Genomic DNA, 113,559 nt, shown 5'->3' with positions numbered 1-113,559 from the left:
CATAGAGGGCCAAAAATTTGTTGACAGAGAAAACATACATGAAATTCCGGATTCATGTAGACTTGGGTTGCGTCCATTTAGTTAATACTAATAACAGGAATGTACCGGTAGTTGCCAGATAATCTCTATGTATGGTTGTCTAGATTCTTTAATTGAATGAAAGGCTCTTCCTCTGACACTGATATAATTGCAATGTACTTCCAGCTGGCAATATAATTTGTTACTGTTGCAAATATTTACAATGTACATATCAACGTTTTTTTTTTTATAAATTTCAAACAATATTCAGGTCAAGCTGACCCACAGTTGCACATCAATCTAGAAGAGGTACCTATCTACTATTTTTTTTTTTCATGAGAAAATTTATTCTAGCATATTTACAAGAATTGTTTATGAGAAATACTGCAAACCTTTGTATCTTTTATCTGGAATTTTGCAAGTACATGTACTGTCAAATCTGTATTAGAAGCCGCAGTTTCTATTAAAATCATACAATACAACAAAGGGGATGTGGTTTCTATTAGAGCATCTGCACATATGAAAAATTATGAATTTTTAGGTCTAAATTGTTCAAAAAGAATAGGCACGACTTCTATTAGGGATGCGGCTTCTAATAGAGATTTAATGGTACTGGTAGGTAAAAACCGCGGTTATTACCATGTTTACATTATTTTTTAGCTTGGAGTAAAAGAAAAACAGATGTGAACATGTTATGCCAATTTAAAGGATTTTAAAATTGACAACAGCAACACTGACAACTATTCGCAATGGGTGTTGTAAGTGCATATGCACCCTGAACTGAATTTGAGCATCACATGCAGTCAACTGTATTTTTCCTGCATCTCATTTCAAAGTTGGCAGGCTTGCAATGTGTGTACAATTTTAAGGCAGTTTAAGATGTTATTGACCTTTATATGATGTTAAAATTAAAGTATGCTGATTGGTTCCAACATAGGGCAATTATTGTGCCATTTTACATGGCACAGAAATAGTAACTGTTATTGCACAATTGACATCCAATGGGACGTGTATCGAACATGACACCTCATGCTGACTGTGGCGTTGTAATATTGAAATTCCATTAGCACCGCAGGATTAACAGACCAATGGTTGTGTATCTTTTCATATTGAAACATCAACAACTGGATTTTAAAATACCAAAAGTTTAGGTTATGTTAGTGTTTGAATTTGATAGTTGAGGGACACACATTTTCAAATTATAATTTATAAAATGCATTTGTGTACAGGAATAGTAATGAGAAAATCTGTACTTTTGGGCATTGAATTGTTTTTGATGCCTCTGTGAAGTTCAAGCTTTGTTATACATGCATATATAGTTAATATTATTGTTTTATAAGGTAGTTTCTACAATGTATTACAATAAGGATAGTAAATTTCCTGAAACTTTCCTCTAAAATATTAATAAATTTAAAGTTTGACTAAAGTACCAGCAACAACAGGTATATGCAGGGTCTAGAAGGCACATTTATAGTCCAAATTAAATAACAAATGCTGCAAATATAAATGTTAGCACGTCAATTTCAATGAAAATTTCTTTTCCAAAAAATTTCTGCAGTGGCGTTGTAGATAGCCATGGCATTTTCTTTTTTGCGGTCAACAAAATAGAACACATGCTTTTCATATTTGCTGCATTCCACATTAATATAAAAAAGCATTTATGAATCCAGAATTCGGGAATAAGTTATAATTACATTTTAGGAGAAAAATAAACACAAAATTGATGATAATGATAATATTACACAAAGTATTTAATGTGGTATAAATAAATAGTATACAAGTTATGGGAAAATTATTGATATTTTGTTATTATGGCGCATACAAATGCAATTCCAAAAATTCCTACAAGGGGGGATATTTTCATGTCATAGATTCCACATCAATATAATTTAACTGTGATCACATTGCATTCCATATCTAGATGTAATTTGTTGTTTACTGAACTCTGGCCATGATGTGGAATATTTCACATTCTACCACTAGAGGGAGTACTTTTCTCCAGATCATCCTAAGCATGTATTTTCCGTCAATGAATTTGAGTTTGATACAACTATGTGAACAGAGACAGATTACTTGCGAGATTTGAGTAATTTAAAATTTGTTGTTAAAAATTATCTAGCAAAAAATATCACATATAGTGAAAAGAAATTACTCCTTCACCCAATCCTCCCAAATTGAAATGAACCACCCCTAGCTTGATACACACTTTATTTCACTAAAATGTGAAAGCTTGATCTCAATTTTTTTTCATTTGAAACATTAAATATTGCGGATGTACTATTTCATCTGTCTAAAAATCTTTCCTATAGAAGACAGTATGCAATTATGTACCACTAGTACATCAGCAAACAATATTAGCAACAATCTATTACAGTCAGTCTGTCCAATCTCAAAAACAAATTTATGTGCATATTGCATACAAGGCCCATAGCTTGTTAAATTAAATGTTAAATTTCAGGATTGTACTGGATTTATGAAGACAAAATTTCGCAAAAGTCATTTGTTGTATGCCTCCCAGAGAAATTTTCACTACGGTACTATTTTTTAAAATAAATTTTCAATATTAAAGCGTGGTGGTCGTCGCGCGGTGCGTGTTCGAATATCATGTAAATAAACAATGTATTTTACACGCGTTGTATACGTCACTATGAGTCTCATATCAAACAGGGCGCGTCGCGATGACTGTCGCCCTTTAAAGTGGTTTACAGCATGTCTTGTGTTTGTATCAACTTCAAACAAATTCAGTCAAGGCATACCAGAGAAGAGCTGTGGGACTCTTGTTGTCATGGTATTTAGTTTTTGTGATGGAATCATTTTTGGTACATTTGGAATCTTTCAAGTAGTTATTTATATTGACAAGGATTTTACTGCACAAAGACTTTCAACTAAAAGTAAATTTTTTTTCATATCATGTCATCACATTTCCATAATATGTTTCACTCACCAGAAGAAAAAACGAGACAACAAATTGGTTTGATGTTGTTTTTATGGGTTTTAGGCTGCTAGATCGTGTGCGACTCTGATAGCAGCCAATTTGTTTTCTAGTCAAGCAAGGATTAATATTGCATGACCAAATGACGTCACTGTAGTGGGACTTGGAACAGTAAACAATCGTTTTTTGGGGAGTGTTTGGTGATAATTCTGATAATGTGATATGAGAAAAAACGAAAATATTGATAATATTGGAGAATAATTTAGTTCCTCGACTGAAAAGAGACCAGGCGTGAAATGTCAAATATAGGCAAACTGTTAAAATTTTAGTATATATAATATCAAATAACATTAAAAAGTGAAAATTCAAGCATTCCTCACTGTCTTCGTGTAGCATACTTACCTGATGGTATGGGTCTGACTCTGGCCCCACTCGGGGGGCTCTTAACAATAACACCCTAATGTTTAAAGTTTTCAGTGTTACCAACCTAAAACTGGAAGAGAAAATTTGAAATTGATTTGACCAGAACTCTGTTCTGAATTTGTAGTGAAAATGGCACCACTTATTCACTAACAGACGACAATAAATAATCGAAGCAGACGATAAAAAATTAATCAAATTTTCGTACCCTCTTTACACATTTAATAACAAAATGTAACATTAGCACAGCAGGTTTAATTTGACATTGGCATTCTAAATATTCACTCACATATCAACTTCGAAATGGCGTTCCGACAAACAAACTTATATGTTATTATCCACGAAATGAGATATACCTGTTAAGTCCAGATCCGTGCAATGTGAATTGTTTTTTAGAACCCGGAAGTACGAGTAAAGAAACTACAAACCACTATTACATGTCAAAGGTTAAAGCATGGCTTCGGTTGGAAAGAAACGCAGAAGCGCGCCAGTAAAACACAGTGCAGCTGACTATAAAAAAAAAGACGAAGACATCTGTGATGTTCGAAACAAAGATGATGTATCGGATGATGATATGGAATCAGAAGAATATAGCTCGGATGAAGAAATAAACGAGGTATGCGATAAATTTTTACCAATTTTTTTTAAAGTGCGCCCTCAAGATGAATTCCGACAACTTTAAGTTAATGTTACCATTCACCAATGTCACTTGTTTCGCTGGATTAATTGCCAACACTTGACTTACGTTTATACGTTAATCAAATAAAAAAGTCTGATAACTAACTTGAAAAATATGCATCTCATTTTAGCACAGTGCATTGCAGAAACATGTACATTTAAAGGGCGGTAGTCGTCGAGTCGCGCATGTGCGACATTTGTGTTGACAAACATTGATTTTCCCACAATCCAATGTGCACAAATTTTGACCTGGGCACAACGTTCACTAATGACCGTCGCTGACTCTTCAATAGCTTCCAATCAACAAAAACAATCACTGGTTAAAAAGCTTGGTAATGTCTCAATTTGTATTTGTTGCACATCAGTCGCCATCTTTGCGTGGTGCAACGACAACCGCTCTTTAGTGGTTTATGATGCGCATTTATATATATTTTTAAATACCGGATCATAGTTTTATTTCAAATTCAAATATTACTGTTGACACAATTTGTTGTGTTTAATAAACTTATTTTTATTTCAGGAGATACAAGTAGAATTTGAAGCACTTCCACCAATTGATAGTGATTTTAATGGTATCAAAAGGTTATTACAACAGGTGGGAAATGATCTCATTATGCTTGATAAATTGACTGATTCTCAGAGCAATCGTAAATGTATTCAAATTCAGTGTAAATGTGTACATATGATAGTGCAGTAAAATAAGTGTTAGGGAAACTAAATCTTATCTAGACAACAAATGATTGAATATGTAGTGAAATATGTGATAGGCTGTTGTGATTACTGGACCAGAGGCAAACTTAAATGTGATCGTGAGTGGACAATGGTCTATAAAATTTTTGTTATGGTACATATCATTATACTTGTTGTATTTCTTCACAGTTATTTCTTAAAGCCCAAATCAACATGTCTGAATTAATTAATCTTGTTATATCTCAGAACTATATTGGAAGTATCATTAAGGTAAGATAGGTGTTTATTTTATTATCACATGAGTAATTGAACTTTTTATCGACATATTGATTGCTTGTGTAATGACCTGAGGTGCCAACTGTCTCCAATGATGAATTTCTATTTGCATTTTTAAAATAATTTAATATTGGGTTCATAACACCAGAAAGAACTACTTGTCTTTTTAAATTTTTGTTACTATGGTAACCATCCAAATAGCCAATCAGTATTGGTGTAGTCTGTAATTACATTGGAATATAACCTTTAATATTGATCTGTATGATTGATGATGTTATCTGTCAATTGTAGCAAAGTACCAATGATTTGGTAGATGAAGCGGACGATAATGATGACGATGACGACGACATATTTGGATTTATGTCTGTAATTAACATCACAGATAAAAAGGTGAGAAATAATATAAATCTGTAAAAAAAATGGCTTCTGTATTTAACTTTCTCTGCATTAGGGCTTTTATTTCCTGCTTGAATGTAGTAGATTATTGATTTAGGTCTTGACACTCAATAGCTAACTTCATAGTGCATTTCAACACACAGTCTCCTCCAACACACACACTAAGATTGATTGCTTCTTGATCTGTCTATGCATCAAACTTGTCCTTATCTACCATTATCTTGGCAGAGAGTAAATTTTTACTTTAGAGTATAACCTTCTGAGTCAATTAGTTAATTGGATACTAGCAAGTCAAATTGCTTGGAAGTGAGAAATGCTCTGTATTTCTCGGTATGATGCAAATTTTTTGAATCTCTAATCATTGGAAGATCCCCAATTACATATAAATATGCAAAGGATTGAGCTATAATTGTGTTTTTACAACAAAATTCTGAAATGCCAAAGTTAGCTGTTTTTTTCCACACTCCCCTGTAATATGGGATGTTACACAAGCTATGTGCCTTGTAACATTACCTTTATAGCATTTCTGGTTATACAATTCTCCTTGGCAAAAGTAGAAATATTGGAGGTAAAGTAGACTGTGTTTGCTGTTACTCATCGTAGTGCCATAGTCTAACATTCATGCCAAAAAGAGGGAGTGAACCACTATATTGAAACAGTCATTAAGTCACATGGTGTTATTCACCCAATCACTGAATTGTTTAAATTCACCATGAAATTTTTGGCTCTATTTCTAACTTAATCCCATAGAATGTTGTTAAAGGGGAACCGATACTATAAATAGGGGCAAGATGGCCCCCGCAATTACCGGTAGTATGCTTATCTGAACCAAGCCGCTCACATCGTGGCGGAAGCTCTGGGAAATGTGCCATTTATGATGTTTAGAGATAAAGCTGTGATTCCAAATACATTTCTACAGGGGCATGAATATATTCGCTAGCGATTACAATCATCTGGTTGGGCTTTTGATGTATAAATGTTGTTGTATTCGGTTGAAACCTGCCGCGACAAGTAAAAATCCTGGGTTTAGAATGGCGACTAATGTATGCAAAATGTTTGTATGAAGGCTCATTTTTGTATGGTCTGTCTTGTCTGTGCCTATTTGAATTTTTTCACATTCAAATTTTATGTCAAAGGCATAGTTATATAAATATTGTCTAACTCAAGTAATAGTCAGTACCATAATATATTACTGTACAAATGTATGACTCTAAAATTATTTGTTTTTATTTCTGTTAATTAGGATGTTAATTGCATAAAGCAAATTATATCATTGATAACGGAACAATGTAGCAAATGTGGTAGTGAATCGGATATCGATGAATGTCAAAAAATATTCAATGATGATACAAGACCAGTTGGATTGTTATTAAATGAAAGATTCATCAATGTACCCGCACAGATAGCGCTACCACAACACCAAAGTCTACAGTAAGTGTGTGGTGTGATGTGTTGACTCAGGAACACATGAAACATCAAAGAAACCAGAGAGCTTTCACGTTTATTGTTTATTCTACCACTTTCAGTTGCACCAACAGCACTACTTTTTACATATCAATACACTTGGTTGATCATGTGAAATATACCACCATTACAAAAGTGTGTATTCTGACACCTGCAATAAAGTAGTCCCAAAAACGTCACAGCGGACTATGATGACAATTATTGCTTTACAATAACAGCCAATCACAAATATGTTGGGAACATATAAAGTTATTTTTTAAGGTTTTGTTTTATTTCGTAATATTGGTGGAAAGATCCATATGGGGAAAAATTTTGCAGTTTGACCAAATCACAGAATAGTCATCATGAAACGTTGCTTGACACTTGTTGTCTTCTTGTGACACTATTTTTTGCTTAATAGTAGTGCTTGTCTCCACTGAATGGCTAAGGTGTCATTGTCAATATACCAATAAATCATATTTTAGTGATCCAGTTCACATTAAATGCATTTATGGGGTTTATGTGTTATATGTATTACAGCAAATACTGTATACGCTATCCACAACTGTTAGTCAAACTTGCTTTTATTTTGCAATGCAAGTCGTCGCCATTTGCCCACCAGAATATTTTCTTCAACAGAAAAGATTTAAAAGATGCCATCAGGAAAGGAATGAAGTATTCCTTTGAGTATTTTGTTATGATCTGCAAAAGTTATAAAGAATTACCACCTGATGAACGAGGAGGAGGTGAAGGAGGAGATAGAAAAGGCAAGAAGAAAGGAAAGAAGAAAAAGAATAAGAAAGTAGAACAGAATAAAAGTGGTGAATTGCAGTTCTCAAATCCAGAAGATGAATTCTTTTTAAAAGTGAGTTCTATCTCTGTTCTTTCAGGGAGCATTCATAATCAACATACATTTGTTGAAATCAGAATTTGACCAATCGGAACATTTGTGTGATTCATGCAACTATGTTGTTCTGAGTTCACCTCGCCATCTTTGAAGTTATGGGTTTCTATCGCAGAGCTGACTGTTTACTCAGTAGTGTGGTCTGCCTTGCCGTGCCTTTCAAACATGTGGTATCAGCTTTGGGAAACTGGTTTAAGCAGCACAAAAAAAACAAACAAATACCGGTAATATCAGTAGACTTCAGTGTCGGAAAATGTCACCTTGACACAATAAATATTTTTTTTTTTTTTTTTAAACTGTGTTGTTGGCTGGCATTGAGAGTACACAAACTATATGTGAAATAAAATGGGACATTCTCACAGCCAATCACAGATCCTCATTTTGATTTGAATTTAAATAGTTACCAGTTCATAAAATGGTGGTACAGCTTTATACTAAAGGGAGGGGAAGCGTCTTCTGCGCATGCGTCAGATGAGCATAGCGTGTCATTGTTTACAAACAAGCGTCTACCCATGAGCCGTTGCGTTCTTAGCATGTATTGTTTTGGTCGCTTGGGATTCAATTCTCGTGCAGGTGACGACCCTCCCGCTTTAAATAACATACATGGTTTTGTTGACTTTGTTTTTAAACTTCAAATTATGTTGCATTCACTATTGGTGTCATAAAAAGTTGATATTTTAGTTAAACATACTATGAGTATTCGCCAATATTACATAATTGTTTATTTCATTTATGTTACAGGAAGCAGCGCTATCATTCAGTTATCCAATCTCACAAGGGGACAGTGACTCATTGTTAGCTGGATCCTGGTCATTTGATGATGCACCAATGAAACCATATAGGACTGTAATATTTGTCAAAAGAAGTAAAATACAAACAATTCTAACAAAGATGCAAGAAGAATTATCAATATAAAGCTGTTACTATCCTGAATTCAAAGTGTCTAATTTTACATGGAATACAATATTACTGTAGTTGTCCGATCCTGGGCAATCTTTTGTAGGAACGGTCATATTTTTGGGCAAGTGCTAGCTTCAAAACATTGTCCAAGGTGATCTTTTGGTGCATTTTTATCAAATTCTGGCACAAGTTGACCTGAAACTTCATTATTTGACTTGAAGTGAGGTTTTAATAGGCGATGTATTGGACAAATCAGTAGTGTTGTGGCACCTTTGTACTGTTCTAATTATGCTAATATTATTCGCACTAAGATAAGAAGAAAATAAAATTCAGTTTAAATGATGTATGTGCCAAATTCCCTATAATCATACAATCTTCAATAATTAATGTGTCTTCCCATGTTAGCTGTCCGCTCAGCAGTGAAAGAAAAAAACGGCTGTGACAATGCAGAGACCCCAGTTTTATTTAAATGCCAAAGTCCATCGCAAGCAGTGATCCAGGAGTGTGGGTGTTTTGTCTATACATTTCTAATGTGATCAGTCATATCTGGCAACGTACTGCATTGGGACATATTTTCAAACTGCTTTTGTATGATTTTAGAGGGAATGGCACTCATTTGATCAAATCACAAAATAATGCATCCTACGGTATTACAATACATGCGTGTAAATTTTATATTAGTAAGGAATCAATATAGATGTGAATAAAAACAAAATGGGTGCCATTCATCCATTTTTGTTTGAATTTCAAAAGATATGCATGATTTTCATACTAGGTTTGAATGAAAATGCCCTATTCATCTTACTGTCCACTTGCCAGGTTCAGGAATGCGATATCTACCATAGTAGGAGTAAGATTGGTCCACTGTGCTGTTCCTGTCCCTCAATTTTATATCAAATCCTCGCCAATGTTATTTTTTGTAGGATTTCAGTAAGAAACTGCAAGTGAACTTAAATTGTGACATGCCACGAGAAAATAATTTAGTGAAATGGAACCCTCCACCTGCAGTGTTTGTACCAAAATTTATTTTGAAATTCCAAATTGTAGTGCATTGTGGGACCGAATCAATCAAAGTGTGCAACCTGCACTAAAATTTTGAATTATTGTACTGGAGAATACCAAGATGGTCTTGTTACAATAATTATGGCTATGCAAATGCCCACCTCCTTGTGACCCCTTACCCCATAATGCCAACATCGGTCTGTAGCCTAATGTACTACATAAGACCTCTGTAACACAGTTAAAGGGAGTTGGAGTTGAGAATTTACTTAAAAGCAGAAGGTGCCCAAATTGGTGAATACTCAAATTATACTGTGGCTGAAATTTGTCAGGAAAATGAAAGTACCGCGTCCGAATTGAACACCACTTCATTGGACAATGTGCCCTTTTCTGTACTCGCTAGAATGCACAAGTCCATATATAAATTTAGAATTTATAGTTTTCTTTCACCAAAACCTTTTATTATATGAAATTGTGTCTCAGTGGGTAAGGATGTCTTCTGGAGACACTTCAGTGGTTACAGTACTGTGCACTATACAAGAAGTTGTGGTATTAATATGAACAACAAAAACTGGTCAGTTTTAGGGTATATTTTAATAAACAGTCTCAACGATAGATATTTAAGACAATATCTTCCATCAACAAGTTTACTGGAAAATAATACATTCTCATCTGGGCAATAATGTACAACTTGTGATAATGAAATCCCTTATAGCAGTGAAAGTAGAACAACTACCATTAGATTGCTGTCTATCCATGCACACCTACCTTCATATGTTCTCATTTACAGGCTTCTACGGCCGTCAACATGCGATACAAATATTTAGGAAAATTTGCTTTGCACTTAATGTGTACTTGTGTTTATATAATGCACAATTTTCAGCATAGTAACAAAATTTTATTCTATTACAGAAAAGATATTTTTTGATCTGCTAAAGCTGCAGCAGTATTTCACATTCAAGGATGACTTCTTTGAAGACAGTAAAATAATAAACATAAAAAATTACTTAATATGTAATATCTATTGCTTGAAAACGTGTGTTTAGTCTACTTTTTTTTATGTATAGGAGAGGGAGACGACTTGTATTGTACAAGAAACGATACAACACTGATGGTGGTTCCAGTTTAGTGAAGCCTTAACCATTTCACACAGTTGCTGATAGCAGAATATAGTTGGTATGGATTTAAAAACAATTCAAGTGAAATTGAGTTTCTTGAACAGACTTTCTATTGTTGATATTAATAATTTGAATATTCCCTAGATTGTAGTTTAGCCACTATTCTGCCAAGGACTCTTTTAGCTTCACATTCAGGGAAATTAGTCAGTTCATAATATTGTGCTGCAAGTTTCAAAAGCCTGTTATGAGAAATGGAAGATAAAGTGACATTAGTATATCATGTACATGAGGCAGGGCAGATAACAAGAGCAATTGTTGTGAATTTCAGAAATCCTTTAAAATTTCATACATACAAAATGTGATGTATAACAAGTTTGTTGGGGAATTTGTATTAAAACTGCTGCATTGCAGAGGATGCTGTTAATATTTTTGAATTACATTAAATAAGTTGTTCAAATACTTGGGGGTGCCAAGAATTGACACTCTTTACAGTGGAATACTAGTTTAGGTAATTTCACAAGGAAACTACGTGTACAAGATACTGTGAGCAGTCTAAATTTTTCAAGGTAAATTTTATAAAATTTTGTACCAGAAACCTGTGAAGTACTAATCACTATTTCATTCACATGAAATGCACTTCACTAAAAAGAGCAGTTTACATTACACGTGTAATGATGATTTTCTTGAACTCGTCAAAACATTTGCATGGTACATGACTGAACTCATCAGTGTAATATACTGTAAAACGTGTCTTTTTCGCGAGCATGTCTTTTTAGCGAATTTAGTGAGGGAACTGATTTGCTAATTCAAGATGTCGCTAATGACTTATTATAAATTCAAAATGGCCAAGGCTTGGGGATTTGTATACAGTAATCCAGAACATAAAAATCTGAGGCGCTTCGTAATTACACTCGACAGTTTTTCTTTGTTTTGGCACGTGACAGACAAGTATAGAACAGGAAATAAACAATGACAATAAGAGATTCGCTATTACGTCATTTTACCACAATTCGCTAAAATTGTACGTCAACATGTTTTATAGTAGTTAAACGTCAGTTAGGCTCTGTATGATAGGACTACTTGACAAACAGAACAATACTTACCAATCTGGCTTGACATCAGTTACTGTGCGGATATAATTCTTAGTGGTCAGTACAAACTCGTTGTAAAGCACCCATTCTGGTTTATGATCTAGACATGTAGATGGATGAAGTTGTACTATTTGGTTATCTTTCACTGTTAAGTAATGCCCTGTGCGCTCTAGATGAGCAACCTGAGGAAAGATGAAAATCGGCTGAATAAGTGAGGCATGGAAGCGAGTTTGTCATGCATTCAGTCTATTCCAATACAGCGTATCTTAACAAAATCGAGAGTAACCCAGCTTTGATTTCTATTTGGAGTTTTTCACATATTTGAACATAACACAGAAAAAGACAACCCAAAGCTGGATGCAGCTTCAACCAAAGTTTCAAGTCTTCTTAACAAATCTGCTGATAAAACACCTTTTGAAAATAGTGTACTGTCAATCTGAACATTTTTCACTGTACAGAGGACAAATTATTATACAAATCTGGCCGGCCAATCTTGTTTGGGCCACAAGAAGTTCAGTCATTGATACCCAAAGGAATTAAACTGATAGTGCCATATACCTGCATAAAGAATCCAGATACCAAAGCTTTCCTTATGTTCAAATAATAATCTTTACTGGTGAATTCTGTACTAGTTCTCTTCAAATTGAATCTATCCATGATACGTGCTAATTGCTGCCTCACATTGTCGGCTGACTTCAGAGATCGATACTGCACAAAGTTGTCATAGCACCATTGGGCATCTTCATTGTCTGTCAAGAGACATCAAACATGTTCAATCACCACCAAAAACTTACATTTATGCTCCACATATAAAGATACTGTAAAGGGGTTAATTATTCACCCTGTTTTAATTTTGCTTATTTCGCTGACTGGAAAATGCGCTAAATTAAAACCCAGTGGATATGTAAAATTTAGCATAGAACACATTATCGAAATGATAAAACAGTGAATTTAAAACCCTCTGAATATTCCTGAAATGGTAAATCAGCGAAATTTAAACCCAGCGAAAATTAGTCATTTTACAGTAATATTGCAGTTCACATGTCAAATGCATACATGTTGTCCAATTCATCAGAATTTATTAACTTGGCTGCAAAAATCTGGTACCGCTAGTTACAAGAAAACCATGATAAAATATTTTTCCCCTTTTAGCATCTTTCAAATGCACCAATCAATCTGCCTGAAGGAACCAATCAAATCACCTGTAAGATTTTGTTACTTTACGAGATGTAGGAAAATTCCTTGAAGCACAAATAAAACTTCAAGAAAAAGCATTTTGTATTAGACAGCCACTTAAACATGGGTATCTCAATCCCTGGGATTGCACCATGGAATCATGGGAAACTATAATTGTTGTTTAAACAACTAATCTATTGTTTCCCATTGTCTTTTCAATCAAGTAAAACCCAGAGTCCTAAAATAGTTGATTTGAATAAATACCAGATGCAACTTTTACCCAATGTGGCGATTGTTTTTGAGAAAGCATTAGCTAACCAGCAATGCATATACTCACTCTGTTTGAAGGCATGGTAGACATTCAGTAACGTCAGGTGGTCACCATCAATGTGTGCAAATCTCATCTTAGCTTCATCAGCTGCCTTCTTAGCTTCATTAGGCCGCATGAAACACTGTGGAACTAAATAGTGTCGGGTGGGGGCCAACGACGACCATCCGCTCTGATTAGTCAACTTGAATATAACTGTATTACCTAATCTTCTAACACTAGTTTTGCTATAATGCTAAACCACAAGTCTATATAATACATTGATAACAAGACAAATGATTTGGCTGCAACTACACTAGAAATGAATTCTGACTTGCCTAAGCTTTATTATGATAAGAATCCTACGTAAACACATGTAGTGAGAATTTGAAAATTATGCAAGTATGTAAATGTCACATCCATTAGGTGGCTTGTGGTAATTTTCTTGAAGAGTTGACACATAACATAATATCTGTGTAGTTATTTAAAGGGATGTAGTGTGAATATACATTATGTGTCATGGGTAAACTGCCTAGATTTTCGCGTACAAGATATTTAAAATGTTCCAGACACAACTATGAAGCTAACATATGTTAATCTATGTATCATATCATACATGTACAAGACAGTGCAGAAAACTAATCAGTTCATGTCCTGTGTGGTGTCTATTACCTGATAACATCGCAGTGACAGACAGGATCTCATTGGAACAATTGTATTCACAGCTGGCGATCACCATTTTGGCCAACTGTGGATCTAGTGGAAACTCTGCCATCATGGATCCCAATTCTGTCAATTCACCATCGTCATCTAAAGCACTAAGATAATTTAATAATTCTAGTGCACGCATTAAAGTCTCAGGAGCTATAGGAGAACAGATATACAATGGGTTAGTATTTTGCGAAAGCGATTATGTTACCTTGAACCATCAATTGGAAAAATGTTGAAGATTTGTCTACTGCCACCCAAATGATTTCCCAATCAAAATACAGATGTTCAAAGTGTCAAGGAAGAAATTGTGGACAGGATGCTCCAGTATGATTGAGTGTTCTCCCCAGAAAAATTCTCAAGCAGTGTGAATTGTCAGTTTATATAGAAGACAAGTGTTACTGTCATCGCACAATGATCTTCAGGTTCGCATAACAAACCAAGTCAGCAACTTAACTGGCAATGATGTTGTTGTTTTGGTATTTGGAACAATATGGGTGGCAGAAATTGATTCATTTGTTTTGTTAATTTATTCTTGTAATTTGTAATTTTTAATTGTGATTTTCCCCCCAATACACAAATTTTGATGACAATATAATCAAAAGTCATTGCATCTACTGTTCTATTTTGAACAGTGAAGCATCTATTTGGAACAGTGGGCAGGATGGCGACGGAGAATAGAACACTATTTGGGAGGGGAAGTTGTGTGGCTCTCACTCTAAACAAGATCTTGACGGCTGTTTGCGAGTAACGACAAGTAGCGTAACAACTTACCAGGAGGATCCATGAAGTCAAAATGAACCAAATCATCAATGCCAAGTTTCTTGAGTTGCAACACCACTGTACCAAGGTTAGATCTTAGGATTTCAGGGTACGTGTTTGGTTGCATTTCTGTCTTGTAAGCCTTCTCAGTGTACAGTCTGAAGCATTTTCCTGGCCGTGTACGGCCAGCTCGACCAGCCCTTTGCTGTGCACTAGCTTTACTGATGGCAGACACAAGCAATGATTCTACACGAATACGAGGATTGTATACCTGAAAAGAAGAGAATACAAATGAATAAATGTTACTATTTGTGTTGAGCATGTTTTTTTGGTAGTTAATACTAGTTAATAACAGAACATGCACATGCTTTGTAAACTTAAATACTGTAGAATACTTTATTTTCGCTTGGAATTTATTTTCGCTATTTTCGCTGAAAGAATGATTCCGTGAAAATAAAATCCAGCGAATATACTTTTTTTTCTATATTTCACATTAAACTCATCAAAAATCAGTGAAAATAAATTCCATACAAAATGCCAAAAAAGCCTTTTCAGCGAAAATAAAATATTCCACAGTAGTTAAGTACTAATTTTGCAAAAAATGGCATTATTGTTATTACTATAGTTATACTTTGTTTTATCAATAGTAGGCTATAATTTATCTTCCACAGAACCATCACAAGGTTACGTTTCATACATCTCTTTTTCACTGCTGAGTGAAAGCTTCAATCTGGGTAGACCTACACTAACCATTATGCAAATCTTCCTCTTTATCCAGGTTAACCCTGCACACAGAACAAGGAGTGAACACGTGCCTTAGGCTCCTATAAACTCAGGAATAACATGCAAGATTCCTACCTTCTGCTTAGCAAAACCTGGATCAATAACAAATACAACCCCATCAATAGTCAAGGAGGTCTCGGCAATGTTCGTGGATACCACAATTTTTCTACCAATAGCTCCATTAGCTTTCTTTGGTGGGGCTGGTTCAAATATCCTCTGTTGTTGAGAGGGGGGCAATGTAGAGTACAACGGAATGCATTTCATGTCACCAACTTCTGGGCCTAGATTGTCAACTTCTCGCTTAATTCGTTTACAGGCTTCTTCAATTTCCTACAAAATTAAACACAAAATTGGTTACAATTTTGAATATTCCACCACATTGATTAGGTATCTCAGTGGTGCCGATACAGGAAAGGCAATGAAATACTGTATAATTTGGCTACTTTACAAGGGATGGACGGTAGCTAGCAACTCAGAAGTGATACAATACAGCATCTGAACTACCGTAAAATCTGTATTAGAAGCCGCATCCCTAATAGAAGTCGCACCCATTCTTTTTGAATAATTGAGAATCTAAAATTCACCATTTCTCATATGTGTATATGCTCTAATAGAAGCCGCATCCCCTCTGTTGCATTGTACCATTTTAATAGAAGCCGCGGCTTCTAATACAGATTTTACAGTAATTATTGTACATTGAAATTATAAATCTTAGAGAAAAATCATTGGTTTTTAGAATAGTTTTATTTTAGTTCAGAATTGCATGGATCAATACCACATTGCCATGTTACTCACCTCTTGACCAGTAAGAAACAAAAGAACATCACCTTCTACCTCTTCACACATGTGTATCTGAATTACAGTACGAATAGCTGCCTCTAAATAGTCTCTTTCAGGTTCAGGAGTGTAAAATATCTCTACAGGATGGGTACGACCTGGCACACTCATCAACGGTGCATTATCAAAGTAATTCTGTCAAGTGAATGGATAAAAGTTTAGCACATCAGTGAAATAAGCGAAAACAAAACTACCTGTATGCTAATAAAAAATTCAGCTTTTAGCAAAGAAAAATATATTCTATGATCTAAATTTATCACATACTGTAAAACCATTCATTTTCACAGACATTTAATTTCACTGCTTGAGCATATTCACCATGTTTTAATTTCACAATTTTTCAAGGAAACAATGAGTTTTATTGTTATTTTTACATGTTCATATTTTACTTATCAGTGAAAATAGTGAAATCAAAACCCAATGAATAATTGATGCATTTTCATTACCAGGGTTCTCCACGGTTTGAAAATTAAACAGGGCGCGCCAACGTGAAGTGGGCGTGGCACATTTGTAACGTGCATCATTGGCAAGGATGTTGAAAAATGGAAACCAAAAAATCTATTAATCTACATAGTATTACATATGCATAATATATATTTATTATTACAAAATGAATAGGAATTTTGAAGAGCTATTATTAAGTAAACGTCAGCACGTACAATCAGCTGATTTTAGCTGCACGATTCCTCAAGCGGCGACATCAGTTGTTTACAAGTAATGATCGCGTCCAGAAAAAAACGTAACAAGTTTGTTAATTTATTTTCCCAAATAGATACATACATGCTTTATTTAATTATTAGCAAAAATTTATATTTATGATTTATATTTATTTGGACGAAGCAAAATAAAATATATGTCGCACAAACGTTCGTAATTGGTTCATTAAAAAACTTGCATGAATGGCACCAAAAACCAAGGTGATCAAACGAAATAAAATGTACACAATAGAAGATTTTCGATCTGCAGTTAACAGTTACTATCAAAAATAATAGTATTAGGTATAAAAAAACAAAATACATATTTAAAAGAATAATTTTCATTCGAATCGAAAGTTTGTTGATGTCTGCTTCGTTGAAAACAGCTATGACCCGGAAACAGTTTATTTTACTGTGTGCACCCTGATACTATGTAACGATGCTTTTGATTGGCCAAAGCCACGCATTGACGCGAAAAACAACCAATCAAAATATTTGTTCCAAAAGAACACAAGTAAATTTATTTCTTCCACTTATGATGCGAGTTGAAAGCATGGCCGTTTCACCGGGGTTTTTAAATCGTGATTTAAAGAAAATTCAACTTTAAATAGTGACATTTAAATGTAAACATTTACATGTTCAAGCAAGCATTCGTGTGGACTTCTTGGTGATCAGCAATGTCTGTGATGGTACGTCGGCTGCGCTGGTCGTTTACCGATCATGCAAGTGCATAGCTGCCCGGTTGCTGCCTTTGTTCCACTCGGCGATGACGATGTTGCCGCTACCTAGTCACGGCGTGAACTTGGTTTTAACCATAGACCTTATGTTTAACGAATGGTTTTACCGATAACGATTTTATATATTTGACGTCACCCTGGCAGTAAAAATATGGGTACGGTAATGCACTTTTCTGGGCCACATGTTCATTTTTAATCGTGTTGAAAAAACTTGTAACTTTTTGTTTGGTGGTGTTATCACATCACGGTGACCTGCTACCATAACAAACCGGAATTTTCACAGTTGCACCCTAAAACAATGAACCAGTTACCCTGAGCACGATGAATCATCATCGGAAGACAATGAGTGTTGGCCTGTTTTGTAAACAAATCTTTGTATGGGACCATGCAGGGCGCACAGGAAATATAACAGGGCGCTGACAATTTAAACAGGGCGCCAATTTCAGATAACAGGGCGCGGCGCCCTGTAAAAACCCCTCGTGGAGAACCCTGCATTACAAATAGAAATACACCAAAAAAACAAACCTGAAATTTTCCTGCATCAAGTGTAGCACTCATGACTATTATTTTCAAATCCATTCGTTGTTTGGCAACTTCTTTTAGTAAACCCATCAAAATATCTGTTGCCAGTGTACGTTCATGGGCTTCATCAAGTAAAATGACCCCATATCTTTCTAATAAAGGATCTGTCATAGCTTCTCTGAGTAACATACCGTCTGTCATATATCTAGAAGTATATATAGACAAATGGGAACAGTTGATTTAAACTTATTCATAAAACTTTGGAAATAATTTTCAGTATTTCTAATAAACGTGGACATTTTCACTCAGTTTAATGAACTGCATCAAGGGAAGAAGGCATTTGTATTGTGCAAAAAAAAATGCTCACAAAATGTAATCCTTAACCTAATTTGACTGAAACAGCACACTGAGTGACAGACATAACACTACTTCTACTATTATCTTCTCTGCATTTTCACTATTCAAGCAAAACAGAAATGATGCAAGAAATGCATCAACATTGGAAGCTGGAAAGTCATGTACTTGACCACCTGGAATAAAATTTATAGAATGTAGACAATCTGATCAAGGCAACAAGTTTCAGGCCATACTTACTTGAGAATTGTTTGTGGACTTGTACAATCTTCAAATCTGATACTATAACCGACTTGTGCTCCTAATGTGACATCCATCTCATCAGAGACTCTTTGTGCTACGCTCATAGCAGCCACCCTACGTGGCTGTGTGCAGGCTACACCCTTACGACAATTAAGTGGATTGGTAGCATGCACCCATTCTATACACCATTGAGGAATCTGGAATTGAATAGTTTGGAAATTAAAGCAACAATGTTCACTCCACTGGTAAGATAAAAGAAAATATTACCAGGGTTCTCCACGGTTTGAAAATTAAACAGGGCGCGCAAATGTGAAGTGGGCGTGGCACATTTGTAACGTGCATCATTGGCAAGGATGTTGAAAAATAGAAACCAAAAAATCTATTAATCTACATATTATTACATATGCATAATATATATTTATTATTACAAAATGAATAGGAATTTTGAAGAGCTATTATTAAGTAAACGTCAGCACGTACAATCAGCTGATTTTAGCTGCACGATTCCTCAAGCGGCGACATCAGTTGTTTACAAGTAATGATCGCGTCCAGAAAAAAACGTAACAAGTTTGTTAATTTATTTTCCCAAATAGATACATACATGCTTTATTTAATTATTAGCAAAAATTTATATTAATGATTTATATTTATTTGGACGAAGCAAAATAAAATATATGTCGCACAAACGTTCGCAATTGGTTCATTAAAAAACTTGCATGAATGGCACCAGAAACGAAGGTGATCAAACGAAATAAAATATACACAATAGAAGATTTTCGATCTGCAGTTAACAGTTACTATCAAAAATAATAGAATTGGGTATAAAAAAACAAAATACATATTTAAAAGAATAATTTTCATTCGAATCGAAAGTTTGTTGATGTCTGCTTCGTTGAAAACAACTATGACCCGGAAACAGTTCATTTTACTGTGTGCACCCTGATACTATGTAACGATGCTTTTGATTGGCCAAAGCCACGCATTGACGCGAAAAACAACCAATGAGAATATTTGTTCCAAAAGAACACAAGTAAATTTATTTCTTCACTTATGATGCGAGTTGAAAGCATGGCCGTTTTACCGGGGTTTTTAAATCGTGATTTAAAGAAAATTCAACTTTAAATAGTGACATTTAAATGTAAACATTTACATGTTCAAGCAAGCATTCGTGTGGACTTCTTGGTGATCAGCAATGTCTGTGATGGTACGTCGGCTGCGCTAGTCGTTTACCGATTATGCAAGTGCATAGCTGCCCAGTTGCTGCCTTTGTTCCACTCGGCGGTGACGATGTTGCCGCTACCTAGTCACGGCGTGAACTTGGGTTTAACCATAGACCTTATGTTTAACGAATGGTTTTACCGATAACAATTTTATATATTTGACGTCACCCTGGCAGTAAAAATATGGGCACGGTAATGCACTTTTCTGGGCCACATGTTCATTTTTAATCGTGTTGAAAAAACTTGTAACTTTTTGTTTGTTGGTGTTATCACCTCACGGTGACCTGCTACGATAACAAACCGGAATTTTCACAGTTGCACCTTAAAACAATGAACCAGTTACCCTGAGCACGATGAATCATCTTCGGAAGACAATGAGTGTTGGCCTGTTTTGTAAACAATTCTTTGTATGGGACCATGCAGGGCGCACAGGAAATATAACAGGGCGCTGACAATTTAAACAGGGCGCCAATTTCAGATAACAGGGCGCGACGCCCTGTAAAAACCCCTCGTGGAGAACCCTGATTACTATTATATTATTGGTACTAGTCTAACCCAAAGTCACATCTGAAACAAAATGCATTTTCCAGACTCGTGATAAATAAATCTAAAACAAAATTCCTCTCAAATCATACAACTGTATAAACTGAATAACTTAGTTTGTACTACTGTTTCATTTAGACAAGTTGCACAAACTACAAGAGACATTGATAAAACAGGAGAGGGTAAGCACAAGGACTAAATTCTTAGTCAAAGAACGTATCTGTTTTACCACCAATACCCACCACCCCCTAACCCAGTGAAAGTTTTGCCATTTCCCCTGAAAATCAAAGCAGGTGACAATATCATCTCTTATTGAGAATGTACACAACAGACATCTACTGAGTAAAATTACTTTTTCAGAAATATGTAGCTGTCAACAATTTTGAACAATATTTTCCCCCTGATTTTCATTGGTCCCTGTAGGATGTTTGTTCTGACTTTCTCCTATGTAGACCTCCCCAACATGGTTTTTAATGTCAAACCCTTGAAAAAAACTGTTGCAATTCTCACCTGTGTAGTTTTACCAGACCCGGTTTCACCAACAAGCACTGTTGTCTGACTTCTTTTTAAAGTTTCCAAAAATTTTGTTTTATATTCCCAAACTGGTAGTGTTTGTCTTTTCTTCAACAGCTCATTATACCTTGGTGTGTATGGGAATCCAGTATGTGGATTCAAAGCCATCGTCTGTTTTGGTAACTGTATACTCTGTAAATTTTTGCTTCTGTCTCGGTGGCGATCATTGAATTTGTCACGATCACGGTCTCTGTCTTTATCTCTGTCATAATCATCATACCTGTTCAAGTCAAAATATAAGATTATTATATTCCTGACAGGGCTAGTACATTGCTTCTTTGAAAGTTACAATTTGCATATTAATATCTAATTTGAATATTCCATTTGTTAAAATATCCTTAATTGATAAATCAATAACCTCTAATGTATTCTTGAGAGCAGAAGAATAGCATTTTAAGACCAAGCATGGTAAAAGTAACGCTAGTCCTAAGAGACCACCGAGGGATCTTTAGTCACAATATCAAGTTTGTCTGGGCAGCTGATTTGTTGCAGCAAAATTCAAAAGATTTGATGATTCCAATTAGTGTTACTGTGTTCCTTGTGAATATGAAGGATGTTTTAAATTTGCCATGTGTATTTGTATTGTATGCAAATAATTCATAAATGAGTGCTACGGCAAGTATTTTTTCCAGAAGAATCACATGATTTTGCAACAAACGCGACAATTGAGTCATGGTATAGGTCTTCTGTGGTGGGCTTCATGCAACATTTTGACATTTAATAACAAAAAACAATTCTTTTTTCAGATCGCCATTAAATTCTCAGACAAGCATTGATTTTTTTCAGATCAATGATTCTCCAGGAATTATGGTAACATTTTTGTTTAAACCAAGACTGGTGAAATTTAGATTAATAACAGACAGACTTATCTAGAATACTGACTTTTAGATTGAGCTTTCTCTGAGAATTGTCAATTTTTTACATTAGACACCTGTAAAATTATTGATTTTTTGGAATGCATTTTGTGTTGAGCATTGTGTCTTTATTTTAAACACTAAATTCTCGGTTTGCAAATGTCATGGGAAATATCTGTCTATTGCACATGTAGGTAGTTGCACAAGGCGTTTTGTTTTCTTTGTTTTATTTCGTTTAAGACACTGTCAGCCGCCCACCCCCTCTCCCCATTTTCAAATGGTTTAACTTTACCCTAGCTAAAAAAAGGTCTCTTGATTACAACGTCGCTTTTACGCTAACAAACTTTGGATAGTCAATTGCAAATATGAGATATCAGCCTTCCAATTAATACATTTTTTGTAAAAGTATATTATTAACTAATGCAATTTTTTTACTTCATTACATCTTGTAAAGCTTACTCTTCTGAAAGAAAGACTCTTTACGATGAATTTAACAAAATATTTACTAATTTACATGAGATGGACAAAACATAAAAATTCAAGACAATCATCAACACATCAGATAAACATTTACTGAAAACACTAATTCTAATTGATAATGCAAACTTGAAAAGAAGCATTTAGTAACTTTCTTTGTTTCTTTGATACTATAATTAATCTGTGTTCATGTTTATTAATTTAACTTTATTACTCAGAGCCCAAAAAAAGATTGTAATTTCTTTACGGTGATAATAAAGTATTATTGTATTGTATTGTATACTAGTTTTTAATACCGGTGTTTCCAGACAGCCGACAATAGCACTCGACGGTGTCGGCGGCATGGTCATTTTTGATCACAGAGGCACAACATCTCAGCTGCAGTCTTTCAGGTTCATTTTTCATACTAGTTACCTCCACGATCTGTAAACAAGTAAAATGTGACTTAATTACCTGTCGCGGTCACTTGAGCGTTTTTTTGAACCAGAATCACCAACATCAAGACGGTGTCTTTTCGACATTGTGTCAGTGTTGATAATGAATAAATGGCGAGACTGCGAAAATTTCTTACCCTGAACCCGACCTGCTACCAGATATCATTTCCGGCGAATTGTTTAAATACAATATTCTTATAAAAAGGTATTTTTTATATGTCTATCATTTAAATCAATTTAATGTGATTAAATAATGCTAACTGATCACTTATACCTCCATATATTATCGATAATCTTGATTTAAATAACCGTTGTTTAAAATTGAATCACGGGAATGAGGCAGTCCGTAAACAACCAAGGTGTGTGGTAAAAACAGTGCCCGGATGAAGGAATCCAAGTTAGCTTCTGGCTCAAATTTGAACTATCAATTCTGTATTTGTTTTCTCGTTGAATGTTATGTTCTTTTGCAAATTTCCACAATGATGTAGAGCATTTTTTGGACGTTGCTCTATTTAAAAATTAAAGAAAAATACTAGAATATTTATTAGAAGGATGTAATGTACTCAATAAAACATTCATACGAACTTATAAATACTAATACGGAAATGAGTGTGAAGCCCAAACTTTAGCACCATTGAAAATGGCGGAAGTAGAAGCAGACTCGTTGAATTTTCATGAAATGGGTCTTGATGACCGCCTGTTAAAGGTATGGGTTAGATAAGACTGTATTATTTATAGAACAGCGTATTTATTTATTATGTTTTGTGTGTGTTGCGATTTAATAGATAAAAAAACAATGTGGCTATCGTAAACTTCTAAACACGTGTTCTTCACATTGGTTACGTAACACACACGACACGTGAGAATGATTTATAAAAAAAAAGACTTGCGTTCGTGAACTCTTATACTCTCACGTTACAATGGCCTCTACTGAATTTGAAAAATACTTACCCCAGGTGCCTCCGTCTACCAGAGGGAGCTGGTGTAACAAATACTACACAATCAACAACATTTCTCTACGGTCCATCACATTTTTTTATTTATTTATTTAATTAATTTTATTTTTTATTTTCTATTGATGCTGACTCGCGTCAACTATTTTGAACCGTCACTGTCGTAACTGCACTTGTGCTTGTGGTGGTCATGCTCTTCACAACACCCAATGTTCACATCACTGAAACACAGTCGACATTGATAGCAATAATTATACATAACATTTACATGTGAATTTTCATGCGAGCTGGTCAAGACAACAAAAATATTAGACTTGATCTTACATGTTCATAGCTTTTTGCGATAATGAACTATGAGTTACTACTTATGTGTACAGCTAATGTTTATTTCTGGTTACAACTTACTGCCATATCTTGTTTGATTTGAATAATAATATTGCATCCTTAAAAATACAATCTTGATTGAAAAATAATACTAAATTTATTGCATCTTTAAAAATACTTTCCATTGGTTGACAGCAGTTAGTTATAAAATCAGAATGTCATATTCACCCTGCAGCTGGGCAAATTCCATATCTATTTCTACTATTCACCCAGTCATTAAATCGACCAATAGAATCATAAAATTCAAGTAGCAATACATTCAACTAATAAGCATTTGACACAATGTGGCTTGTGTGGGTCGATATACATTCACATGATCTTTGATGCCATTTTGTTAGATGATTTTTTTCCTTTTCTTTTTCGGGGGAGGGGTATTATAGGGCTAGGATATTTTCACTGATATTTAATTTCACTATTTTGATGTTTTGAGCATATTCACTGCATTTTAATTTCACGAATTTGTCAAGGAAACAATGAGTTCCATTGTTATTTCACATGTTCACATTGATTTAATTTAGTGGATTTTACTTATAGCAAAATTAAAATCCTGTGAATATTTAATGCATTTACAATATATAATGCTTTTTGGCTTTTTTTTGACATGTTTTGAATATTATTTATCAGGGGTGAATACTGGAATAAGGTCCCTTATTTCACTCAGCTGCAGGTGAATAGTCACTCCTAATAAAATACAATACAAAACATAATGAAAAAACTATGTATAAATTGCAGAGAACAGAACAATAGTGGAACGAAATGCACAGTTATGACAGCATCTCTTCAAGAAATAAATTACCGTAGTCTTGTGTTTACATTTAACTCGCATTGTTGCAGGCAATAGCACAGTTAGGCTGGGCTAAACCAACACTGATACAGGAACGTGCAATTCCACTGGCTTTAGAAGGCAAGGACCTCTTGGCTCGAGCTAGGACAGGCTCAGGAAAGACAGCAGCATTTGCCATTCCTCTTATCCAAAGAATTCTTATCAGTAAACAGGTAAGCAATGTATTTTTCTCAATTAATTTTATAGAGAACTACCTGGTTGATTGATTTGAAAGTATTGGTACCTTGATAGAATTCTAATAACCACATACCGGTAATTTCTTGTTGTTGTTGGGGTGGGTGGCATGTGATATCCCACGAAAATCAAAATATAATTTATATTTTCTAGTCTAGATAGAAATTTCAGTTGTAGTGGTACCACTCACAAATGCCAGTTTCTGATAAGATATTTCAACGTAATATGTAGAAATCCCAAACTTGGGAACAAATTATTTTGTTTTCCTTGTTCCAACATTTTTTATCTGACATTTGAAAAAGATTATTTGAAATATATTTAGCACCATACTCCTACCAGTTTATTGACCTGTACATGCGCTCATTTCATATTATTCTCTCAATTTGCAGACAGCAACAGAACAAAGTATAAAAGCTCTTATATTGACACCATCCAAGGAATTGTCAAATCAAGCTAGTCACCATATACAGGTATGTTCATTGCATCGTAAAAACTCTAAAATTTCGACCGTTCTAGAAATTTTCCCGGCAATGTTTTTTTCGAGTTTCCTTAATTTTACGACCTCTTAAATTTCGGCCCTGCCCAGAAATGTCGGTTTTTGCAACTCTGAAAATTCGACCAAACTTTCATATCCCGGAGCTCTTGGTAATTCGTACCAACCCTGTCAAATTACGGGTTTCTATACTTCTGTACTCGTCAAGTGTGAGCGAGGTCAGGTTTGCTTCCGCTTAATTTGCATGAACTAAAATAACATTTAAGTCACACGTATTTATTGTTATCTCTATTGTTCAATAAAAAAACATCATTTGCTTTTGAAAAAAGGTTGATTCGAATAACAATCACAGTCTGTATTTGCTCTTAAAAAGGTCGATCCAGAATAAAACCAGACGCAACAGTTTTTGCCAGTTGTTGAGAAAAACAGCCCCCATTGCATGAATCCTATTCTGTGATTGCTTAGACGCTTGACTCGTGTCACTGTGGGGCCCCAGTGAGGTGTTTACAATAAACGTGTCTGTGTGACAAGTAGGCCGACAACAAAATAAAATAAGTCACAAATTTACAGACGTGGGCGACTGAAGAGTACAGTATGATTATTACTAGAACGAGTACAGAAATTTCTCGAACGTAAGCAGAATGTCCCCGCAGGGAGCTTTAATGAGCGGGGTGTCTGTTTCCCGGAGTTCATTTTACATTGGCCAAGATCCCATGCATTTTAAACACTCGGTATGGAATAAAACAAAAATTAAGCTAAAACTAAGCTCGCATGCTCCCAACTTTAACACTTATTTGACTTCCCGGTTTGTGTATTTTGAAGCGATGTAGGCCTATTCGCAGTTTATTTTCCCCCATGTAGACACCGCCAAAATCACAATTTCACCGCAGTGATTTCCCAAAAGACAGCGTCCGGTAATACCAGTCTCACACATTTGGAACGGAGTGGTACACATTCGCCCGGACCTCCGCTAATCTGCATATCCAATGCACGAGATGGCAGCACGGAAAATCTTTTTTAGTAACCGTGATGGGAGTGAGAATAGCCTCACACTCAACGAACAGGCTGTTTGTGGAGGGACTGTGGTTTGAGGGGTTCACAGACATCCAGTAATTACTTCTGCAATATATTTTGCTGCACAATAACACAACAATAAAAGTTTTATTTATTTATTTATTAACTCAATAACTGCAGATACTGTAATGACAGTGGCACTCTATCAATAACTGTAAGACTACTGTAAAATAGGACATTTACAAATTTCATTGATCGCCCAAAATGTAATCTTTTCTAAGGTCTATAACTTATTAGTAAATTTTATTTATACGCCGTTATGTTTTTTTTTCACTCTTGTGTAAATTAGGTCATGTAGGTCATGACCCCTTGCTGAACACTTACCGCACGTTATTTCAAACAAATTTGTCCGCACTGTCGTACACGCTTGTTTTTATTTCACTCTTGTCTAAATTAGGTCATGTAGGTCGTGACCTCTAGCTGAGCACGTACCGCGCGTTATTGCAAACAAATTTGTCCGTACTATTGTTGTTTATTCCACTTTTTAAGTAACCCAAAAAGCTTCCCATGTTATTCCAAAACGACCAATATTTCTTCAAAAATTTCGTCCACTTTAAAATTTTTGGTAGTTTCGTGAGTCTAAAAATTTGACTTTCAAAAAAACAAACTATTTAAAACTGGTCGAAATTTTAGAGTTTTTTCGGTGTTCATTGTCAAATAAAGTTAGTCACCATATACAGGTATGTACAGTGTATTCATTGTCAAATCAAGTTAGTCACCATATACAGGTATGTACAGCGTATTCATTATCAAATCAATCTAGTCATCATACACAGGTATGTACAGTGTATTCATTGTCAAATCAAGCTAGTCACCATATACAGGTATGTACAGTGTATTCATTGTCAAATCAAGCTAGTCACCATATACAGGTATGTACAGCGTATTCATTGTCAAATCAATCTAGTCACCATACACAGGTATTTACAGTGTATTATCAAATCAAGCTAGTCACCATATACAGGTATGTACAGTGTATTCATTGTCAAATCAAGCTAGTCACCATACACAGGTATGTACAGTGTATTCATTGTCAAATCAATCTAGTCACCATATACAGGTATGTACAGTGTATTCATTGTCAAATCAAGCTAGTCACCATATACAGGTATGTACAGTGTATTCATTGTCAAATCAAGCTAGTCACCATATACAGGTATGTACAATGTATTCATTGTCAAATCAACTCGTCACCATATACAGGTATGTACAGTGTATTCATTGTCAAATCAAGCTAGTCACCATATACAGGTATGTACAGTGTATTCATTGTCAAATCAACTCGTCACCATATACAGGTATGTACAGTGTATTCATTGTCAAATCAAGCTAGTCACCATATACAGGTATGTACAATGTATTCATTGTCAAATCAACTCGTCACCATATACAGGTATGTACAGTGTATTCATTATCAAATCAAGCTAGTCACCATATACAGGTATGTACAGTGTATTCATTGTCAAATCAATCTAGTCACCATATACAGGTATGTACAGTGTAGTGTATTCATTGTCAAATCAAGCTAGTCACCATATACAGGTATGTACAGTGTATTCATTGTCAAATCAAGCTAGTCACCATATACAGGTATGTACAGTGTATTCATTGTCAAATCAAGCTAGTCACCATATACAGGTATGTACAGTGTATTCATTGTCAAATCAAGCTAGTCACCATATACAGGTATGTACAGTGTATTCATTGTCAAATCAAGCTAGTCACCATATACAGGTATGTACAGTGTATTCATTGTCAAATCAAGCAGTCACCATATACAGGTATGTACAGTGTATTCATTGTCAAATCAAGCTGGTCACCATATACAGGTATGTACAGTGTATTCATTGTCAAATCAATCTAGTCACCATATACAGGTATGTACAGTGTATTCATTGTCAAATCAACTCGTCACCATATACAGGTATGTACAGTGTATTCATTGTCAAATCAAGCTAGTCACCATATACAGGTATGTACAGCGTATTCATTGTCAAATCAATCTAGTCACCATACACAGGTATGTACAGTGTATTATCAAATCAAGCTAGTCACCATATACAGGTATGTACAGTGTATTCATTGTCAAATCAAGCTAGTCACCATACACAGGTATGTACAGTGTATTCATTGTCAAATCAATCTAGTCACCATATACAGGTATGTACAGTGTATTCATTGTCAAATCAAGCTAGTCACCATATACAGGTATGTACAGTGTATTCATTGTCAAATCAAGCTAGTCACCATATACAGGTATGTACAGTGTATTCATTGTCAAATCAAGCTAGTCACCATATACAGGTATGTACAGTGTATTCATTGTCAAATCAACTCGTCACCATATACAGGTATGTACAGTGTATTCATTGTCAAATCAAGCTAGTCACCATATACAGGTATGTACAATGTATTCATTGTCAAATCAAGCTAGTCACCATATACAGGTATGTACAGTGTATTCATTGTCAAATCAAGCTAGTCACCATATACAGGTATGTACAGTGTATTCATTGTCAAATCAAGCTAGTCACCATATACAGGTATGTACAGTGTATTCATTGTCAAATCAAGCTGGTCACCATATACAGGTATGTACAGTGTATTCATTGTCAAATCAATCTAGTCACCATATACAGGTATGTACAGTGTATTCATTGTCAAATCAACTCGTCACCATATACAGGTATGTACAGTGTATTCATTGTCAAATCAAGCTAGTCGCCATATACAGGTATATACAGTGTATTCATTATCAAATCAAGCTAGTCACCATATACAGGTATGTACAGTGTATTCATTGTCAAATCAAGCTAGTCACCATATTACAGGTATGTACAGTGTATTCATTGTCAAATCAAGCTAGTCACCATATACAGGTATATACAGTGTATTCATTGTCAAATCAAGCTAGTCACCATATACAGGTATGTACAGTGTATTCATTGTCAAATCAAGCTAGTCACCATATTACAGGTATGTACAGTGTATTCATTGTCAAATCAAGCTAGTCACCATATACAGGTATGTACAGTGTATTCATTGTCAAATCAATCTAGTCACCATATACAGGTATGTACAGTGTATTCATTGTCAAATCAAGCTAGTCACCATATACAGGTATGTACAGTGTATTCATTGTCAAATCAAGCTAGTCACCATATACAGGTATGTACAGTGTATTCATTGTCAAATCAATCTAGTCACCATATACAGGTATGTACAGTGTAGTGTATTCATTGTCAAATCAAGCTAGTCACCATATACAGGTATGTACAGTGTATTCATTGTCAAATCAAGCTAGTCACCATATACAGGTATGTACAGTGTATTCATTGTCAAATCAAGCTAGTCACCATATACAGGTATGTACAGTGTATTCATTGTCAAATCAAGCTGGTCACCATATACAGGTATGTACAGTGTATTCATTGTCAAATCAATCTAGTCACCATATACAGGTATGTACAGTGTATTCATTGTCAAATCAACTCGTCACCATATACAGGTATGTACAGTGTATTCATTGTCAAATCAAGCTAGTCGCCATATACAGGTATATACAGTGTATTCATTATCAAATCAAGCTAGTCACCATATACAGGTATGTACAGTGTATTCATTGTCAAATCAAGCTAGTCACCATATTACAGGTATGTACAGTGTATTCATTGTCAAATCAAGCTAGTCACCATATACAGGTATATACAGTGTATTCATTGTCAAATCAAGCTAGTCACCATATACAGGTATGTACAGTGTATTCATTGTCAAATCAATCTAGTCACCATATACAGGTATGTACAGTGTATTCATTGTCAAATCAAGCTCGTCACCATATACAGGTATGTACAGTGTATTCATTGTCAAATCAAGCTAGTCGCCATATACAGGTATATACAGTGTATTCATTGTCAAATCAAGCTAGTCACCATATACAGGTATGTACAGTGTGTTCATTGTCAAATCAAGCTAGTCACCATATACAGGTATGTACAGTGTATTCATTGTCAAATCAATCTAGTCACCATATACAGGTATGTACAGTGTATTCATTGTCAAATCAACTCATCACCATATACAGGTATGTACAGTGTATTCATTGTCAAATCAAGCTAGTCACCATATACAGGTATGTACAGTGTATTCATTGTCAAATCAAGCTAGTCACCATATACAGGTATGTACAGTGTGTTCATTGTCAAATCAAGCTAGTCACCATATACAGGTATGTACAGTGTATTCATTGTCAAATCAACTCGTCACCATATACAGGTATGTACAGTGTATTCATTGTCAAATCAAGCTAGTCACTATATACAGGTATGTACAGTGTATTCATTATCAAATCAAGCTAGTCACCATATACAGGTATGTACAGTGTATTCATTGTCAAATCAACTCATCACCATATTCAGGTATGTACAGTGTATTCATTGTCAAATCAAGCTAGTCACTATATACAGGTATGTACAGTGTATTCATTATCAAATCAAGCTAGTCACCATATACAGGTATGTACAATGTATTCATTGTCAAATCAAGCTAGTCACCATATACAGGTATGTACAGTGTATTCATTATCAAATCAAGCTAGTCACCATATACAGGTATGTACAGTGTATTCATTGTCAAATCAACTCATCACCATATTCAGGTATTTACAGTGTATGTGCAACATGGTATGTGATTTGAGGGTATGACATGGCATGGGCAACATGGTATGAGATTTGAGGGTATGACATGAATGGACAATGTGTATGTGCAAAATGGTGTGTGATTTGTTACTTTATACCCAATCAGATGTATGTAACTGATTGGATCATTTCTTATTTATTCTATTTTTATAGAGTTTAACCAGTAGTTGTTCAAGAGAAGTGAAATGTGTGGATGTGTCTGGTCAAGTAGACTTATCAGCTCAAAGGTAAGTCAGTCAAGTTGTAGTACTTCTTATATATTGGGAGATGGTTCTTTGTTTCCCCACTGATTGTTACCTTAATCTGTCATGTCTTCCGAAAACTCCCTTGGAGATGTTGTTGTTTCGAGGAGTAAACCACCTGCAAATACTGTGGATGCGTGAATGAAAGGAACACCTAATTGCTAACGAATGCCTGTGCTGATTCAAATTGGTGTCTGGAGATTGTTATTCGATTAGGCCATCCCATTTTCAATAGGAGGCCAAGATATTTTCAGAGGCGGGCATGATCGGTATATGAATTTTCCATAATAATTTTTATCATTGTTGCAATTGTACTTTATAATTTATTACATTTATATGAGAAAAAAATACGCCCTTCTCAGTTAATACTTCGCTGTAAATGTTATGTCACATTTTGTCAAGAGTTCACAAACCATAAACCAAATCACTAAGCAGTTCTTCACTGATTGTGTTGTAAGATAAACTATCTGTATGCAAATTATCCACTGAACTTCAAGAATGAACAGTGCATGTTCATGGAGCCGATGGCCTGTGAAAAATAGTTTTGTTTGGGTGACCCACGACTCCTCAAGAAAACACTCATAGCAAGCGATGCTTCACTTTTGAAACTAATAAAACAGCCATCATCTGAATATTTTGATTTCATTTTTGTAGGCCTTTGCTGATAGAAAAGCCTGACATCATCGTAGGCACACCAAGCAGGGTGTTAGCCCATATACAAGCCAAGAACATATACCTCAAGGAGTCCCTGGAAATGCTTGTCATTGATGAAGCTGATCTTTTATTTTCCTTTGGTTACGAGAATGATGTAAAAACATTACTTAGACATTTACCCAAAATATTTCAAGCCTTTTTGATGTCGGCCACACTAAGTAACGAAGTGGAAACCTTGAAGAAGCTTGTGCTGCATAACCCTGTGAGTTGAAAAACAAAATGAAATGTATTTATGTCACTAGAGGGCGCTATAATTAAGTGACTGCGGGAAAGCAGACTAGAATTGTGTTCTCTGTATACTTGGCTATTGAGAGTATGCATTAATGTTGCACACATGGGGGGAACTTTAAAATCAATGTTAAGTACTGTTGTTTTTTAACAAGTCAATAGGTTTATTTGTTTTACTCACATAGGATATTTTTATAGAGTTAATAATAGTTTTCCAAGAACTTCTTCACTGAACATGAATAAAGCCAGGCTTTGTTGCTTGTAAAATTTACCGGTTTTGAAAGTGGAGGCGGATAGATATTTGTGATAGTTATATATGGTGGTATTTTTTTTGTTCGCAGGTGATTTTAAAACTTCAAGAATCTCAGCTACCTGAGAGTGATCGATTATTACAATATCATATCAAATGTAAAGCAGAAGACAAGTTTTTACTTATTTACACATTAATTAAATTAAAACTAATACGAGGAAAGACAATTATATTTGTCAACAAGATTGACAGGTGTTACAGGTAAGGAGCGGCCTTTCTTTCATTCTTAATTAATTATTCACTTACATACATCTGGTTTCCTTTCTATGATCCACATGCTCTATTAGTCACCCATCTTCTGTAGAAAGCACAGATAAACCAAAAAATGGCTGATCATTTGAATAAAACTTACCTTGAATGTAAATGCACCTCTGTCATTTACATAAATACATTAAAATATAGCGAATATTGTATGCCAAATATATTTTGTTTTTTTCTAGATTAAAGTTATTTTTGGAACAGTTCTCAATTGCATCATGTGTTCTGAACTCTGAATTACCAGTAAATTCTCGCTGTCACATCGTGAATCAGGTTAATGAAGGATTCTATGATATTGTGATCGCCTCTGACGAGAGTGTTCTTAGTATGCCAGATGACAAACTAGATGAATTGGATGAAATTCCAGATGCAACAGTTGAGGCTGATGAAAGTGATAATAAGAAGAAGAAAAGAAAAGGCAAAAAGCTGTGAGCAATACATATTATTATAGCGGAGCGGATCGCCAATACTTCTGTCACCATAGTTACAGTGAGCAGTAATTTTGCTGTACTGTGTGTGTGTGTGTAGCGGGGGGGGGGGGGGGTTACTGCATCAGACCTTATTAGGAAATGTGATGGTATGTTTGAAAATGAAGTTTATAACAAAGTGTCGCTGAATTTCTATACACTGGTTATAAATTTTGATTTAAAGTTGGTTGTATTTGGTATATCCAAAAACTTGGGGGAATAAACTTTTTGATATGTTGGTCTACAGTTTGGAATATATTATTCCATCCATCAGGCAATTTATTATAACTTTCCACAAAGATTTGAAAACTCATGTTTTTAATGTTTGATTTTTTGATGCGCTTGGTACTCATCCAAGGATAACCTGTCTATGATTATTCCTTATTATTATTTACTTGTGAGAGAAAGTTTTCATGAATTTCATTATTCAGAGAAAATAACAAAAAATGTTATCTTTGTGAATGTCATTAAATCATTATGACATTTTTGGGATTATATGCGTTGGAATACATACGAAGTCCGAAAACGGGGACTTATAATTCGGTCTCTGTCTGTCCGTGCGTCCGTCCGGAGTCATATCTCAGAATCCCTTGGACCGATTCCGTTCATTCTTTGCATGTGCCTAGTACTTTATGTGGGACATATGCACATGCAGTGGTTCAGCAATTTGATTCAAAATGGCCGACTGGCAGCCATCTTGTTTTTTGAAAATGTCATATTTTGGACATGCTTTGTCAGTTTTCATTCAAATTTTAGTACATAGATCATACATGTTAGGATACATGTCCATGACGATTTATTTCGCAATTGGATCAAAGATGGCCGACTGGCAGGCATCTTGTTTGTTCTTTTATGCAGTATCTTGGACGTGCTCTGTCAGTTTTCATTCAAATTTGGCACATACCGTATTTGTCTTCAGTTAAGCGCCACCTTCAATTAGGCGCCAGTGCCACAAAAACTTTGTATTTTACACCTCAATTAAGCGCCAGACAAAGTTGAAATTTTGGCACGTAATGATCGTGAATTGGGCGCCGGCGGATCGACTACCGGTTACCGGCGGATCGACTACCGGTTACCGGTTCGTAGCGATTGACGCGATTGCGGAAGTCCCTCGCTGTTACTGTACGAATGGCTTTTATGTAAAAAAAATTGGTTTTGTTTCTAACAATTTTTAAGAAATCGGTCTATAATCTCTTGAAACATGTCTTTTTAGTCTACTGTAGAAAATATCAGCGTGGTTTTTAATTTCGCAGTAAGTCCATAAAAACAAAATTAAAACAATGCGAAAATGTTCTGTTTCAAATGCGCTGTTGTCACAGTAAACAGTGTTAAATTATTCTTTAAATGCTCAGTTTACTTTCCAAAAATAACTAATTTCTTGATTTGAAAAGAAAATCATGCCGTTTTTCCCACCAAAATCAAAGCCAAAATATCGCAAACATCGGCAAATCACTTCCGCATTGCGTTCATACATTATTTAAATGAGCTATGGTAATTTGATCACGTTGGCATCATCCAGCATTTTGATTGGTTAATTAACGACTTGACCTATCAGGTCAAAAAACGCGTTCCAGGTCAAGTCCTAGACAGGAAGCATGGCAGACATCGAATCGCGCCGAGCGTTTACATGCGACCAGAATCATTCGCTTACGATGAAATTAAGTTGAATTTTACTTGCATTTTATTTTTTGTACGTTATTATAACTACTACTGAGTAATAATCGTAACCGTGGAATGCAGCATGACCGGATTTTGCTACCGTGATCATTGACTACTAAGCGTTGAATTTGTGTTTGTTTTATTTTTCTGTTGATTGTACGGCAAACTGTGAATGTTTTCTAAAGAATGATAATTTTTGTATAACTTTCTAAACACTTCTGAAAATGGGTCATTTACTCAGTATTTAAAATAAAGGCTACAGTGACTAAGCGTCAGACTGTAATGTAAAATATTGTCAATAATCTATCACCAGAATGGAGCAAAAACAATGGCTTGTAACACAGTTACCGGTACTAGAACTTGAAGTGCTTGAAATAAGCGCCATTTGAAACAAAGTTGCTCAAATTTAACCACAAATAAGCGCCACAATGACATGAAAGTGTAACAAAGTGGCGCCTAATTGAAGACAAATACGGTACATGTACTTTATACATGTTAGGATGCATGTCCATGACAATTTGTTTCAAAATCTGGTCAAAGCTGGCCGATTGACAGCCATCTGACTTTTTGGCCTTACTACTATATTTCCACAATTTATGTACCATTTTCATTCGTATTTGGCACATACATTATACATATCAGTGTGTTTCATAATCAGATCAAAGATGGCCAAATAACGGCTGTTTTAATTTTTGACCATATTACTACTACACAGAACACGTGTTTTGATGTAAATAAACAATCTGTTGTATACGCCACTTGGAACTCAAGTTTCAAGAACACGCTCGCGACAGCCCCTCCGCTTTAATATGACGAGCACAAAGAGAACTTTCAAACATTTAACGGGGACTGTCACATTTTCAATGACTTGTATTCTTTGATCCCGAATTTGATAAATCTCTCCCTACTCTGTCATATTTCAGATCCAAGACAATGATGAAAAAAGTTAAAGAATATGGTGTATCTCGTGGAATTGATTTCCAGAATGTTTCAAATGTTCTTAACTTTGATTTTCCACCAACGGTTGATGCCTACATTCATAGAGTTGGAAGGTACTGATGTTGAATTATTCTCTGCATTTCATGATTTATTATTGACATTATGTGGTAGAATTCATATGATAGTTCCTCAGCTAGTTCTCACTTTCATCTATGAGGGCGCAACAGGAATGATAGATATATAGAAGATAATATTTGGTAATCGTAGTCCTAAATAACTATTAAAAATAGCTAGATGTTTCGAGCAATGGCTCTTTATTGATAGCATAGAAGAAAGTGTAGAATTTTTCAAACTATAGAATTAATATTGTAGAATTATTATTGTGTAATTATTATTATTATTCTGAATTATTTTCGTCACTTAAACACATTACTATAAAACCATTTATTTTCACTGACATTTAATTTCACTATTTTGATGTTTTGAGCAATTTCACTGTGTTTTAGTTTCATGAATTTTATTGTTTTACATGTTCACGTGGATTTAATTTAGCAAAGTTTATACATCAGTAAAAATAGTGAAATTCAATAGTAGTAGTGTGATATTTATATTTTTAACAGGAATGATAGTTCCTCAGCTCGTTCTCTCTTTCACCTATAAGGGTGCAAAATATTACAGATGCTGCCACTGAGGGCGTCAAACGTGATATATTCTCTACTTTTCTAACTTTTGTAGTTAAGAGCACCACATTGGACATGGTAATGTTGTGTTATGTTTATTTTGTTATAATTTATGTAAACAACTAAGACATGATCTGTTTCATCTGTAGGACTGCTAGAGGTTTTAAGATGGGCACTGCTCTCTCATTTGTTAATTACAGTGAAATTCACTTGCTACAACAAGCAGAAATGATTCTGTCAGGAGGTTGGTCCAACTTCATGTCTCTAAAAACACATAATTTCGTTGTTTACTGTGATATTTATATCTTACATCAATGGGTAAGACTTGGTCTACAATAAACATTTAAACATAAATATAGACTGATGTAATTAAAGGATGTCTTGCCATAATCTGTAAGCAATAGTATCCCATGATTCACTGGTGTAATCCCAGGGATTGACTTATTTCCTTTTAAGGAGGTTTGAGTTGAATTGAAGATTACATGTTGCTTTTTTCATCTTGCCAGATTGGTGCGTTATGGATTTCTAAATTGAAAAAAAATTTTGCTCAGTCATATGGGACGAAAAAATAATGTATAAATTTTGAATTTGTCTCGCAAATTTGAATAATCATCATTACTCATAAGATAAATTTGTCATTGATTCTAGGCATCACTTAAACACATTACTGTAAAACCATTTATTCAACTGACATTTAATTTCACTATTTTGATGTTTTGAGCATATTCACTGTGTTTTAGTTTCATGAAATTGTCAAGGAAACAATGAATTTTATTATTTTACATGTTCACGTAGATTTAATTTAGCAAAGTTTATTCATCAGTAAAAATAGTGAAATTTAAACGCAGTGAATAATTAATACATTTACAGTAGCAAGACATAAGAAACAATTAACTCTTTCGGTATGTAAATTAGTCTTGACGTGGGCATTTTTCGGGGGGGAGGGGCTAAAGTTGGGGTTGGAAAATTAGATTCTTGGCTATGTTTGATTTAGACAAGGTTGAATGTTTCATTTCATTTGTCAGTGGTCTATTGGGAGGCGCTATTGAAATCATCTCAACCATTGCTTGAGTAGTTTTGGCTTTCACTGAATTTACTACACTACAGTTTAGCTTATTGTATTCCTATGAAAACAACATTTTACAGCAACAACATTGTATTTCAGTGGTTTGAGATAGGTATTTTCACCCTCTGAACACTTGAGTCAAAATACATAAAAATGTTTAAATTCAGTGTTGCACCACATTTTGGTGTGAAAAATTATGATATAGTCAACTTTGCTAAAATATATTCTCAGATCTTGAAAAAACAAGTAAGATAAAGTGAAAAACAATTTTTTTTTAAATAAAATCTTTGCAAATTTAAATGTACCGGTACTACCTGTATTTAATTTAGGCCCTGATTTGAATAAAGTCTGAGATTGTGGAATATTAATTTTGGTTTCATTTGTCTGTCTGTCTTGAGCAACATGACCAATCACATTCAAACTTAAGGCAAAAATCAAATATGACAACTTTCTTATGGATTTTCAGTAGCATTTGATTAAATATGGCTGACTGGTTGCCGTCTGTCCGGACACATGTCGATTTCATATCATAGATATAATAATAACAAGCATTGACAATGAACAGATGCCAAATTCCATCACTAGCAGCAATCAAGAAGTGTTGGTGTACATTTGGCTAAATAGTGGTGTGGCAATGTACTGTAATAGGCTTAGCATTAAAAAAATATAATGTGCGACCAAAACCCAGTTTGTAGAATCATTGTACCGAGTTTTGAACAGTAACATGATGTGCATCTGTAATCCAGTATGTATTATCCTGTTCATTTGTGAGAAATGATTACTGACACATTCACAGATTGCGATTTTAGAATTTTAGTCAAAATGATTGTCACTTCAACAAATTTGATCAAGTCACACAAAACAATACAATCTATATTACCTACGAGTATCATACTTACGTGTAAACTTTCACCTGAGTCAGGCAATATATTAGTGAGGAATACACATGGACAAATACACAAAAACAAAATGGTGGCCAGTCGGCCATTTTAGTTTGAATCTTGTGACGAAAAATATTATGTGCACCTGTAACCCAATATGCATGATCATGATACAAAGTTTGAATGAAGTCACCCTGTTCATCTCGGCATGCCCATGAATAAAATCAAAATGGCCACAAGTTGGCCATTTTTGTTCAACTATTTTGCACAAAGTCATAAAATCAGTCTTCAAACATGTCCCAAAAAAAGGACTAGGTGATTACAATCAAAATTTGTATTATGATCATGAGATTTCAACAACAATGGCCAACTGGCAGCCATTTAGTTATTTTATTGTATCCATGTCAGTTACTCTTGAAAACAGTCCCATGTTGACACACATGTGATGAATGTTAGACGTAGATGTATATCTACATGTACATATAACTTGTGCTAAACATTGAGATAGACTACCAGTAATTTCAACTCAGAACAGTACATATTTATTTTCTGTTCTTCTTTCTATCCTACAGATGATGAAGTACCTGCTGTTAAACCGTACCAGTTTAAAATGGAAGAAATCGAGGGATTTAGGTACAGAGCAAAGGTGAGAATTCCAACAAAATGATGTAATATTTCTTCACAATTTTTATTCTCACCTACTCTCTACAGTGAATTTGATTGTAATGATTATCAGATGAAAAGTTTATTGACTCTCTTTCAACGTGAAAGACACTGAAGATTTTTTTTTATGTCTTGGTAGGAATGACATTAAACACAAATCCCAACTTTACAGTCACAATCCACAAAATTCCAGAACATACACAAAACAAAACAAAGAAACACCTTGGGTGCATTCACAAGCATACCAGGTATTTTTTTAGTCCCCGTTCGGACACAGTCCGAAAACGGGGACTTATGTTTTGACCTCCGTGTGTCTGTGCGTGTGTGCATCCGGACCTGTATCTTAGAAATGCCTGGACCAATCACAATCAAACTTCACACACACATCATACATGATACATATGCACGTCAATTTGTTTCACTATCTGATTCAAGATGGCCGAATGGCGGCCATTTTTGTGCTAAAAAATCCTAAAAATCAAGCATTTCTCGGCTGTTTACAGATGGATTTTGTTCAAACTTGGTATATACATTAGACATTATGGGACCTTGATGCAAATAATTTTGTTTTTTCAGATAAGATTCAAAATGGCCAACTGGCGGCAATTTTGTTTTAATGTGGTTCTTGTGCCATATCTCTGACTTGCTTTCACTGATTATGTTAAAATTTTGAATATTCATTATACATCATGTCATAGATAGACAGATATATTGGTTTGACGATCCTATTTAAAATGGCCGAATGGTGGTCATTTTTGTGCTAAAAAAATCACCAAATATCAAGGATTTCTGGCATTTATGGATGGATTTTGTTCAAACTTGGTACATATATTAGACATTACGGGTTCCTGATGCACGTCATTTTATTTTTCAGATTGGATTTAAAATGGCTGACTGACGGCCATTTTGCTTTAATGATTGGGGTTCTAGACCTTTGACTGATTATATTCAAATTTTATATATTCGTTGTACATACATGTATTCAAAATGGCTGATTTTGAATGCTGTTCCAGAGCAATATCTCTCAATATGAACAAGTACTTGTTTGACGATCAGATACAAATTTCAATCATTTTAATAATAAAAAAATCATATTCCTGACATGGTTATATTCCAGCTATATTACTATAAACAAAACTATATATCTTAAATTTGATAACTAACGGGGACTGTGCCATGCATGGCTTGGCTTGTCTATCGAACAATTCGTTTTTTTTACAGGCGACAACTTTCTGACTTAACACAAATGGCGGAAATATTCAAAAACATTTTGTGCTACTGATTGCACCACTGTGTATTGGTTGTTATATCAATTGTTACTGGCATGTGTTTATCGACCCGTAATGTGTTTACTCCATTCAATAGGATGCCATGAGAGCGGTTACCAAGGTAGCTGTAAAGGAAGCCAGACTACAAGAAATCAAAAATGAAATTATGAACTCTCAGAAGTTGAAAACATACTTTGAAGACAATCCACGAGATCTGCAATTGCTTCGGCATGACAAAGTGCTGCACCCGGCAAAAGTTCAATCACATTTGAGACACGTTCCAGATTATTTAGGTGATTATAAATATAGTAACATTTTGACAAGTCGTGGTTTGGGATAGAAACAAAATGGCTGCCAATGCTGCCTAACATTTTGCAACAGTTTATGCTCAAATAATTGCTTAGTGGATTTATGGAAATTGAAATGTAAGTATTTGAACGTTTTGTTTATGTTGATTGCTGAATCTTTTGCAGCGTCTTTAACATATAATATCACACATTTTATTTATTCTTTAAATTGCAGTACCGGATACATTAAAACAATTGATGCCTAAAAAGTACCACAAGGCAAAAAGGAGAAGAAATGTTCCTGTTGAAATGCACAGCAAGAAGAAACAAAATGCGCTGAAAGCAGTGGTATGTGATTGTGTTACAGCGGGAGGGTTGTCACCTGCACATGCGCGGGAATTGAATCCCAAGCGACGATAACAACACGTGCTAAAAATGCAAAGGCTCATGCGTAGACGTTTGTTTGTAAACAATGACACACTATGGCCATCTGACGCATGCACAGGTGACGACTCCCTAGCTTTAATGTAGTTTGAAAAAGGGATTACACCACTTATCATAATGGCAGTTATTCTTGAGATTTCTGACGAAATGCTAGAAATAATTTTCAATGTTTGAGGTTGCATAACTGTTCTCATAGAAGATTTCATTTTCATAAAATAAACCTGCATAATTTCACAGGTTTTCCCCCAAAAATGGTCGATACATATAACAATGGGAAATTTTGACCATTTCGTTCAAAATTATTTAAAAAATTTATAAAAATTGGCGAAAATATTACACCCAAATTTTTAGCGGGAAAATTTGTGGTCGTTTAAAAAATGTTGACGATGATAAGGTTATTTTGATTAATGCATGTGTTCTGCTTCTCATTTTACAGAAAAGAAAACAAGAAGATCCTCTGAAGAGTTTTAAATTCAAAAAGTCTAAATAGTAATTTTGATTTACGATCACCTCAAAATAGAATAAAATTCCTCCGTATTTGGTATACAAGTACTTCCTTGTCCTTATGTATGTGTTACCATGGCTACAAGACATTCGCGTCACCAGACCTCAGAAGATTTTTTTTTCATCCTTACTATTTTCGAACATGTCTACTGATAATACCATTGTAAGACTGGTTATTGGAGTTCATAAAAACAACTGAAAAGTTGGTGCATAGCTACCACTTTTTTGGGTGATATACAATACACTATTTTTTTATATATAAAGTCAAGCGCTCCAGCAACTTAATAAACAAAATAATGATGAACAATGAACAACCCTTTGGTTGTTAAGTAGTTTGTCATTAGAATATAGCAAATCTCTTTAATAAAAAGTACTTTTGACGCACTACAACAGACCAAATACCATCCCTTATAACACATTTGCATCACAGACGTATTTGTTCAAATGTGCCATTATATTATGTTTCAGTTTTGATGCAAACCAATGTATATGAATTAGAATACATGAATGTTTAATGAAATCTACAATGTTCCACTTTGTATCAAAATTTGATTCGGAATAAAATAGGTCCGTCTGCTGTAAGTATTGAAATTGCATGTAAATAAAACAAATAACTGAGTTATTCAGGTCAAGTAAAGTTGCACTATGATATTAGGTGAAATCACATTTTAAAGTTTTCTTGTTCATATACCCCCCCCCCAAACCTGGTAGCTAAGGGACGATGTCAAAAGATCGATGTCAGATAAAAAACTTAATTCCTTTAGTTTTATTCAAACCCCCACCCCCCACTGAAACTTAATTGATAAACATTGGTCATGACGTCAGACTATATTCACCATTAAATACAAATGGATAATCGGACAATAGTATGGCATAACAGTTGGTTGTTGGGTGGGTGTAAAAAGACTTTACAAATGCATCTCATTTGACACACATTTTTACACTCTAACCAAACCATTTTCTCGTCTTGGATGTGTTTTTTTTCATTTTCTGTTATTTCTGTCCATGATTGGATAGAAAAAAATGAACTACAAATACTCCAAGATTTTTTTTTGACTTAAAAAATAAAATCGTTTTTGTAGGATGGAAACTTTTTGAGGTCAAAACCCATCGTCCCCAAACTAAAGCAAATAAGTTTTTTATCCGACATCGATCTTTTGACGTCGTCCCTAAACAACCTGAGAACCAAATATAATCCCAACAATATATTGCAAAATAACCAGACGAGGGCAGTATACGATGACCCCATTATGCAGTGTTATTAGAAGTAGTACGATAGTACAATTGGCTAGTACCGGTATCAATTGTCAATGCAGTTCATTAATATTAAACGTTGCTCAATACAGTTTTGCAAACATGGTGGGTTTGAAGTGAACCAGCAGGCATTGTCTTATGAGAATACATGTTATCACCACCCATGCACAAGGCAAATTACTTAAACTGCCATATCTTTTGTCACATAAGACTTCTTAGCAATAAACAATCTATTCGCAAAATACACAAGACTTTCATGAAACTGTATTGAGCCATGTTAAAGTGTTTGCTGTGGATCCCAGATGATATGTATGATACATATTACAATTTTTGTTGACATGAAATTTGAATGCATGCTGTGGTGTTTTGCTAATCACTCGTACACCAAAATAAGTCACTGATAGCATAGTGGTTATCGCATCAGACTCGTGATTGGTAGACCCAAGTTCAAATCCTACCTTAGGCTGAACATCAAAAGGGTCGACCCCTACCCTGGGTGAGTGTGCCACAGACTCGATGGGAAGGCCAATTCCACTGGTCGAGATTCATTCACTAACGAATGCGACTTTGGTTAAGGTCTGCAGGTGCTTGTGTTCGACCGAGCATTAAATTGCCATTTGATAGATGGCCACGCAGCCCTGTCATGTAGTTCCAAACATGAATATGCACTATGTGTCAGCACTTGCAATTTGCACTTTAAAAAAAAAAGTCAGCAGAGACAACAGATGCACAAAAACAATTTAAAAAGAAAAAAAAATACAAGTGTTGTCAACATTTATTGAAATGTGTATAGAATTACTTATGATGCCACCATATATTGCATATACAGGACGAAAAAGAAATACACTGCATATTTAAGAAACTTTTATTGAAACATTTTATTTTACAAAGCTAAAATTTACCAATCCATCAATGTTACTGATGCAACGAATATATATACATATCTTGTACATTCTTAATATACATTTATTGGTCTGGCTATATATATATATAGTAAAAAACTCCGTTGGTTCAACAAATTCAAATCAAAACTGCATGTGTCACATGATGTGTCGTTGTCAAGGCATGTCGTAGTATACCATTAATACAAAATTTTGAATCTGATCTGAAAAACATGTTCCCATTATGTTCCAAGATTAAACAATAGCTGCCCATGTGTGACTAAGGTCAGTATAGTTGATTTTGATGCGTTTTTAACATTAAAAGGGCCACCATTCGGTGAGATCAGGTTTCAGACGTTTCAAAATGCCCAATTGTGTGGCATTTCACAAACGATAATGCCAGCCATGATCTTTGATTGGATCACAAACTGACTGCATGTACAAAAGTTAAAATGTTTCTCTAGGCATGTCCAGAAGTGCTTTCTTCAAAAATACATAAGTTGGTCATTTTCAATTGAAATGTTACAGCAATTCTAGGCACTGATTTGACGCTGAAGTAGTGCTAGATATAGATAACATTCTACAATAGGTTACACACTTTGTTTTCACATTTACATAAGGTAACTAGAAATACAAGTCATTGTTAATGACACAGTCCCCGTCCCAAATTTTGTGATCTGACATATCAATTTGATGCTGATGAAGTCATTGAGATTAGATTGAAACCATTAATAGGAGATGGATTTGTAAAAAATTATGATTTAGTGCTTTTACACAAGAATTGGACATAGGGCAGTCATACAAAAAACAAGTGGCGTATACAACAGATTGTTTATTTACATCAAAACACATTTTCCGTGTAGTAGTAATATGGCCAAAAATAAAAACAGCCGTTATTTGGCCATCTTTGATCTGATTATGAAACGCACTGATATGTATGATGTATGTGCCAAATACAAATGAAAATGGTACATAAATTGTGGAAATATAGTAGTAAGGCCAAAAAGTCAGATTGCTGTCAATCGGTCATCCTTGACTAGATTTTGAAACAAATTGTCATAGACATGCATCCTAACATGTATAAAGTATGTGCCAAATTTGAATGAAAACTGACAGAGCACTTCCAAGATACCGCATAAAAAACAAAAAAAACAAGATGCCTGCCAGTCGACTATCATTGATCCAATTGCGAAATAAATTGTACTGGACATGTAACCTAACATGTATAATCTATGTACCAAGTTTGAATGACAACTGACAAAGCATGTCCAAAATACAACATTTTCAAAAAACAAGATAGCTGCCAGTTGGCCATTTTGAATCGAATCGCTAAACCACTGCATGTGCATATGTCCCACATAAGGTACTAGGCACATGCAAAGAATGAACAGAATCGGTCCACAGGATTCTGAAATATTACTATTGACAGACTGACGCACGAACGGACGGATGGACAGACTCAGGAACTCATGGATGGTCGGGGACATGTATCCTAACATGTATGATCGATGTACTAAATTTGAATGAAAACTGACGAAGCATGTCCAAAAATACAACATTTTCAAAAAAACAAGATGGCTGCCAGTCAGCCATTTTAAATCGAATCGCTAAACCACTGCATGTGCATATGTCCCAGATAAAGTACTTGGCACATGCAAAGAATGAACGGAATCAGTTCAAGGGATTCTGAGATATGACTCCGGACGGACGCACGGACGGAGACCGAATTATAAGTCCCCGTTTTCGGACTTCGTCCGAACGGGGACTAATAAACATCGGATGCAAATCAGAGAAATGATTGAGAGATATTGCCCACAATGTTTTCTATTTTTGCTACAAAGTCAGGTACACCTCGACTTTTAGTCGCTTTTAGTCAGTCATCGTGTAGATTGCATGTCTACAAATTGGCATTTAACCAAGTTGTTTAAGCACTACGATGGAGAAGCAAGGAAGGAGTCGAAAAACCAGTTGAAGTGAGAACAAGATTTGTCAATTTGCATTTTCGTGGACTTATTTGTTGAGATTGGAGATCGAAGTGGTGTTTCAAAGCAGACAACTTATAATATCCTGCCAGGAAAGCGTAAGAGCGACCAATCAGCGACTAAAAAACTGACAACATTATAGACTGTGTCGAATATTATAAAACGTTGGGACCAAGCATTTACAAACAGAAAATTTGACAAAACTACTCGAAGACTGTGTATGTACTGTGGCATCACTTAATGCACCTCTCTCACTGAAATAACATGTGACGCAAATTCAAGTAGGAAACTAAGGAGGAGGAGAAATTGAAAACTAATGTATGGGTGAAGCTTCCTTCTGGCGTGCTTCAAATTACAGACATGTTGTCTGCATTATTTGTAACAACTTCTGTAAATGTGAATGTGTATGTTATCAACATCTAACACTACTTTGTTATCAAATCAGTGCCTGGAATTGCTGTAAAAGAAAGAATGTGATGTACATCAGTAACCCTGCATGTCAACCATTCGACCAAATCTGAAGACGACTGTGTCTGAAAAAAGTTTAATTTAGTTATAACATTTCCATCATGTCTATTAGTATATTGTGACAACTATTTTAAGAACAACATAATCCACAAAAATAACAATAAAGACCTTTAAACTAGTTTAACATTGGAAAACATCACATAATTTTGTATAGGAGATATGTTTTATGTAAACTTAATTTCTGATTAGTTTGTTAGCTTTAATGGTTTTGCTATGCATATTTAATGTTAGTAAACCTTGCATACTAAGGCATGATTACTAAACTTTATTTTTGTTAACACTTCATTTCATACATGTTTAGTTAGCTTCGGTTGTTTCACTATGCATAATTAGTAACTGCAATATGAAGAATAATAAATCTCACATTGTTTGTGATTAGAAAAGTACAATATTTGTTAATATGTAAACATTAATACTTGATTTCATATTATGGAAGATTTGTCAGTTTCACTCTTTTGTTATGCGTCGGTAGTAAACCCCACACTTTTTTTAAAATTTGGAAAACGCACATTGTGAACCTTGGATTGTTATTCATATACAAATTCAAAGAAACAACTTTTACTTCAGTCTAGACATGTAACATGTGGTAATACTATATATGCTAATTACTGAATTTAGCAGCAAAAAAAAAACGTGATTATATCACTAGGAACACGTATACGCATGTCAATATCAGCAAGAATCGGCTTCTAATTTTCCAATATGATTGGATTAATTTATGTAAGCAAAAATTTATAAACCATTTTCTCAGTAGGAAGTGCATAAGATTTCTAATACTAAACAAAACAGATCAGTGTTAGTACAGCTACACATCTACTGTACTGAGGATGCGCTTTGAGAGAACAAATATGGTATCGGCTACAAACACTGCTCTTGATTAACATATCGCGTAAACCGTTTTATTTTCACTGCTATCAATAAGCTATTTTGAGAATAGCATCACATTCTGCCAAACTGTCCTATCATAAACAGTTTAGGTGCATTTTTCAGGGCAAAATGTTTTAAACTTTGCTTGTGCAACTTTGCGCTAAAAAGTACCCATAATTTTTGACGATAGAACATTTCGGCTGACTTTGACACTATCGTTAAAAGTGACACAAATAAGTTGGAGACAAAATTTAATGATTCAATGGTGTTCATGACAAAATTTGGCAGTTCCCTGACTCACAAAATTTAAGAATGTGTCTCATAAAAAATGAAGCAGTTTACAACAACAGTATCTTCACAAAGAACAATATTCACCATTCATGATTCATTTAACAATACTAATGTGTGCAGAAAACTAAAACCAAAAAAATGGTAGATTTGTGTTTCATTGAAAATTGGTGAACCTGCATGGATTTCATTCTTTAAAAACTCCCAAATTGTGACTAGTGATGGCAGTCACAGGTTAAAAGGCACAATACTGGCTGTGTGAAATTACATCAGTTTTCTGCATTAAAAATTCAAAGTATTTGAATAGGTAGCATTCAGAAAATAAAATCGGTGACACAGGAAATCTTTATTATGAAAGTTTGGTCCCAGACTCTCAAATGGCGCCATATTTATGAGAAGTGGCCAGCGGTGATGGACGTTGTTTCTTCACCCAAGCATAAAACATAAATGCGATACCCACACAAAGAATGATCCCGAAGATCACCATAAGCGCTATGAAAACACCGGTTGATAGTGTCGCACTCTTTGATTGTTCTGATGGAATAAGATTTGTAGCGTTAATCATGAACCCCAGAGACCATCCTAGATCTGAACCACTGACCTAAGAATATATAAAGAAACAGAACTTTTAGTTATTATACCTTTGAGAATGTTTTCATTTTCAATGATACAACTGTGAAAAATACTTTATTTTCACTTGGAATTTATTAGTTCTATTTTTTTAGCTGAAACGATGATTCAGTGAAAATAAAATCCAGTGAGTACCGTATATCTTTTTTTCTATGTTTTTCTTTCAACTTTAACTGATCAAAAATCAGTGAAAATAAATTCCATACAAAACAACCGAAAATTCTTAATTAATTCCATGTAAAATAAAGTATTTCACAGCAACTCTCTACAGCATCAACCCAATGCAGTAATGCATCGTCTCATTCACTGTATTTCAATTTCAACAACTGTAGTGCATTCTATCATGCACCATAAACTATTGCACTGCAGGATAGCAAAATATAGGAAATAATTTAGTTTGACAAAGTATCATACAGACATCAGAGGTTTTTCTAGAAAAAAACTGCAAGAGGGAGCACTTTAATTCAGCGGCGCCACCAAGTCGGGGGAGATACGGTTCTCCCTACCAGGGTGTGGAGTTTTTGATAATTCTAAGTTAAAATGGAGCATTCTATGGCTTCCTTGGGACCAAAATGACTACCGGTATCAGACAGGTCACAATTGAAGACTGTGGCCACATGTGATCCCTGGTCAATCAGAATTTTATGGTTGCCAGAGAATCTGCTCACCAGGGTAAGGGGACACGTGGCCATGGCATGAGGGCGCTGCGCCCCTGTTCCCTTGTTTAAAAAAATCCCTGGACATGATAGATTATGTTCCTATAATTCACTATCATACAGATCAGTTGAATGAAGGTTCCTATTCTATAATCTTTTTTTTCCCGTTTGTGCAAGGCTTCATATCATAGTTCCTATAACGCTATCATGCAACACGATACATATTATCTCGCATGTATCATAACCTTAGTTAAACATGCTAAAAATAACCCATTATACCTCCTTCGCAGACAGTGACAGCTGCTCCTGAAAAGATGACGATATATTTTTTCTCAACATTATTAATACGCAATTGAAATTATTCGTTGAAGTTAGTCGATCAAAAATATTATTATTATATGAACACCAATTAATGTGACCAGCACACAAATTACATTGGCGTATTTTAATTTTAGTCTGAGCGACAAAGAAGAACTAAATTTTATTTGTTTCTGCTGTTAGCGAATACTTGTTTATTTATTCAAATTCACTGATCTGGAATGAGAAATCTTCATGACATCAATTCTTCAAAAAATTCAATGCAATTGTATAATTATAAAGTCAATGCAAGGATACAGCAAAGTATGCACTCAGGCAAGTACACGGTCACATCAACCTCAGCTACGTGTTGGGCGATACTCCCGTCGTACTGTTTTTTTGCATACTTTGTGGTATCCTCTTTATAGGTAGAAGCCTACTCATAAATTAAAAAAAACAGAATTTATTCATTTTGCAATAAACTGTACTCAATATAAGGATATTAGCCTAAAAAAAGTTGGGGATCACCAGCCTTTTTTTCGAGAAATGAATGGTTGTATTTTAGTGGAAAGTCGCCATTTTGACACTATTATAACATTTTACCACAGGTTTCTATGGCAGAGATATTATGCAATATCTCAAAATCTAGCCAGATGACATAGGTTGACAAAATCATATATTGTTAATGATGGAGTACTTTTTGTTGTTCTGAATTATTTAAAAAATCTAGGTTTTAAAAAGTGTCAAAAAATGCAATTTTTCTTTAACATTGTGTTCTATGGAATTGTTCTAAAAATAGCAATTTTCAAAAAGATTAACACACAAAATAATGCTATTTCATTGTACCATGAGACATTAGCTTCATGATTGTACATAATAAACTAATGAACATTGTCATGTGATTTATGACCAATTTTATCAAAAAATTACGACTAGGCTTCTACCTTAATAACTTTATAATATTATTACAGTCTTATGATAATCTGAACTTGAGTAATCGCCGACAACATACTATATAGAAGAATTACTGATAGGAGCAGAGGCAAAACATTTGGATAATCAGAAATCTGGATTATTGACATGTTGCTAGGTGACACTACTTCCCTGTGTCTCGCACCATCCTCCAAATAAGAGAGCTTATGTTGAGGGAATATGTTATGTTTGTAGTATTATTTACATAACAGAAAAAAAGAACTTACTGAATTTCTGAATTGAAACTTCCAGGTTTCTGGAGTAAATTTATAGCCATCGACTAAAAATCCAAAGATAAACTGAGCTTGAAAACAAAAAGCTGGAAGTAGACTCCTGTCTGTGGACGGCATGACTTTAACCTGTAAAGAAATCAATATTTTGCCTTATGAGTTGGTATAATACTTAGACCTAGACTTTCTTAGAGGCCTTAGAACCAATTAACAGTTTTGTACCAAATTTTTATCAAGACGCAATTTAAACAAATGGCCCATATTTTATTATATCAATATTATACTATATCAATCATTTTAGATTATTCTCTCAAATGTAAATTAGCATCTAGTGGCAATATTATTTATTTGTTTGTGATTCCCCTCATTCTTGTTACTGTAAAATTCTTTATTTTAGCTGAAATAAATTTTTGCGGAAAAGACTTTTTGTGTTTTATTTTCACTGATTTTTGACAAGTTGAATATAAAATATAGGAAAAAAGATATATTTGCTGGATTTTATTTTCACTGAATCATCCCTTCAGCGAATTGAGCAAAATTCAATTCCAAGCGAATTAATTAAAAGTATTTTAAAGTACTGTAAAATCTGTACTGGAAGCTGAGAACCAAGAATCCACCATTTCTCATATGTGTAGACGCTTTAAGCATCATCCCCTCTGTTGCATTGTACCATTTTAATACAAGTTGCAGCTTCTAATACAGGTTTTACAGTACTTACAAGCAAAGTGAAAATACATTGTCTTGTTAATAAGAATTTATTTAAAGGGGAACCGCTCAATCCCAGGGATTGCACCAAAGAATCATGGGACACTATTGTTTATGTTGTTTACAATGTTACCGGTAATCTATCTTTTGTTATCCATTGTTATTTTAATCCAGAAAGAAAATTTATTGTGAGATTAGGCTTAACTGGAAGGTGCCCCTTTAACAGTAAGGAAATACCAAAGCATTCTTATGGTTCAACAAAATAGGAAAACAATTTATATACATACAACATGTATAAGGAAAGTACTGTAAAGGGGTTAATTATTCACTGGGTTTTAATTTAGCTTATTTCGCTGACTGGAATATGCGCTAAATTAAAACCCAGTGAATATGTAAAATTTAGCATAGAACACATTATCTAAATGACGAAACCGTGAATTTAAAACCCACTGAATATGCCTGAAATAGTAAATCAGTGAAATTTAAACCCAGTGAAAATTAGTCATTTTACAGTAACTATGTTAAATTGGAATGCAAAATATGTTGTATTACTAGAAAATAAACAGGATTAGTTGTAACACAGAATACTGGAATTAATTTTCACTGAAATGACAATTTGGGTGTTTTGTAAGGAATTTATTTTCACCAACTTTTGACAAGTTGAATGTAAAATATAGGAAAAAAGGTACATTAACTGGATTTTATTTTCACTGAATAATTCCTTCAGCGAAAATTATTCTAGTAATTATCACTTTCACAAAAGAATTTTGTTAGCTTCATGCAATCACCAAAACTCAACTGTGAATCTAGATTCAAATCCCAGTGATACATAATTATATTTGATAACCATTCAAGTAAATGACATCAACTGACAGAATACTGTAAAGGGGGTAATTATTCACTGGGTTTTAATTTAGTTATTTCGCTGACTGGAAAAGGCGCATAGAACACATTATCTAAATGACAAAACCCACTGAATATGCCTGAAATGGTAAATCAGTGAAATTTAATTCCAGTGAAAATTAGTCATTTTACAGTATTTGTTAATTTTAGTATAACCTCCTGCAACAAGAAGCCGCATCCCTAATAGAAGTTGCACCCATTCTTTTTGAACAATTGAGAACCCAAAATTCATCATTTCGCATATGTAAAGGTACTTTAATAGAAGCCACATACCCTCCATTGCATTGTACCATTTTAGTAGAAGCCGCATTTTCTAATACAGATTTTACAGTAGAAAACATTGGCTGAGCAATGTTTTATGTTTAACGATTACAGTTCTTACCTCATCCCATGTTAAATTACAGAATGCCAGCATAGTATTGTTGAATTCAGCCATACTTGCATTAGTGCTTATATTCAGGTTATTGGTGGTGTAATAAAAAGTACTGAATGCCTGCAATGGAATTAATACATGAGATAAATAGGAATTCAAAATTGTAATCCTGTAATATCAGATTTATTATAAAACATGCTATTTGAGAACCATATTGTCAAATTATATCTATCCTGAGATATGGGACTGCTGTTTAGTCCTTTGGTTCAAAATATGGAACTGTCGAGTGAGTTGGAGTGGTGGGGGTGTGGTGGTAGTTTTCTTCTTTTGAAAATGGTTTCACCCATCTAGATATTCGTTTTAATTAAATGGGTGTCTAAACTATAAATGGGTGACTAAATCTAACAATATGCCCAAAATTTAGAATATACAATTGTATTTTTTGATATTACCAGTAAATAAAGGCCAAAATGATCATAGCACATGTATCCAAACAACTAGTAATAAACCTATTAAATATGTATAAAAAAACAAGCATCCAAAGTTACAAATACATGTACACAGAACTTGTCCAGGTTGATCATTCAAAACATAGAAATGGAGATCAAAAACTAACAAAGTATGTCAAGAAGTCGGCTAGGCTTCAGTTCTAAAGGCAACACAACCATATTACAGGTGAGAAAAACTAAAACCATGTGCTTCTTAAAAACTGCATTTACATACTTTTGAAATCAATAAACTTATCATGCAATAATGGGCGTATTCAGCATAGTACAAAAATTGTAGCGTTAAATAAACAAGCAGCCTGTCGGCTGAGACAGCTCCTCTGTTAGCAATGCACATTTCAATTAAAGAACATAAGTTTTCATTAGAAAATGAACAATATGCATAGTATCAATGCAATGGGACTTGCTGTTTTCAATAAGAATTCAAAAATATCACTTTTCACCAAAAATGACAAAAATATTCATCAAAATTGGAGAATTGGATATCATCATACAAATGAACAAATTTGAAAGAGGTCCACATGTAGTACCTATATATGTAATATCAAAGCAATTGGACTTGCCGTTTTTAACAACAAGTCGAAAATATCACTTTTTACCATAAATGACAAAAATATTCACCAAAATTAGAGAATTGAAGATATCATCATACAAATGAACAAATCTGAGAGAGATCCACATAAAGTACCTATGTATGTAATATCAAAGCAATTGGAGTTGCGATTTTTAACAAGAAGTCGAAAATATCACTTTTTACCAAAAATGACAAAAATATTCACCAAAATTAGAGAATTAAAGATATCATTACAAAATGAACAAATCTGAGAGAGATCCACAAAATTAGAGAATTGAAGATATCATCATGAAATGAACAAATCTGAGAGAGGGGTACACCAAGTATCAAAGCATTCAGGCTTGTAGTTTTCAAGAAGAAGTCAAAAATATAAAACATTGACACGGACGACGACGGACAATCACTCATATGATAAGCTCCGCTCGACAAAGTCGACAGCGGAGCTAAAAAATAATGATTCATCAAAATTGGAGAATTGGATATCATCATACAAATGAACAAATTTGAAAGAGGTCCACATGTAGTACCTATATATGTAATATCAAAGCAATTGGACTTGCCGTTTTTAACAACAAGTCGAAAATATCACTTTTTACCAAAAATGACAAAAATATTCACCAAAATTAGAGAATTGAAGATATCATCATACAAATGAACAAATCTGAGAGAGATCCACATAAAGTACCTATGTATGTAATATCAAAGCAATTGGAGTTGCGATTTTTAACAAGAAGTCGAAAATATCACTTTTTACCAAAAATGACAAAAATATTCACCAAAATTAGAGAATTAAAGATATCATTACAAAATGAACAAATCTGAGAGAGATCCACATGTAGTACCTATATATGTAATATCAAAGCAATAGGACTTGCGGTTTTTAACAAGAAGTCGAAAATATCACTTTTTACCAAAAATGACAAAAATATTCACCAAAATTAGAGAATTGAAGATATCATCATGAAATGAACAAATCTGAGAGAGGGGTACACCAAGTATCAAAGCATTCAGGCTTGTAGTTTTCAAGAAGAAGTCAAAAATATAAAACATTGACACGGACGACGACGGACAATCACTCATATGATAAGCTCCGCTCGACAAAGTCGACAGCGGAGCTAAAAAATAATGATTCATCAAAATTGGAGAATTGGATATCATCATACAAATGAACAAATTTGAAAGAGGTCCACATGTAGTACCTATATATGTAATATCAAAGCAATTGGACTTGCCGTTTTTAACAACAAGTCGAAAATATCACTTTTTACCAAAAATGACAAAAATATTCACCAAAATTAGAGAATTGAAGATATCATCATACAAATGAACAAATCTGAGAGAGATCCACATAAAGTACCTATGTATGTAATATCAAAGCAATTGGAGTTGCGATTTTTAACAAGAAGTCGAAAATATCACTTTTTACCAAAAATGACAAAAATATTCACCAAAATTAGAGAATTAAAGATATCATTACAAAATGAACAAATCTGAGAGAGATCCACATGTAGTACCTATATATGTAATATCAAAGCAATAGGACTTGCGGTTTTTAACAAGAAGTCGAAAATATCACTTTTTACCAAAAATGACAAAAATATTCACCAAAATTAGAGAATTGAAGATATCATCATGAAATGAACAAATCTGAGAGAGGGGTACACCAAGTATCAAAGCATTCAGGCTTGTAGTTTTCAAGAAGAAGTCAAAAATATAAAACATTGACACGGACGACGACGGACAATCACTCATATGATAAGTTCCGCTCGACAAAGTCGACAGCGGAGCTAAAAAATAATGATTCATCAAAATTGGAGAATTGGATATCATCATACAAATGAACAAATTTGAAAGAGGTCCACATGTAGTACATATATATGTAATATCAAAGCAATTGGACTTGCCGTTTTTAACAACAAGTTGAAAATATCACTTTTTACCAAAAATGACAAAAATATTCACCAAAATTAGAGAATTGAAGATATCACCATACAAATGAACAAATCTGAGAGAGATCCACATAAAGTACCTATGTATGTAATATCAAAGCAATTGGAGTTGCGATTTTTAACAAGAAGTCGAAAATATCACTTTTTACCAAAAATGACAAAAATATTCACCAAAATTAGAGAATTAAAGATATCATTACAAAATGAACAAATCTGAGAGAGATCCACATGTAGTACCTATATATGTAATATCAAAGCAATAGGACTTGCGGTTTTTAACAAGAAGTCGAAAATATAACTTTTTTACCAAAAATGACAAAAATATTCACCAAAATTAGAGAATTGAAGATATCATCATGAAATGAACAAATCTGAGAGAGGGGTACACCAAGTATCAAAGCATTCAGGCTTGTAGTTTTCAAGAAGAAGTCAAAAATATAAAACATTGACACGGACGACGACGGACAATCACTCATATGATAAGCTCCGCTCGACAAAGTCGACAGCGGAGCTGAAAAATAATGATTCATCAAAATTAGAGAATTGGATATCATCATACAAATGAACAAATTTGAAAGAGGTCCACTTGTAGTACCTATATATGTAATATCAAAGCAATTGGACTTGCTGTTTTTAACAACAAGTCGAAAATATCACTTTTTACCAAAAATGACAAAAATATTCACCAAAATTAGAGAATTGAAGATATCATCATACAAATGAACAAATCTGAGAGAGATCCACATAAAGTACCTATGTATGTAATATCAAAGCAATTGGAGTTGCGGTTTTTAACAAGAAGTCGAAAATATCACTTTTTACCAAAAATGACAAAAATATTCACCAAAATTAGAGAATTAAAGATATCATTACAAAATGAACAAATCTGAGAGAGATCCACATGTAGTACCTATATATGTATTATCAAAGCAATAGGACTTGCGGTTTTTAACAAGAAGTCGAAAATATAACTTTTTTACCAAAAATGACAAAAATATTCACCAAAATTAGAGAATTGAAGATATCATCATGAAATGAACAAATCTGAGAGAGGGGTACACCAAGTATCAAAGCATTCAGGCTTGTAGTTTTCAAGAAGAAGTCAAAAATATAAAACATTGACACGGACGACGACAGACAATCACTCATATGATAAGCTTTGCTCGACAAAGTCGACAGCGGAGCTAAAAAATAATGATGACTAGCATCTCAAAAATCTACGTTCCGTACTTACATAGTATTCGCCAAAAACAGGTGGCTTGAAAACACTCTGGAAAGGAGGAGTATCGAACAACTTTCTAACCTCCGCTGAGCACTGTGTAGTATTACTACTGCCATTTATAGTGAAAGTAATGTTACTGAGGTCAATATTGAGGTCATTAGGCATAACAACCTCTGATCCCCAGGCAGACAAGGCTTCATCACCATGACTACAGTATGCATCAAAAAGATAAGCAGCTGTTCGGTGTTCTGAGTAACCAATTGGAGCGCAGGGATTGATAACAGTGTGCGTGTAGTTGGAATCCTATATTGATGATAAAAATGAATGTAATGAAGACTTTGGCATTATAAAACTGACATACCATCCCCGGTTAAAAAACGTAATCATTCTATTATTTGAATAAATAAATTATTATTTTGCAGGTCGTTAAATAGTCAGAAAAAATTTAAATTATTATTTTTGAGGGGTTTAAATTATCTTTTAGGGTTTTAATCAGTGGTAACATTATTGTAGACTTAAAGATGCCTACAGAGGTCATTAGAAAAAGAAAAAGTATGAAAACACAGAAAAACTCAAAAATGTAACTAATTTTATTTATTGCCCATAAGAAACATCGAGCTGGATTGGTAGCAACTATTGTGGTTATTTTCTACGAGGTGATTGAATTGCTAGAGGAAAATAAAAAATATTTTTTTTTAGTAGATTGTCCAGCTATATAAGGATTATGGTATGTCAGTAGAACGTGTATCCTATACAACAATATGTATTGATATCGATATAAGTATGTTGTAAATTGACTCAATATATTATTATGCATCTGATAAATTTACCCGTTCAAAAAAACAGGCTGCTATATATAAAAATATTTATTTTTATAATGCAGTACATAAGGAGGCTTGCTCATAAACACTACATACCTTTACAAGATTTGCTAAAAATCGTCTTTCGGCTTCCCTGACGCCATAACATAGGTAGCTATGGGTGTACACGTGATAGTCCTCTCCATAAAGTTTTAGGTATCTCTGGTCTTCAATTGGTACAACAGTGGTATCTTCAGGTATGAATGTCATCTGTGTTGAGGCACCCCCCATGTCAATAGCCCCCACGGTATGCTTTTCTGTGGAAGTCCAGAATATGGAAGACAGAGAGGCTGGGACCTAGAAATCAGAATAATCAGTTAGTGAAATGTACATATTTATCATGAAATGCGCTTCAAAGTGGGAGGATTGTCACCTGAATTGAGTCCCAAGCGACGATAACAACACACGCTAAAAACGCAAAGATGCATGGGTAGACGCTTGTTTGTAAACAATGATACGCTATGGCCATCTTTAAGTAGATCAATAGCCATTCACTGTGATGATCAAAGTACTAGTAATAGAATAGAATAGAATAGAATAGAATAGAATAGAATAGAATAGAATAGAATAGAATAGAATAGAATAGAATAGAATAGAATAGAATACTTTCTGGTATGATAAGTTGAGATGTGGCTTATTCAGACGGTACATTTACACTTCAAAATGTAGCTCCTGGTAATTTAGCAAAAAGCCTGCTCTCACTCTTGTCTCACTGTCACTGTCACTCTCAATGAGATCTTTTTGGGCATTTTTGTTTTGCATAATTCAAGTTTTAAATTTGCTAAAATGGCAGGAAGTTATTTCACAGCGTGATCTACTCAGATGATAATATGTTAACTCACCTCTACAAAGTTACCCAGTAAATAGTTGACTGTCACCCATGAGAATGAGCCTTCAGATTCACCGCTTATGATACTAACATTAGTGACATTAAATGGATATTGCTCAAGACTGGTCCACACTGAGGATATTATCGCATCACTAACATTCTTATCCTCTTTTCTGAAAAAGGAAAAATTAATAAATCAATATCGTTATGTTTAATTAATGACAAATTCAGGACTTTGGCAAAATTGCATAATTTATTTATATTATTTACATAATGTTTTCATAGTATTTTCATAGTTAATTCATAGTATTTGCATAATTAATTCATAGTAGTTTGCATAATTTATTCATAGTAGTTTGCATAATTTATTCATATTAGCATAATTAATTCATAGTGTTTGCATCATATTTTCATAGTAGTTTGCATAATTTATTCATAATATTAGCATAATTTATTAATAGTTTTTGCATAATTAATTCATAGTTTTCACATAATTAATTCAGTGTTTGAATAATTTATTCATAGTGTTTCCATAATTTATTCATAGTTTTTGCATAATTTATTCATAGTGTTTGCATAATTTATTCAAAGTTTTCGCATAATTTATTCATAGTGTTTCCATAATTTATTCATAGTTTTCGCATAATTTATTCATAGTGTTTGCATAATTATTCATAGTTTTCGCATAATTTATTCATAGTGTTTGCATAATTTATTCCTAGTTTTTGCATAATTAATTCATAGTGTTTGCATAATTTATTCATACTTTTCGCATAATTAATTCATAGTGTTTGCATAATTTATTCATACTTTTTGCTGAATTAATTCATATTATCAACACATGTAGTGCCCTATTTTTTTTTTGGTGAAATAAATTTCTGGTGTAGCAATAACCTGCTTTTTTGTGTCCCAAAACAGATAGAGGCATTACCATAGTTTAAATTTTAGAAGAAACAGTAATAGTTTTCTTGGCCCAGTGTTCAGATTTACTTGATTTGGGCAATAAAGTAATATCTGGCAATTCCTAATTTTCGAGTTGTTAGTTTACTACGGAATTCCGCTAGAGGGCGCATCCAAAATACCCGGATGACGAGCCTGAGTGGGTTTGTTTTTATTGAAGTTTTGTATTCTTACATGCGTAAATCAATAGATTGGAAAAGCAAAAAAGTTCCAGAACTCCGCAAATTTCATTAGGATCGTGGTATAACTTGCAGCAATGTTCGTAAAGCTAAACTTTTTGAACTTGTTGAGTTAGCAAACGAGTTAAATGTTCGCCAAGAGTCAAACAATTCGTCGTCGTACTGTAACACAGTGAGTCGACGATAACTCTGGTAGATCTGTGTAACGTAAAAACTTGGCAAAAAACCTTCATACTTTGCTTTTGTTTGAAATAGCTGATATGTTCGCATATTTGTTGCATCGAAGTGATTGGACAACAGCCAGACTGAAAGAATATCGACTTGATAATGGTTATTTACTTTCTGTAAAGCTTCATCATGTGCAGAATACATAATTTATTTTCACTATGGCAAAGTGTATTCGGCAATCATCCATGAAGGAAAATCCTTACTAGTTTCTGGTGTTTGTAACTGTGTAGTGTGAGTTTGATTTAATATGATCCACCAGGCGATCAGCAGATGCAGTTATCATAAATGGACACACGTTTTTCCTTCCGTAGTTATTTTAACTTCAACTTCGAAACAAATGCTATCATAAGGATTCTGAACAAGAAGATCGATGTGGGAATCGGCAACGAGCGAAATTTCCATCAAATCCGGCTCAATGTTTTCGTTTGCGCTCGTCTCAGGAAGCTGACAGAGTCTTCATTTTTCAATCGATGTATAACTGCGGTTGAAAGACGGTTGTCTCCAGTTATTGAACTAAAATACTGGCGCAGGATGGAAAATGCCGTGAACAAACCCAGGAATATAGTTTGGCGTCCACTCAGGTTCCCGACAACGCATTCGAATCCACTGGCGTTGAGTATATTGCTTACAGCAGACGCCACTCAAATTTCAACCCCACCACGAACGTTGAATGGACTGTCATCCGGGTACTTTGAGAACGCCCTCTATCGAATTTCGTGAGAAAAATAGTAACTCGGAAATTAGGAATTGTTATTGTTATTGCCAAAGATCTAATAGATAGCGGCCAGATTTCAGTATGCTTTGCACATAAGAGTAACAAAGTAAAGACTTTTATTATAATTTTAGACAATCAGAAGGCCAGAATAACTTTGGTGCGCATTTCCAATTTTTCTTTTTTTTAATTTATTTGCACAACTTTGCACCAATTAATCCGCTTCTTTCACAAATTCATTTTAATATATCATGGCATCTCAGGGTTTGCTAAGAATTGCACAAAACAGAAGTAAACCTGACACGAATAATAACTAGTGGTAATTTATTCATAAATTCTGATGTCACGAATCACACAAAGCCACACAGGATAAAAGCTAGACACAGTTGTTTTCCTAGTTTGCTAAATTTTTAATAATAACAGACAGAAATAGAAAAAATAAAACACATTTTCATGAAAAACAAGAATATGCTCACAAATGTTGAGAAACACAAGTTTCATTAATGTACAATTAGAGCTAATTAAAGGCATGTACAGTCAAACCTCATGGGACTTCATTAAAATGGTCTTTATAGACAGGGTGGTCTTTATAGACAGGGTGGTCTTTATATGGAGGTTGGAATACTTTTTAGGGATCACCAATTCATACTTTTAGATGTTGCTATTGCCATAAAAATTTGTGTTGTTCAAAGTTTAATAAGTTTGACTTGAGGAAATTAAAAATAGTTTTCTAAAGAGAAAGTTGATTATTATTATTTTAGTCTCTGAACAAATCTGTAAAAATTTTGCTGGAAGGATGGTCACATAAGACAGGTGTTCTTTATAAACAGGTTGCTAATACAATTACAGTGGTCACTATTGGCAGGTGGTCTTTATACAGACGTTAGCACAGGTATGACTGTATAACACGGGTATTTTATTGTGAGGCAGATTTAGCCATATGTATGTTTGAAAATAAATAACTTCTAACCCAGAGGTCATTCTTAAGTCACACGACCTCTTATCAGGTCAGGTGATTTATGTGATTGTGAGGTGATTAGAATAGAGTTTTCATTGTATCCATGATTTATCAACCATTTAATAAACGTTAGAGATAAATAGGGATGAATATATATCAGTGTTTTGGTGTACCTTGTGAATATAAATGTGTACTCATGCAAAATTTGGTGGTGAAGATTCAGTCATAATAGGCATATAAAACACAGTATTTAGGGGAAGAGAGGAGGTACAAATATGCAAATCATGCAATTGTTATTCATAATTTGAGAACAATTAGTAAGTTTGTATTGATATCACACATTGTGTGAGATTTAAAATATTTATTTAAATACTTGTATCTAATTTTCAAAAATTATCTATATTGTTAAACTAGTTGACAGTTTGACAGCTGTAGTTACTGGTATGGAAGAACTATATTATTAAAAGTTTGGTTGTTTTTCTTGGGAGGATATGGATTATTGGGAACCAATTTTGATCATTTTTTTTTTCTTTTTATCATGTTTTAAAGAAGAAAGTATATGAATGATGAAAATTTTGTAAAACCCAGAAATCACTTAAAATGACAAAGCTTAATGTTCTCTTTGTTTAAACTGATTATAAATTTCAAAACTTTTTTTTTTGTGCCAGGCGACATTAAATGTCACTGTTGTCTCTCCTTTTGTATGTCTTTTGTATGTGCAAATTGCAAGTGCTAGTGCTGACACATAGTGCATTTTTGTCACAGAAGTCATATTCATGTTTGAAACTACATGACAGGGCTGTGCTGCCATCTTCCTATCAAATGGCAATTGAATGCACTATCCTGGCGTCAACCAGGCTTGGTCGAACACAAGCACCTGCGGACCTTAACCAAGGTTCCCCCAAAGTCGCATCCGTTAGTGAATGAATCTCAGCCAGTGGAATTGGCCATCCCATTGAGTCTGTGGCACACTCACCCAGGGTAGGGGTTGACCCTTTTGATGTTCAGCCTAAGGAAGGATTTGAACTTGGGTCTACCGATCATGAGTCTGGTGCGGGAAACTTTTGTGTTCATAAGTGGGGTCACTCACAATATAGAAGTAGGTTTTTATCAAAAAATGGCAGTTGAGTTTGACATAATGTGCAGAATTACATGATTCCAATGCTCAACAATCATACCAAACCATAACTATCTTTTACAATTTTTTTTTCAAAACATGATTCTATTTTCGGCTTACGCAACAAATGAAATGAGGTGGATTAATTTTGGTTGATAATAGTTAATACTTGTTAATCAACTACTTACTCTAACAATCGCATACCAGCTGTAGCACCTAACATGATAGGTGTTTGTGAATATTCATCTTTTGGCACTGCTGACATGGCTGTCTTCTCTATGCATGGCTCCAAAGACTTGCCTGCATCTTGTGGATTATCTAAATAACTTGAAAGACCGCCACCTAGAGGCAAGTAACAGAGATGTTAGAAAAAAAGAACAGTACATATGATTATAAAAGTGTGACCCCTTTCGTTCGGTTGTCATAGAGACAAAACTATTTTTAATGTTGTGACACACTTATATGTAGATTTTTTAAATTTATAAATATTTTGGACGGGATATCTTGATATATTTTCACAGTTCTTCTATCAGATAGAAAGATTATGATACTGTAAATAATCAGAAAAAATCTCGTGGCCTTGATAATTTTTAATTAGACCAACTATATAAACAACATTTTACAGCTTTTTTTAATACCGCAGTGAAGGAGTGGGAGATAACCGTAAAACAACTAAATAAAAAATGGAAACAAGTGATTATACTTAAACTCTAAATGCAAATCTACATTTGGACACAAGACTTGGTGCCAGATTTTTTCCCGCCTAAATTTATGTCTTTACATGGACATAGTTACAGGTCTTCCTAAATTTGTTTTTTTAAATTATGCAGCTGTATTTTGTGGGGTAAAAAAATTAAATTGTATTAGTTGCCCGTAAAATTCAGGATAGAGTTCAATATTATTTTTCTAGTATTTAAGGTACTCAGGAGGTAGACATCAGTCTATCAGTAACTTATGTCACTCTAATCAGATGCTGTTGGTCAAATTAGACAATATGCGATGATAGGCAGTCTTCTGTAGCTGCCTCAAATTATGGAATGACCTATCATATTGCCGTCAAGCAAGTACAATTATTAATCATTTTAACACTTTGATCACCATTGTCAAATTTTGGCACCATCTACAAAAAATTATTTTCTACAGTCTGTTCTTGACATAAAATCTTAAACTTTTGATCAAAAGACCAAAAGCTACTTCGGAAATAGTCTGCGTAGTCCGAAATTATGATGAAATTTAGTGACAATTTTACGAAATATGAAAATATTTGCACTGAATTTGGGGCAGGGAGAATATCTGGCAGTCTAAGGGTTAAGCTGAATCTCCAGACAATTATTCCAGAAAGTTTTCAATCTCTGAAAATGTATTATTTATAACTGTTCTTGAATTACTGATAATATTTTTATTATTATTTCTGTATTTGAAGTTATATTCTGTTGTACCATGAAGTAAAAAGTATTATTCAAAAAATTATTTTTATGCACCGATCAATAAAATCACCAGACATTTGGCATAAAAAATAACTATGATAATAACTATGCCATCAGAGGACACAGTATGTTAAATAAAATAAAATAAAATAAAATACAAATCACAAAAAATACAACAGCTAAATAGATTAAACTATGATAAGATAAAAAATAAATTTAAGAGATAAAAAATAGTCTGTGCAGCTTCCTTCAACTTTGTTTAATCATCATTACTCATCTAGTTTGTAAAACAGACCTAGAGCACAGAACATGGAGCACATGGGCCCATAAAATTTCCATTTGTCAAGTGACAATAGTTTATTTTGGTGCGTGATGGGGTCAAAGGTGAGTGAGGAGGCATGGTACACAGGTGGGAAAATAGAGCGCCCTCACACAACAATTAGAATATATTACTTTTCTCTTACATCCAGCATGCCAGAGTTCAAGTACATTCATGTCATGGTTCATGTCTCAGTAAAAAAAAAACATACTTTGGAATACCTGACTAGACATCTGACCATTCTTTATAAAGATATTTACTTTATTTATAAAGAAATATGGTAATGAGCAAAATAATGTTGACATGGGTGGCATTTAATTTTTTGAATGTTAATTTGACCTTCACAGACCCCCCCCCCCCCCCATTAATTACTGCCACATCTATTCACTATACTGATTGATTAGCTCCAAGGTCATAGGTCAATCTCAATAAGTTATGTTCACAATGAAAAGGTGACAACCAAGTTTAGTGCACATCACTTACAGGTCTAGCTTCTTACAGTACTGTGAAATACTTTATTTTAGCTGGAATAAATTTTCACTGAAAAGGCTTTTTGGGTGTTTTGTATGGAATTTATTTTCACTGATTTTTATGAGTTGAATGTGAAATATAGGAAAAATAGTATATTCGCTGGATTTTATTTTCACAAAATCAACCTTTCAGTGAAAATAGCAAAAATAGCGAAAATAAATTCCAAGCAAAAATAAAGTATTCTACAGTATTACCAGTATGCTTTCCCATTGGTATAATCAAATTTCATGACCATGTTTTTTTCTGCATAATTTCATGTATGTTTGTTTTTTTAATTTAATTGTTAATTTTAGGCCAAATTTCCCATTAGTTGCGGGTCTGGATCAAAATTTTTCAAAAATAATGCAGGTTTATCATGTGAAAAGATTCAGAAGTTGACTTTGTATGCTACTCAAATGATTCTACAAACAATGAGAATTTTAGTCAAAAAACTCAAGACAGTTTTTTTATTTGTCTGTAGCACCATTATAAAAATCAGTTGTTGCTATGGTAATGTTTTAAGTTAAAATATACTGCTTGGTATTTTATGGTTCATTGACTATTAGCAATGGAGCTTTTATACTGGACATGAAATGACACTGATAATCCACTACAGTGTTATTCAATAAACCCAGAATAGATCACTTGATCCATGAAGCTACATTTTTAATCACAACTAAAATAAAATCAAAAAAAAAAATCAGATACTTGAAAAAAAAAATTAATAGTATTAAATGGATGTATTTTGTATATGAAGGACATGACACAGTGTTGGTGAATTGTGATTTTGAATAATAGGAAAAATCTACAATTGGGTTGAAATCACAGTGAATAATGTGTATTTGTTGTTGGGAACACTCCCCAGTTAAAAAAGGAGGTGCTTGAAAGAAGTTAAAAGAACAATCACATGTTGTCCCCCAGGCTATTTGCACAAATACTGGTCACCGTAATGTCCATCATAGACCTGGCTGTTAATTGTAATGCAAATGAACTGAATGAAATTGACACACATCATTAAGTATCAACTCCAAAGTTTCATATAACTGAGAGGTGGCCTTGGAATTTTGGTAGCCTTTTTTTTTTCAATCACTGGTGTCTCAGAAAGTAGGTCACCTAAGAATGCAAGGTGCATGATGAGTTATTGCAAAAATGTGAACTGAAGAAAGTAAGCAGATGCAGTTAACTGGGGAACTATTCACAAGATTTGTTTTTCAAATTTGAATAATTCTACAGCAAATATAAACATAATTAACTTGCACTCTCAAAATTAAAATAATAAAGGCTGACATTATCACAAAAAGATATTGGTGTAAGTGATGTCCCTCAAACATAACTGACAACCAGACAAAATAAATGTCGGCTCAATTTACAATATTATCTGATTCATTTATTAAGTTTCTCATATATTGTACACTGGGTGGATGCACAAATGCATTGTGGGTAGCCAACCCACAATGATGGTTAAATTATTGCTCCATAGCAGGGCAAAGCATAAAAGCAAATTTGAAAAAGTAAGATGAGTACTGCAGGAATGGATGTGAAAAAATGTTTTGTTTTTCAAAAAACAATACATAGATATTATTTATGTCTACGAATATGTTATGGTTACAAAAAGAAAACATCAGATCAATAAAAACTATCTCAATATGTGACAATCATGACATCAAAAATGCAATGTAAAACCTAACAGAAAAGTTTAAAAATATGTGACAAATGTTATTTAAATCATCAAAAATTACAAACATGCAATTCTGGTTTCCATTATAATTTGTAATAATTTTTAGAAGATCATATTTCTATCAGTCAGCAAAAAACAAAGTATGCGAAACCAGAAAAATTGAAATCTGAACTAAACTTCATGTCTTGAAAATCACAACTTATTAAATTTACATCAGAACACCCTTAGCACAATTATTAAAGAGTTTATGGCATCACCTTGTAAACCAATAAACAAATATATCATAATATCATTGTCAGATGTTTTGTTTTTAAACAGCCTGTAATAGTAATTATCATTTCAAAAGCCACCATATGTTTTTCAAAAACAGGACCTTAGGCAATGAAAAATCCATCATATCTATTTAGTCAGAAATTAACAAAGAAATTATAGAAAAATATCTAAAAGTGCTGAAAATGTCAACATTTTGGCATGATGACACTCTAAACCCAAGTGATGTATTGACACTTTGTAACAATGTATTTATTGACTTATAACAACCTACTGGAGGAGATTAAAAGTTACAAAAGAAAATTACAAATAAAAATTAATCTAATTACAATGGCTAAGAGTTTAAAGCACAACCAAAAACAGACTAAATTGAAATTAGTAACGGAAATATATAACAAAATAAAATGAAACACCCATGAAAAAACTATAAGATGAATATAAAAATAAAAACCCAATGAACATATAATAATAATAATAATAATAATAATAATAATAATAATAATAATAATAATAATAATAATAATAATAATAATAATAATAACTTTATTACACAACTTAACCATCTGTGGGTTTAGTAAGGTAAAATGAATACAAAAGACAAATAAAATAAGACACACTAAAATTAAAATACACTTAAATTCAACATAGAAAGAACACTGCAATGCAACTCATTGTTTTACTACTATCTGTAAAGTCAATAATAAAACCATATGTGAAAACAATGTGTCAATATAGTTAGTGAAACTTGAACCCAATATAAATTATTTTGTTTACACTGCATAAAACTGATGTAAACATGGGACACAAAAAACTGCAATTGTGTGTTTTTTTAAATACATAAACACCAAGGTGACCTTCCATGACACAGGGTTGATTGTCAACACCTTCTATCCAAAGGCCGAGCAACTAAATACGTTTAACTGACAGACTTTCTAATAATATAGTAGTTGTATTCAAGCAATGTAAAACTTGTTGGCAAAATATCATCATCTTATTTCAAGTAACTAACGTATTTATAAATCAACTGATATTAATATAATTTAGCAAGTGATTTAAATTCTGCAAGAACCAACATAATGTTTATAAATACAGTGCGCAGATACATACAGTTTGTTTAACCCTGGAATGTCAAAGTTGTATTTTGTTTCTAGTATTCACAAAATAAAACCTGAATAATTTTTTGAATAACATTTTGATCATGATTGGTTGCAAATGGAAAATTGCGTCCATTTGGTCCGAAATTAACAATTAAATTATAGAAAGGTGCATTAAACAAGCTATCTCTGGGCTGATATAGATTCGATGTATAAGTGAACAGTTGAAAATAGCAGTTTTTTTCCAAAAATTACAAAAAATATTCATTAAAATTAGAAAACTAAACTCATTGTCACAAAATGACCAAATCTGTCACACGTCCACCCAAGGTGTCTACATATTAAATATAACAGCCATCCGGCAATTCGTTTTCAAAAAGAAGATGAAAATAGCAATATCTTACCAAAAATGACAAAAATATTCACTAAATTTTGAGAATTGAATATATTGTCACAAAAAGAACAAATCTGATTAAGGTCCACTTGAGGTGTCGAGATAAAAAATAATGAAGTAATCAGGCTAGCCATTTTCAAGATGAAAATATTCATCAAAATTAGAGATCTGAAGATATCTTCAGCAAATGGACAAATCTGAGAAAAAGGTCCTGGTAATTTTGATACAAACTGGCATCAAGGAAAGCAACCCTGACTATTGCTAAGTTTACACAACAGCATTTTATCGGAGCCCTACAGCTCAAGCCATCAAAAATGGCAGTGTATATGTGCTTGAGCCAAGTTCAGCTCCAATAAACCCTCAGAGTTGAGCTCTGATAGGTTTGAACCCGACATGGCCGTGTTAATGTATTGGAGCCAAAATCCCACCAATGATTACTATGCAAATGTTGCCACACTGTGTGGACTGTAGATGAACAAATGAGGATGACAGACATCGTGCCATGTAAAGAAACAACACAAGTACAACACCAAAATCGTTTTCAGCCATGTTGTTTTCATACTAAGTAATTGAGAGAGAGTGGTGTTTGTTTGGCTCAAAACGAACTGGATTGAACTCGGGCAGATCTCGGCTCTCGTTTGGCCCGACCAAGTAAATGCATTGGAGATAATCTCCTGTTAATCGTTGAGAGGAGCAGTAGTTCGGCTCCGATAGAATCCTGTCATATAAATGTGGCAATTGTCACACAGCCGAGTCATTCCTTTGTGTTTGTCAACCCATTAAATATACTTGTTACACAAAATATTGTGAATACGCTAACAACTGTTCAGTTACAGGAAGGGCACCTTCTCAGGTGACCTGGTCTGTCTTAGACCCAACCAGTGAAGAATTTTGCCCGGCCTTCAGGAAAAGATTTTTTACTTCCAGAACAAAACTCAGCAACGCTGGAAGTTGCCCTGCAGGCAAAGAAACTTGTCCTGTCTGAGCGCCCTCTACTGGTAGCTGTGACTCAAAATGGTGTAATATAGTCCACTTTGACAGAAATCCTGGATACATATTTATTTGGCGGAAACAGAAGACTAGAAATGAGCACTGTTGTTAGTTAGTCTGATAAACTTTGTAATTTTATAATTCAGTTATACGTAGCTATTTAATCAGAAAGCTGATTAATTTCTAGAAAAAGATCCCCAGCAAAAATTCATGTAAAAAGCACCAGCTTACACCTTGAGCCAAGCTGTAAACATCTTCTATATCCCAGTAATTGATGAGCAATTTGTATTAAATGATGCTGACATTGAAAAGCTTTAACAACTAATTAAACACATGAAGCAACTATTTATTAGTTATTTTTTTAAAAACAACATCTGAAAAAGACAACAGAATTTCTTTGGAGCCATCCAACTACCCGTGACTTAGTCGTTGTTATCATGACTTACTGAAGGATTACATTATATACAAATTAGGCTATCATGATTAATTTAATTAAAACATAATGAAAATAACATATCAGAGTACTGCACTATAACAAGTAACAGATCTTAGAGTGCATATTACTAACATCTGGTTCTGATGTATAACTGTATAACCACCAAAAAAATGTTTACGCTGTTGACAACAACAAAAACAAACAGACATTTTTCCTCTTGTACAACCACAAAAAAAAAGTTGACACTGGAGACGACAACAACAAGGACAGACATTTTCCGCTTACATACCTGTCCTTTCATGATCAGGCAAGGTAATAAAATCTAAAAAAAGAAATCTGAACTTTCACTTTCTTCAGCTCAGTAACAAATCAATAGACAGAGTTAGACAGTCATAAGTAAATCATTTGATACGCTCCAACTCAGCAGTCCCTAGGAGTTAAGTTACCATAAATAACATCCATTGAAATAAGAATACAGTAAAAGAATTATTTTTCACTCATATTTAATTTCACTATTTTGACATATGAACATAAATAAAATCCACAATCAGAAATACTGACTTCTACTGTAATTTTAAATGTTCACATGGATTTAATTTACCAGATTTTACTTATCAGCGAAAATAGTGAAATTAAACCCCAGTAAATATTTAATGAGTTTGCAGTAAGAATAATGGCTTTGGCACCACACATACTCAGTGGAGAGACTTTATCTGCTTTCAATACTAAAGTGATAGCACCAGCTGTATTGAATAAGATCTAGCAAAATTTATTATACCAGTCATAAATGTACTGTATACTGTATACTAGGAATTAAAATACTCAAGATATTGGAAGCAACATTAGCTTCAAATGCCAGATTTTGTCATCTTTCAGAACAAGAACATAATTATTTATTTTTTTACTTTGATTAAAATCTGTAGCTAATAGGATATTATGTCCATTTGATCTAGAATTAACAACAAAAATTAGAAAAATACACAAAAATCTGAAAAAATTGCACCAAAATGTTGACGCGAAAATTATAGCATCTCTTTTAAAAGGGTTTTCCACAATACCTCCTTCATTATAATGAACCTTTCCATCACAAAAATAGATATTCATATCTTCTTTACAGCAATTCATAAAACAAAAATCATACTTCCAAAAATGCGTAAAAAAAAGTAAACAAATTAAATATATAAAAGAGTGTGGGATCACACAAACAGTTAAAGTCTGAAGCTGAATCATATCACTCATTGCACTGATGACTTTTAATTAGTTCCACTGCCAGTAAGTTTATTTTCATAGTTGAATACCCACTCAAAGAAGATAAATTATTACACTAGATGGTTTCCCAGGCATTCCAACACAATAACCTACATTATGCTAATTTATGCAAATCTGCAGTGACCTCATTATATATGCAAAATTATGCAAAGCTGCTGTTGATTGAATAACAATGGCAACACCAGTGATTTGATAGATTCATCGCCAGGGGCCACTTAAACAAGTACACATGTTGTGCACATCTTATTCTGTTACATTTTCTGTCAAATTCACATCGACGAGTAATCTGAAACATTTTTACTAAGTGGAGCAAAAACTAGACATTTATTAGTTTCAAAATCAAATTTTTTTTATTCAAACTTTCAGAGCTGTCTATATAACATAGAATATGGGGGATATGACTCAACATTGGCCTCTACCTAAGGATACATCACATAACAAATTTTGGACTCATCTGAATAAAATTAACGTTCTGCAGAAAATTACTTCCTTACCAACATATTATAAAAATTACAATTGTCAAAGTGTTAAATATATTGTAAAAACTTTGTAATTCTTTTTTTTTTTCAGAGTTTAAATAAATGGTGACCCAAAAGGTTACTTAAGTTATTTTTAGTCCTGTTTATAATAACTATTAGACCAGTCACCTCTTCAAAACAATAAACAGCACACGCCATATTGAGAAACAGTCAACAATATTAAATATAACATTTAAGAGTGAAAAATAAGATAGTTTATAAAAGACATGTGTAAATTGAATAACAACTTTTAATGTGTGCACTGATTTATAAGTCTTGTCATGAGTCAAAAGACAACAAAGTTAAGGGGTATGGTTCTACAGAGTTAGTAACATGCTGCCATCAATGACGACCTCATTACATGAATTTTACTGGTCACAATCAGGCAATATAAATCTCTGTATCTGAGTTTAATTAATTAATTACTGAATTAAAAATAATAAATTATTGATAGTTAGATATCAATTACTCCAAATATTTGGTTTTCTGTTTAAACTGAATTTCAAACTAGCAATTCAAATCTGTACATTCAATTTTGTTTAATTACTTAAACAAATATGAATTGTTAGTAGTAGGATACTAATTAAAATTTAATAAAACATGAATTTCATGAATTCTAATAATACTCAAGGATGTTGAACCATAAATACAGTTTAGACCTCCAAAATTAAATAGGGATATTTTGGGACAAGAAAGCTACACAAATAAAGTTTGAGAAAAATAAATGTAAGTATTTTCTCTGAAGTAAAATCCTAACACAACCCCCAGCATTATTTTAAAATAGTTCAATTTTACACTTTTTGTACAATTCACATGATGATAAAACTTTTGTTGATTTAAATGAAAAATGTAGAACCCCCCTCTGAGAGTTTTCGTGTGGGGTGTCTTTATCCTTAGGCACATTTTTGAGTCAACAAATAAATGAAATCAATCAAAATTGGAAATAAAAAGAGTAAATACAAATTAAACCAATGTTTTCTTGAAAAAAAAAATAATAATAATAAATTGAATATATATTGGAATAATTTTATGCAAGTCATGTTCAAATTTATGCAGAGTCTGATCTCCATCATAATGAGAGCCACAGGGTTCAATTTGATCAAAACAAACAGGTCCAAATAAGTAGATATAGTAGGGTCATAGGGTCAAAATCTTGTAGGACAAGGAGGTTAATAGAGTTAGTAATTTATCAACTGATATTGCAAGTTACTTACTTTGTAAGTAGTCAAGAGGGGACATTGAAAAGTGACAAACTTGTTTCTCCACAAATTTCATAATTTTAGAAAATTTACAAAAAACTCCTGGCACAAGATAAGTTTGGCAGAGGTTGAAATATTACACAGATTTGTAAAGATCAACTCCAGTTGCTTCAATCGCACATGTGTTTTATTTTACATTGAAAGTATTTTACAAGAATCAGTCGTTAACCCATTTCATATCAAAATCAACATAATTTACTTTGGTATTTTTCCATTTCATCATCCTCTACAACAGCTTTCAGTGATACAGTGTAAAAAAGTTCATATTTCATGTTATTAATAACTGGAATATTTTTTTTTATTCCAGTTATGGCAATGCGGAGATTGCATATGTGCTAGCTTCACCCTTAGCAGGTATATAACACCTTTAGGAGTTAGAATTATGGCAGTGATCAGCAAGAAGGCAGGAAATCAAATGCTAATACTGTATTTGCTTCATTAGAAGCGCATCTCCAATAGAAGCGCACACACAAAAACTATTTACTGTGGAATATTTTATTTTCGCTTGCAATTAATTTTCACTATTTTCGCTGAAAATAAAATCCATCAAATATATCTTTTTTTCTATATTTTACATTCAAAATAAAATCTATACAAAAAGTCTATTAAGCGAAAATTAATTCCAGCTAAAATAAAGTATTTTACAATATTGTATGCTGGATCATTATAACACGGCTTAATTTGACCACAGACACACCTTTGTTATTTATGTAAGCGCATGCACTACGAATACAGCAAATACATTTATTGAACGTTGAATCATTAAAACTATCAATGGTGAATGAGAAAAGGTTTGAAAGGTTAATAGACCATTTTCCCTTCACTTCAGATCCCACGTTATGCATGAATTCAAACGTAAAAACAGGACAAACAAAGGTCATAGGTCAAAGTGACTTAGCGACACCAAAACAATGGGATTCAACAAATGCAAAACTATTTATGGGATACCAGTATTTCCATGTTCAATAATGTGCACATTTGTAAGATCGGCCTTTTGATATTGAGCTATAACAATAACAAACTCAAGTTCAAAAGCAAATTATTCAATTTTTGTGGCAGATGTTTGATTCGTGTCTGGTCACGCATTAATACGTGAGATCTCGCAGTGAAAAAGAAATCACCTAATTGTCTTGTTATATGTAAAGGAGTAAAATATGCAATAATATGATAAATTTGTTAGCTTTCTTTGACTTGTGTGACGAAGTAATTATTTGATACATGCAGGCATCATCATTTGCATAAATCAAAAAACATTCATTTATAAAAATTTGCTAATATTAGTACGGCATATACACTACTGTATTTGCCTATATCTGAGCTTTCAGATGATATATAGGTTGTTATAGTAGCACTCATAATAACTTACGGAATGTCTGAATCAAAGATCAATTTTTAACTTGTTTTTCCCCTTTTGCTCCCTTAATCTTGACGAATTAAAAATTAACTTTATTAACTGGGTATGCACTAGGTCTGGTTCAGGTCCCATAATCGTTGATGGGAAAGAGATTCTAGGTCACATGACCGGGATCACATGACTTCATTAATCACACATAGCTGTCAATGCTGACAAAGTGCAGTGTCTTTGAAATGGGACATGTGTTGAACTAGACATCTATATATTCTAATTTTATTTGCTCTTCAACTTTATAGCTGAATATTAGTTTTGTAAAATGGCTATCACCTTTTATTGCAGTCTAACCGGGGTCATTCACCTTAGATTTTGACTCCTTAGTTTATTGATGTTATTTTTAAAATTTAGTTCATCCATTTTAAGAGCATGTACATTTTGTTGTTAATTTTTTAAATCATGGAATACACTGCCAAAATGACGGACAGCATTACTTATTTTCTGTTTACAATGGTAGAGAAGGAATATCTAAACATTTTACCCCAGGGCTGCATTCATTTGGCACCACATTTTTGCCTTGAATTAAAAAAAAAAAAATAAGAAAAATCAGCAAAAAAAAAAACAGCTTCGGATCAAAAAACTTTCTTATAAAACTAATCAGCACATTTTATTTAATGCATATTTTTGCAAATTTTTAAATCTCAGTCAACAGGTTTTAATAAATTCTTATGTATGTTCCTTAGTTTGAGTAAAGTTTTATGCATTGTGTACTGTGTGTATGTAAATACTTTGAGATTGTCAACAAGTGGTAGTGAAATAATACACTTGGATTCAAGCCTGAACAGAACACCTTCAAAACACGATTTGTCCTTGAATCTGTTGTTGATGACCAGTCATAAAAACATATCCTTCAAAGGAAACATAACTCTAAAGTCGGATATTTATCTTGCACTATTCTTTTGAAAATGATTTATTTAGCAGTAATAAATGAAGATAATTTAAATGTTTGACAGCTCTTATGTAAAAAAAAAAAGCTTGAAAAACAAATATGATGATGAAATTTACATGAAATCACTGCTGATGAATAACCTGTAAATATCATATCATCTATCCCTAGTAACAATAATTACTATGGTCACATTACACAATATACAAAATAAATACTTGCATGTTGTATGACAAATGCAAAATAAGTCCAAAACATGAATTGCAACGAAATGACAACCTCATTATAATAAGCTTGTTGCTGGATTAGCCACAACTTGAATAATCCGAAATACAGAAATTTTTAAAGCAAAATTAATTAATTATTAGTTGGGTTTTATTTCTATTGAAAGTAAGTGAAATTTAAACCCAGTGAATATAAATACATGCGACATTTTAAAAAACGCATTGTTAACTTGACAATATTCGAGTGAATATTCAAACAACATAAAATCCAGTAGAATTAAAAAGTGAATATTTCTCTTCTTAAATATGTATCTCATAATTTAGAGTTAACGAAATCAGAAAATCAATATTATTCTCTTAGTAAGAATGTGTTGACAATTAGGGTTTGCAAGTTTAATTTATTTATGTGTTTTATTATTAACAATTCAGGGGTGGGTCAGTTGTCCAAGTTGCACGTTCCCCTAATAATTTTTTAAGAGGCAAACACACCTTAAAATGTTTTGTATTTTTAATTAATAAATCAAAAATACATTAAATCTGTCAATTTTCCATAAACAACCTAAACTACCCTCTTGACAAAAAAACTTAAATTGAAGAATAAATTTAGATATTAGTTTGTATAAAAAAATTTCAGCAGGGGGTTTACTAGAGTGAAACAAATCGATGCTGAGTGAAATGAGAGAATGAAATTTCATAAACATTTAAATTTCCAAAGGTCTCAGTTATTGCAGCAGGTGAATTGTCAGACTAATGACATATGAACTGACTACCAAGTCAACAGGAAATACCAATGTAAACAGGGAAATATGGAAATTAGGTAAAAAAAAACGTAATGATAAATGCAAATGAAATCATCACTGTAATAAAGAATTTTAACTTTAAATGTGCATTTTATAAATGGGATTACTACAATGTATTACTTCCACCTCACTGACCGACAAACTTAAAACTGTGACACAAATATTCAAAATTCATTATAATGTATCTAGACTATTGTTTGACAATTGCCCTTTGGTGTTTCCATTTAGAAGTATTGTCAAGGATGTATTTCTTTTTACATATCAACAAAAGAAACATTATTTCTGGGCGAGTAGAGGAGTGGGTAATGTAATAGTCACGATACTAGCTTTTGATCAAAGGGTCCAACAGCTGAATTGTATCAACCAGTCTATGATATATAACGTATGATTACATATTCACATGAAATCAATCTGCCTCCTTTAGCGAGGCAATAAATGGCAGCATGCCAATATACAATAGTTTTTATTTTTTTGGAAACAATTCATTTGACATTTTGTTTATTTTTTAAATATGGTAATAAGCTTATTAAAAGAAAAGCAAGACAAATAACCCCAAGGGATAAGTTTTGTAAGAAACACATTTCAGGAACCTAAATAATGAAGATTTACTTTAGTGCTGTTTATTTTCTGTTGTTAACTTGTCAAACTATGAGAGTGTATGACCTTTGTAAATCTTGCACAATAAAGTGTCCTTAGACCTATCTTTATGTGTAAACTATTAATCAAAGCGGAAAAGAGTAACATGCATTCAGTACGTCACCAATAACTCTCACAACACATTCTAAATCGCTTAAATTCACCATACCCCCACACGTCACCTGCTACCACCCACTGGCATAAGGTCCACTTTTTTTTTATTCTGCATGAATTTATAATTCCCAATTTCATTTGGATTTTAATTTCATTATTTTCAACGACACAAGTAAATAGGTGAGTGAACCAAAATGTAGGGAATTCATCACAAAACTTTGTTTTCCCTTCTCCAACCCCTTCCAATCCCCAACATACCTATTTCAAAATAATTGTTTGCCTTATGGAAACTACCAATTTCAAAAGAACAAGTTTTAAAGAAAAAAACAACTTTTTTTTCTCCCACAAGGGTGATGATAGAATCTATAATAGCTACTCACCATCAGCTCTGCATTGGTCTATTTGTGTTACTAGGGCTGTTGTATCTTCCTTCTCCACCGGCCAATGATATACGTGTAGTTTGGAATGAGTTGAACCAGCATCCCATGACAAACCATACTGAAATAAAACATTTTGAGGAGATATAATAATATAAGAAATTTGTACATATACAGTAAACAACTCTTGAAACAGTATTTTTAACATTGGGAATACCACTTGACCAAAGAGTGTGTCCTCTTGGTTGTAATCTCATTGAAAACGAGTTCCACTTTCTATACAATGCCCCAAATTTGAGGAAATTAGAACTCGTTTTATAGACAAGTTTTACTATTGCCCAGCGCTTGAATGGAAATTAATTTTGCTACTGCAATCTGAAAATACACATACAATACAAAATCTTGCAAAATACGTATTCTACTCTTTACAAAAACGTCATAGTTTGTTGGAGAAAAATTTAACTGAAATATAAATTTAATTTGGTATTCATAGGTGAAGTATAAGTTTGTAATATTCAGACAAGCAGTAGCAGTGATTTTTCTTGTCAAACGATCTATTTATTTATTTGTGTTACATTTAAGTGTGTACATTATGGCCTATGGCCAATGGTACTGAATAAATATATATACATATACATACAGTATTCTTAACTAGACCTAGTAGTTGGCATATATGCCTGTCATACAATATATATTGATGCACTTCATATCAAATATTTTAGAGATTAAATCTTTTAGTATGGGTATGAACACCTGGTATAGAGATATATTGCTTTAATTGATATCACATAGTATAGAGATATATTGCTAGAATTGATATCACATAGTATGGAGATATAATGCGAGAATTAATATCACATAGTATGGAGATATATTGCTAGAATTGATATCACATAGTATAGAGATATATTGCTGGAATTTATATCACATAGAATGGAGATATGTTGCTAGAATTTATATCACATAGTATGGAGATATATTGCTGGAATTTATATCACATAGTATGGAGATATATTGCTAGAATTGATATCACATAGTATAGAGATGTCACATTGCTAGAATTGATATCACATAGTATAGAGATATACTGCTAGAATTGATATCACATAGTATAGAGATGTCACATTGCTAGAATTGATATCACATAGTATGGAGATATATTGCTAGAATTGATATCACATAGTATAGAGATATATTGCTGGAATTTATATCACATAGTATGGAGATATGTTGCTAGAATAGATATCACATAGTACGGAGATATATTGCTAGAATTTATATCACATAGTATGGAGATATATTGCTGGAATTTACATCACATAGTATGGAGATATACCACTAGAAGTTATATCACATAGTATGGAGATATATTTCTGGAATTGACATCACATAGTATGGAGATATATTGCTGGAATTGATATCACATAGTATGGAGATATATTGCTAGAATTTTATCACATAGTATGGAGATATATTGCTGGAATTGATATCACATAGTATGGAGATATATTGCTGGAATTTATATCACATAGTATGGAGATATGTTGCTAGAATTGATATCACATAGTATGGAGATATATTGCTGGAATAAATATTACATAAAATGGAGATATAATGCTAAAATTGATATCACATAGTATGGAGATATATTGTTGGAATTGATATCACATAGTATGAAGATATATCATTGGAATTGATATCACAGTTTGCAGATATATCATTCAAATTGATATCATAGTAAGGACCATAGTAATGTCATCAACATAAACCATAAACAAAATTTATTATAGTGTTTTCACTTTTTCACCAAACAAAGAACAAAATGAAGACAGACATGTCAGATGAGTTAACCATGAAAGAAAGAAATATTGAAAGTTGGATCAAAGAAAGCATAAGAAGAGAATACTCACCCCTTTTTGTATTTCAGGATGAGCGGTATTTTGTACAACTGCTACTATAACAATACCCACAATTCCCACTGTTGTTAATACAATTCCCAAAATTAAGAAGGGGTTGTATGTTAAAGGCATCTGAGGAGAGGGAAGATATTCCACCGGCTCATCTGTAACAAGAAAAAAAGAAAATTAAACAATACTATTGAATAGATATTAAATACCTCCATAAATGAAGTTGCTAAAATCAAAATTTACTAAGAAACTTATACTGATGAGGAAGTAAAGTAGATGTTTAAAACAATTATCTAGTTTATATTGATGTTTTTGTTTCTTTTGTGTAAGAAAGTGGATTAAGTATTATATCACATTCTCTTTGAAAAAAACATTACTCAACATTAAAATCATCTGAATGTAAATATACATGTTCCAGGGCTAATTGGAAAAGTGTCATCTGCACATGTCTCAGTAGTATATATGCATGCATGTTCCTGGGCAACCCATAATAACATTCTCGCCTGAGCCAGATTGTTTTCCCCACTGGCAAAATATGTAGACAAGGCCTAGATTTTGGAACTATGATGAGTAAATATCATAAGCAAATGACCAATCAGCTGTTGTTTAGAACAAGGGCACAGATCATCTGTTTCTACAAGGAGATTGATTGGTTCCTTCTCTGTAATGAATACACCTATGCTGTATGCAGTTTAAGTCGTACAACCTAAACATACTACCATGGTTTAAGAGGTTAATGACCTCAAAAACAGTGGATATCCCATCCCAAACTTTCTGCACCTAACATTTTAGATAATTAACCTTTGAAACCTTGATAATACAAAAATTTTAAATAAAAATGTTATGCATAATAATACAACCGGCACATACTTACAACCCACCTCATATTCCCAACCATTTTTTCAACTTGAAATCTATCGATAAATTTGAGGAAAATGACTGGTTGCCCGAGCTTCCTCATGCACCAGCTTCAGGATACATGATGGCTCTCCTCGGCCCAGCCATAATGCAAAATTGTTTTAAAAGATTGTTTGGATTTCTGGCAAATTATCCACTGTTTTCTCTGTCATCACCATCTAAAAACCTTGTGAGTATGTCCAGGTTGTATTATTGAGTATAAAAACTATTTTTTCAGTTTTATATTATTTTACCATGGTTTTTTTTTTTGTGTGGTAACTATCATGTGTAGCAAAGAATGGTTGTTTTAGACAATGTATAAATGTAATCCCAATAAAATTATCAGTTTGTGTTGGTATTGTAGAGAACAACTTCATTCACATTCACGTTAAGAATTATGGGTGAAATATGACATCATCAAGTCCCCAATAACATGGCAGTTGTGAAAAAATGTTGACATTTTTATGTATTTTTCAATAATGTCTTACAGTACTTTCCATCTTTCCATAATTTTACAAAGGCAGCAGGTCGGAATCAATATTTTTTATAATTATGTGGGTTCGATTTGTGATGTATGACAAAAATCAACAAAAAACAATCTGATTTGAATATATATAATATGATATATAATATTTCTAAAAGTACTGAAGATGAACTTGAAAAATGACCTGACCTGAATGTCGTGCTGCTATTCCTAGCATAACTATAGGAGAGATATCAGGTATGCACGCACTAATGCATTAATACATCAATCTGTGTATCAACTCTTAGCAGAGAAAAATAAACAACATTTTGACATAAATCACAAGGTGAAGGGCAACTACAACAGAAAGAATGATAAATGGCAATGCTTTAACCATGCAGTGTTCTTCACAAAAGTTTTTGAGTTGGCCCACCCACCTACTTTTTGAGCCACTCACCCATACTTTCCACTACAGTCCCCGTGTCACATACGTTTTTTTTTGTTAATAAATAAACAATTGACAGAACATGATTAGAGATTAAACAGTTAGCAGGCCTAATAAGTGATAACAGAGCAAGGATGCAATGTAACAAACTGATTTGATATTCACTGGCTAAACAAGATGCACCTTTTTAACCTTGCTTTTTAATTAAGTTAATAAATAATGAAGATGAAAACATACAATGTATCATATATATATATATATAGAGAGAGAGAGAGATGGGGATGGTAGCTTATCAAAAATGTGGTTAATAGTTTGTGATTCATGAATAAAATAATTTCTGGTCAAAATTATAAAAAATGAATTTGTTTACATGTATACTGGTGTTAGATTAAAAATCTATTCATGAAAGGATTAGAAAAATTTGTATTTGACACACAACTTATTTATATATGTACTACCAGTACTAATAAAGTCAATACTTTAAAATAATTTATTTCAGCTGGAATAAATCTTTCGCTGAAAAGACATTTTGGCTGTTTAGTATGAAATTTATATTAACTGATTTTTGACAACACATTTTTAAAAACCTTGAACCCTGGCGATTCTAAAAATATACACTTTATTGGGTTGTAGCCATTTAGTCACAATCTGATAAATACTCTCACTGCGTTAAATAAAAATATCAGAAAAATGGTATTTCTACAATATTTTATTTTCACTGATTCATCACTTCAGTGAAAATAGCAGAAATAGAATCCAAGTAAAAATAAAGTATTTTACAGTAATCAATTACACTTTGAATTATTATGAAGGTGCAAGATTAAAGCATAAAAAACAAATCAGCACATACAATAATAATCACTGCACATACATATTAATTTATCAAAATATTATACAGTGTACTGTAAGTACATATTTTATGGTTAACGATGAAATCACAATGTGATTGTTGAATAAAAATGTACCTAAAATACACATTTTCATTTATATTACATTTTACAAGGATGAGATGTGCAACAATTTTGAGTCCTGGTTTGTTTTCATAACTGATATTTTGACATTTTTATTGTATATTCAGGAATAAATTCAATTAACAAAAATGATATCAGTTATGATATTCACAAAATACGCTCCATTCTCGTTACTGAACTAGATCCAGATCAAGATGGATTTAAGTTTTGGGATATATACCTATTTAAATCCAAATCCAATGAGCAGTTTTATTAGATATCAGTGGAAGAGTCAAAGGCTGAAAATTAGCTGATTATCATGCAAATTAGCTAATTAATATGCATAGATTTCACCTGAAACCTAATCAAAGCAGGGAGCATTATATGCATCAAGTTTCATTAGAAACTAGTATGGTTCTTGAGATATCAGTGGAACAGGCGGGCACACACACACACACACACACACACACACACACACATACAGACACACTAACTGCAAAGACTCCCATTGTGTGCACACAGGAATAAAAAATTATAACCCTTTCTGTTTTACCCCGTTGGTATACCCTTTCTCAGACAATGATTTTTTTTTACAGGAGTGATGAATTATGTGAGCCATTGTTGGCAGAGTATATCACTTCAGCACTGAGGATGTGATTTCAACATATATTGACACATGTCCACTTTCTATTATGAACGTGGCATTGTTAATCCCTACAAAAACATCAAAAATTAACTATCTTGACCCAAAAAGTATTGGCCAGTGAGAACACTGCCATTATATTTACTGTTAAATTATAATGTATAATGTTATTATAATCTACTGTTATATGAGTACATGTCTGGCAGATGGATGCAAATAATGTAATAGTGCAGCTAAAGTGCAAAAAATAATTCATGCAAAAAAAGGAATATCCAACACAGTTTGTTGATCATAGTTTAGGAATATTGTCACTTAGGGTAACTGTATAAACTACAAGGACGTACCTGACATTGCACATGAGAACTACATGTATAAAGGGCTCCAACACTAGTGCATAAGTTTCAATATGGCTACATCTGTTACCCTAACCCCGCGTATTATAATTTGCATAAAGAGTCAACATATACGGTACTGTAGAATTATATTTTTGAGCTTGGAATTCATTTTTTTTTTTCACTCAATTGACAATAAATACGTCTGCTTTAGTTTCCATCATGTATTTTATGGAAAACTGGTGAAACTAAATTGGAAAAATTGTAGTTGTGTGATATCGTGGGTAATTTTCAATGAAAATAAATTCCTGCAAAACAGTGGAATGCACTGAGCCAGCCAGCTGTGCCAGCATTACTCCCCATGTGAAATGTGCAGGTATAATACAGAAAAATAGTCATGAAATTGAGAAATTGTAGATGAGTTCACCCACATATCCAGAAATAAAACAATCTGATGAATGGATTTCAAGAAGAAGTAATTTTTATACCTAAAATAATCTCTTCACAAAATGAACAAATCTGAGAGAGATCCACCTGAGGTACCTATGTTGTATATGATATAAAAACAATCAGACTTTGAGGTTTTCAGGAAGAAGTTGAAAATATCACTTTTTGACAAAAACGACAAAAAATATTCATCAAAATTAGAGAATTGAAGATATCGTCACAACTTGAAAGTGGACCAACTTTGGTAAACATAAACCAAGTATCCAAGAATTAAGCTCATCGTTTTTAAAGAGAATTGAATTTTTTTTTTACATTTTTTCTAATTATGAATGCTCTATCTTCAAGACAATCATCATATAGAAGTCGTCAGAGAAGAAATCAACTCCAAAAGTTCAATGTTTGTGTAACTCCATATGTACGCCATTGATAGTCTCTGTGTTGAGTTCCTGGTGTGACATCCACGATGTACTGTGAAATAATTTATTTTCATTGGAATTAATTTTCGCTGAAAAGACTTCTTGGGTATTTTGTGTGGAATTTATTTTCCCTGATTTTTGGCGAGTTCAATGTAAAATATAAGAAGAAAGGTATATTCGCTGGATTTTATTTTCACTGAATCACTCCTTCAGCGAAAATAGCAAAAATAAAGTCTTTTACAGTACTTATGAATATGTAAGTAGTTGTGAACTTTGCAAAACACAGTGGCATCAGATTGCGAAGCACTAAATCGACAATACAAAAAAACATTTTTTGAGACCAGATAATTATTATAATGCTGTCCAAACTTCCAACACATATTCAAATTCCTATTATCTGTCTATTGTGAAAAGTAGGACATAGGCATTTCACAGGCATTTTAAAGTTGTACTATAAGCTGGTAACTTTTGGAACTAATTTGTGACATACACAAATGTACAGATATAAAATAAGTTTTGAACCAAGATGAAGGCTATATATTCTGAATTACTGGTAGTTGTCAGTATTGGACCAAGATGGGGGCTATATATTCTGGATCATTGGTAGTTGTCAGCATTGGACCAAGATGGAGGCTATATATTCTGGATCATTGGTAGTTGTCAGCATTGGACCAAGATGGGGGCTATATATTCTGGATCATTGGTAGTTGTCAGTATTGGACCAAGATGGGGGCTATATATTCTGGATTACTGGTAGTTGTCAGTATTGGACCAAGATGGGGACTATATATTCTGGATTACTGGTAGTTGTCAGTATTGGACCAAGATGGGGGCTATATATTCTGGATCATTGGTAGTTGTCAGCATTGGACCAAGATGGAGGCTATATATTCTGGATCATTGGTAGTTGTCAGCATTGGACCAAGATGGGGGCTATATATTCTGGATCATTGGTAGTTGTCAGTATTGGACCAAGATGGGGGCTATATATTCTGGATTACTGGTAGTTGTCAGTATTGGACCAAGATGGGGGCTATATATTCTGGATCATTGGTAGTTGTCAGCATTGGACCAAGATGGAGGCTATATATTCTGGATCATTGGTAGTTGTCAGCATTGGACCAAGATGGGGGCTATATATTCTGGATCATTGGTAGTTGTCAATATTGGACCAAGATGGAGGCTATATATTCTGGATCATTGGTAGTTGTCAGCATTGGACCAACATGGGGGCTATATATTCTGGACCACTGGTAGTTGTCAGCATTGGACCAAGATGGAGGCTATATATTCTGGATCATTGGTAGTTGTCAGCATTGGACCAAGATGGGGGCTATATATTCTGGATCATTGGTAGTTGTCAATATTGGACCAAGATGGAGGCTATATATTCTGGATCATTGGTAGTTGTCAGCATTGGACCAAGATGGAGGCTATATATTCTGGATCACTGGTAGCTGTCAGTATTTGACCAACATGGAAGTTATATATTTAGGACCACTGGGTAGACTATATATTCTGGATTACTGGTAGTTGTCAGCATTGGACCAAGATGGGGGCTATATATTCTGGATCATTGGTAGTTGTCAATATTGGACCAAGATGGAGGCTATATATTCTGGATCATTGGTAGTTGTCAGCATTGGACCAACATGGAGGTTATATATTTTGGATCACTGGTAGCTGTCAGTATTTGACCAACATGGAAGTTATATATTTAGGACCACTGGGTAGACTATATATTCTGGATTACTGGTAGTTGTCAGTATTGGACCAAGATGGAGGCTATATATTCTGGATCACTGGTAGTTGTCAGTATTGGACCAACATGGAGGCTATATACTGTGGAATACTTTATTTTCGCTGGAATTAATTTTCACTGAAAAGACTTTTTGAGCGTTTTGTATGGAACTTATTTTCACTGATTTTTGATGAATTTAATGTGAAATATAGGAAAAAAAGTATATTCGCTGGATTTTATTTTCACGGAATCATCCATTCAGCGAAAATAGCGAAAATAAATTCCAAGCGAAAATAAAGTATTCTACAGTATTCTGGATCACTGGTAGTTGTCAATATTGGACCAAGATGGAGGCTATATATTCTGGATCACTGGTAGTTGTCAGTATTGGACTGAGATGGAGGCTATATATTCTGAATTACTGGTAGTTGTCAGTATTGGACCAAGATGGGGGTTATATATTCTGGACCACTGGTGGTTGTCAGCATTGGATCAACATGCAGGCTATATATTTAGGATCACTGGTTGTTGTCAGTATTGGACCAAGATGGAGGCTATATATTCTGGATCACTGGTTGTTGTCAGTATTGGATCAACATGCAGGCTATATATTCTGGACCACTGGTTGTTGTCAGTATTGGATCAACATGCAGGCTATATATTCTGGACCACTGGTGATTGTCAGCATTGGATCAACATGCAGGCTATATATTTAGGATCACTGGTTGTTGTCAGTATTGGACCAAGATGGAGGCTATATATTCTGGATCACTGGTTGTTGTCAGTATTGGACCAAGATGAAGGCTATATATTCTGGATCACTGGTTGTTGTCAGTATTGGATCAACATGCAGGCTATATATTCTGGACCACTGGTTGTTGTCAGTATTGGATCAACATGCAGGCTATATATTCTGGACCACTGGTAGTTGTCAATATTGGACCAACATGAGGGCTATATATTCTGGACCACTGGTAGTTGTCAATATTGGACCAACATGGGGGCTATATATTCTGGACCACTGGTAGTTGTCAATATTGGACCAACATGGGGGCTATATATTCTGGACCACTGGTAGTTGTCAATATTGGACCAACATGGGGGCTATATATTCTGGACCACTGGTAGTTGTCAATATTGGACCAACATGGGGGCTATATATTCTGGACCACTGGTTGTTGTCAGTATTGGATCAACATGCAGGCTATATATTCTGGACCACTGGTTGTTGTCAGTATTGGACCAAGATGAAGGCTATATATTCTGGATCACTGGTTGTTGTCAGTATTGGATCAACATGCAGGCTATATATTCTGGACCACTGGTAGTTGTCAATATTGGACCAACATGAGGGCTATATATTCTGGACCACTGGTAGTTGTCAATATTGGACCAACATGGGGGCTATATATTCTGGACCACTGGTAGTTGTCAATATTGGACCAACATGGGGGCTATATATTCTGGACCACTGGTAGTTGTCAATATTGGACCAACATGGGGGCTATATATTCTGGACCACTGGTAGTTGTCAATATTGGACCAACATGGGGGCTATATATTCTGGACCACTGGTTGTTGTCAGTATTGGACCAAGATGAAGGCTATATATTCTGGATCACTGGTTGTTGTCAGTATTGGACCAAGATGGAGGCTATATATTCTGGATCACTGGTAGTTGTCAGCATTGGACCAACATGCTTATATTCTGGATCACTGGTAGTTGTCAGTAATAGACCAAGATGAAGGCTATATATTCTGGATCACTGGTAGTTGTCAGCATTGGACCAACATGGAGGCTATATATTTTGGATTACTGGTAGTTGTCAATATTGGACCAACATGGGGGCTATATATTCTGGACCACTGGTAGTTGTCAATATTGGACCAACATGGGGGCTATATATTCTGGACCACTGGTTGTTGTCAGTATTGGACCAAGATGAAGGCTATATATTCTGGATCACTGGTTGTTGTCAGTATTGGACCAAGATGGAGGCTATATATTCTGGATCACTGGTAGTTGTCAGCATTGGACCAACATGCTTATATTCTGGATCACTGGTAGTTGTCAGTAATAGACCAAGATGAAGGCTATATATTCTGGATCACTGGTAGTTGTCAGCATTGGACCAACATGGAGGCTATATATTTTGGATTACTGGTAGTTGTCAATATTGGACCAACATGAGGGCTATATATTCTGGACCACTGGTAGTTGTCAGTAATAGACCAAGATGAAGGCTATATATTCTGGATCACTGGTTGTTGTCAGTATTGGATCAACATGCAGGCTATATATTCTGGACCACTGGTAGTTGTCAGTATTGGACCAAGATGGGGGTTATATATTTTGAATCACTGGTAGTTGTCAGTATTGGACTAAGATGAAGGCTATATATTCTGGATCACTGGTTGTTGTCAGTATTGGATCAACATGCAGGCTATATATTCTGGACCACTGGTAGTTGTCAGTATTGGACCAAGATGGGGGTTATATATTTTGAATCACTGGTAGTTGTCAGCATTGGACCAACATGCTTATATTCTGGACCACTGGTAGTTGTCAGTATTGGACCAACATGCAGGCTATATATTCTGGATCACTGGTTGTTGTCAGTATTGGACCAACATGGAGGCTATATATTCTGGATTACTGGTAGTTGTCAATATTGGACCAACATGAGGGCTATATATTCTGGACCACTCGTAGTTGTCAGTATTGGACCAACATGGGGGCTATATATTCTGGACCACTCGTAGTTGTCAGTATTGGACTAAGATGGGGGCTATATATTTTGGACCACTGTTAGTTGTCAGCATTGGACAACATGCAGGCTATATATTCTGGATTACTGGTAGTTGTCAGTATTGGACCAACATGGAGACTATATATTCTGGATCACTGGTAGTTGTCAGTATTGAACTAAGATGAAGGCTATATATTTTGGACCATTGTATTAGATTTTATTGTAAATAAATGCAAAAGGGCAATCTTTGAGTGGTGCATGTTTGCATGTATACAGTATATGTTTGACATGATCAGATCTCGCTCACCTCCTTCAGTAATGTATACCGTATCACTGTCTTCAATACCACATAAGGCAAGACTTTTAGAAAAATCCAGGATATCTTCTTTTTCATTTCTGACGACATATGTTCTGTGTGCAGGTGCACCTACAGTGTATAGTTAAGAGAACATAAAGTTATGAATTTGACTCTTTACTGTAATATTGCATAATATATTGTAAAATATTTAATTCAATTTTCAGTGTTGAGAAATTTCGGCAATTTCAGGATTATAAAACATTTGTGAAGACAAAAATTTGGTTTACGTAGAATGTCTTAAGCCTGCCTTCTCTATATCACAGCGCAGTGCAACTGTCACAATTGCGGTAAAATTTTCCAATTGCTACATTTCAGAACAAGTGCAGACTGGTAGTGCCATGCATGATGGTGTGATGTACCATGGCAACTTTCTTTCTGTTCTTGTTTTAAATCACACTTTCTGATTGGTAGTGCACGATGCAACATAACTGGCAGAGCAGACGATCTAAAGCAACTCAATGCAACAGGATGAAATTATACATGCTTTGCATCAAGACACAAAGAAAATGATCTTTAAACTTTACACCAACAGGCTTTCTCACTTTCTGCACTTTTTTCTTATACTGTGAAATACTTTATTTTTGCTTGGGATTAATTTTCGCTAATTTTGCTGAAGGAATGATTCAGTGAAGATAAAATGCGGTGAATATACCTTTTCCCTATATTTTAAACTCAACTCGTCAAAAATCAGTGAAAATAAATTCCATACAAAACACCCAAAAAGTCATTTCAGCGATAATTAATTCCAGCTAAAATAAAATATTTTACAGTATTCTTCAATATTTCTGGAAATAAACTCAATTTTTGAAGCCAACAGACAAAATTTGTGTCAATTTTCAGTTTTTACTCAAAAACTTTGGCTATTTTGTCCCAATCTTTTGAAGAAAGTGCAGACTATAAACGGGACTATTTTGTGATGAAAAGAGGGAACTGGTGGTGAAAAGGTTAAGGTTCATTGATTTGGATTCCACCCTCTATGACAAAATGGCATATTATCGTAAAGGGTGGCCTATGACAGCACTAAATTAAATCAATCTTTTTTCATTGTATATGCTACAAGAAACATTACTTGTAATGGAAAAATCAAGATTTATTTAAAATATCGTTCCAGCTCAAATAATTGGACAAACAGAAAATAATTGTGAAAAAGCAGAAACAGATCACAGTCCCTCTATCCATGGAGCTAAAAAGAATCTTTTTTTAGCTCCATGCTCTATCACAGATCAAATCCAGGTTCATGAATAAACAATGCCCTTTCTGCACCTGTGGTGCACAAATGGTGAATCATTCTGTGGTAAACAATAGGATTATCTCTGTCTGTGAAAGACAACAGGAAGTTATGCACATAGTAATGTGGATTACCATGCATATGTGGGGTTTCAATAGTTTGAGATCCAGACATCATTTTCCAAATTGTCTTTTGACTTACTAAAGCAACACACATTACATATGCATTTGTAAAAGAGGAGCAAGTAAACCAACAGTTGAATTAATTATTTATTGAATCATTAAATACAGCACATTTTGTCCATAGACACAACTCTGTCATTAATATAAACATTTGCAGTACTCATAAAGCAAAAAGAGTACTCAACTTACAAACGCAAAAGTGTCTCATCATGGATTTTTGTGAAAATAAATTCCATACAAAACACCCAAAAACTCTTTTTCAGCTGAAATAAAGTATTTTACCATATTACACATATTGGAATAATACATATTATTTATTATTATGAACATAGAAAGTAGCATAACAATTTACCTTGCTGGTAGCAGAATGCATAAACTAAACTCTCAATACTATCATGAGGTTCAATCTCAACAGGCACACGGGATGTGTGTCCATCAATTACTGCATGTACAGTTATAATCATGTTTGTTTTATGACAACATTATATGCGCCAACAACGATGAAAACCTGAAAATAAAACACATGTTCAAAGTAAGTGATATAGATTTTGTGCAAAGAAAACTGAAAGAAAAATGATGTTTATTCTGCTTATTCTTGTGACTGGTCAAGTTGTTTTCAATCGCCATTTGCTAACATTTACAATTATTTTATACAAAACAAATTCTCACCTTCATTGAAACCCAGCGTATATGTTGATAAATGTTTAATAAATATTTATAAATGTCCATAAAACAAATTCATACCTTCATGAAATACACAGTACCTTAAATAAGCTTTTAAAACACATTTTCATGTGAGTACCACCTACTCATGTTTTACGTATTTGTAGGCCCAGTAAATTTTAATTTGTTGTAAGTCACTGAAAAAAAGGCCCCTATTTTTTCCCTAAGGCATTTTAAAAAGCATAAATATGAATTCTGTAGTTTTTCCAGAGTGATTTGTGATGAAAATGACTTTCCTTTTCATTCACCACGTAAAGCAAACGAAACCGAAACTAAAATATGGACAAATAGAAGGGTTATGATTATATAATATAATATAAGACAATATCATATATAATCATTATTGTTATCATTATTCATTATCTTGACATGCAGTCAAATCACCCCAATATGTTACAATCCCAAATTATGTAATTAAAGCGACTGGTCACAGCCTCTCAGACGATCACAGTTCCTCCACATTGGGACTGTGGACGGTGTAGCGGAACCTGCATGGCCGGGTGGTCGGTTTGTTGAATATTATCTCAATCTCTAACTTTCTATCGATGAAAAGTATTGTGATCGGTTCACAGCCACCATATGATATACACATGACATTGCGACAGCTTTAAATAAGCACCCCGCGGAGTGGTCAAAAGTTCAAATACGGTTGTTAACGTAACGGGCCGCGACAATCGACCGTCAAATGTATGGTTAAATTTAGTCTCATTGACAGCTCTAATAGGTGTGACAGTGCAAAAAATCAATACAAACGAATTCATTCAGAAACACTGATTTACTCACCGGGATTGTTAGTCCGACGATGCACTGGTCAGTCGTAGTTTGCTAAAATCTTGAAACTTTGCTAAGAGTCACACCAGGAAGTCGCCATTATTAAACTTGCCTATGTTCGTTCGTTTGTTATTTTGTTACTCTTCCGTGGCATCAGAGGGGAGGGTGCAGACTAATTTTATACCAACCAGGGTTTCAAAATAGAATGCGGGGAAAAGAATGTTAATGTGAGTGAAACTCATATTTCTCTAAACCTGCTTTTTTTTCTTTTTAATCTTCAAGTCATCGTGGCATACAGCTGCATGTTGTGTTGTTTTGACACGTGCCGAGTCAAACTACAAAGTTGTGTTTATTTATTTCCAGTGTCACACGTGAATGCATTATCTGAATACTAACGCTGATTGGTTAACACACTGATAACAAAATGTACTGATAAGGGCGACATTCAAATAAAAAAAAGATAGCACCCGATATCTCTGGCATATTTGAACGTAATATAGCCACTGTGTGGTGAAAAATCGGGTAAAAATAATATTGTCGGCATTAATTTGCCCCTGGCCGTGTCATTGTTGAGTGTTGCCTAAATTTATCGTTTTCGTTTACGATCAGGCAAAAAACGCTACATTTAACGATTTTGTTTTGATAAATTTAAACTTCGTCTTCATGTCTGTCTTTTGTTTATGAAAAGTGGGAGTGATTGACACTGGTTCTATTTATGAATTATTTATGAAGTATGCTAATGAGGTGTGTAATTATGTTAACACCGTGACGTCATGTGATTTGAATCAACAAGAGGCATTGAATGCACCTCACATTTTATCTGATTATATTCTCGTAGTTTTACAATGGACGACTACAGAATACAGGTACAGTCCGTCTCCAAAATATTCGAGCATTTCAATTTTACCTGACATAATATTTTCACGAGTGTCTCTGAAAATATTAATTCATCTCGGTACTTGTTCGCTGTTATTTTTGAGCGAGTATAACTTTTCATTTACTCAATCTCAGATTGACCTTTCTAAATGCTACGCTGGTAGTTTTTATTTGCAACAGTGTACATACGCACCGATCGCCTCTTAATAATATATTATGACTTTCTTGCAGTGGGTCGGTGCCCCGTGCGGCCAACATGGTCCGTATATTTTCTACAAGGGTTTCAAATATTTTAAAGACGAAAAATGGAAAATTTTATCGCTGGGTGAATTTTTCTTCGTAAGATGCTCACCGGAAGACCCAGTTTGTATTGGCGAGTTGCAGCTACTTTGGGAGGACAAATCCAATAATGGCCAGCTTCTTTCAAGCTTGAGATTATATTTTCTCCCCGAAGACACACCCGACGGTCGATCAGGATCACAGGGGAAGGTGAGTGATAATTTATCAATACATTTTGTTAATTTTAATAAAATCTAACGTAAAATCTGGACGGAATTCGCTGTTTCCTGTATAGGAATATTTAAAAACTTTACTTATGTTTGTTTACACTTCACCGCATCACAAAAGACTTGGCACGAATTAAAATACATTTTATTCACCGAGCGTTGTAGGTCTTTGTTTCGCCTGAAAAATATATTTGGGTGACTTGTTCCACATCTATGACCTGTTTCGTAATTTTGGTCGTATTTATCGAGATCGTCTTTGAATTTAATATCGCTCAGCGGAAACATTCAAGTTTGACATGTGCGGGGGTGCTGGCATTGAAAATGAAAACATGCAATATTCATGGGGGCCGTCAATGAGCTGACCCACTGTCGGTGCGAGTGGCAAACATTATATATAAAAAAACGTGTGCATTTATTTTATGATAAAAAATCGGTTCATTAAAAGCAGCGAACATGATACCAAAACAAAAGGCGGGAAGGTGTAGTGAAGGTCTTCTAAAACAAGTGACAAATTTCAAAACAAACAAATTTAAAAATTCCTTCACAGACTGACGGCTTCCTTGATGAGGATAGGGGTCCCGCCGATATTAAACTTCAGATAATTATACAGTTGTCGTGCTGTTGTGAAATTTTTACCACGCACATGAAATATGATATCCCTCCAAGTTAAGAACACCATTTTGCTCCTAATATTTTGTTCACCCACTCTGTTGTGTTATAACAGAAAACGTGAAACTTTAGATTACTTGGCTGCTCCATTGTAACTTTCTTTTATGGCTGCTCTATTTAAATATTCCAAGGCTGTCAATGAAAGCTGTTTCCTGTTAATTTTTAATGAAGACCCGGACAAAATCTTGTTTAATGTCAAAGATTGTCAAAACTCCAGATTTAAAAAAAAAACAATTACAGAAAACATTTTTTAAATTTGGTGAAATTCAAGATTCAGAGTTGCAATTTAATAAGGTCTTCACTAATTGAGTACATTGTGAACTGAGACTTTTATTTCCTTTACAGTTGTAGTGGAGACACAAAAGAAAGAGCATAAAAGATTTCTGTAACACCTCTACATGTTTTCTCAGTTAATACAAAAAAAATAACTGCATCCTTTATTTTGTAGAATTATTTTGATTAAACCACTGAAGTGCCTCAAAACATGAGCACTCAACTTCAAAAATAAAACATTTCTTCTGTGTCACAACTTCAAATTATTCCCTGTCTGCCTGGCAGAGGAAACTTGATACTAACCAAGTCAAAATATTCCATTTTGTTACAGGCTAGTTTATATTCAAATTTGGCTGGACTTGTCAAATAACAAAGTTTATCTCATAAATTTCCAAACCAGGCTGTATGCTGTGTTTGCATAGTGCTTTGATTTATACATCAAAATGATTACATCCACAATAATTTTGTAGTAAAGTAATTTAATATATTCAAGAGGTTTAATATTCAGGGGTGCAGTAGCGTTTGTGTGTGTGTATACAAGACGATGACAAAAGAACACCAGAGTACTTAAATTTTAGTTAATTTGAATATGTATAAGTATACCCCGTATACAGCTTATATGTGTCAGTTTGTCAGATCTTAAGTTTAATATTTGTCTCACAAATAAAGAACAATGAAAATTATAACCAGGGAAAATACTAATGATTAATTATTAAATCTCAGTTCTCATATTGGTTTTCAGATTAAATAACTGTTATGGTTACATTTGTAAAATCTATTTTTTGTTTTATTTTTTTTAAATGCAGTTAGAGGTATACTAATGTGATGGAATTTTCTCATATGGTACAAGTCCATAAATTAACATTAAACGATAGCATAGTTATTTAAAGATGGCTGCCTCCAAAGCGCTGTGATTAATTACAGCAAACTAAACTAGCTCTACAAAACTACTGTGAGTGGTTTATTTATTCAGTTAAAGTTTGACCCATTTGACTCCATAAAACTGGTCTAGTTTTAGAAATAAAACATATTTCTCTAATATAATTTATTTATATCAGACTTTGCTCTAATTTGAAAATAATGTTTGTCCATACTATGACCTCCCAATAGCAGGCCAAATTAAATGCAGCTTCTTTGGCCAAAATATATAGTCAAATATAAACATTAAATTGTTCCACAAGTTAAGCTATCTTGACCTATAGCTTTCTGTGTTAGCCTTTTTAAATTTCTTTGAGCTTAGAGTAAATTAGGTCATTTTATTTGTTTTTTAAATTTGAGTAGATATATATATATATAAAGCTGGATGCGATAATAAAATGATGCTGTAATTTTTTGATAAGCCCACAGTAAGTAAAAAGTTAAAGATTGATAAGCTTTGCTGGTTATGCGATAGTATCTTATCGGTTTGCTCTTTCGTGTATCTTAGGAGGTTAGCACATAGACTATAGAAAATTGTTTACAACTAATCAGATGGAATTAAAAAAATAGTTAAATCTGAATTTATTTTCAGTTTAATTTAATTAGCATGACATAACATTGTATCCACAGTGGTGGTGGTTACATTGGTTGACTATGATACAATAAAATACCAATGAATTTTGAGAAAAAAATAATAAGACGAAAATGTAGTTAAAGCTGCAACAAATCATTAAGTATCGAAATTTGTGGATGATTTTACAAAAGATATATATATCACTTTTTGTGATCCCTTTCAGCAGTATAGAATAAATTAAATGTGTCTAAAAGTGGACATTTAAATTCAAAATAAAATGTTAAATATCACTGCCTCCAGCAACTGTGAAAATATTTTTAAAATACTTGTTGATGGGAAGCGAAAAAACTGAATAATGGGTTATAATTTCCATTTGAATAGTCCAGTTGTGAATTGTTCACTTTTGATATGTTAATGTCTGCCCTCCTGGCTTGTTTGTTACATTTTCTGTGATGGTGAGCTTACCACTATTCAGTATTTAAATAGCTTCTATCTGCAGTCATAATGACAAGTTAGCCATACTTTGAGTGGGCCGTTCAGAATGATGAAGAAACACACCTTAAAAAGTTTAATAATGGTTACCATGTTTATGTTTTCCTGCTCAATTCCTACTTGTGATTCCAATATAGGGTGGATTTTTTTTTTTTTCATTTGAGGTGAAAATGTTAAATGTTAATTATTTGAAGGGGGTAAAAAAATAGAAATAAAACCCAGTGAGCATATTTTTTTATCTTGATGGTATACATTTAATTCATGAGAAATCAGTGAAAATGTCAAATTTTGCTTTTCAGTGAAACGAAATTATACAGCTGAAATAATTAGGTAAAGTAATCTATAGTATCAAAGTGAAGCCTGCTTTCTTTGCCTGATGACAAAAATGAGATTTTATTCAAAAAGTTAACTTTTAATTATTGTTGATCAAGACACTGAAATATCAGTGTTGCTATTTTTAACATAAATAATCAGAGTGTGATTTAATTGATTTTCTTAGTAGGTTAATAAATTTTACAGTGTAAACATAAATTATTAAGAAGGGACATTGATATGCAAATTAGGTGTTATGTGTCTTGTTATGCTAGTGTTTCCATCACAACCAGGCATTTGTACCCTGACAAACAACAAATCTTTAAAATTCAAACTTTCAGTGAATGTCAACAAAATGTTCATGTTTCGTAGAAAAAAAAATACTATTCAGTCAATATGGCAGTGTTGTTTCAGTATTCCATATTTGTTGATTTCTTGAGAAAGTTAACTAAATATTGAACGTAGGATTTATTGTAAACAGGGAATGGCGAGTTTGTAAAGAAATTAGAGCAGCAATGAACAGTGTAGAACTACCAAGGCAATATTTGTTGAATATCAACTTCTAGATGATTCCATTGAAGTTAAGGAGTTGGCAACATTATACTCTGAGGGACATTTGATGTCTGCTTTTAAATTATTATTTCCACTACAAATCCCCAATAGAATGGCTAAATTTTGTATCATTCGAAATATTCATCATTGTCTGATTGTAATTTTTTTGATTTTTTTCAATTTTGTTATCTTTATTTAAATTTAGAATTTTTTATTAACATGATATTGAGCCACCCACATTCTAAAAACCTGCCCACCCCTGTTTGATTCATAAAACATTCCTATTGTTAGGTGACCAATGATATGGAGGAGATAATGACACTGGGAAGGAAATCTGATAAACTTGATTAGAAGCCTAACTTTAGCCAGATGAAAAATAAATTGTCTGAATTTTCATTCTTTTGGAAATTAATCTGGTAAGAATTGATATCTGTTCAGTATAAACATTCTCTGGTCTTAATTTGGTTGTAAATATTGTTTCATCAGAAAATCTAGCATTGTTTGGCCCTTGTTTGAGCAGTGTCAGGGTGCTGTTCAGGGGGATAGTTATGTCACTAAAGCCTTTGTAATTGTTGACAAGAAGGTAGGCTGGTAGCCGACTCTGATTGGTTGGCTGACTAAATAAGCAAGTAATAATGGAGAGTGATTGAATACGGCCATGCTTGAGCTGAAGTAATGAAAAGTTAACCATGTTTTGAGTATAGGCCGATATGTCAAACTTAAAAGCCCCCTAGCCCTCCCTTCTGATTCATCCTGCCAATACCATGTTATGCCTTTTTTTACTACTACACTACTTGAAATCTGAAATAATCACCGCCATTACTATTTAAAATGTTAAAACCACACTTTTAATATCCACCTGTATAACATTAAAAAAATTCATGGGATTAGAAGAAATTGTTTCCAACTCAAAAATTTTAACTTTTTTTTCTGCTGAGACACACCCAAATTTTTTTAAATTTATAAACAAATTATTTTTAGATTAAAAAAAAATGTAATTGACTGATGTTCTATTTTTATACTTGTTAAATATGCAATGTAAAATTATTTAAAATTAATAAAACATAGTTTTATTGGAATACTGATAAATAAGAATCACTCAATGTGTTGGAATTCATTTATCATCGAATAAAGGAAACCAAATTTTGTGGATTAAGGACAGTTGAGAACTGCCTAATTGTTCACTGATAACATGTAAATAGCTTTCACTAAAGGTCTCATCTTCTATTGTCAAGGTGTATAGAATAAATGGGTGACAACAGTGTTTTTAATCAATGGTCGTTGTATGTTAAGTCCTATAGAAATGTCTGTTCTTTTCATTACAGCTTCCAAGCCCATTGTCTTGGGGTTTTCTTTATGACCTTTGCAAAAAGCAAGGACTTTGTAGGAATGGGTCATTAATAGTTGGTGTTACACTTGTCTTCATTCCACTGTGCGAACCAACTCATGCAGAAAGCACTGGCCACCTAATTCTATTCATCATACAACATTCCCATACAATATTCAACATCTAGTGAATAATTCAAAACAATTGTATTAACTACTAGTACTCAAAATAATCTGTAGGTAGATATTAAATAAAAACTGAAATGAATCAGGAAAATAGAGGGAAACAAATTCATTTAATGTACGAACGTACAATTTATATGTTATTTTTTTCAAGAAAACCAGACTGCAAGTTGAAAGACAGGAATTTAAGAATGTTTGGCCTTGTCGTAGGCAGCTAAAGATTCATCAATCATGTGTGTCCACAACTTTCTCAAGGTTTAAAAATGTTTCCTGTTGCAATTTTCACTGCCCTCAATCTGAAATATTTCTGAAGTCAAAGGGTTTGCGAATATTAACTACTTTTCGTTCCACAGCTAATTAAAAAAAATGTGTTCTTTATTTCAAATATTTTTCAAATTCTAGACAATATACTAGAATACAAACTTCTATGTGGCGAGGAGTGATATCAATTTAACTCACAGTTTGACACCCCCAGATATTCTCAGCGACTGAGTCTAGGAAAAAATATACAAAATCAAATTAGGAAGGAAAAATATTCTTGCAATTTTCTAATGGATAATTTTGTTCTCAGTTTTTGGTGACTGATATAAAAATGTAGCAAAATATTTTTGGAATGTGCTGTAAAACCATTTAATTTCAGTATTCACTGTGTTTTAATTACACTGATTTGTCAAGAAAACAATGAGTTTCATTGTTATTTTACACATAGATTTAATTTAGCGAATTTTACTTATCAGTAAAATTAAAGAAATTAAAACCCAGCGAATAATTAATGCATTTACAGTAAGTAGTCTTCATATTATAAATTTCAGATATTTAACTTGCAATTCTATTATCAGGCAAATCTTCAGTTTACTTTTGTTCCACATACCAGAGGTAAAATTTACCTCCATGCACATACCAAAAAAAAGAAATCAGGAAAATAAACAAGTGTGCAAGCAGGGGAAATGAGCTGTCCTGTATCCGTTTACTAATTGTCTTGAATATTCAAGTCTTGAGACTCTTTGGAGATTAATAAAGAACCCAATTATTTCTTATAATCCCATACTTTGTGCAGACCTCCTTTCAACAAAAAAGTTTGTTTTTAAATCACATTTTCTGTTTAGGTTGGATAACTAAGTAAATATTGTTGCAGAGAATTTTTGGAAATAAAGAAAAAAAGTCAATTTGAGTGCTTGACTGGTCTGTAAATATTGTGTTTAATTCAATAGTTAGTGCTTAGTGGGTGTCCAAAGCACTTTGATAATCTAATATCTATTATGCATATTACAGATTTGCTAATTAGATTTTGTTTTCTGTAATAAATTTGACTAAATTATACATAGAAAATTCTTTGGTTAATCTTTTCTCTTCTGTGCCCTTGAAGGTCACATGTGGTATTTGATATCAAGACATGAAATGAATATATGTGAGAAAATAATACTAAATGCACTTCATATTTTAGAGTCATGCGGTTAGTTTGAAAATCGCCCGTAGACATTATTAATAATGTGAGTGGCTATATTAATCTGTCAGTTACTGCAAACGTCTGGGATTCTTATACACTGTGTATCCTCCCATTACAGTTTAATTTTAATATTAGCTCATAGAAATCAGCTCCAGTATCAGCTCTGTGTTGCCAAGGAAGTTGTGACATTTGACCTCACCATTAGTGACCTCTAAATTATTTATAAATATCAGCAAAGTTTATCATTTCTTTTTTTTCATTCCACATTCATCTTCAAAATTAAACTTTATTTCAATTTAATAATGAATACTACCAGTTGTTTTAATAAAATTCAGAAATAGTTGTCATTACCAGGTTCAAATGCAGCTTTGAACTGAATTGATTTGTTTATTGCTTTGTGAAGAAGTAGTTAAATTGTGTTTTATTAGTTTTTTAAACTGGATAGCTAACCAGAATAGTTACAATGCAATATAATGTTATCTCCCAAAAGTAAATTACCCAACCTTTGGTTCATTCTTTCAATACGTTCTGACATTTTGTATTTGTGTACAATTGTGCTGCCTATATGAAATTGTAAAAATGTCAAAAGTTCCTTTCTTAACGTTTTTCGCCAAAATAAGTACAAAATAATTTTTTTAATAAAAAAACAAACAAAAAATGGTCGTTTGTAAGTCAAAAAATATACTTAAAATTGGTGGTATCACTAACTGCAGCATTACCATACTGGTAAATTTAATGAATCTTTTCATCTCAAAATGGTGATAAAACTTACATAAAATATAATGATTTTGTTCAGTAATCTCCATAGGGAAGGGGGAAGTATTTATCTACAACTCCTTAATTCATTCCAGGTTCATGATATATTATACAGCTGTCCACTTTGGACCAATTGAGAGATATCCAACTCCCATGATTGATACAAAAAGCAGTCTCTTTATCGTGACAATAACAGGTGCCAGGGATAAAAAAAAGTTCATGTTTCCAAAGCAATTTGTTATGAGAGAAAATAAGATTTATGAGCAAATTATTTCCAGTTTGGTTGAATCGCTAACTGAATGCGAACATTACTTGTTTTGTGTGATTTTTAAAAATTAACTAATTAAAATGAAAAAAGAAAAAAAATACGAAGCAGTGTGGAGAATATAATCCTCACTTAATAGAATTTGATTTTCATTCACACCCCATTTTGTTTAAAAGATTATGTGTACTTAAAGTAGCCTTGCTGATATCCATTCTATGATGCAAACAGTCTGGTTTTAAAATTTGACAATTAGAAATTCATAGGGGGCCAGGCAAGAGGGAAAAGTTAGAGGAAACCAAAAAAATTCCTACTGTCAAAATTACAGAAAACCCATTCAAAAAAGAATTGCACATATTTGATAGATTGAAGCAAAAACAAACGAAAAATAATTTACATAGTTTTTCTCCCACCCTATCAAATAAAGCTTATGCCTTTACTATTAATTGTTTTAACATGTTCACACTTTTCTATTATAGTTAGGGGAGGATTATAAACATCATAACATACAGAATGTTTTTACTATCTTGAATTTAAATCTTGGTAATCTGTATATCCTATATTTGTTCCATTACTATAAGTGTGTGTACCAAGTTCCAAGTCCACTGTGATAGAACCCCGGATAGAACCATACTATTTCTCACTGTTTTATGTAAAAACTATTTTGACAGCAAATTTACATAGGAACTTTGAATAATATGTTTTCCATGTATCTGTAATATTGTAAACCCTTCACTTCTAAAAAAAATTATCAATAATTTACAAAGGCCAAGTTTGTCAAATACAAATTGGGTACAGTCAATTTTAATGTCATAAAAGTTTATAAATATTCAAAGTTTATAATATTCCAGATAAATTGAAACACTGTTATAGCAAATATGGTATTTTTATTGTGTTTTTATTACACTGAACCAACTTTTCATACCAATAATTTTAACAATAATATAATTGAGTCATATACTGAAAACTATGTTGAGTTTGCTGTATTTTAATAATAATTTTTATTTATTCAATTTCAGACAAATGAGTTCATATAAAAAAAAATAATAATTAAAAATTAAAACATCAATCCGGAATAATAAATTGATTTAAACACATGTAATAAAATTTGTAAATTTTATCGAGCTATATATCATTATTCTCAACACTTCTATTGAAGTCAGTCACCTGTACTGACTACTAATTTAATTTTAAGACAATTCACCATCTGGAGCCAGTCCTCAGTTATGACACACTGAGTGATTTATCAAAAGCAAACTCTTGCAATTCTCAAAGTAATAACAGGAAACCAGGTCATCCAAGTCTTTTCCTTAACAATAGTCTTAACACACCCACTCTCACTGCTTTAGAAGCTACCCTGAACAAAAGACAGTGTTTAAAATGCAATTTTAAAGTCTCACAACAGCTGTGTAATTCCACTATCCCCACGAGTCAAAGTTTGTTTGGCGTAGAAGTTTGTAATTGCTTACTTGTTGGCACTCTGCAGTGAGAAAGAGTATAACAACTGTATTTTTTTATTTTTTTAAAAATTAGTTTTTGATTTCTATGCTCTGTTGAGCATAGAATATTTGATTTTTTTTATTGCAAAAGCTTAGATATTAAAAAACTATGAAAATCAAATATTGAGGTGCTACTTAAAAACTTTTTTAATTTTTTTCCCTGTGTTTATACTTTGATTGTATTACCTTTTTTCAAACCTATTTAATATCAGTCTATACATTAAAAAGTTTATATTATAAGTTAATTGCTATTTTCCTCATAATCCCTTACTGATTCATAATTATTTTTTAAAAACAAAAAAATAAACATAAATTTAGAAGATGTTATCAAACCGGATTTAATATTGGCCCAGTAGTGGTATAGATTACATCTATTTAGCTACCATTGAGATATCAGGACAAACAGGAAATGAATCAGTCCAATGACATTCTTACTGTCTTCTTGTCCCTATAATAATACCTCTTTCCATTCAGAAAGTATACTTGTCTGATTTCTGAGTAAAACTTCTTTTTTGTCTCTGGATTAATTAACTGTGGGAAGTTTGGCACTTTGCCAACTTTGCACTGCCCACAGTCAATGTGTTAGCATCAGACTGCAGGGGAGGCATTGTCATGACCCATATAATATCAGATGTTGCCTGTTTGTTAAGATAATGCCACATGTCTTCTACAAGTCATGTGGAAGGAATCTGCCCACTCATAAACTTGCTGATCAGTCCTAAATACAAATTGGATAGTGAAATGAGACACCGCTTACGAAATGAAAACATAATTTATTTTTTCCATGTCGCTAAGAATTCCTGTCTGGGGCTGATTTTAATCATTTATATTCAGATTTTTTATTTGAAATCCAACTGTTTGCGTATGAACAGTTTAAAGCTGAATATTTCTATAATTTGTTTGTCTGGAAATACTCTTGAAATTAATTTAATTTACAGTAAATAACAATTTTCTACCTTATTTTTGGTGTTTATTCATAACCTCAGGGATCCTGAGAAAATGATTGATTGGATTAAAACTTTGGAAAATAAAAAAAAAACATCCAAATATAAGATTATTCACCCCCTAATCACAATGGTTTGTCCCAATTTTATGAATAATTAACTGGTGTTTATTCTATTACATATTGACTACACAATAGCTGTATGGTTATATATTTTTATCAAAATAAACCCTGGGGTGGGTAGGTTATCACTGATAAAAATGTACTATATATCTTTTAATAAACTTGATGATTAAAGTGTACTAAATAACAATTTTGAAAACTTTGGTAAATTCTGTCATAGTTCCAAGTTGAGATTATCATATTTACTGATATCATGGAATAAATTACAGTAAAGAGCCATGGATAATTAAAACATATGCACAGCAAAAATGATATTTGTTCAACATTCAGCTCCCCTCCCACCCCAAATGTGTATGATTTTCACAGTGCGTGAAGGAAAATGAATAACAAACTTTTGAAGAGAAATTATGGTATTCGAAGGCTTGATTAAAGTTTAAGCAACTTGCGGCAAAAATCTTAACTATGTTTACCCCTCTTTCAGGATGAAGTGTTGGCAGCATCAGATAAAGTGATTCTTAAAATAGAAGATTTGGTTGATTGGACAGAATCAGGCAAAGATTGGAATTATGGAACTGTTGCTATATATGAAAAAGACTTAAAAGGAGACCAGCCAGACCACAATGCTGCATTGCTGGAATCATTTGCCATCAACAATGGTGGACTCAATGTCAAAGATATTAAGAAAGAGAAAAAATTGATAGGTAATAACTGGCTCAATAATGTGGTTGTCTTTACTACAGAGGGCGCTCTTACATATACTTTTTAGCTGATCAAGTACCAAATGAAATATTGATGATAATTGACAAATCTTTTGTTAAAAAACTAAAAGAATTATCTAAAACTGTTAGTTTGGCCCTAAATTAGGATGAAATTTACTGAAAATTTTACAAAATGCAAAAAAAATTTGCATTGAATTTTTGACAGGAAAAATATTGAGCTCTGAAAGGTTAAAACAAATTAATAAATGTTTAGTTTCCTGTAAATGAATAAATATAAATATGTATTTATTTTGCCCACTTTGTTTATGTGCCTGTCTGTATTGTATTTCAGGTGATGATCCAGGCAATGAAACAAAAGTTATTATTCTGAGTTATCCGAAATATTGTCGATATATCACAATGATGAGGCGAATTCAGCATGTCAAAGACTTTTGGCTACGTGATGCATTAGTTACTGCCTTAGGAGGCTTCACTGTGAAAAACAGAAACACTCGCCTTGTGTACTGTAAAGAAATGTTTGGTCATCCAACGCTGTCTGATAACGAAAAACTTTGTGATCATATGGGTGAGTTTTGTATTGAAAAACAATGTAATTTTATGTTTTGCCCTGTGGTGGCGCTATATGCAGTTATATCCTGTTTTAAGTTTCATAGTATGAAGGAAAAAAAAGCAGATAGAAAGAAATGTTTTATTGTTTAATGATGACTATGTGCTAATTATTAAAAATATGCTTCTAATTATTTAGCTCCAAATCTCAAAGGAAGACCACGAAAGAAAAAAACTAAAATCAAACATGGGAAAAGTCCACCTGAAGCATCTTCACCGGCTTCACCTGATTCCAGTACGAATGAAGCAGAAATTACCCACACTGCACCACCAGTAACTCCTACACATATGAAGCCAGGTGCCAAGGTAAGCACACCACCAGTAATTGTTGGGATGACTAGTAAGAATTATCCAGAATTTTTTCCACAATTTTGATCATGTTTTATTGAGTTGTGTGAAATTGAAACAACTCGGAATAATTCACAATCGGATCCAGCATGGCTTATGTTCATTTCCATTGGAGATGCACTTCTAATAGAGGAAATACAGTAATTGTTTTTATTTGCTACAAACCATGACTATATTTATTTGGTTTTTGATATTACCATTGATAATAGTATTTTCATTTTTTTTACTAATAACAGAGTAAAAGTGAACGATGTTATAAGGATGGAGTTCTTGTTCCAAACATCAAAACACGAGCCCAGATAAATGGTGAAGATAAAGAAGAGGTTGAATTCCTCTCATCATTGTATCAGTATATGAAAGAAAGAACTACCCCAATTGAGAGGATACCTCACCTTGGTTTTAAACAAAGTAAGTAAGCAGTTTTCTGATTGGATGATTAATAGTATTGGTTGCTTACTGTAAGAATTGTAGCCAATCCATAATCATGTTTCTTAATACTGAGTATATGTAAAATTTAGCAAAGAACACATTATCTAAATGATAAATCCTTGATTTTTACCTTGCCCGTACCATCAAAGATGGAAGGGAAAGGTATATTAAGGGAAAAATGTTGTTCGGCATTGTCGTTGTCGTTGTCGTCGTCGTTAATTGTTATTGTGTGCATAATAACTTGACTAATTCTATTCCAAACTTTACCAAACTTGGTCACCTTATTCATCAGTATGAAGTCTTCCCTGAGTTTGAATAACAGATGTCCTGTATGAAAATATCATGCACAAATTTAGAAAATCTGATAAAATATTTTGACTGTTTCTACTTGACTGATCACTGGTGATACACATCAAAGGTCACTGATCTCAGTGGAAATATGCATTGTTGTATGTGTTCAATGAAGCAAATGATTTATCGTGTAATAATATCCTTGGTAATGTATCTCAGAATCCCATACTGGGTTTCAAAACCAACTCATGGAGAGATTTTTTGCATAGTCTGATACACATTTGCAAACCTATCAATAAAATCTTTACAGAAAACAAGATGTCAGAAAATCATTATAAGCACTCCTATGAAATGGGTGCCAAACTTTGATCAAGATCTGAAGCTTATAGAAAATCTGTTTAGTTCAAAGTTACCAAATCAAAAACAATACATAAAAAATACATAAAAAGCAAAACAATTCATCCACATTTTAAAAAGAAAATTGTTCTAAAATATATGTATTCTGTATTTGACAAACAGTTCATTCGACAAATGAAAATATATGTTTCAGCTATTAGAACAGAATGATAGAGTATTTATAATACTGGTTTAAAAACGCACTTCAAAGATTGCAGTGTTTGAAGATGTAGATTCTCAGGAGGCAACAGTACTGTTGACTTCTCCCTCCACTGGACACCAACTATTTAAGTTGATTTGCATACAAAGCAGTGCTTGCAACATGATAGCTATTCATAAAGGGTGTTTTTTTTTTACTTTTCATATAATACAGTAGTCACACAATGAGGCAGTTCATATTTGTCTCAGTGAATCATTCATTTTTGACAGACACCTGTACAAAATACTTGGACAAAAGCCAGCTAAGATGTTCTGTTATCTTGCACTTTTTTTTTTGCGATGAGGCATTTGTTTTTGTACTAAAATATCTGAATTACTTTGAATAAAGCTGGAAATTATGTCCCTTAAAATAATTAAACAAATGTTGTAAGATATTTGCATCTTTAAAGGACATTCGGTAGACTGATTCCCCACTGTTGGTTCAACCCCAAAACTTGTTTGTATTCAAAATTAATTATGAAAATGCATATTTATATTGAAACAAACTATGATAAAGGGAATTATATTATATAACAAAGGGCAAGGTCACCAGAGTTCAACTATGTTAAAACCCACTGAATATGCCTGAAATGGTAAATCAGCGAAATTTAAACCCAGTGAAAATTAGCCATTTTACAGTAAATCATATTATGAAAGTGTTTTGATATAATGATTAATAGATAGATTATGCTTCAACTTTACTGATATTTCTGAAAAGTTAATTATTACTAAAGATGTTGGTTTTATTTCTTCTGCAGTTGATCTGTACTATTTTTACAAGTTATCTCAAAAATGGGGTGGATATGAGAGAGTTTGTAGTCGTAAACTGTGGAAGCATATTTACGATGGTTTAGGAGGTAACCCTGGTAGCACTAGTGCCGCTACATGTACACGAAGGCACTATGAAAGGTAAGTAAACATGTCTGTTATTTCCTCCCTATGTAATCAAGTTTTTCCCTTTGATGTCTTCAGCATTGCATTGATCTCAAGTCAAAAACATTTTTTGATTGAAATAAAATAAAGACATATTCTATTCTTTGCACCACGCTGTACATGGCAGACTGCTGTCTGTCAAGAGGATCGGCAAGGGGTATTTTCGTAAGCTGTAATCAATTGTTTTTATTTTTGTTATACCCCTGGTAATGTACCAGTAATTTAAAATAAATGAATAATTCGTAGACTTGGGCAAGGTGTAAAACGTAATCAGCTATTTTATTTGTTATTAGTCCATAATTTATACAAAGATCTTATTTTTTTGGAAGTGTATAAAACATTTTCCACATTTATGTTGTAATTCGTACGCAAATTCCAATTTTGATTCTTAAACACAGATCAAATATATAATAAAAATGTAGAATGGAATTTGCTTTATCTGTAAAGTGTAAAAACTTATTTTTTACTGTAAATGGAACATTTATTTTATTTCCTGTAAAAACGTAAAATGCCTTTTTTATTTGCCTTGCCCCCTTCTGTCAACTTGCAAAAGTTGCATACCGGTAGTACATCAATCAATTTTGTTATCAAAAAAAAAATCATGTCATTGCGTATCAAGTGTTATTTGGACTTATTTGTAGCGTCATTAGTTTATCATCAACTGAATCCTACAATCATTTATATATATATATATTTATATCATGTTTGTTTTCAGGTTGATACTGCCATATGAAAGATTCTTGAAAGGAGAGGATGATAGACCTTTACCATCCCCTGTTAAACACAGGAAGCCACATCTTATAAAAAAAGCTGAAGAATTGACTGTTAAACAACAAGTTAAACAAGAACGCCTTCTTCAACTAAAACAATATGAACAGACAGTGGAGGAAAAAATTATGAATGCTGCACAAGATTATAAAGTGGTAGGTCGTCCTGTTGCCATGGTTTCCTCATACAATCTACTCAACTTCTGCTCCCGATTGAACATCACTGCTTTAATTTTGTGACAGGCACATCCGGGCAACCAGTACTGTGAAAACAAAGTCCAAAAACTCTCAAAAACTTTGTTGAGTTTGTGCTATTTCCTTGACTTTAGCTGTTTCACCGGCTCTTCGACCAGCGTTCCAAAACAGCTCATGCAGAGCCCAAGCCCATAAAAATACATGGTACAGTGGTTTGCGTCTTAGCAACGTAGAACGTTCTGTGACGTAACTCCGCCCCCAAAGATTGTGCTTAATTTCCTTTCTTCTAGCCATAAATAAAACTGCCCATCTCCTAAATATTTTTTTTTTCATATTCATTTTACAGTCTCCCAGAGTAAAGTCTGAAGTACCAAAACAAAACAAGGAAAACACAACAACTCCTGCAGTTACTCAGTCCGTACCTGTTCTGCTTGTACAGAAAGTGGAAAACGTTGGTGTCAAACCTCAAGTGACTTTCACTAAAGGAGTGTCATCGAATGAAGTCAAAGTGAAAGTTGAGCCAACAATACTTGTGAAAAAAGAGAGTCATCCAGTCTCCACCAAAAGTTTAAGTGTGAATACACAAAATGTGATTTCTGTTCGTGTCAACAAAACATTGAGTATTGATGCAATTCCTGCTGTTAAAATGTCATCCAAATGCCATTCTACTGTGTCGACAGCCAACATCCCTCCACGAGCAGAAACACTTATCAGACCTGCCTTGGAGCTGAGAGGTATCCCATCACCAATTCCATCTCATTTAACTCCTGCCAGAGTATCACCGAGTATCCTGTCTCCCTTAGTAAGGAAAAAGACTCTGTCAAGCCCGCCTGTAGTAACAAATATTGCAACACCAATCAAAAATACTTCGTTAGTGGCAACTTCAAGGCCATCAACACCTCGGTCTGTTACGCCAAAATCAAGGTCAGGCACGCCCACACAACTACGACCTGTTGCACCATGCAAAGTACAACACACCATATCGCAGCCTGTAACAGCTGCTGGTAAAGAAGAAGCAATCAGAATGAGGGCTTCTGTGATTCAGCATACACAGCATTCACAAGATTCACAGATCATTAAGACTGAGTCAAGTGCTGAAGACAGTGTACAAGATGCTACAAATGAAATACATGCCGTACAGCCGAGTGATCTCATCCTTCGTCACATATCACAGGACCAAATGGCGATCAATCGGGCTTTCTACGATTCCATGATTCGTCCACAGCCATCCACGAACAGTGATTCAAATGGACGTAAAAGAAGCTACGAAAATCTTGTAACTCCAACACATTTTCCTTACTATGCATATATTTCACCGAATTCACAAGGTATACCTAAACTTGAGTTAAGTCGTATTGAAGATCCTTACTATGATCACACAAAAAGGACCAAATACCCACAAGATGCAAAGGACAGTTCAAAATATTACACAAAATCTTTTCAAAATTTCAGCAGTGATCGCAAAACTGAAAGCTCACCAGGTGTTGCACATGGTGGTGCTCTGCAAATGACATATGTAAAGGTGAATGATGAGGAACAACCAACAGATCTGAGTCTGCCAAAGAAATGCCGCAAATCAGTGGATATGAACGAAAAAGTGGAAAGTATAAAAACGTGCAGGGATCGGTTAGATGATGAACTCTCTATTGAACCGAAAGACTTTAGTATGGTTAAAAATGAATCAAGTTCAGTTGTACAAACAAATAGTAAAAAAAGTACAGTAGTTTCTTACACTGATACTAAAACAACTGAAGCTAGGGACGCTTATACACACAAAATACCAGAGGTCAGGCAGTCTACTTCACAGAAACATACTGATGCAAAAGTAATTTCTCGAAATTCAGCCGAAGCTCGAGTTTCTGTTACACCAACGGCAGTTGATGTTAGAGGATTGTCTGTGACCTTGAAAGCAAGTGAAAATTTAGCTTCTACTACTTCTAAATCAGCTGAAGCTAGAGGGTCTGTTAGTCATAGACCAGCTGAGGCTAGGGGGTCGATAACCCAGGGTGTTATTTCGCCAAGCTCCGAAATCCGAGAGAATAGAGTAGTGGCTTCCAGAAGCATCAGTGCCAGCCAAGCACATCATGTATCCATACCAGAATATGACCCCAAACTGCCAACACGAATTCCCAACATGATGATTCCCGAATACACTCCAAACATTCACAGTATGAACAAAGCGCACATTGGACTGTTGGATTATCCACAGCTGTATTCCATTGGGTATCCCACACACCTACTGCAGTCTCCATCAGGAATGTTACCCCATTCACACATCTACGGGATGACCCAGCATGCACAGGCTTATGAAGAAATCATGCATCAGCACCTCGTTGCTTCACATCAACTTACTGCTCGCCATGCGCAATTTGCCAGTCAACACTTAGCTCGGGAAGGCCATCCATCCTATGTGTACCCAAATTAAATTTGTTTACATTCCACCATTGATGGACAATTCAGCCATCTGAGTGTGCCTTCAAGGACAGTTTACAAGTTTTCCACATTTTATATGTAAATAACAAGGCATATATACTGTCAGTGCAATTCATAAATTCTCTGGTTAAAAACTGCCAGTAAATAAATGTAAAGTAACTGTTGCCATTTTTTTTTTATTATCCAGTGTACATATGGATGTAAGCAGGGTTTAGATATCGCTGCCAGGGATATGCACCCAGTAATGATTATGCATATTTAATGTCTATATTTCATTGGTTTCATGTAAATTGTAGCAGTATTATTTGTTAGAAATACTTCTCCAATAGACTCTTGGAAGTTCACCAACTGAAAACTGTCATTCGTGCCTTATATATTCTCATATGCAGTATTATTGCAAATACAATAATGACATTTTTCCAACCTTTATATTGAAATTGTTGCTTTCTTTATAACACTTTGATAAATGTATAAATGTAGAAACTCTTGACACATAACATTTAATTGATCCATTCTGTAAAAAAGGAAGAAAGTTAGGCACTGAAGAATAATCTTTTCGTGTTGATCTACCATTTTTCTAAATCTGACAGTTTATATACAAGCAATCTTCATTCACAAAACTTTTACACAGTGCCCTCTAAAGTGTCAATCAGTCTTTTACTTGGTACATGTACTTTCCTTATCGAAACGTTTAAATTTACTAAGCAACATTCAGTTTTTTAACAGAATAATTTGTCAAATTCTGTCAGAGTCAAAAATACTGAAATATTTATAATGACATTGCTAAAAATATGATTACAGTGGATCTCTGCTACAGTTCCAAGTAATATTAAAAATATCATATCCTATTTTGGAGAAGATAAAATTAATTTCAGCATTATTACTAGTTGATAATAATGTAGTCCAAAATACTGTAAACCACTTTAATTTAAGAGACAAATTTTGTCTTAATGAATGTTGTAAAATTGTGAAAATTCTTAGCAATGAATAAAAAAAAAGTGGTTTACAGTAGATAATATTCTGTCCTAATATTGTAAAGTGTTTTTTATAATTTTGTGACTTTTGGGCAGGGAGTTTTTCTAGTTTTTTGTAGCGACAGGTTGATGTAGAAGATAAATGGATTACTTTTATCGTATTTTAAAATAACATTTGTTGATCTGGTCTGTATCCTTGCGTATATAGTAAATAATTCTTATAACTATGGGACCATATTTATCAGTTATTGTAACAGACCATTATGAAGTTAGTATAGTATTGTATTTATTTACAAATGGCTTGGTTGTCATGGTGATAGGTTTACAATTTTTTTAAGGTGAACGGTTGCCATTTCTATGCATACAAGAATTCTATGTTTATTAATGATTTTTTTCTACAAAAAAGGGCTTCCTAGATTGTACTGCCATCTCAGGGCATTTGTGCATTTCCACTTGTTTTTATGGTTAGGTACTTTTTATGTGAATATAATTTTGTCCTCCTAATGTCTCCCCAGTTTCATGATTGAATATTGTGATGAATTTAATAAGCAATACTGGTACTGTAAAATGACTAATTTTCACTGGGTTTAAATTTCGCTGATTTACCATTTCATGCATATTCAATTGCTTTTAAATTAACGGTTTTATCATTCAGATAACTTGTTCTGTGTTCAATTTTACATATTCACTGGGTTTTAATTTACCTCATTTTCCAGTCAGCGAAATAAGCAAAATTAAAACCCAGTGAATAATTAATCCTTTTACAGTACTTTATAAGCCAGGCTCTTTCTTTTCATATTTGTCTTGCGCTGTCATTACCATTTCTATCGTATCTCTGTTATTTCACCTTCTTCTTGAGTGAACAGAAGACAGTTTGAATCCAATAATGCTTCCCAGTAATTCTTTTGTTTATTTTTAACCGAATGGCCTACAGGTCTTGAACAAAGTTGTTGAAAATGTGAGTACAGTCTGACTTTCGTTAAAACATTAATTACAGAAAATTTTGTTCAAAGAATACCAAAACTTGATCCCATTTACATGCATTTCACAGCAGTTTCTGTACACATACCCTGCCCAGCCAACTTGTTTTGGTCAATCACCAAATATTGAGTGATTGTTAATTTTTTGTCTGATCATTCTTATGTAATTGAAAGTATGTTATCTTCAGTTTGTGTATCTTTCAGTTTTGATATCTGGTATCTTTCATTTGGTCATTAATAGGCACTCGCTATTGTTCAACAGAATCATGTTTATTGTATTCGCAATCACTTCTTTACTTTTTTGTTGTAATGTTCATTATTTTGTTGGTTTTCTGTTAATTTTCACCATCTTTTATATTTATATATAACAAATAAAAAAAATACTGGTATAAATTAAAATTGAATTAAAATGTTGTGTGTTTAATTATCTTGTAATGATAAAAGTCAAGGTATTAGTTGTGTTCACACACAGCCCCCTAGCACAGGTTAAGAAAACACTAGCGAAAGTTTAGTAGGGTGCTAAGAAATGACTAAATCTGACCAGTTTATGACCCTATCCAGACCCTTAGCAAGGACAAGCAAGGTGTGCATGAATGATTAGTTAAGGCTAAGTGCCTGATGGTAAACAAAATAAAATTTCCAATTTTGATTCTCAAGCACAAATTATCAAACAATATAAAAATGTAATTAGGAATTTGGTTTATCCTTTAATGTAAAAACCTATTTTTTACTGTAAAT

At 33.5% G+C, this 113,559-nt stretch overlaps 6 protein-coding genes across 8 annotated transcripts in view; 3 read left to right on the top strand and 3 right to left on the bottom strand.

Annotated features, from left to right (window-relative positions):
• Positions 1–3,779, bottom strand: part of LOC100369413 (uroporphyrinogen-III synthase-like) — a gene marked incomplete at its 5' end in the record, with an annotated part of 32,477 nt that extends 28,698 nt beyond the window's left edge. Inside the window, 2 exons of the mRNA XM_085504650.1 lie at positions 3,353–3,443; positions 3,727–3,779. Of these exons, the coding sequence (XP_085360776.1) occupies positions 3,353–3,443; positions 3,727–3,779 (144 nt within the window). The remainder of the gene's footprint in view (positions 1–3,352; positions 3,444–3,726) is intronic.
• Positions 3,775–8,999, top strand: LOC100369270 (protein BCCIP homolog). The gene is made up of 7 exons (XM_002733958.3): positions 3,775–3,986; positions 4,569–4,643; positions 4,928–5,008; positions 5,306–5,404; positions 6,654–6,841; positions 7,493–7,718; positions 8,499–8,999. The coding sequence occupies exons 1-7, from the start codon at positions 3,825–3,827 to the stop codon at positions 8,670–8,672; spliced, it is 1,005 nt and encodes a 334-aa protein (XP_002734004.1). The 5' UTR covers positions 3,775–3,824; the 3' UTR covers positions 8,673–8,999.
• A 1,533-nt stretch (positions 9,000–10,532) lies between these two features.
• On the bottom strand, positions 10,533–23,235 carry LOC100369126 (putative pre-mRNA-splicing factor ATP-dependent RNA helicase PRP1). The gene is made up of 12 exons (XM_085504433.1): positions 23,110–23,235; positions 21,263–21,545; positions 18,987–19,186; positions 18,396–18,597; positions 16,397–16,573; positions 15,677–15,931; positions 14,831–15,089; positions 14,021–14,212; positions 13,379–13,501; positions 12,424–12,614; positions 11,878–12,047; positions 10,533–11,013 (listed from the first exon to the last, which is right to left on the bottom strand). Exons 1-12 carry the CDS (start codon positions 23,175–23,177, stop codon positions 10,896–10,898), a joined length of 2,238 nt encoding a protein of 745 aa, XP_085360559.1. The 5' UTR covers positions 23,178–23,235; the 3' UTR covers positions 10,533–10,895.
• A 444-nt stretch (positions 23,236–23,679) lies between these two features.
• On the top strand, positions 23,680–42,980 carry LOC100368978 (putative ATP-dependent RNA helicase DDX56). Its single transcript, XM_085504432.1, has 13 exons — positions 23,680–23,796; positions 25,262–25,423; positions 25,835–25,915; positions 31,863–31,936; positions 32,606–32,867; positions 33,235–33,404; positions 33,644–33,889; positions 36,511–36,639; positions 37,356–37,450; positions 39,726–39,799; positions 41,182–41,377; positions 41,607–41,719; positions 42,252–42,980. The coding sequence occupies exons 1-13, from the start codon at positions 23,731–23,733 to the stop codon at positions 42,303–42,305; spliced, it is 1,722 nt and encodes a 573-aa protein (XP_085360558.1). The 5' UTR covers positions 23,680–23,730; the 3' UTR covers positions 42,306–42,980.
• A 1,446-nt stretch (positions 42,981–44,426) lies between these two features.
• On the bottom strand, positions 44,427–92,286 carry LOC100368830 (ectonucleoside triphosphate diphosphohydrolase 8-like). 3 transcript variants are annotated; one of them, XM_006815498.3, is made up of 12 exons: positions 91,854–92,286; positions 90,700–90,855; positions 88,887–89,006; positions 79,499–79,650; positions 77,592–77,709; positions 63,168–63,321; positions 58,839–58,998; positions 58,054–58,293; positions 57,149–57,439; positions 52,895–53,005; positions 50,902–51,033; positions 44,427–48,720 (listed from the first exon to the last, which is right to left on the bottom strand). In XM_006815498.3, the coding sequence occupies exons 2-12, from the start codon at positions 90,809–90,811 to the stop codon at positions 48,493–48,495; spliced, it is 1,818 nt and encodes a 605-aa protein (XP_006815561.1). In that variant the 5' UTR covers positions 90,812–90,855; positions 91,854–92,286; the 3' UTR covers positions 44,427–48,492. The 3 variants fall into 3 exon arrangements, with proteins under 3 accessions (XP_006815561.1, XP_085360557.1, XP_085360556.1); XM_085504431.1 differs by lacking the exons at positions 88,887–89,006; positions 90,700–90,855; positions 91,854–92,286 and adding an exon at positions 83,985–84,265; XM_085504430.1 differs by lacking the exons at positions 88,887–89,006; positions 90,700–90,855; positions 91,854–92,286 and adding an exon at positions 83,238–83,304.
• Positions 92,287–92,608: 322 nt separating this feature from the next.
• Positions 92,609–113,231, top strand: LOC100368673 (uncharacterized). Its single transcript, XM_002733954.4, has 9 exons — positions 92,609–92,707; positions 92,949–93,206; positions 104,034–104,253; positions 104,603–104,836; positions 105,017–105,183; positions 105,462–105,633; positions 107,298–107,448; positions 108,188–108,395; positions 108,781–113,231. The coding sequence occupies exons 1-9, from the start codon at positions 92,687–92,689 to the stop codon at positions 110,857–110,859; spliced, it is 3,510 nt and encodes a 1,169-aa protein (XP_002734000.3). The 5' UTR covers positions 92,609–92,686; the 3' UTR covers positions 110,860–113,231.
• The last annotated feature ends 328 nt before the right edge of the window (positions 113,232–113,559 follow it).

This window comes from Saccoglossus kowalevskii, chromosome 10 (assembly GCF_978046115.1).
Source record: "Saccoglossus kowalevskii chromosome 10, keSacKowa6.1, whole genome shotgun sequence".
In the NCBI taxonomy this organism is placed as follows: Eukaryota; Metazoa; Hemichordata; class Enteropneusta; family Harrimaniidae; genus Saccoglossus; species Saccoglossus kowalevskii.
This window is presented reverse-complemented; position numbering and strand designations above follow the sequence as displayed.

What these genes read in the sequence shown, in the direction of transcription:
- LOC100369270 (XM_002733958.3), top strand. Translation starts at nt 3,825, where the DNA reads ATGGCTTCGGTTGGAAAGAAACGCAGAAGCGCGCCAGTAAAACACAGT. An exon ending in CGGATGAAGAAATAAACGAG is followed by an intron (nt 3,987 to 4,568) that starts GTATGCGATAAA and finishes TTTTTATTTCAG; the next exon opens with GAGATACAAGTAGAATTTGA. An exon ending in ATATTGGAAGTATCATTAAG is followed by an intron (nt 5,009 to 5,305) that starts GTAAGATAGGTG and finishes TGTCAATTGTAG; the next exon opens with CAAAGTACCAATGATTTGGT.
- LOC100369126 (XM_085504433.1), bottom strand. Translation starts at nt 23,177, where the DNA reads ATGTCGAAAAGACACCGTCTTGATGTTGGTGATTCTGGTTCAAAAAAA. An exon ending in TGACTTCATGGATCCTCCTG is followed by an intron (nt 14,213 to 14,830) that starts GTAAGTTGTTAC and finishes GTTCTCCTATAG; the next exon opens with CTCCTGAGACTTTAATGCGT. An exon ending in TGTCACTGCGATGTTATCAG is followed by an intron (nt 13,502 to 14,020) that starts GTAATAGACACC and finishes GACACTATTTAG; the next exon opens with TTCCACAGTGTTTCATGCGG.
- LOC100368978 (XM_085504432.1), top strand. Translation starts at nt 23,731, where the DNA reads ATGGCGGAAGTAGAAGCAGACTCGTTGAATTTTCATGAAATGGGTCTT. An exon ending in TTGATGACCGCCTGTTAAAG is followed by an intron (nt 23,797 to 25,261) that starts GTATGGGTTAGA and finishes GCATTGTTGCAG; the next exon opens with GCAATAGCACAGTTAGGCTG. An exon ending in AAGCTAGTCACCATATACAG is followed by an intron (nt 25,916 to 31,862) that starts GTATGTTCATTG and finishes CTATTTTTATAG; the next exon opens with AGTTTAACCAGTAGTTGTTC.
- LOC100368830 (XM_006815498.3), bottom strand. Translation starts at nt 90,811, where the DNA reads ATGATTATAACTGTACATGCAGTAATTGATGGACACACATCCCGTGTG. An exon ending in TGCATTCTGCTACCAGCAAG is followed by an intron (nt 89,007 to 90,699) that starts GTAAATTGTTAT and finishes TATACACTGTAG; the next exon opens with GTGCACCTGCACACAGAACA. An exon ending in GTAATTTAACATGGGATGAG is followed by an intron (nt 51,034 to 52,894) that starts GTAAGAACTGTA and finishes ATTTCTTTACAG; the next exon opens with GTTAAAGTCATGCCGTCCAC.
- LOC100368673 (XM_002733954.4), top strand. Translation starts at nt 92,687, where the DNA reads ATGGACGACTACAGAATACAG. An exon ending in AAAACTTTGTGATCATATGG is followed by an intron (nt 104,837 to 105,016) that starts GTGAGTTTTGTA and finishes CTAATTATTTAG; the next exon opens with CTCCAAATCTCAAAGGAAGA. An exon ending in ACACGAAGGCACTATGAAAG is followed by an intron (nt 107,449 to 108,187) that starts GTAAGTAAACAT and finishes GTTTGTTTTCAG; the next exon opens with GTTGATACTGCCATATGAAA.